This window comes from Halichoerus grypus, chromosome 14 (genome assembly GCF_964656455.1).
Source record: "Halichoerus grypus chromosome 14, mHalGry1.hap1.1, whole genome shotgun sequence".
NCBI lineage: Eukaryota > Metazoa > Chordata > Mammalia > Carnivora > Phocidae > Halichoerus > Halichoerus grypus.
In genome coordinates this window covers 26,435,067-26,579,245 of record NC_135725.1, presented here as the reverse complement: position 1 = coordinate 26,579,245, position 144,179 = coordinate 26,435,067, and the positions used below count along the sequence as shown (strand labels likewise).

At 40.9% G+C, this 144,179-nt stretch overlaps 2 protein-coding genes, 1 long non-coding RNA gene and 1 pseudogene across 12 annotated transcripts; 3 read left to right on the top strand and 1 right to left on the bottom strand.

Annotated features, from left to right (window-relative positions):
* The first annotated feature begins 2,641 nt into the window (after window positions 1-2,641).
* Window positions 2,642-3,188, top strand: LOC118551290 (ATP synthase subunit s, mitochondrial pseudogene; annotated as a pseudogene).
* Window positions 3,189-42,568: 39,380 nt separating this feature from the next.
* On the top strand, window positions 42,569-108,890 carry TUT7 (terminal uridylyl transferase 7). 10 transcript variants are annotated; one of them, XR_013443787.1, is made up of 30 exons: window positions 42,569-42,717; window positions 43,887-44,437; window positions 49,489-49,670; window positions 49,979-50,095; window positions 50,614-50,791; window positions 52,389-52,477; window positions 54,201-54,252; window positions 54,984-55,053; window positions 55,843-55,969; window positions 57,676-57,795; window positions 71,468-71,605; window positions 74,416-74,596; window positions 75,991-77,078; window positions 77,461-77,611; window positions 79,440-79,526; window positions 80,112-80,212; window positions 82,103-82,160; window positions 86,429-86,532; window positions 87,206-87,295; window positions 87,701-87,814; window positions 87,989-88,066; window positions 88,680-88,857; window positions 91,623-91,670; window positions 91,755-91,846; window positions 93,205-93,320; window positions 94,407-94,732; window positions 96,831-96,907; window positions 97,285-97,348; window positions 106,430-106,551; window positions 107,840-107,864. XR_013443787.1 is itself a non-coding variant. In XM_078061548.1 (29 exons), exons 2-29 carry the CDS (start codon window positions 43,918-43,920, stop codon window positions 107,905-107,907), a joined length of 4,614 nt encoding a protein of 1,537 aa, XP_077917674.1. In that variant the 5' UTR covers window positions 42,569-42,717; window positions 43,887-43,917; the 3' UTR covers window positions 107,908-108,890. The 10 variants fall into 10 exon arrangements, 8 of the variants coding, with proteins under 8 accessions (XP_077917674.1, XP_077917678.1, XP_035972867.2 ...); XR_013443788.1 differs by lacking the exon at window positions 96,831-96,907; XM_078061548.1 differs by lacking the exon at window positions 106,430-106,551 and having other exon boundaries at window positions 107,840-108,890.
* A 2,467-nt stretch (window positions 108,891-111,357) lies between these two features.
* On the bottom strand, window positions 111,358-112,917 carry LOC118551289 (uncharacterized). Its single transcript, XR_004924990.2, has 2 exons — window positions 112,611-112,917; window positions 111,358-112,441 (listed from the first exon to the last, which is right to left on the bottom strand). It is a non-coding gene; the product is annotated as an uncharacterized LOC118551289 (long non-coding RNA).
* Window positions 112,918-112,951: 34 nt separating this feature from the next.
* On the top strand, window positions 112,952-123,975 carry ISCA1 (iron-sulfur cluster assembly 1). Its single transcript, XM_036116978.2, has 4 exons — window positions 112,952-113,152; window positions 119,514-119,567; window positions 122,300-122,405; window positions 123,688-123,975. Exons 1-4 carry the CDS (start codon window positions 113,072-113,074, stop codon window positions 123,834-123,836), a joined length of 390 nt encoding a protein of 129 aa, XP_035972871.1. The 5' UTR covers window positions 112,952-113,071; the 3' UTR covers window positions 123,837-123,975.
* The last annotated feature ends 20,204 nt before the right edge of the window (window positions 123,976-144,179 follow it).

Sequence of the window (144,179 nt, the reverse complement as noted above, 5' to 3'; positions counted from 1 at the left end):
AGAGGGAGAATCTTATGCAGGTTCCACGCCCAGCGCAGAGCCTAACGTGGGGCTCGATCTCACGACCCTGAGATCATGACCTGAGCTGAAACCAAGAGTCCAGTGCTCAACCGACTGAGCCACCCAGGCGCCCCTTGTTTCTCACTTTCATTGAACATAATTTTAGAGCTGACACCCCACAGGATGAAATAATAAACGACAGTAAGGATTATTTAATTTTAAATATACAAAGTCTTAATAAGATGTTATTGCCAAAATGCACATGTGGCCAATTAATAATGGTTATAAAAATAATGATTTCAGACTCATTAGCTTGTTCCATGAGAAATATACTGAAAATCCACCACAGTTTCATGATTTAGGAAGTATAAATAGCAGCACAGCAATGTACTCACTTTCATCATTTGTTTTATTCTGCTAATGTAAAAAGCATAGATTCACTAACAGTTCTTCTGTGGGTATATGTGTCTCCGTTGAGTCATATATTTAAATGACATAAGGGTGCAAATACGTAAATCTTTATGAGGGATATTTCTTTTCACTAACTGCCAAAATATATGTACAATATCCCAAAAGAACAGATTACGACAAAATTTTTTTAGATATGGTCAAAATGTAGTTGGCACAAGCTAGCATAAGAAATGTAGTCAAGTGGCAGGTGATATTTAATTCAGATCCTGAAATATTTACATAAACTATTCAGTATTGATGATAAGACTGTACCTACCATTTCTGATAAAAATTTCTGCTGTAAATGACATGAAGTTTTAGCCAATATAAACACAATTCTAACAATTAGAACAAAAAACGTCCTGAGATGACATCTGGTCCCCCCAAAAAGTCAACTTGATACAAAAAGGTTTCCATATATTTAAACAGCTTACCTCGAATAGAAATAAAAGTTTCAAATTAACCTGATATTTTGGAGCCCATTTTGTGGTAGGGATCATGATACATCATGTCTGGACTAGTACATCTGAACTAATGGTCATTGCTAAAAGTTTATGGTTTCCTCATCAATAGAGAGGGTCAAATAACTGTGAGGTACACCCTTGAATCCTATGTCCCCAGAAAGTTCAGCATTTGATTGGAAGAAGCTCTCCTCGGGTTTAATTTTCTGATGATCATGGCCTTGAAATGACTCCCATCGCTTTGCTCGTTTCATCTAACCAAATTCACCCAGAATCTCCATGCATGTGTCATTAAACTTACCAACAGCTCTGAGGCGGAGGGAAATGCCAAACCTGACTTCACCTGGTGTTTGCTGTGCCTTCCTAAAGCCCTCGAGTTGCCACGGTCTGCAAGGAGTGTCTTGCGGCAGAGACAGGAAGTAGAACCCAGGGCCTGCCAGCGGGAAGAATGTGCCAGAAGATCCCTGCGTAAAGCCAAGGCCCCACAAGCCTGCCCTGAGAGGGTGTAACAGAACCAAAATGCCCCACAGGAAGAGGACCTCGTGTAAACCTGCCTATCCCAGCCTCCGCGGCTACAGGAAAAGAAAAGGAGACATCACCACCACCACCCCCAGGATTCATACCCACTAGGTGGCGCTCGCTGGGGTTTCGGGACCAATTCTAGTGCTTAGATAGTCCAAAGGCTCCTAAGCAGAGAAGTTAGTTTAAAGTAGTCCTGGAAGGAATCATTAGAATAAAGAAGAGACGATATTTAAAGAGATAATGAGTGGGTCGCCTGGGTGGTGCAGTGGGTTGAGCAGGGGACTCTTAGTTTCAGCTGGGTTGGTGATCTCGGGATCCTGGAATCAAGCCCCTTGCCGAGGGTTCCACGCTCTGCGTGGGGTTGGCTTAAGATTCTCTTCTCCCTCTGCGCCTCCCCCCTCTCTAAAATAAATAAATAAATAAATTTTTTTAAATAATAACAAAGAGATAACGAGAGGTTTTTCAGAATTGCTGAAAGATAGCCGTCCTCAGATCATGACACTTAATGAAACCCCAATACCTGGGAGGTACATCATAGTGAAACTAAAGAACGTCAGAGATGAAAGAATTTTTTTAAAACAGCCAGAGAGAGAAGATAGATTATCTACAGAGAAATGGCCGTAAGTCTGACAGCCGACGTCTTGATATCCATCCGCTGGAGGCCCCACGACGACGCACCGAATGACAGAAAATAACCAGCAAGCTGGAACTCTGGCTCCAGCAAATATTCTTTTCAAGCAATGGTAGAGTCCAGGTGGTGAGTATGTGGGTGTTGACTATAAAATTCTTTGAGCTTTGTGAGAAGTGTTCTTGACCTCTACTCAACACCGCCTTTCTTACTCTTCCCCTCCCAATCCCCCCCGCCCACACACACACACAAACACAGCGAATGAATGCTGCAGGGGCCCCGGGACCCCAGGCTGCAGCAGAGCTGCACGGGACCCCGATCTTCTCTCCCGCCAGGGACAGCGAAGTCCAGCCGGGGCACCAGCCCCTCGAGAGGCGCCCGCGAGAGAAGCAGCGGTGCAGGCGGGAGGTGCTGGCTCTGCAGCTCCCTTATCACAGCGACCAGGGCCTCCGAGTGCCAGCCGGCCTGCCACCGAGAAGCCCCCCGGGGAGCCCCCCAGGCCCGCCCGCAGGCACTGCCCAGATCAGGTGAGGCTGTCAGGAAAAATTTCTCGCAGTTCTGTGGCTTCAAGAAACTTCCAATGTCATGGGACCGCAGATCCTCCCGGGACTGGTTGAATGCGGTGTTTAATACAGTGCATGGGGAGCGCATGCTGATGTAGGCTGGGACAGGGCCGTGTGTGAGCCGCTGCTGCGCACTGGGGCCCTGGTTCACCACCCCGGCCCCGGGAGGTGGCAGAAGGACTACCACAACCTCCCCACAGGCCCTCTGGGCGAATACAAGATTCAGGCGATTGATGCCACCAACTCTTGTATCACCAGCGCTGCATTTGGTCACGGGAACGCTTACAGCATGTTGGAAAAATGAGGCTATGAGCGTGCCATTAAATCAAGGCCCGGTGCTTGGAGAGACTTGGTAAACTTGAAAATTTATAAAAAAGCATGTTGGAAATGGAAACAATTTCTTGTGGGAATATCACATACAAGGACATCATTGCTTTACATCGCTTAAGAAACCTCAAGTATTTGTTGTTAAGTGATCTTCCTGGAATAAAAGAAAAAGAAAACCTTATCCAAGCCTTTAAGACAACACTGCCTTCTCTGGAACCAAAATTGGACTTGAAATAAAATAATAATATTCAATAAGTGTCTTATTTCAATATAAAGAGTCACTTGAAAAAAATTCTTTCAGCTTTGCTATATGTTTGGAAATCTTCATAATAAATTACTGGAAGACCGCTTTTCTTTTCTTTTTCTTTTTTAAGATTTTATTTATTTATTTATTTGAGAGCTAGAGAGAGGGCACAAGCAGGGGAGAAGCAGACTCCCCACTGAGCAAGGAGCCGGATGAGGGACTCCATCCCCGGACCCTGAGATCATGACCTGAGCACAAGGCAGATGCTTAACCCACAGAGCTACCCAGGTGCCCCTGGAGGACTGCTTTTCAAGAAAGAAGTGCAATAAGGAGATTTTTAGATTAACTAAAACATTGCAAGGACTGTACTGCAGGCAAGAGGATTATCTAAAGAATTCAATGTAAAAAAAAAAAATGGTGAGCAAAGATACTGGAGTAGTAAATAGGTAAGTAAATCTAAACAAATTCACTGTGTAAAACAATAATAATCTAGTTCGTGGCAAAGAACATTCTGGAGATAAAATACAACTGCAATAGTGTTCAAGGGGAAGGGAGTGAACAGAGTTTAAGCACCCCAAGGTCCTTCTATTTTATGAGAGAACAATAAGAGACTTAAAAATAGAACACCACCTCCAAACAAAAATAGAATCAGAAAAAAAATTTAAAGATAAGCAAACCAAAACTAAATCCAAAGGATGTCAAGAAATAAGAATTTTTTTTAAGTTTATCTATTTTTTAGTAATCTCTACACCCAGCACAGGGCTTGAACTCACAACCCCCAGATCAAGAGTCACACTCTCTTCCAACTGAACCAGCCAGGCGCCCCAAGAAAGAGGAATTTTTTTAAAAGGAGAGGGAGGAGGACAAGAAAAAAATGAGACAAAAAGAAAGTCTATAATAAAGCTACAGGGACTAAGCAAAATCAATGAAAGCAAAACTCAACTAAAAAAAAAAAAAAAGCAGAAGCCAGGTTATGTAATTTGTAAGTGATGCATAAATAAAATCAAAATAAAACTTATAATTAAAAAATGGGAAAATATATACCATCAAAACAGAAGCTAGAGTAGCTATAGGAACATCAAACAAAATGGTCACTAAGGCAGTAAAATTTCTCTTGCTGAGAGTAAATGATGAATTGAACGTCTTTCCCCAAACTTTGAAACTCCCAGATCAACAGTAACAGCTCTTCACACATGGTAACCTCGTTTTCAACGCTCACTCTCCGTAACCCCTTAGATTTCTGTCTCCATTTCCGGTCCACAGAAGCCGCACCTGGAATCCTCTCAAATTCTGATCCTGCATTCTGAATTCTCTCAGTTTTTCCATCTCTAACCACAATAGACTTACCCTCTGGCTTCCTCCCTTTCTCCAAAAACACCAAACACAAACCTACTCTACTGCTCCAAACCCTCGAAACTCAACCTTTCTCATCCCATCTTGGTGACGGGGATGTTAGAGGCGCCCGTTCCCTTCTTGACCTCTGAACCAACTGCAAAATAAGAATAAAGCAGATGGAAGTCCTTTCCTAAGTTCTTACATTTAAGATCTTTTCTGAATACAGTGGTCAAAGACATATGACATGATTTTGTCTCTGTAACTCTCTTTTAAGAATGGCCAACAGTTTGTCTATCTCACAATGCAGTTCACATGATTAGTGATTACCTGAACATTGGACTGGACTTCTCACTCCAAACATCTGAAACAAACAAAGGGCAGATTCTGACCTGTTAGAACAAAGAAAAAAAGAAGAAGCCTAAAGGAGACAGTAGAAAAGAGCCAAAGAGAATAAGAACAAAACAGAACTCACTGACTTTTTAACCCACATTGACCCCGGAAATGTTAACATATTAGTGGAGTGGGACATTTACTAAAACCTGTCAGGGGAAAGGAGGAAATCCATCGAATCCCAAATAGCACAAGTCCCTTTCTGTTTTATTTCAAAGGTGGAGGGCAGAATTACTGATTTACACTGAATTTCTATTTTTTTTTCTCTAAGACACTTTAGCCGAATGAAGAAGGCCTAGACTCTTTCCTAGAAGACCAGGATCCTAGGTCAAAAGAGCTTTTTTTCAACCACAGGTATTAATTAGCATTCTAGCTAGAAAGAGAAGGCATAAACAAGAAAAATGCTAAATGAAAAGGAGAGATTTAAACACTGGCTCAAGAAATACAAGAGATATCACTAGACCGAGAGTGAATGTCAAAGGAATTGTATCCAAGAGAAAAGCTAAACAAGATGGGCTGATAATATTACTGAAGCATTCACTTCAATGCCAAGAGATAAGCAAAGGCAAAGAAACCAGCCCCCACTTAAGCCTATCTGGACTGTTAACCAGAAACACGAGGAGAATCTGATGAAGAAAGGATGAGCAAAATGTTATGCAAAACCAACAGTGGCAGAAGGCGTGGGGAGGTGGCCACAAGGAGGCTGCCCGTGACCTTGGTGCTAAGGAAGAATCACGGTGTGGGAGTGAGTCAGGTGAGGCGGGAGAGAACAGGAGGGGCCCTATCTCTGCTAGGTCAGCTGTGGTGATAGCACTGGATGACCACCGGAGACTCCTGGAATGCAAGCTGCCGAGTCAGGGAGGAAGAATGCATCCCGGCTCCCGATCGGCTGCCGCTCCCTCGGCCGCATCAAAGCCTCCAAGGATTAGCAGAACTGCCCAACCCATTGCGCAAGCCATCCTGGATACCCAGAATCTAATCCAGTTGATGAGTTTATTCAAGCCAGTTTTTTTGTGGAGTTGGTACCAAAAAATCTTAAATGACTTTTTTGCCAGGGAAGCAGAACAGAAGAACAGTCTTCATGCAGCACCCTCATCAACATTCACCAATGGTAATAAAGCAATTCTATAACTCTAATTCCTTAACATAAAGTTATGATTGCCAAAAACCCAAATTATAGTCCCAGACTCCCTTCTCTCTAGATAAAATGAAGTCTTGGTTATCTAAACTATTTGAGGAGTAGCCTGTTTGTGCACTTACTTTCCAGACCAGAAACGGAAAGCTAGGTGCATAGCTCCCTCTACTGGATTTGCCCCTGCAGTTAAAGATGAACTTCACTTCCCAAGTCAGGCTTTTAGCTAGATTCCTCTCTCCAAAGACCAAGAAATAGAAGGACGGTACAAGTTTCGTAGTCCTTAACCACAGGTTTACAGAACCTTTAGCAAACATCACATTAAAGAGTTAACAGAAACAGGTTTAAACCCTTAAAAATAATTTCTGTCCATTTATTTTTGCTGCTATTTGCTGAAACTATTGAAATTTTCTCATGATTTTCTGAACTCTGCCCTGGAGAGTTAAAGACTAGAAAGGGAATTTAAGAAAGGAAAAAAATAATAAAGCTTTTTAAATGTTTTGAAGTCACCCTCCCATGTATTTCCTATTCTCTCCTATCAATACATGCAGGGCCTTTGCCATCGCATTCTTCCATCCCTGAAATGTGCAAACACACTTAGTGTCCTTATATCTGTTTTCTCTGAACTTCCAGAAAAGAATATAGATGTATAAAATTTTTTTTAAGTGTAAGTGAAAACGCTGGGATATTCCCTGGTTCTTGAAAACTAATGGGAATAATCGCAGTGGTCTATACCAGCAATTGAATACCCCTTACAAGAGCCAATTGTTACTCAGATGGCTTAAAGGCTCTGTTTCCTCCTCATCGATTACCAAGCAAATGGTCCAAAGTTGACATTTTAGAGTGTATCTTCTCTCTTCCAAGGTCCCAATTGTACCCGTAACCTATTTATTCAACCAAATTCACTCATTAGGTCATCTGAAATATATTTACTGAGCACCTACAATCTGTCAAGCAATGTCCTAGGTGCCGTGGATATAGCGGTGAACAGATGGTCTCAGCCCATTTCACTGAAAAGACAGAAGACAGTTTAGTGAGTTCCCATTCATTCTCTTTGCATCTCAATGAGTTTGTTCGTGTCCACACATACTAGGTCAGATTCCAACTCCACAAAATCTTCTCTGATGAGCTTGGGTGATGGATCTCACACCAACTCTGATTTTCTGAAATATTCTGTCATTAAGCCACTACATATATCCCATCTAGACATGTGTTGTTCATTGCCTGTGATTGCCTCGAATTCATATTTAAAGATTTCACTACCATCTGACTGTTCACAGATGTCTGTATTTTCTCTTCAACTAAATTAAAAATTCTTTAAAGCAAAAAACAAGTGACCTGATATAGAATTATAGAAGTCTTAAAATGTATAAACGTAAGTCATATTTAACAACTCGCCTTTTTTGAAAAGAATATTACACTAAATACAGTCTATCAGCAAAGCTTTACACACTGCAGAAATTGAGTTAGTTACTAATCCGAACTAGATTGTTTTATATTAAGATGTTAATTGTAATCCCCAGGGCAACTTCTAAGGAAATAACAAAAAATAGAGTAAAAGAAACAAGAGAATGTAAATGGTATCTATTTAACACAAAAGAAGGCAGTGATGGAGAAATAGAGGAACAAAACGGACACAAGACATATAGGAAACAAATAATAAAATGACAGGCATAAATTCTACCTTATCAGTACTTGTATTAAATGTAAATGGATTAAAAGTTCCAAACAAAAGGCAGACATTGGGCAAAATAGATTTTTAAAATGATCCAACTCTATGATGTCTACATGACATACACTTTAAATTCAAAAAACACAAATAGGTTTAAAATTTTTTAGGTGTAAAATAATATACCATGTAAACAGTAACCAAAAGAGCTAGAGTCCTATGTTAATATCAGATAAAACTGACTTTAAGACAAAGAAGATTTTATGATGATAAAAGGGTCAATCCATCAGGAAGACATAACAATTATAAACAGATATGCTTCTAATAACAAAGTCCCAAAATATATGAAGCAGGGCGCCTGGGTGGCTCAGATGGTTAAGCGTCTGCCTTCGGCTCAGGTCATGATCCCAGGGTCCTGGGATCGAGTCCCGCATCGGGCTCCCTGCTAGGCGGGGAGCCTGCTTCTCCCTCTGCCTCTGCCTCTCTCTCTCTCTCTCTCTCTCTCTCTGACTCTCATGAATAAATAAATAAAACATTTAAAAATATATATATGAAGCAAAAATTTATAGAATTGAGGAAATAGATAATTCAACAATAATAATTGTAGATTTCAATAACCCACTTTCAATAATGGGTAGAACAATTAGGCAAAAGATCAAAAAGGAAATAAAAGGCTTGAAAAAACAATGTAAGCCAACTAGACCTAACAAACATTGATAGAACGCTCCATCCAAGAGCAGCACAGAAAGTTAGGAATAAAAGGGAAGGTCTGGAACACTACATCAAAAACTAAAGATGTAATGTATGGTGATTAACATAACATAATAAAATAAAATTTAAAAAAAAAAGAAAAGGAAGATCTTCATCAACCTGATGAAGGCTATCTACTAAAATCTCACGGCTAACATCATACTTAATGAAGAAAGACTGAATACTTTTCCCCTGTGATTAAAAACAAGACAAGAATGTCTGCTCTAGTCATATCTAGTCATTTTACTGGAGGTTCTAGCCAGAGAGATTAGTGAAGAAAAAAAAGAAAGGCATCCAGATTGGAAAAGGAAGTAAAACTATCTCTATTCACAGGTGACATGATCTTATATATAGAAAATCCTAAATCATCCTTTAACAAAAATATTGAACTAATAATTGAGTCAGCAAGTTTGCAGAATAAAAGATCAATTTGAAAAAAATCAATAGTATTTCTATACACTATCTATAAACAACACAAAAATGAAATTATAAAAAAATCAATTTATAATAGCATCAGGAATAATAAAATACTTGGGAATAAATTTAATAAAAGAAAAGTAAGGATTATACAATGAAAACTACAAAGCGTCATTTAAAAAACTTAAAGAAGACCTAGATTAATTGAAACACGTCCTATTTTTATGGATTGGAAGACTTAATATTGTCAAGATGGCATCCTCCCCAAACAGATCTACAGACTCAACATAATCTCTTTCATAATCCCAGCTACCTTGTTTTGCAGACATTGACAACTTGATGATACTAAAACTCATATGGAAATGCCAGAACAGCCAAAATAATCTTGAGAAGGAACAAAGATGAAGAACTCACATGTTCCAATTTTAAAACTTCCTACAAAGCCATAGCAATCAAAACAATGTGGTATTGGCATAAAGCTAAATATATAGATCAATGGAATAAATAAACCCATAGGTCTGGTTTATATATTAGAAATAAACCTATATATCTATGACCAATTGATTTTTGACAAGAGTGCCAAGACCAGCCACTGGGGAAAGAATAGTCTCTTTAGCCTCCTGGACACCTGGATATTCATGTGCAAAAGAATTAAATTGGACCCCCTACCACACAATATACAAAAATCAACTAAAAATGGATCAATGACCTGGAAAGCTAGAACCATAAAACTCTTAGAAGAAAATTTAAGGGTAACTCTTCATGACCTCAGATTTGGCAACAGATTCTTAGACGTGACACCAAGAACATGAACAACAAAAGAAAAGATGTATAAATTGGACGTCATCAAAATTAAAATATTTTGCGCATCAAGGACATTATCAAGAAAGTGAAAGACAACCTACAGAATGGGATAAAATATTTGTAAATTATATATCAAATAAAAGTCTAGAATGTGGAATAAAGTAACTCCTGCAACTCAACAATAAAAGGACAAGCAACCTAAGTTAAAAATGGGCAAAGGGCTTGAACAGACATTCCCCCAAAGGAGCTATATGAATGGCCAACATGCACAGGAAAAGATGCTGACATCATTAGGCAATGAGGAAATGCAAACTGAAACCACAGCAAGATACCACTTCACCCCCACTAGGATGGCTGTAATCAGAAAGATAGATAATAACAAGTGTTGGCAATGATGTGGAGAAATTGGGACCGTCATGCATTGTTAGTGGGTAAGTAACATGGTGCAGCCACTTTGAAAAACTGCCGAAGCAGTTCCTCAAAAAAGTAAACATGGAGTTGCCACGAGACCCAGCAATTCCCCTCCTAGGTATGTACTTAAGAAAAATCAAAATGTATGTCCACACAAAAACTATACACAAATGTTTATAGGAGCATTATTTATAATAGCCAAAAAATAGAAACAATCCAAAAGTCCATCAACAGATAAATGGATCAACAAAAGGTGGTATACCCACACAGTGGAATATGTTTGGGGCCATAAGAAGGAATGAGCTAGGGGCGCCTGGGTGGCTCAGTCGTTGGGCGTCTGCCTTCGGCTCAGGTCATGATCCCAGGGTCCTGGGATTGGGCCCCGCATCAGGCTCCCTGCTCAGCAGGAGGCCTTCTTCTCCCTCTCCCACTCCCCCTGCTTGTGTTCCTTCTCTCCCCGTGTCTCTCTCTGTCAAATAAATAAAGTCTTTAGAAGAAAAAAAAAGAAGAAGAAGGAATGAGCTATTGATATATGTTACAGTATGGAGGAACCTTGAAAACAGTATGCTAAGTGAAAGAAGCCAGACATGATAGGTCACATGTTAGATGATGACATTTCTATGAAATCTTTTCTTCTTGCAGAAACTGACAAAGTTCCAACTTTGTTCTTTTTCAAGATTATTTTGGCTGTTTTGGGGTCCTTTGCATTTCCATATGAGTTTTAGGATCATCAGCTTGTCCATTCTGCAAATTGAATAGGTTTTGTAGAAATGAACTCAATTTTGCTAACAGGCAAATCTGTAGAGACAGAAAGTAGATTAGTGGTTATCAGGGGCTCAGAGAATTGTCAGAGGGGAATAGAAAATGACTGCTAATGGGCACAGGATTTCCTGTTGGAGTGGTGAAAATATTCTCAAATTAAATAATGGTAATGGTTGCACAACTCTGTGAATGTGCTTAAAACCACTAAATTATAGACTTTAAATGGGTGAATTTTATGGTATACCAATTATATTTCAATAAAGCTGTCGCCTTTAACATCCCATTCCAGAAAATTGGGATGGTATAGTTGTATTCATTTTTCTTTTTAGCTCACACCATCTAGATCGTAATATGCCTTGAACATAGAGGTACCAAAAATATATATATTAGATGAATGCATATAACATTGCATTGTTCACGAATTGCTCCAAATATTAGTTGAAGTTTTTCAAGTGGGTCAAACTCCTTGAGGCAAAGCCCATGTCTTACACATCGTGAACTTTCAGTACAGCTAGACATTGCATCGTGATTACGCTGAGCCTACAGATAATCACATCCACGGGGGGTAGAAATGCTTCGTACCTTGATGACCTATGACATGACATGATTATCCAGGAGGCAGCGCTCGCTGTGTGGTGGTTAAAAGCAAGAACTCTGAAGTCAGACTGTCTAGGTGTAAATCCAACTTCTATGACTTCATAATATGATCCTGGAGGAATGACTTAACCTCTGTGAGCCTTGGTTTCCTCGTCTATAAGGACAAGATTAATTATCGCAACCACCTTTGAGGGCTGTGTGAGGCTTAGATGAGTCCTGATGTGTAACGCACCTCCATGGCCTGTAAAAAGTGCTTATTATTCATTCATTGAGCTGCTTGACATTCAATGCACACTGATTTTAATTCTCTGCCTGCAAAGGACAGAAGTAGAAGAAAGCCCTGTAAACAAAGCAATATAGTAAAGTGCTCTGGTCCTCTGAAAGACATCCAAAAAGCACAAGAGGGATTCCCAAGGGCTGAGAGACACTGCGTGTGGGGGGGATGGGGCAGGGGTACAGGGTATCAGGAAAAGTTTTGTGGAAGAAGTACCACTAGAATAGAGTGTTTATGTAACTTTTTTTAAAAAAGAAATTCATTTCCCTGGGTTGAGGGAAATAAGACATTCCAAACGGAGGGAGTGATCAGGAGAAAGCATCATTTGTTCAGGGAGCTGCAATCAACTCAGCACAATAGGAACACACCCGAGATGAGGCACAGAAAAGTCTAGAGAAGCAGGAACCAAATCACAGAGAGCCTTGTTTTCCCCTTTCGCCGGGGCAGACTGAATCACCTGGCACATGGGAACCTTCCTCCTCACTCGGACAAAGGTATTTTCTTTGGTTGGTTCTGTTTCCAAAGGCCATAGAGCAAAACAGAGGAAGGACTGAAACTTTAAGGCCTCTTGAGTATTTCCAAAGTATCCTAGTAATTTAATGCTGACAAAGTCAATAATTCATTGGTCAGCCATCACTGAGCACCCAGAGGCTACAAGACAGTTACTAGGAGTGACCAGCGTCCTTAATAAATGCAGCTGCATTTTGCATGAGCCCAGTTTCCCTGGCGTGCTCCCAGCATGCACTAGTCTCGCACTGGGCACCAGAAGGGCTAAAAGAAGATGGCAGCTCCCAGGGGAGTGCCCTCAATTACCCACAAGCATCTGGGCATAAGCTCTCATCATAGGTGATTATGGCCACAGGTTAATCTAGTGGTTCCTCCTAATTAATAGCCTGGAGTACTGAAGAAGCCAGAAGTGACCACAACACTCTGAGTTTTTGGAAAAGCCCAGCTGGCTGAGTGTCAGCCTTCCCTTAGACCAAACCTTGGTGTGTTGTTTAACCACATCACCCTTTCCTGGAATCCAGCCCTTTGGCTGACACTCTTCTGTGGAGACAGAGTGTCCCTCTTGCGGCTCAGAAATACCATTTAGGCTTTTCTTCTGTCTCAGCATTCCCATTTCTCATTCTTTCAGCTTCTTCCAATCCATTCTTCTCTTCTCTTGGGCATATGCTCAGTGTTTCCTCACTCATTTCTTCAGATTATTTTCTCCCAAGTTGTTTCATTTTTTTCTTCTTCAAAAGACCTGACGTCCATTTCTTTTCCCTGCTCCTTGATTTCTCAGTTTCTCTCTCTCCCCCTCTGCCCTCCTCCCTCTTCTCCCACTCACTGTCTTTCTTCTACTTTTTAATTGGCCGCAGATGAAAACAAAAAGATTAATCATATTGGGTGTTTCATGACTTGCTCAGCAGGTTCTTTTAGTTTGGTTCATGTTTTTTTCTAATTACTTGTTTTTATGTAATAAGCACCAATGAATCTACTAATCATTGAAACAAAAAGGGGATCACAACAATATCCTGTAGGAAACCATTTTGTAGCCCACTATCCCACCCCCTGGCCACCCCACCCGGGGTAGTTACCATGCAGAATCTCGGGCATCGTTCCTTCTTTTCTTTTTATACTGATTAATTGTATCTGTGTGTAGTGTTAAAAATTTTTTTTACTCTAGTTTTTCAAGTTTATGAAAAGATTAGTTTACTCCAGTTTTTTAAGTTAATGAAAAGATTAGTGCTTTTTCTTTGTTTTAGCTTTATTTTACAGGCTTTTTTTTTTAATTTAAAGATTTTATTTATTTATTTGCAAGAGAGAGAATGAGGGACAGAGAGCACGAGAGGGAGGAGGGTCAGAGGGAGAAGCAGACTCCCCGCTGAGGAGGGAGCCCGATGCGGGACTCGATCCCGGGACTCCAGGATCATGACCTGAGCCGAAGGCAGTCGCTTAACCGACTGAGCCACCCAGGTGCCCGATTTTACAGGCTTTTTTAATCTTGAAGTAAGTTCAAACTTACAAAAAAATGTTTCAGGAAAAATTTCATATAGACTTACTGATATATAGTTTATATATGTGTATATATATATATATATATACACACATTTATAATTCTCTCTCCCTATATGTATATATAGAGTTATAATTTTCCATATCATTTAAAAATAGTTTTCATACATCTTGCCTCTTTACCCCCTTATACATCACTGTATATTTCCTAAGAACAAGGAAATTCTTTTACATAACCACAAATAAGGAAAGTCAACATTAATACCACATTTATACACTTGTATCTTACCAATAGTCCATTTTTAAGTTTTGTCCATTGTCCCAATATTAACATTTATAGCAATTTTTTCAAGTACGGGGTCTGGTCCAGATCACACCTCATGCTCAGTTATTGTGTCTCTTTAGTCCTGAATCTGAAAATCTTTGCTCATCATGACATTAACATTCATCTGGGATTTTATTAGTGCCCCTCAATTTGGATTCTTCTAATGTTCCCTTTTGATTGCATTCAGGTTATTCGTTTTTGGCAGAGATGCCACTGAAGCAACGCTATGTGTCATGTCCTTCTTAGTAAATCAGGGGCCCTTCGTTGGTGATATTTGCTTTGATCCCTTGGTTACATTGCTGCCTGGCATCTCCAGACAGTATGTTTACATGTGTTTGGGGGAAATTATTCTTTCACTTAATACACACCCATCTACACACACACACACCACACAAAACACACACATTTTCTTCCTGTCTTTCATTTGCCAGCCACATTCTTACTCAGAATCAGTCTGAGTACTCCTAGCTGAAGTATGACCTTCTTTTATTCAGTTAATTATAGACAAAATCTCCAGAGATTGGCATAAAGGTGCCAAAAATATGTGTCGTTATGAAAATAGGTGGCTTAGCAAAGAAGCAGACACCAAAGAGATCAAAAAAGGATCCTTCAAAAAAAAGGGGGTGTGTGGAAATCCTTCACCTTTCATTCAGTCAACCAACCAACCTATTGACAATTATTAACTGAGTAACTACTGTGTCCCCAGCCCCACACCTGACTAGATGGGAGCATGTAAAGGGTAAAACCACAAGGGGCTTAGAAGCTCAAAGCGCCCCTCTATCGGCAGTGCACCTGGGGACACCTCTCTCATGCTTCAAATGTGACCTCCTTAAGCTACGCATTCCTCACCTACCCTAAGTACCCAATTGAGTACCTACTATTTTTCAAGCACAGTGTCAACACGCTGTCTTCACAGTAGCTCTGGAAGGTAGGTGTTACCATCCTCCTCATTTCTCCAGTGAGTGGACAGAAACTCCAAGTTTTCAATGACTTGGAAGCAGTCACACAGATGTTTCAGGCAGAGTCAGAGTATGTGCGCAAACCTGACTTCAAAGTTGATTCGTCTTCTCGCTGTTCCACAATGAATCCTAAGAGAGTCAGTGTTTCTTCCTTAAAACTCTGATAACATCTTGCTGACAGCTCAAACACCATGGTTATTACTCTGTGTCATAGTTACTTCCACGTTGCTCCCATGTATTGGATTTTGAGCTACTTAAGCATAAGAATAAAGTCATGCTTATGTTTGAGTCCCCAGAATTCAGCAGAGTACTGCAAATACAGTCTTCATTATTCACAGATTCCGTATTTGAGGATTTGCTGACATTCATTTGTCATCCCAAAATCAATATTAGGGGCACGTTTGTGCACATGCGCATGCGCAGGAGATGCAAACTTGGAGTGACCCCATGCACACATTCCGAGCTGAGGGCCAAAGGCACTGTCCCACCTTCTTGTTTCAGCTCTCGGATTGTAAACAAGTGTCTTTCCCATGGTCTATATAGTGCCACTTTTTTTTTTTTTTTTTGCAATTTTGTAGTTTTTGTTGGTAATTTCACTGTTTAAAATGGCCCACAGGCATAGAGCTCAAGTGCTGTTCAGTATTTCTAAGCACGAGAAGGCTGGGATGTGTGTTAGATAAGCTTCCTTCAGGCATGAGTTATAGTGGTGGTGGCTGTGAGTTCAAGATTAATAAGTCCACAGTGTGTATTAAATAAGGTGTCCTTACACAAAAACATCCATAAAACAAGTTATGTATTGGTTGGTTTACAAAAACATTGTGACCAGAGACCAGTAGGAACCTAACCCGCATTTTCCCCTAGAAGCAATGGTTTGGTATTACTAATTCACTGTTTGTGGTGACTTTGTAGAACATAATGACTGTGACTAATAAGAATCAACTGTAGTAGGTCATAAATAAGTGTATAAAAAAAAGAAAGAAAGAAGACATCTGTTGGAGAAATGACATGAACAGATGAAAAGTTGCTTCATGAACCCACCTGAAACCAAAATGATATATAGAGAGAATTTTATATTGATATAGTAAAGAAGTGTCAGATTGTGTAGTATAGGCAGAAAATTGATTATTATATAATTGGGAGAACACACAAAAGGCAAGGGATAATAAATGTACATTTCCTACTGAATGGGAAGAAAATGTTCTGTGACAATCTCTTTCCAAAAGAATGAATATTTATTATACAAATTCAAGCAATTCTGGCTGCCCTAAATTAACACTCCATAGTTAATAGCTTTTCCCTTTGTATCTCATTGAGCACATTAAAAATCTGTATGTTTTATGTCTGCAAAAATATAATGGCACAACATTTTTTTAAACACAAAAGTTTTCAAGAGCTCACTATAACTCTTCCAAATTTTTTTATTATTAAATGTTTTCTTACTAAATAGCACAGCATGATTGGGTCCACTTTTAAAGAAAAATGCCCTGGAATATTTATCTCCAAGCTCTTCATAAAGCAAGGAAGAGGAATTTGTTTGATCTTTATACTGACTTTATAGAACAGATTCTACACTGGCATGATGGGAAAGGGCCTGACCTGCCAGTTTCTTATCCATATGATTGTGGTAAAAGCAGACATAACATTATGGTTCAAACAGAACAAAGACGAGCTTACAAAGTACATGGTATAAATAATTCCAAAGCTTTGGGACACAGATCTCTTTTTTCAAGACACGAATCTCATGTAACCATAATCATGATTGGTGGTGGGGAATTTTAAAAACAGAGTCTTCCCTAAGGCCTCCAGACTTAGTTATACCACAGCTAAATCAGGTGATTCCAACACATGATTCACATCCCACAAAAAAATGAAATGTTTACAAAAATAAGACTCCCAAAGGACAAAGTAGCCTTTTCTCAAATCCATTCAATTTTTTAAGCCAATCTTCCTATGTTTTGTTTGACATAACTACCATGTTTCTTATTCTAAAATAAGAGGTTCATACACATACAGGGGTCTGACACAGTTTAAATGCAACTTGCCTTAATACATGTAGGTCAGGAACCAAGTCTATTGGTATAGTGATCTATACATTCGTGTATTTTTTATTATGGGAATCTTCAACCATCCACAAAAATGGTAGGAGGAATAGTATAACCAACTCCCATGCTCATGGGTTGCCCCATGTACCACACAACTCTATTCTTAAATACAAAGAAAAGATTATAGAGCATCCTACCTTCTTCCGTCTACACCTACAGTAAACAATAACAGCACCAACAACACTGAATGCTTTGCAGAATATGAGCTGTTTGACTTGCAAACACATTGAATTTCAACCTGAAATGCCCAGTGGAGTGGCTGCATAGAGTAGTTTTCCTAAATCCCTTGTATAATAAAAATTGATGAGTATAAAAATCTGATTTTCAAAACAGAATTTTTTTATTTTTATAAAACTATGCATTTTCATTTTGTAAAGTTGGCAAATACAATCACATAAATTAGCATGTGGATGGGTATTTTATGATATTATGAAATAATTATTCATTTCTTTGGTGATAATAGTATTATGATTAAGTAAGAATATTTATTTTTAGGAGACTCTGTCCGGAACATTTTCCTCAGATACACATAGGGTCTGTGCCTCACGTCCTCAGGTGTCTCCTCCAATGTCACCTCCTTTTGAGAGACCAGCCTACCCTGAACACCCTATCTAAAGTAACCATGCCCTGTCGCTTTTTATCCTAACTTCCTACTGCTCATCATTACTCAACCTAGAGAATATTTGCCTTTGTTGGTCTCTCCAGTTGGATGGAAGCTTCAGAAGGGCAGGGAATTTGTCTGCATTATTCACTGCTGTTACCACTTAGTAGCTATTCAGTAAATGATGGAATGAGTGAATACCAGACTGGGGCCCATGAATGAATACTTGAGACTTGGCCTTGATCTGCCAGAAAGATATAGATCTTATCTAAGACTTCTTCGATCCACATATTTGGTATATTTGCTATAGTTTTGATTATGGTAATTCCTCCTGCACACCTATTACGTGTGTGAGTTAAACTACACATTTCGTGATAACTTTTTTTATTTTCTGTTTTTTATTTTGAAAAATTTGGGGCACCTGGGTGGCTCAGTTGGTTAAGCTACTGCCTTTGGCTCAGGTCATGATCCTGGAGTCCCTGGATCGAGTCCCGCATCAGGCTCCCTGCTCGGCAGGGAGTGTGCTTCTCCCTCTGACCCTCCCGCCTCTCATGTGCTCTCTCTCTCTCTCATTCTCTCTCTCTCAAATAAATAAATAAAATCTTTATTTAAAAAAAGAAAAATTTTAAAGCTGTGGACAGGTTACAAAGAGTGATATAATGACCACCATATTCCTTCCACTGAGGTTCACCAATTGCCAACAGTTCAACATATTTGCTTTACTGCTCCCCCATATATTTATTATTTTTATTGTCATTCTGAGAATCTTGATGACATGACTCTTAAATTTCTTACTCAAACATTTGAAAACCACTACAGAGCTGTCTTCCCTAGGGTTTCCAATTTTCACATTAAATGTCCTCTGAGAGACGCCTGGGTGGCTCAGTCAGTTAAGCATCTGCTTTCAGCTCAGGTCATCCTGGGGTCCTGGGATTGAGTCCTGCATCGGGCTTCTTGCTCAGCGGGGAGCCTGCTTCTCCCTCTAGCTGCAGCTCCCTCTGCTTGTGCTCTCTCCCCCTCTCTCTCTCTCTGACAAATAAATAAATAAAATCTTTAAAAACCATTTTAAGGGACGCCTGGGTGGCTCAGTCGGTTAAGCGGCTGCCTTCGGCTCAGGTCATGATCCCAGGGTCCTGGGATTGAGTCCCACATTGGGCTCCTTGCTCGGCGGGGAGCCTGCTTCTCCCTCTGCCTGCCTCTCCCCCTGCTTGTGTTCTGTCTCTCTGACAAATAAATAAATAAAAATCTAAAAAAAAAAAAAAAAAAAAAAAAACATTTTAAAAAAATGTCCTCTAAGATCTAACTGATCTTGGGTGGCAGGAAAAAGATGCAAGAAGTACATATATACAAAAGCTATTTTTAAAGACAAGTTCTTCACCTTGCCAACCAAAAGTTACATCATGTATTAGGAGCTAGATTTAATCGGTCTCTAATGCTCTACTTACTCTGTGAAGACACGACATGGAGAGAGAAAGAGAGATTCTGCCCCAAATACAGACAGAGTGTCACATCACACCTGGATCATGTGGGGCTCTGACAGAGGATGCACTGACTCCATCCTCATCCCAGCGCTGTGGGGAAATTCACCAAAGCGGCTTTGGACTTTTTTTTCCTTTAACTCTACTGCCATCTAGTGTGCAAAAAAAAGAATTCTGGGCTTTGTGAAAAAGAGAAGGTGGATGTGTCCCATTTGTTTACTTATCTGGATTCAAAGCCTGTCTTACTGCAGAATAAACTGTTTTATTGCAAAATAAACTACCGTGCTCTTTTTGCTTTGCTTTGGATTAAGAGCAGCTTCTAAGAAAAAAATATATACTTTAAAAATTAGACCGTATTTCACACCATCCTGAAAACAAGCTACGCAATCAGGCTTGCTTTTCCCGGTGACAACCTCTAGCCCATTAGGCCTCACGAATGGTTCCTACATCTTCCTTTCTCACTCTAAGCACATACTCAGATATTCAGTACGGCATTTTCCTTCTTTCTAGTGGGATAGGCTAGAAAAAGGGAGGAGAAAGGAGGCGCACACACCCCCGTTCCCACACCCTTTCCCTGGACTCGCTGCCTCCTTCCCCAGGGACCACTGGCTTACTTGTTATGCTTGGTGTCCACCCCGCTGGGATGGAAGCTTCAGGAGGGCAGAGGTTTTTACTGCCCGCTACCCCCATTTTGTTCACTGGTGTATCCCAAGTGTCTAGAGCAATGCCTGGCTCGCACACGACACACATTTGATAAATGTTCATTGAATAAATGAAGGAATGGCTGGGGTCACTCAAGAAACGGACGGGAAGATGTACTTGCAACATCTGTGTTGCTTGATGACTGTGATACCCTTTCTCCTGGGAAGACCAGTTTCCATTCGCGGGCCACCACCTGGTTTTGAATATATATTTCTTGTTATAGACCAAATGTTTGTGTCCCCCCGACATTCATATACTGAAACCTAATGTCCAATGTGATGAATGGCATTGGGAGAACAGGGCCTTTGGGAGGGGCGTGGGTCGGGAGAGTGGAGCCCTCGTGAATGGGATTAGCAGCCCCGGAAAAGAGGCCTCTGACAGAGCTCCCTCATCCCTTCCGCCATGTGAGGACACAGTCAGAAATCTGTGACCTGGAACAGGGCCCTCACCCAAGCATGCTGTCCCCCTGACCTCACACTTCCAGCCTCAAGGACTGTGAGAAACAAATTTCTATCGTGTTTCAGCCACCCAGTCTGTGATATGTTGTTACAGTGGCCCAAAAGGACTAAAACACGTCCTCTTCTAAGGAGACAAACATTTCTTACAAGTCACTGACTCTATTTCCACTCAAGTCAACACGGCCTCTGAGAGTTAAATTCTGACATCAAAAACACGGTTATCAACAGGAACTGTGTAATGCTGGAATCAAATCACTTTTTTTAATACCACTAAGCACATGTTAACTGTACTGGAACTTAAATTTTAATTTAATTTAACAGAAAAGAAAAGAAAAGAAAAAAGCAAACTAGAGATGATAGAGATGCTTACTTCAGGCCAAATCTTAGAATGTCTTGGAGCAAGTAAAGCAAGTTATAAAAGCTGTTTTGCTTTCTTTCTATTTAATAATTTCCATTTAAAATCTCTCCTTTCCCTAGGTTTTCCCCCTTTTAAGTTATACTCCATGTCTTCATATCTTTCTAATCCCTGGCTCAGATAAGGTGATAACTGAATTTCTGAACCCTGACTATCGGTACTCTGAAGACCATCAGAACTCGGAAGAGCTCGTTTTAAAAGTTATTTGGGAGTTAGAAGATGCCATGAAAAGATATCAAAATCTTTAAGAAGGGATAGAAGAAGGAAATGCTTAAGGAACATGGTTTTCCACCCGAAATTTGGAAAATGTCCATGTGCTACTGGTACATTCAGTTACACAAACCGGAAGCGTTAGAGAAAGCTCAACTCATTCCTCAAAAGTCAACAAGAAAGAACTTTTTCTTCAATTTTTTTTTTATTTATTTATTTGAGAGAGTGAGTGAGAGACAGAGAGAGAAGGAGCAGGGGGAAGGGCAGAGGTGAGGGAGAAGCAGACTCCCCACCGAGCAGGGAGCCCGACGTGGGGCTCGATCTGGGGACTCCAGGATCCTGACCTGAGCTGAAGACAGATGCTTAACGGACTGAGCCACCCAGGCGCCCCAGAAAGAACTTTTTCAAGTATCTCCTGAACTGGTCATTTCGCTCTGGATGAGATACAAAGGCTGATTTGGAAACCTGGCCCTTAGACACGCTTGTAAAAGGATGGGGTTCTCCAGGTGTTCATGCAAATCGAGCATTGCTTTCAGATCGCACAACATAATCTTGCAAGCCCTCACACCTTTGTTATGGAAATGTGTCTTCCCAGGATGTCAGTGGTGTAGATGGGACCGGGTGTTATCTTTGACTACACTGTTTCGAGGCTTTTAAGCAGGCAAACTGAATTCCATCTTATTTTCCCCTCTCCGTCTCAGCCTCCCAAGGTCATGGACATGACTGCCACGCCAGCACAGGGCCAGGGGACTCTCCCACCTTCCACCAGACCATTCTGTGTCCTGGAGCAAATTTCATGCTTCGCAAATTGTAGCAGGTGAATGCAGCAGGAGCCCTAGATCTCAACTGGAGGCTTCTAGATGGTTTGGTGGAAACAGCTTGTGGCAATGAGCACAGCTGGGTCATCATCTGTGTGACCACAGGCAAGTTAAGTAAACTCTCTGGGCTTTAGATTCCTCACTGGTAAAGTAATCACCAGGTCTGTGTGGTCTTTAAGGTAGTGGATTCCAGATGAGTCCATGGATCAGTATGAAAAAAAAAAAAAAAACTTTTTAATTTTAAGGATTAACATGCGATTTAATTTTAAGCATTAACAAGGATTAAGGATTAACTCTTTATTATATGAAATAAATTCAAGATACCAACAACTACAACAACCACCTACTCATCCATCCCTCCTCTCATCCTGGCTCCAACCAGAATTGACATAAAGATTCACATGAAGACCCAAAAAACAACTTTATTAGGGGGTTGGTCAAGTGCCAAATGCCCCACAGAGTGATAGGGAATCTCATAAAACTGAATAAGGGAACGCCAGCTGGCATTTCTCGATGAGTTGGCTTTGACAACCACACCTGATGCCAGTCACACACAGAGCAGCCTATCAGGGTAGCACCCCTTCTAGCTGGATGAGGCTGGGTCTCTGCTCCCTGCCCCCAGCCCTGGTGCCTGCTTCGGGGGTTGTCAAGTGGGCAGCTCAGCTATTGCCCCAGAAAGCTCTGAAACTGGTCCAGACAGAATATTAATATACTTCAAGGCCATACACACTGTAGGCCAAAATTCGTTGCCTTTTCTATTTTCCATCTCAGATGATGTTCTACTCGATGCTCCATATCACTCACCAGAGATCTTACAATGAATGCCAGTCAAAAGTCTAAATACTCCAAATAATGCAAAGCCAGGAACACACACAAAAAAGCCCAAATTTTAACACAAACTCATATTAGTGATTACATTTCCAGTGAGAGGCTGAATTCCAAACATGAAATCCTTTGCCTTTGGAGGATTGAGGTCTGAAGACATTAAGTTTCAACATTTCTCTCACTCAGATTTGCAGGTAGTAGGAATTCTTTTCTCAAGTACATAATCCTATCAAAACTGTCTCCTTCACGAGTGTTACAGACAGAAGATCGTGGATCTCAGTGGAATAAGAAGTCCTTTCAGGAGCAAGCCAGAGGTAGCTCTAATCATGCACATGCATTCTCCAGTAGGATGGATCGTAAGAGAGGAGCCACTGAGATGGTTCTAGTAATTGACAGGCACTCCTGTGTCTCCCTCTTGATTGCTATAACTCTGCTTCTCAGCCAAGGTAAAGAATTTATCCTACATCTTCCACTCCGCAGCTGTGTGCTCTGGAAGATGCTAGGACTGTCCATGCAATTTTAGGCCATTCCCAGAACTATTGGTGCAATGAGTACCAGTTGCCACATTGAGGGTCTGGTTCAAGTTCCCATTGATGATGATTAGTTAAATACGTATAATCAATGTTAGTCATCCTTAAAAAGGAAGGAAATTCTGACACATGTTACAACATGGATCAGCCTTGAGACATTATGCTAAGTCAGAAGCTAGTCACATACACACACTAAATAAATACATACATACATACATACATACATAAATACTATATGATTCCATTTATATGTGGTACCTGGAAGACTGAAGTTCATAGAGACAGAAAGTAGAATGGTGGTTGTCAGAAGCCGAAAGAAAGATTAGGCGTTACTGTCTCATAGGTACAGAGTTTCAGTCTGAGAAGATGACAAAGTTGTAGGGGTGGATGGTGGGGAGCAGAGCCCAACAACGTAAATGTACTTAATACCACTGAACTGTACACTTAAAAATATGATGCACAATTTCGTGTTATGTTTATTTTACCACAACTTTTAAATTTTTTTCATAAAAAAACATCTCCCTTAGCCTGACTGTAGAACTAAGAACACCTGTCTACAATTCCCTCCAAGCCTTAGCTATCCAGCAATGGCAGATTACAATCAAACCATCAGGATATCTTGAGGTTTTTTTTAGTAAATTCCATAGCCTACCCAGCCCTCCTGCACTTCCACTTCGGTCCAGAGAAGAAAGCTCTTCCTCCAACATGTCCATCTCTAGGCCAACCTGGGAACAGAGCTTCCACTCCATGTTCTTGCAATCTAAAAAGAAGAGAAGCACCGAATCTGATTGGTGAGAGCTGACATTCGCAAGCATGGTCCATTGGCGGGCAAGTCCCAGGTAAGAGTTCACAGCACCTGTCCTCTTTGTGTGGTTAAGCCAGCTACACCTGGCCCACTCTAGCAATCCAGAGCAATCTATAATCTCTCTGTTCTACCTCCTCTGTCTGGGACCAGCTATGAGGCAATCAGCCTGGTGGAATGAGCCTGGATGAACTCAGTTGTAGGGAAGGAGGAGGAGGCTGCCCTGTGGACTGGACTTAGAGTGTCCTGTCCCTTTGCCTGGCCTGGGACTAAAGTGACACTTTCATCTCCATTTGGGTCTCAGTGTCTTGAACCTCTTTACCTCCACCTATCTTAGGTTTTCACCTAGGACCCCTTAACTAGAAAGAGGAAAGAAAGAAAGAAAGAAAGAAAGAAAAAGAAAGGAAGGAAGGAAGGAAGGAAGGAAGGAAGGGAGAAAGAAAGAGAGAAAGAAAGAAAGAAAGAAAGAAAGAAAGAAAGAAAGAAAGAAAGAAAGAAAGAAAGAAAGAAAGAAAGAAAGAAAGAAAGAAAAGAAAAGAAAAGAAAAGATTAACAAGAGAAAAACAAAGCATGCAACACACATCACTTGGGAGAAATCTAAATGAAGAGCATCTGAAAGCAGTGGCTTAGAACTCCAGCTTATGCAGCATCTTCAACCAAGAACAATACATTTCTAGAGAAATGACAAGACAAAGAAAAACAGTTTCAGACTCCCAAGGATGGCAAACTGTGGAAAGGTAAAAACACAGAAGGAAACTAATGAAGTAAGGTTTGTTTGCAGATGCCTTTGGTGTCTTTGGGCTAATAAGATTCTATCTCCAGTAGAAGGAGAATTTATACCCTAGCTTTAGGCAGAAAAAGGGGAGCCTTTTCTGGGTTTGCTCTCTCTTAATTGCTTTCAGCTCAAAATAATTTTTGTCACAGAGGCATATTTTGGAGTGACATATTCTGGTTTCCTTCACAGAAAAGGAGGCAACAAAGAAATGGTAGAGGATAAAAGATTTCATTCCCCCCAAATTATCATCAAATGTCTTTTTAGGAGGCACTCTTTTTTTTTTTTAAGATTTATTTATTGGGGCGCCTGGGTGGCTCAGTCCGTTAAGCGGCTGCCTTCAGCTCAGGTCATGATCCCAGGGTCCTGGGATCGAGTCCTGCATCGGGCTCCTTGCTCAGTGGGGTGCCTGCTTCTCCCTCTGCCTCTGCCTGTCGCTTCCCCTGCTTGTGCTCTCTCTCTGTCTCTCTGACAAATAAATAAATAAAATCTTTAAAAAAAAATTTATTTATTGGGCGCCTGGGTGGCTCAGTCAGTTAAGTGTCTGCCTTCGGCCCCGGTCAGGATCCCAGGGTCTTGGGATCGAGTCCCAATTGGGGCTTCTTGCTAGCAGGGAGTCTGCTTCTCTCTCTGGCCTTCCCCCTCTCATGCTTTCTCTCTCTCACTCTCTCTCTCAAATAAATAAATAAATAAAAGATTTATTTATCTACTTGAGAGAGAGCATGCACAAGTGAAGGGGTGGGGGCAGAGGGAGAGAGAATCCTCAAGCAAACACTCAGCTGAGCAGGAAGCCCAACCCAGGGCTCAATCCCAGGAGTCCAGAGATCATGACCTGAGAGCCAAAGTCAGATGCCACCCAGACGCCCCAAGACAGGCATTCTTTTTAAACATTTCTTTTCATGGGCACCTGGGTGGCTCAGATGGTTAAGCGTCAGCCTGCGGCTCAGGTCATGATCCCAGGGTTCTGGGATCGAGTCCCACATCAGGCTCCCTGCTCAGCTGGGAGCCTGCTTCTCCCTCTGCCTCTCTCTCTCTCTGTCTCTTATGAATAAATAAATAAAATCTTTTTTAAAAAAAACATTTCCTATCAAATTAAATATATTTCACTTTATACAAACTCAGTTTCTTATTTCTTTTTCATTTTGTCCAAACTGATGAAAATTTCCTAATTGTCGGGGCACCTGGGTGGCTCAATTGGTCGAGCCTCCTACTCTCGATTTCCTCCCAAGTCATGATCTCACAGTGACGAGATCGAGCCCTGGGGGAGCCCTGCTAGGAGCCTCTCCAGGGCTCTGCACTCCAGGAGCAGAATCTGCTTGAGAGTCTCTCTCTCCCTCTGCCCCTGCCCACTCGCACCTGCGCATGCGCACACACTTTCTCTCTAACATAAATAAAATCTTAAAAAAAAAGAAAGAGAATTTCCTAATTGTCACCTGTCCACAAACCTCTACTTGAGGAACATTTGAGGAGTATTCCTCTGAAGTACTTTTTTGCTCTGAAATTCTGTAATATTAATACTGCTGCTTCTGCTTACACCACCCCTCCCCAAATCCTAGGAACTGAAGGGGTAATGAGGCTGACATGGAAACCAGGATTTAGTGTCTAATAGAATGCTTTGTACAGAAAAATGCTTGACAAGTAAAAATAATAATAATAAGGTCCTTTCTCTTGTGCCAGCAAAACCCATGAACTTGTCTGACCTGAAGTTCCATCTCCTTATCTGAATCCAGAGTCTGCCTGGGCTGGGACGCTCATTGCAGATAGACAAAAATACCAGGAGTGACACAGCCCTAAGGCACACTGCACCAAAAATGATTTTGCAATAGGGACCCAGTTTATTTTTACTTCATGAAGCTGCACGCAAATTCAGGTTTCTCTGGTTTATCGCCTTGGTGTTAGTATTTATTTATTAAAGTGAAATGATCATGTCTTCCTCATTTATACACACCAGGACTAAAGTTAAAAGGTAAATTAAACTGTCTCCACTTCATGATGTTCTCCAGGTATCTGGGTTCATCAGAACTCATATATTTCCCTGAGAATTATTAGCTCATTCTCCCTACCATGTTACCAAGCAGAGAGGGAAAAAGAGCACTGTGTCCCCACCCCCCCCCCATAAAAAGCCATTCTCTCTTTGCAAGCAACTAGTGTACTTCTCAACTGACATGTCCTAGATTGTTCTAAAAAGAGCAGCAGCATCAGAAACTATAAGAACAGATGATTCAAAGACTCCCCATGAACTGCCTCAGCCAGCTCATAATTATAAATGCAGGGCTAGGTAGGCGGAACATCTGTATTCTGAGTCACTCTATTTTTCTAGAAGGGACAATGTCACAAGCCCTCCTGCTGCGTAAACCCTTGTCGTCTGTAAGCAGGCTCCAGAACTGGTTCACAGTGAGCTAGATCTTGAGACTGCAACTGACCCTTTCTCCACTCTCACACAAACTCAACATAATTTTTTGAAAGATTTATTTATTTACTTATTTATTTGAGAGAAAGAGAGAGAGAGAGAGCACAAGCGGGGGGGGGGAGGGGCAGAGGGAGAGGGAGAAGTAGGCTCCCTGCTGAGCAAGGAGCCTGATGCAGGGCTCGACCCCAGGACCCTGGAATCATGACCTGAGCTGAAGGTACACGCTTAACCCACTGAGCCACTCAGGTGCCCCTATATTTTTTAAGTAATCTCTACGCCCAATGTGGGACTGGAACTCATGACCCTGAGATCAAGAGTCACATGCTCTATCAACTAAGCCAGTCAAGTGCCCCTAAGTTTATTCATAAATATATATATTTTAAGTAGGCTCCAAACCCAGCACAGAGCCCAACATGGGACTTGAACTCATGACCCTGAGATCAAGACCTAAGCCGAGATCAAGTATTGGACACTTAACTGACTGAGCCACCCAGGCGCCCCCCTAAGTCTATATTTTGAATAATGACTATGCAAAATCAATGTGTGTTGTGTGTGCCTCTGTGTGTGTGTTGGGGGCAGAAGGCATTAAACAACCTTAAAATCCTGTAAAGTTTTGACACCGGTTCTCTAATGGCTGGAATGGTGCGAATTTAGGGATGCTATCTTTTGTGGGAAGAAGTCCTAGGAAAAAGCAAAACGGGAAGTGGCTTTTTTACCAGAAAACCAGTTATTCCAAAAGAGAGTTCACTGAGGCTTTTTGGTTCGTGGGTAACAAAAAAAGATGCTTGCAAAAAAAAAAAGCAAGATATTGATAAGAGAAAATGAGAACTAACAGCAGTTAAGGCAGAGCCAAGTTAATGTGTTTTTAGGAGTTGCTCCCTCTTCTTGTGTGACTCCTGTGGGGAAATTGCACTGCTTATACAGAGATATGTAAACATGTTTGTTGACTTAACAAAACACTGATTTTCATTCCTCACCGTCCCTCCCCTCCAGCCGTGTAAATAGCCTGACGTTCAGGCTCACTGGCTTTGGTATGAGTCAGAGGTTCAAATCCTGGCTCTGCTCTGCCTACCTGTGTGTATTAGGACAAGCTTCCTATCCTCCCAAGTTCTGGTTTGCACACCTATGTGATTGGGGATGATAGTCTGCTGATCTGTCTCAAAGGGCAGTTTTGAGGATACAATGAGATAGTGCAGGTTATCACCCCCAGACAGCTCCTGGCAAGCAAGCACGGGATGACTGCAGGGGTGGCAGTTTATTGTTGTAGATTTATCTAAACAAAGGTTCACACTTACAAACACCTCGTCTGGAATAAAACTAAAACTCTCCAGGGTCAGCATTAAAACCTCAACCTCTAAAGTGGCAGCAGCATCACATGAAATGCTTGTACAAGACAGCTTGGGGTGAAGGGATGCAATGAAATTTGATGGAAGAACCCAGGGTGGCAGAAATACCCACTTTGGAAACTTAGACACGGTCTACTGTTTGGCAAAGGAAGATGGCACATCGCGATCAGGGCTCCCTAACTGACAATTCCAGCAATTAAAAGGACCTCTCCTGAATCTGGTTTTGCCCAGGGCCTCAGAGGAACTCTTGATTATGTAATCTTTTCTACTGTTCTGTCTGAGGATAGAAATGGGAAGGAGGGGGTAGCTGGAATGTATGGAGGGCCTATGACAGGACTGTGGCAGGAAGGATGTGTCTCAGGAAGTGAGAGGAAATTGACTCATTATTCTCACTTCCTCTCAACCTGCCTTCCACCAATCTCTCCTCAGATGACAAGGGCTGGGGCCCTGGACATCCTTCAAACTTGACCAGAACTGATATCACTCTAACACAACGTCATGAAACGGTATTATCTTATTATTACTTACTTTCAGTAGTTGGTACTCATCTTGTATGAGATCTATGTTTGTTGGGGGAAAAGCCCAGGTCAGTCCACCTGGGGAAGAAGAATACCTGTAGGGTCATGGATGTTGACCAGCACCATGGCTTCTGCAAAACCACCCTGCTCAGGGTGGGAGGCCTGTGACACTCCTGAAGTGGAAGAGGAAGAAGAGTCCGGAGGGGTGGAAAGTTGGGAGAAAGAGAAGAGTCAGTGAAATGATGGGTAGGGATGGAGCACACAACTCCACAGATTCTCACCCAAACCACTAAACCCATGAAGGCTCAGGAGTGGGTTATGAGTTCATGTAGAGTTTGTGTCTGAGTTGAAAGGTCACAAAACAGAGAACAGCAGAAGTAGGAGCTAGGAAAAAAATGTGATTAAACATACATACATCAACTAAAAGCTCAAAGTGTCCTGAGCAGATATGCAAAGGTAAAAAAAAAGACCTAGAGAAGATGAGAAGGTATGGAAGTGGTCTGCCAAGCCAAGGGAGCTCCCTGTGCTTGTGCTTGCATGCAACTGCACACACACCATCACTCATCCATCAGTATTGGTGGAAGTCTGCCCATGTGCCGGGCACTGTGCTGGGCTGTGAGCAAAGCCAGAGTTCTTGCTCTCCCGGTGCTTGCACATTAGTGGGTGAAGCAGACATTGATCAAGTCATTGCAGAAACATTTATAAAATTGCAATTGTGAGGGGTGCTACGAAGAAGGACTACATGATACTATAGTGAATAATAGAGAGATTAACCCAGTCGGGGAGATCTGAGAAGCTTCCCTGAATAAGCAAAGCTTGACCTGAGCACTGAGTGTTGAGAAGATGTTAAATGGGAGAAAAGCAGCTCGGGAAGAAGAATGTGTGTAAAGGCCCTGGGGTGGCAGGTTTGAGGACTGAGAGGAGGCAAAGTGTAGGTAGGGCCAAGAGCCTGGGAAGAATGGGCAGGGGGATGTTGAAAGGCAGGCAAGAACCAGGCCCCTTGGGGAATGAGGACCAGGGGATGGAGTCAGTCTTTATCTCAAGAGCAGTGGAAAGTCATTGAAAGGAAATTGACAGAAAACCTCAAGAAAGTCTGAAAATGGCAAAAGAGACCCTTGTTCATACGTTATCCCCACTTTCCTTGGCATCTCCATTGACTATTAGTCTGGCTTCGCCTGAGCAAATGAACATGCCCAAAGTCAGAAAAGAAAACATTTAACATGTTAACTTAGTAATTTCTCTTAAATAATCAATATTTTTAAAATGCATTTTCCAGGGTGCCTGGGAGGCTCGGTTGGTTAAGCATCTGCCTTTGGCTCAGGTAATGATCCCAGGGTCCTGGGATCGAGCCCCGCATAGGGCTCCCTGCTCAGCGGGGTGCCTGCTTCTCCCTCTCCCTTGGCCTGCCGCCCCCCCCCGCTTGTGCTCTCTCTCTCAAGTAAATAAATAAATAAATTTTTTTTAAAAATTAATTTAAAAAATGTATTTTCCACCAACATACAAGAAAAACTCCCAATTCTGAACCACCATTGAAACACAAATGCCCAATACATAAATTCATAATTCAGTATCTAGTTATTCAAAGAACACTGGATTAGAAGTCAAACAGCCTGAGTTCTAATTCTGACTCAGCCACTTATTAGTCACATTGCCTTGGGTAAGTCCCCAGACTTCTCTCCACCTCAGTTCCTTCATCTGTCAAATGGGATAATTACGATTACCCAACATACTCCACAGGATCAAAGTGAGAGCCTTTTGTAAAAGAGCTATATACCAAAAAGAGAGATTATTATTAACCTTTCTCCAAACAGCATAGGAAAATATACAACTTATTCCACTCAGATAATTTTTTAACTTGACATATCAAACTGTTTTACAATATTATTACAAAATAATGCTTTATCTTGAACGTCATTATAAAACTACTTCTGGGGCGCCTGAGTGGTTCAGTTGGTTAAGCGTTCAACTCTTGATCTCGGCTCAGGTCATAATCTCAGGGTCATGAGTTCAAGCCCCAGGTTGGGCTCCAAAAAACTACTTCTTATGTATTTAAAAGGACCAAGAAGGAGATTCTTTGAGAAGAAACATTTTGTTTCATTTTATTGTAACACAGATGAAAGATTCAAGTCAAGTATTCAAAGTTTTATACCTACTTTAAAATAGAAAGGACATATAAAAGATGCTCAGCTCATAAAAAAGAAGTGGTGTTAAAACTATATGAGATGCTATTTCTTTTTTTTAAGATTTAATTTACTTATTTGTCAGAGAGAGCGAGCACAAGCAGGGGCAGCGGCAGGCAGAGGGAGAAGCAGGCTCCCCACTGAGCAAGGAGCCCAACATGGGACTCAATCCCAGGACCCTGGGATCATGACCCAAGCCAAAGGCAGACACTTAAACAACTGAGCCACCCAGGCATCGCTGAGATGCTATTTCTTACTCATCGTATTCACAAAAATATAAACTGTTGACAAAACAGTCTGTTGGACATGTTGTGGGGAAGTAGGCACTCTCATTTGGGTACAAAATGGTACAGTTCCCATGAAGGGGAATTGAGTAATATGTAGCAAAACTACATATGCATTTACCTTTTGGCAGATCTAGGAACTTCCCCTGAAAATACACCTCCAACTATATAAGAAAACACATGCACAAGGTCATTCACTACAACATTATTTGTAATTGCAAAATACTGGAAACACTGTAAAGGTCCATATAGTTTGATCGAATAAACTATGGTGTACTTAGTGGAGTACTATAGAGCTAGAAAAATTTTAAAAACAAAGATTTATATGCAATGGCATAAACTAATTTCCAGAATATATTATTGAGTGGAAAAAAAAAAAACCAAGGTGCTAAAGATTATCTGTAGGATGCTACATTTTGTATGATAAAGGTAAAATATATTTATTCATTTGTTTTTAGAAAAAAGAAACACAGGGATGCCTGGGTGGCTCAATCGGCTAAGCATCTGCCTTCGGCTCAGGAGTCCCAGGATCAAGCAACATGTTGGGCTCCCTGCTCAGCGGGGAACCTGCTTCTCTCTCTCCCTCTGCTGCTCCCCCTGCTTGTACTCTCTCTCTCTCAAATGAATAAATTAATTAAATCTCTAAAAAAAAGAAAGAAAGAAAAGAAACGCAGAAAAGATAAACAAGAAACACATGAATTTGATTACCTATGGTGTTGGGGGAAATGGGATGGAAGAGGAAAAGAGGATGAGGCTGAATATAACTTTTTATATAGTTTTGGATTTTGAACCAGAACATTTTACATATTCAAAAAATAAAAGTAAATAAACAAGAATGGTGGCGGGGGCAGGGGTTGGATAACAGAAACTGAAAGTGAAAGAAATTAATGCACTTGATTATAACCAAGTTGATAGCATAATTATGAAGAAAAACAATGGATCCAAAAAGCTTTTGAACATAATAAAAAGGTATTCTGACTGTACACTTTCAGTGGGATATATATTCTAAGGACAAAAGAAATCTTGAACTTTACTTGGTAGGCTTGTTTGCGTAGTGATATCGGTGAGGCGATTCAGAAATTGCTTTGTGTATATTGCAGGATTGAGCAAATGAGTAAATATATTGATGTTTTAAGAAAGCAGTTCAGGGCGCCTGGGTGGCTCACTCGGTTGGGCATCTGCCTTTGGCTTGGGTTGTGATCCCAGGATCCTGGGGTGGAGCCCCACATTGGACTCCCTGCTCAGCCAGGAGCCTGCTTCTCCCTCTCCCTCTGCCTCTGCCACGGCCCTGCTTATGCCCTCCTGAGAGCATGCTCTCTCCCTCTCTCTCTCAAATGAATAGATAAAATCTTTCAAAAGAAAAGAAAGGAGTTCACTATGGGAGAACAAAAATACAAATATGGAATTGAGGAGGGAAAGGAAGAATCCTGTACTGTTGGCTTGGGTATCAATTAGAAGTGTCATTATGAACTCATTATTTTTGAAAAGTGTTTCCTGGGGCCCCTGGGCGGCTCAGTCATTGAGCGTCTGCCTTTGGCTCAGGTCATGATCCCAGGGTCCTGGGATCGAGCCCCGCATAGGGCTCCCTGCTCCGTGGGGGGCCTGCTTCTCCCTCTCCCGCTCCCCCTGCTTGTGTTCCCTCTCTCACTGTGTCTCTCTCTGTCAAATAAATAAATAAAATCTTAAAAAAAAAAAAAAGGAAGAAAGAAAAGCATTTCCTAGTTCTGTCCATTGAGAAGACCTAAAAGCAATTTCACCCCAGAGTGACAAGCAACTACAGGTCTTGCTTTCTGAACACCATTCCCCAAACCCTTTGGGAAAATGCCTACTTTAAAGGGGAGCCCAGAATACCTTGTGTTAGAAATTAAGGAAGTGCTCAAAACTGAGGAAGATATGTTAAAGAGATACAAGAACCAGTGTCACTTGCCAGATTTAGGACAATTTGAACATTAAAACGGATATTGACAGGAATGGATTTTAACATGCTGAATAGGGGCTCTTGGGTGGCTCAGTAGGTTAAGCGTCTGCCTTCAGCTCAGGTCATGATCCCAGGGTCCTGAGATCGAATCCCGCATCTGGTTCCCTGCTCAGCCAGGAGCCTGCTTCTCCCTTTCCCTTTGCTGCTCCCTCTGCTTGTGCTCTCTCTCTCTCTCTCTATCAAATAAATAAATAAAATCTTTAAAAATAATAACAAATAATAAAAATTTTTAAAAAAATAAAGAACACTACCACTACAGAGGCATGAAAATAAATGCAACGTATAATTCTTGCTCAAATCAGGAATAGAAAAAGTAAAACAGCATTAAATGACAAATGTCCCATTATTGGGACTATTGCAGAAATTAAAATATGAACTTCATGTTAGAAAATAGTACCGTGTCAAAATTAATGCCCTGAGTGTGAGAATTGCATCCTGGTTAGAGGAAAATATCCTCATTTTTGAAAGACCCATGCTGAGGGTTTGGGAGCATAGGTGTCCAGATGTCTGCAGCTAACTCTCAAATCGTTCAGCTAAATACACACACGTGCACAAAGGGAGGGAAAGTGGGAGGGAGAGAAAGAATGTGATAAAATGTTAAAATTGGTGAGTTATATAGATAGCAAATGGATGTTTATTGTACATTTCTGGCAAATTTTCTGTAGGTTTGACATTTTTCAAAATACAACATGGTGGGGGGGCTTTTTATATGGTCACTGCAAAAAGACAGCATAATTGGAAAATCTGAGAACAGTGAACATTCGCCAGTTGAATGAATCTAAGAGTGCAAGCCCCAGCAGAAAGCCCCAGGGACACTGGGATATGGATGAATTTAGCAACAACAAAATTATTTAATCAATTAATTAAATACAGGATGACCGGTTAAATTTGAATTTCAGATAAATAACCAACAATTTTTTAGTATAAGTATGCCCCAAATACTGCCTGGGTCACACTATTTTATCTGGCAGCCCCACCCTGAGAGGCACTTTGACCTGTTCCATGCCCGGGGGATAAAGCATGCCAGGTTCAGGAACACCAAGACAGTTCAAGGTTAGGACCCTATTATATTTGTTATTTACTACTTTTCTTTAATCAGACTGAGTTCTTCTTTAATGAAGACTTTTCCTCAAGTCATATTTTCTCCTTACATGTTGGTACAACCCTCATTTAGACTCAATTTTCTCTCACTGCATTTCAGTTTTTTCCCGGTTCCCCCCAGCTTTGATTTCTAAATACTTCACTTTTCCCATCCCTTACACTACCGTTTTCCCTTCTCAACTTCCACCTCTTTGGCACAGGCGTGAATAGCTCCAAAGCAACAGCTGATGGTTAGCAGGAATTGCTTCCGGGAATTTGAGTCACCATGTAACCCCACCCAATGCCATTAGTTAAGGCCTTGACCTAAGCTCGTTAGAGATCCTCCCCTCCCAAGGGAATCCCTGGATGTCTTTCCCTGCATTTTTGGTACATTTGGCCTCCATGAGGCCAGAGTAGCTCAGAGAAAAGATTTATATATTACACTTTCTTAAATTCAGTGAAGCCCCTCCTTTTTTGGTCTTCTTTATCAGCTTCTCTTATTTTTCTGAGTGTCTAAAGGTTAGTCAGCCTCAGTTTTTTATCCTGGGTATTTTCTTTTCTCTCCCTTGGGTCTAGTGCTTACCAAAGTTCAACCGTGCGTATATCAACTTTATGATTTTGGACATCTCTGGATAATTATTAGTAATTTTCTTCAAATGGATTTGATCATTTTAATTTATATTTTTAAAAGAAAATTTTACTTCGCAACTCTAAATGGAAATTTAGCATGTCAAGTAGAAGATGAATCTAAAAATTAAAAAACATAAAATTTAATTTTTAACATGGATTTAAAATAATCAATAAAAGCAAGTCATTAAAAATTTATAAACTTATAAAAATGCACACCCCAAAATAAGTTACAGAGAAGAATTGAACTGTTTGTGGTCAGACAGGAATAGTGGTTATTTGGCTTCATGTTCCTTGTCTCTGGCTTACAGTTAGGGAAACTGAGGTTCAGGAAGGAAGATAAGTTGCCCAAGATCAAAGCAAAGTAGAGGTGGAGCTGATCGATAGCCAGAGGCCGGTGAGTCCCAGTTTCAGAGTGTGATCTCAGAATGGGAGCATTCAGAAAGGAACAATGGTTCTTTGGGGTGTGAAGGCTTCATCAGAGGACAGGAGCTTGGTGCATGGTAGGGTAAAAACAAAAATTTTAGAATCAAAGACTCTGGTCAGGTCTTGACTAAATTGGGCCACTAAAGCCATGTTGCCATCCACCCCCACCCCCCAATTATTTCACTCTTTGAGCCTCTGGGGTTTTTTTGGTTTTTGTTTCTTTGAGAGAGAATGAGAGAGCATGTACATGTGTGAGCAGGAAGGGGCAGAGGAACAGAGAGAATCTTAAGCAGGCTCCACACCCAGCGCATAGCCCAACTCTGGGCTTGATCTCATGACCCTGAAATCATGACCTGAGGCAAAATTAAGAGTTGGACACTTAACCAACTGAGCCACCCAGGCGCCCCTGAGCCTCTGTTTTATAACATAACATGAATTGTAGAATTCTGAGAGGACAATCGGACCCATGTACCGAATGCTCATTCCATCAATAGAAGTTTCCTTCCTTAATCCAGCCCTGATTTCTCTCTATCACTGCCCTGTGTCCAGTGCCAGAAGGGATGCCATCTGTGCGGAGCAGACTAGCGAGGACAGAGGCCGTAACTTCCAGCGTCTTCCAAGGGGGCTGGGTCTTGAAAGCCAAAGATGGCCTGGTGATGAGTTCTGATGGGCTCAGATAGTCCCAGCTTTGGGTAGCCAGGAGAGGGCTGCAGGCTCTGAGGTATAGCCTGTGAGCCCAGAGATATTCTCAGGCTCCAAATCCAGGGAATGCTCAGAGGCCTTTTGGGAAGTGTGACCCTGGGAAAGCTCTGGGTGGGTAGAAGCCTTGCAGGGAGCCTAGAGAAGTCTAGAGTGAAGCATTTGATGTGTTTGGAGATGAGAGGTTCTTTCTCCACTGTGACAGTGGGATCTAAGAAACAGCCCTGAGTTGGGTATTCGGTTTCCATGGGGAAAAGAGACGGCTGTGACTTGGAAGTGGGGGGAGGAGGGAAAGACAGGGTGGCTGGTCTCCATGGCAACAGGAAAGGGAAGCAGAACTTTCCATCACTCAGAGGGTGAGATTACTTGAGGGAAAAGTTTAAAGCACGTGACCCATCCCCAGCTTGGAACCAGAGGGAAGTAGACCACCCAAGAGAAACATGGGATGATTTCAGGAGTATGAAATAACAGCAGGGCACAGCCAAGCAGAAGAAGCTGAAATTGGCACTTCAGGCATGCTTGAGATTCTATGTGTCCTTGAAAAATATCCAGGTGTTTCTGGATTCTTCTTGGTGCCAAGGAAGACAGATGGCGAAGTAGCCTAGAGATTGCCAGCACTGGAAGTGGGGGGAGGGAGAGAAAGGGGGTGTAGTGGAGTGTCCATGCTGAAAATCACCAGGGAGTTGCAGCTGGAAGTCAAGAGAGACACAGGACGCCATCAAGTATGGAGCAAGTCCAAGTCAACAACAGCAAACTACTGGAATGGACTGGGCTGAGAGAACCAACCATGAGTCCCTGAGTCTGAGACTCACATTAGACGTCCAGCAACAAGGCAAAGAAGAGAGACTTTAAAGACACCAGAGAAGCAACAAGTCCACTCACAGAGCCTGTGGATGTGTATCCAGGGGCACTTCTTTCCAGTCCTATGATTACAGAGCATCACTTCCCCAGATAGCATTCAAGGAAGGTGGAGAAGGAAATCTGAACAATGGGGCACATATCCAAGAGACCAAACCATCAAAGATATGATCTAAATCCGAAGACTGAGATATGTTTACTGGCAAGTTACACTTTTTCCCTCCATAGTTCCCAGGAGAGTAGAGCCCCAGAGTAAGATTAGATCAATTTGGGAAGTGGGGTGGGGAGTAGTACATTCAAAGTCGAATTTTCAATTTCAGGACATTTGTCACCATCACCATATTTTTTAATACTTCAAGATCTGGGACTATGTCTGTTTTCTCTCACTCATCAGGCCCATATCAGGCACTCAACATTTCTTGAAAAAATGAAATGAATGAATGACCACAAATATATGGCTAATTCTGGAAAAACAAGGTCTAGGTTTTAATTATTTGAGGTCACTGGCTTCCTGACTTCCCTGAGATTTGAAAACATGCACTGGAAATAAACTTCTTTTACTTTACGCAACACATCTTAGGTTGTAAATCTAAGGTCCCGGAGTAATTTCAACTAAGACTCTTCAGCAGGCAGAAGCAGGAGATTCTATTAGCCCTTGGCAATTCCTCAAGCCACAGAAATTAGAAGAGTCCAGTCTAAGCCGGACTCGGAGGAAGGTCTTCGAAAAAACTGCACAAAGAAAGCCCCCCAAAGGCCCCCTGAATGTTGTCCCCCCTAATTCTCCTCTGTCCTCTGCCTTCCGTGGAGCAGAGGAAGGAGTATCTGTCTCCTCTGATATTCTAAAAAGATTGATATCTGACTGGAAGTTCTTCTCTGATCAAACATCAAAATTCTAAATGCATTTTTTAATTTTCCCATTCATACGGTAATTTCCAGGAAAGCCAAAGTCTGTTGCAAAGTCTGGAGGTGAATTTGTTTAATAGAGGTGACACAAACATTGCTGGCTGCCATCCATTCTCACCCTTCTCTTTCCTAACAGGACCCAGATTTTATCCATTATCCCATCCTCCCTCAAGCAATGCGAGTGTCCCAAAGCAAGTTGACACCACCCCCTCACTCCAAGGGTGAGCCTGAGGCTCTACAACGTGGCTCCCAACTGGAGGTGATATTGCACCCCAGGGATGTCTGGCAACGCCTGGGGATATTTTGGATTGTCACAACAAGGGCGAAGTCATCTACTAGGTAGAGGCCAAGGACCTTGCAAAACATCCTGCCGCGCACAGGACAGCCTTCCACAACAGAGAACTATCCAACCCAAAATGCCAATAGTCCTCTGGTAGAGAAACACTGGTCTAAGGGTTATAGCATCCCCCTTACCAGGGATTGGTTTAAGCTTGCACGTTTCTTGGAAGGTTGGTCCTGGCTTCCAGAGGCCACCTTCTCTCTTTCTGGATGTAGTGGTGGACAGATGTGAAGTCAGGAGCTGCCAATGCCATTGTGACACTCTGGGTTATGCCCCCCCCCGTACGTGAAGATAAGGCCATATTACACAGAAGGGTATAACCACTCGATAAAGCTGACATTGGGGCCCCTGGGTGGCTCAGTTGGTTAAGCGACTGCCTTCGGCTCAGGTCATGATCCTGGAGTCCCGGGATCGAGTCCCACATCGGGCTCCCTGCTCAGCAGGGGGTCTGCTTCTCCCTCTGCCCTCTTCCCTCTCGTGCTCTCTGTCTCTCATTCTCTCTCTCTCAAATAAATAAATAAAATCTTAAAAAAAAAAAAAGCTGACATTGAAGCTTACAACACCCCTCTGAACTCCCAGTTTTGTGAGCCAATAAATATCCTCATTGTGTAAGCCAGTTTTGAGAAATGACATCAACTACCTCCATTTTGACCTCAGTCTGTACTTCCTCATTAAATTCTTTCCAGTTTATCTCTTAACTCAGGCAAAAGACCCTGCAGGGCGAAGCATCCCATGATGGGAACCAAAACTACCCTCTCAAGCAATAACTAGTGCCCTGAGCCAGCAAGACCTGTGTGATTGACCCCAAGACAAGGATCTACCCACCTTTACTGCCTACCTGCACGTACCCACCCACCTTTGTCCCTCATTCTCCTTATATAAACCTAGAAGTATTTTCAGCACTTTGGAAACAGTCTTTGAGACACTAGTCTGCTTTCTTCCCAGCACTGGCCTCAATGAAATAAATTCCTTTCCTGTTTCACCACCCCTCATCTCTCTGCCTTCGGATTTGGTCAGCAGCCAGTGGCTGAACCTGGTCTGCTTGGGACCCCAGGGCCAGGTGCTCTCACTTCCCTGTGCCCCAGTTACAGTTTAAATTAGGTTTTGCATCAAACTCAAAGCTGCATGCATCCTCACTGATTCAAGAAGTATTCTTTTTTTTTAATGTTTTATTTATTTATTCATGAAAGTCAGAGACAGAGAGAGAGAGGCAGAGGCAGAGGGAGAAGCAGGCTCCCTGCCTAGCAGGGAGCCCGATGTGGGACTCGATCCCAGGACCCTAGGATCATGACCTGAGCCGAAGGCAGACGCTTAACCATCTGAGCCACCCAGGCACCCTCAAGAAGTATTCTAACATAATTTTCTGAGAAATTTGAAAAAAAAGAAAAGAAAAGAAAGAAAAGAAAAAGAAAGCCATTATGAAGATATTAAAGACTTTAGGCAGACGGTGAGGGAGGGGTAGAATATTTTAAAGTTTCTGAGTTCATTGTCAATCCCACTGTAATATCAGACCTTTGTAAAAGAACTGATAAACCTCAAGAAGAGAGGGGAATCAAATGTTCATGAAGAAGCTTTGCTGTAGAGCCAGGCTGGTCCTGTATCTTTCATTCATTCCATAAATAGTTCTAGAGAGTCTGCTATGAGTCAGGCAATGGTCTAGCCTCTAGAGGACATACTGCTAAACAGAACAGTCATCTTTGCCTTTGTCGAACTTACATTCTAGCAGAGGGAGACAGACAAGAAACAAATAACCATGATAAATAATTAAATGACAAGGCAGGTGACAACGTGTATGTAAGTGCTACAAGAAAAAGCAATAGAGAAGCGCCTGGGTGGCTCACTTGGTTAAACATCCAGCTCTTTTTTTTTTTTAAGATTTTATTTATTTGGAGAGAGAAGAGAGCACAAGCAAGATGAGCTGCAGGCAGAGGGAGAGGCAGGCTCCCTGCTGAGCAAGGAGCCCGATGCGGGACTCCATCCCAAGGCCCTGTGATCCTGACCTGAGCCAAAGGCAGATGCTTAACCCAACTGAGTCACCCAGGTGTCCCTCTTTTTTTTTTTTAAAGGCATCCGACTCTTGATCTCAGCTCAGGTCTTAATCTCAGGGTGGTGAGTTCAAGCCCCATGCTGGGTGTGGAGCATACCTAAAAAAAAAAAACTTAAAAAAGCAATAGGTGAGGTGAAGGGAGTTGGGAAGGCAGTGGAGAGGGTGGTGAATAGCAACTTAAATAGGCAGTCACAGTAGGCCTTATTGAGAAATGACTTTTGAGAGACGATACTAAGGAAATGAGGTTGTGAGCAATACAGACACCAAAGAGAGGAAAAGCATTCTAGACTAAGGGAACAGCCAGTGCTAAGTCCTGAGGCAAGAGCTTTCCTGGTGTGATGAAGGAACTGCAAGAAGGTAGTGTGGCTAGGGCAGAGTGAATGAAGGGGTCAGAGGAATTAGGGGTGAGATCAGAAGTAAAGGGAGGGGCTTTGTAGTCATTGTATGGACTTAGGCTTTTACTTCCACAGGAATGGGGAGCCACTGAGGGATCTTGAGGGGGAAATCATAATCTGGCTCAGATTTTAACATTACTTTCCTGGCTGTCGTGTATAGATAAAGGAAGACACAAGTGAAAGCTGATGATCGCAGCAATACAGTGAAGCAATGGTGGTAACTGGCAGGTGGAAGTAGCAGAGATGGTGAGACAACCTTGGATTCCAGACGTATTTGAAGGAGCCAACACAATTCCCTTAACAAAGTACATAAAACACACTAGGAAAAAAATGGGTTGACAAAGCTGTGAATACAACTCCTCAGCTTCTGACTCCATGGCCCTACAAAGAACAAGAACAGTGGCACTGGGTATGTTAAAGGTTGACTTGTCAAGATGTATCACAATGTCAAAGTGTGGTTGAAGATAGAAGATACAATGTAACACATGGAGCAGGGTTAATGTCCCTGGAAGCAGAGGGAGTCCAAATTTCTGCTTCATGCTGTTAGAAATATGTCTAGACCGTGAAACAATGATCACAAAAGTTCTGAGAAACTCAGTATTCCCTCCGGTGACATCCAAAGAAAAATCAAACCAAACTTTTAAAACTGGATTTTAAGGATCAATTTAAATTCCCACTGTAGTATTATATGGACAAAAAGAGCTGTATTATCTGTCAATATCTTTTGATTAGTATCGCATCTCATTTGAGAGAGCCTCATTTACCCTCAACATGAATCTTAAAGGCAAATTTAGAATGGGAGTTAGGCATTGGGGAACAAACACATTGAAGAAAATGCAAACAAAAAATATTTTAAACTCAAAAAGATGTATCCTCCACTGATCCTGTAGAACTCTGGATTGAGTTGAGGCAGACTTTTCCTCAACCAGTTCTTTTGTATAAGAATTACTCAGCTGGGTGTGGTAACGCTACTGTCCCATAATAAATGTATTCATGTATCACCACACTCCCTTTGGAGCCTATTAAAGGCCATTGTCTGCCTGTCGGACAGATTATTGGTTTGATTCTCCTGTCTGTTCAGAACCAAAGCATCTAGATAAGGTATTATAAAAAAGTTGTACCAATGTGTTTTAAATCACTTTAGTATATATAGTTGTTAATAATGGACTCTGCCTCATTAAAGTTTGGTTTCCAGCAGTGCCATTTACTTTACCATAAATGCTACTTCCCCATCTTTAAAACAGGTATAATGATTCTTTCCTAGAGGATTTGTTATGAGGATTAGAGTTAGTATTTGTAAAGCACTCTGAACAGTACCTGGCGATACCCCGTGCGTATGTGTCCATTATTAAGGACCAATGCTCCACGGCATCTCATGGATTTAAATTTAATGCTCTTAAAAAGCAGAGAAAGCAGAACCGTCACACTTTCTCAACGCTCCCTGATTTTATTAGTTGTTGGACGCTTTCCAAGCATTCAGAACATGACAGCTAGGAAGGTCAAAAGAAGAAAAGAAAAGGAACCCCAAGGTGTTTGTTCGCGAGTTCCAGGTGTGCCTCCGCGGTGCTTTAAGGCCTAGGAGAGACCGGCGGCCTCCGTGAGGCCCGCCCGGGCGAGGAGAGTAGGGACGGAGCGGTAGCACCCCTGCCCGACCTGGGTCCCGAGCCCCGGAGGGCGCGCACCACAGCGGCGGCGGAAGCAGGCGGGGCGGGGCGGGGCGGGGCGGCGGGCGGGGCGCGTTTCCGGCGTGCGCGGCGGAGCGCTCGGGTGGGGGCACCGCCGGCTCCAAATCGCGCACAATGAGACAGCGCTGAGCGCCGGAAGTGGGGCCGAAGGAAAACACGGAGAGGGAGCCCGGCCGGGACAGGAAGAGGCGGGGGACCGCGGCGGAGGTGGTGAGTGCTGTGGGGCGCCTTCTCCCCGCGTCCCTCCCAGACTAGCCTCCGGGGTGGGTCTCCGGTGGGTTTCCTGGTCTCCGGAGTAGAGGGCGGGCCCGGCCCGAGAGAAACGTTGGCTGCATCCCCTGCCGGCCTCCTCGCCCCAGTTGCGAGGACCTGGGAGCCCCCAGGCCGGCGGGGACTGAGCTCTCGGGTTCGAGTCCGCATCTTCACTTTGTGTCAGACCCTGCCGGCGCCGGAGAAGAAGGGACTTGGGTGGAGGCACTCGGCCCCGGCCCCCTGGCTGGCCGGGGGGACCCCGGAACCCCATCGAGGAGGCAGGTCACTTCCTGCTTCCTGGTCCCCGAGGTGGCTTCGTGGCCAGGAGTGCGGAGACGCCTCTTCTTTCTCTGTCTCCTGCCCCGAAGGGTGGAAACTGAGGCAGATCGAGGGTGGGGCGATCAAACGGGGGTCGAAGAGGGAGAAATGCTTTCCGTGACAAAACCAAACTTGTTTGGGGTTAGAGAATGAGGACTGGGGAGGTTAGCTGGAGTTGTCTCTTCGTCAAAAACCTAGCCCCTTTGACGAGGGGAGCCTTGCTGGGGAGCGAGCCCGTCCCCTGCCCAAGCGACCGAAGCCCGAGGTTCTGAATAGTGGTGGTGAGGGGGAGCCGAAGCCCTTCCCTGAAGGACGGAGAAGGGACAGAAAAGTGGATTTGAGCTACTTTCACAGAAAGTTTCGGTTACTTTGTATAACACTTAAAAGTAATTGCCAACTTTTTTTTTTTTTAAAGACTCTTTCCGGAGTTTTCTAACAACATAGGCTTGGGAATTAGGGTTTGGTTTGGTTTTTTGGAGAAGCGCTTTTGTTTTATAGGTAAAGCCAACCAACTTGATAATGAGTAACATTTTTTAATACTGCAGTTCTCGAGACTGTAGGGAGCTTCCCTTAGTCACAGATGTAATCTTCATGTTAAATAGTAAGTACTAATTTTCGTGAAGAATATTACAGGATTCAAGCCTCCCAACTTCTAGTGTAATGCGGTGATTATTTGAATGTGATGGAAATTAGGAAAAGAAGAGTTTGTATAGGCTTTTGAGCATCTGTACAATAAACGTGTGGTATTTCATATGCTTGGTATGATATCTTGTTATAGTTTGATGATTTCCCAAAATGCCTTCTTTCAGGTGCAGAGTAAGAAAATTGAAGTCAAAGACCATGGGAGATGCAGCAAAACCTTATTTTGTGAAACGTGCTAAAGACCGAGGGACTGTAGATGACGAGGATTTCAGAAGGGGTCACCCCCAACAAGATTATTTAATAATGGATGATTATGCTAAAGGCCATAGCAGTAAAATGGAAAAAGGCCTTCCAAAAAAAAAAATAACACCAGGGAACTATGGGAATACCCCCAGAAAAGGACCATATGCTGTTTCCAACAATCCCTATGCATTTAAAAACCCAATTTACAGTCAACCCGCTTGGATAAATGACAACCACAAAGATCAGAGTAAGAGATGGCTCTCTGATGAACTTGCTGGTAATTCAGACAGTTGGAGGGAATTTAAACCTGGACCTAGAATTCCTGTTATAAACCGACCAAGAAAAGACTCCTTTCAGGAAAGTGAGGATGGATATAGGTGGCAAGATGGAAGAGGCTGCAGAACTGTAAGACGACTACTTCATAAAGACTTGACAAGCCTAGAAACCATGTCAGAAATGGAAGCGGGAAGCCCTGGTAATGTGTTCCAACTTGTCAAGTTACAGCCCCAAAGTCGCAATGTCTTTTTCATCCAAATGAGGTTTATTATTTTCAGCAGTGCAGTTCCGATTTTTCATAGTTCCTGCTTATTTAATGTGAATACTTTAAAAATTGTAATCATGGTATTTGGGCAACTTCAACACATTGCATGTACTGGTCACTTTAAAAGTTCACTTTGCTATGAGGCTCATTTTACTTCAGTAAACGTATTTCCTGTTGATGCCTTTTACAGAAGAGGGCGACTATCACCCTGGGGACTATATCATATTTTCTGAGTGGTGTGTATGTATTTTCTAAATTTTGTATTGTAATTTTGTATTTGAATAGCGAATGTGTCCATAATATAAATGACAGAATATAAAGCTAAAAAAAAAAATCATATTCAATGTCAGTATGCAATATAGACTGTATATATTTCCTGTCACAGAGGATTATATGTCTTTTGGATAGAGAATCAATCTCCGGAAGAGGATAGTCCAAGATTTTTATTTTTTTTTCTTAGAAGTGACCATGGCAAACAGGCTGGGACACATTACAGATAAAAGTTTTGCGTTTTAGTTTCTGTAGCACCAAAACCCTTTTCTGAGTGCCCTCTGTACTTGATTAATAATTGCCTCAAAGTGATTATACGTTTTTCTAAAAGGTGAATAGATTTTGTCCATGTAGCAATGATTTCTATAAACAGGAAAATTATCTAATGGACAGTAATAACTGAAATGAAATAAACTCATAAATATGAAGGAAAAAGTAAAACTCTTTAGTCTGAAAATGTAAATTATGCTTGGAAAAATGGGCTTTTAAATATCTTGGCTGTAACCTTTTTTTTTTTTTTTTTAAGATTTTATGTATTTATTTGAGAGAGTGAGATCGAGAAAGAGAGTGTGCATGAGCACACAGGGAGTGGGAGAGACAGAAACAGACTCCCCGCTGAGCTAGAAGCTCTATGCAGGACTCAATCCCAGGACCCTGGGATCATGACCTGAGCCAAACGCAGCCGCTTCCTAACTGACTGAGCCACCCAGGTGCCCGGCTATAAGCCTTTTTTTAGTGACCATATGGAATGGGTGGCAAATTGGTCAGCACTTTAAAGTTTTTTTAAATTTAAATGCATCTAGGCAAAGTTGGCACTCTCCTAGGTATCCAGAAGCCCTTATGTGTTATCTCACAGTGGCCAGTTTACATCTATGCATGTTACTGGTAAGGCATTAGAACTTGTGATCTGGACATCTAGAATATTTAACAGAGAAAACGTCATTTGTTATCTCTAGGGGGTCTTATGATAGTATTAAATGAGAGGAAAGGTACTGTTTTATATTTGTGAAGGTAGGAAAAGCAAGAGAATATGCCTTATATCAAATAGCAGAAATAGAATGAGGTGTTAATAAAGGAATCCCAGGAGAGAGAAAATCTTGGCTGCGTAAATCTTTAAGCTAGAAAGAAATTGAAGGAATTGTCTGATCTAGTGCTCTGTCATGATACATCAGGGTACAATCACAGTTTTTCACAGCAGGCAGCTGTGGCCTGGTGAGGTTAAATTTATTTTAGCAGGGTGGTGGATGAGGAAGTGGAACTGAAATTGAGTGCTGTGCTGCTTTGGCCATTTACTCAGCCTCACTGGACCTTCAATCTGACAGAGGGAAACTGAATACATATTGATAATTTCTTGGCTTTTGGTTGGTGTTTTTCTTTTTAAAAGTGTATATATTTAAGTATTTCTGTATTACTGTATCCAGGTAGGACATGGACATCTTAATGCCATTACCAATAGTTTTTTAAAAGAAAAAGTTGGTCTCAAATAGCATTATAAAAACAGATTTATAGAATAAAAGTTTGCAACCAGACAGACATTAGTAGGGACTGTTAACAGACTAAAAATTTTTTGTATATGTATTCTTGTTTAGTCTGAAAAGCAACTAAAAAAGTTACTTTTAAGTGGTTTTGAACAGGAAGTACATACATTTTTTTGCTGTCCTTTTAATTGAAGACAATCCCCAAACCCCCATGTTCTCTCTATATGGAGAATAGGTGTGCGCTTTCACAATTGCTAGATGAAGGACTGTTGAGCTTCTAAACCTTGAACATCTTCATAAGAAAAATATTAAGGTTTGGTATGAAATTACTTGCTGTAGAGAGAAATTCAGTTTGAAGTATAAACTTTGCACTGCACTCAGGATTCTAAAAAGGATCTCATTAAAGGGACTGAAATTTTCCTTGAATCAGAATTCTGTCTTATTAAGGAAGGGTCTCATTAAATGATGTGAGAAGACAGTAAAAATTATCTTAAGAGTTGCTTTGTTTTTTAATACTTATTTTCTATTTTTCAGTTCTACGTTACCGCCCTGTACTTCATCCCTCAGATATCCTAGATTGCCAATTTAATGTATTTGGGACAATGCCATTAGTGATCTTAGCTGGAAAATATCCACTCATATACACATGTACTTTGTGAATGGAATAATGGGCCATATGCAAATAAAATATGGGAGACTTGGAATACTGTATATAGAGAATTCATGTTACAAGACACCTGCGATGAGCCAGGTAGTCTTCCTCTACATAATTGTGGGAATTTTTTAGCAATACCCAGCTTTGTCTTTCAGAATTCCCTTCAGTGAGATTTTATTTGACTGTTTTTACCATGCAGTCCTGTGAAACTCAGTTCAGAAGGTGATAATTGTCTTGTCGGTTACGGTCTAGTCTAGATGTGAATGGATATGCTACAAGGGGGGATTTCAGTAAGTTCTTTGCAGTTCTTATATTGTTAGATAAAAGGCTGAATTTCAGAATTCCATCCATGCTTTAATGTTTATTTTAAATCCCATTACTTTCACTTAGTCATTTGTCCCCAAACAAGTTATTTTCTTGGGCCAGCATTTTCCCCATCTGTACAATGGGGATAATATCAACATCTATGACAGGATCACTACAGGGATTAAATGAGGCAGTGCACATAAAGTGCTTGCATTGCATCTGTTACATAAAAAATACTCAGTAATGACAGCTGCTGTCATCGTCGTCGTCATCGTCATCAGACAGAATTTCTGCAGCCATCCACTTCTCTGTATAAAAACAGTAAGGAGTGGGGCACCTGGCTGGCTCGGTTGGATCCTGCAACCCTTGATACCGGGGTTGTGACTTTGAGCCCCACATTGGGTGTAGAGATTACCTAAAAATAAAATCTTTAAAAAGAAAAAACAAGGAGTTAATCGGGCTCTTTGGAGGGAAATTGTCATTCCAGAAGATGACAGCAAATACAGTTAAGTGAAAAGCCTTTGTGATTTGAGAGAGGAGAAGTTAAAAAAGGGATTTGGTTCCATACCAATTACTGGTTTGTGAACTAATACGGACTTTTCTAATGGGTATTGCACATATTGGTGTAAATCTCTAATGAGTGTTTGCCAAAGTAAGAAACTTGTTATGAACACTGAAATTAGATGTAATTATTTAGAGTAGAGCTCGTAAAGATACACAAATGAGAACAGACACACCTCTAAGTTAAAAGGAGTGCTTATCTCAGAAGTGGATGCAGACGAGAGCACAGTCCTTAAAAGATGGTGATAATTGGGAGTAGGGGAGTGTTAAAAGCAAGTGTTAAAAGTAGACTAGTTTTTCTCTGCAAATGACTACTTCCCTTTTAGTATTTTATTTGTTTGGTCCATTTTGATGGATTTAAAAAGCAAAACAAAACTATTTGTCCTAATTAATTTCTTTCAATTGCCACTTATTATATTATAGAAGCTATTTATAGAATTTCATTATATATTCATCTTATGGTACTTTGAGCACAGTGCTTGCTACTTTTCCTTTAGAACTGTTGACAGCAGCTTTTTGCAAATTAGAGATCCTATACCTCCCTTTTCTGACTCAAGTTTTCTCAGCCAACTGATTCATTGTAACTGCTGTACAAGAAATGAGTTCCACTGAAAACCTGACATAGGAATTGCCTCACGCAGAGCTTTTCAGTAGGTTTATATTTTGAAAGACTAATTTTTGATCAGCCATTTAAACATTATTCAAACCATTTATCACAATTTTAATTGGGGAAATTAGCTTTTATTTTAATCATGTATTAATGATAGATTTATTTTCAGAGCTTGATAGACATTATCAAAGCTATTTAAAACGATTTTTTTATAGATCAATCCCACAGTCATCTTCAGTTTCACAGGTAGAAAAGTTGTAAATTTAAAAAAGGGAACAGATTCATTTATTAGTTATAAAGATTATAGAACTAACAGCAGAGTTTAAATGAATTAGTCTATACTTGTAGAAAACTTTTATTTCAAGTAATGGCCTTTTTTCTTTGAAATGTGCTTAGTGTGCAGACTGTCCAAAGAAGCTAAAATGAAAATAAAGATAAGATAGGAACTAGTTGTCCTCAGTAAATAAAATTTTGGCTTGGACTTCTTGTATCCGTGTGGGGAGAAGGCCCAATTACATGAAAGCTAAATTTACAGCTAAATGATGGATTTTCATTCCACAAAAGAATGTAGTTGATTTCTGAGTTCTTTGGAGATCATATTGTCCATCTTTCCTCTGTTGAGATTATCCACATTTCCTTTCATTTTTGTAAGTGAACAGTTTTCATTAGAATAACAGGTATACTAGAATATATTCAATATATTTATATTGTATATTACAATAAATTAGGTGTATTAGAATTACAGTAGGAGAATTACAGAATTACAGAAGGCAAGTATACTTGCCTTCAGAGGATAATTTTTACTATTGCTGAGTATGTTCAGGAGTATACTTGGAAGAAATGATAAAATCACATTGTATGGTTGAAGCAAATTCTTTTCCAGTGTTCCTAAAAGAGGATTTCTATGGGCTGGTGTATCCAGATGAGGTGGTCAATGAGTATTCATGCGTTTTATCCATGGAAGAGCTTTCCTTTTGCTGTGCTAAGATGTCATTCAGATAATCACATTATTTAGTTAATATGTATGAATAAATATGTACGGTCTGCTTTTTTATCAGAGCGGTATTACTCAATATTGCCAATAATATTTTCCCCCTAACTTAAGAAAACAAGAAGCAGAGGTCCAGACCTCGGAAGCCACGTAGGACTAGAAATGAGGAAAATGAGCAGGATGGAGACTTGGAAGGCCCCGTGATTGACGAGTCTGTGCTTTCAACGAAGGAGCTCCTGGGCTTACAGCAGGCAGAGGAGCGATTAAAAAGAGACTTCATTGACAGGCTAAAAAGGGTAACGTCTTTTATTTGTTACTTAAAATCCTTGTCTTGGTTTAAACTATGCTAGTAATTGGAACATGTGCTTTGATGAGTTAGGTATCCTACTACAGTTATTAGCATTTAAGCACTGTGAGTTAAAAGTGATACTCAATTTGATTTAATAGAATCACTTCCAAAAAATGACTATTAGAATAGTGGTAAAGAGTGATAATAATATATTAGCAGTTTTTAAAGTGATGGGGAAATCATTTCTGGCTAACTTTTGTTTGCCTGTGTTTTGGAAGATAAGTATATATGTCTCTAAATCTCTTCAAATTATAGCGACCAAGAAACTACCCTACAGCTAAGTACACCTGCAAACTTTGTGATGTTTTAATTGAATCCATTGCATTTGCCCATAAGCATATCAAAGAGAAGAGGCACAAGAAAAACATTAAGGTAAGTTTAATGTAACCCAAACAAATATGTTTAATTGTCAGTTCTTTTTACTTGTCATCTTTGCAACTTGCCTCTCTTTAAGGCTATGATATTAATAACTTCACTACTTATATTACTGAATTTATTTTAGCCAAAATACTTTACATTGGTCAGATATGTTTTGCTGGGCAGTCTTGTGAATTTCATTAAGAACAGTATCAGGATGAGTGAAGTCATTGATAGGATCTCAGTATATGCCCTTATGCCAGTAACAATAAAGCAAATAATTTGTCATTGCTGCTTTTAATGTTCTTTCCCTGCACTTTTTCCTTATTTTTGCCTTCCTTCTTTTATCACTTTATGTGCATAAAGAAGTGTATGCATTTGATGAACTGAAGACTAACACAGCTAAGGTGAGAGGGAGAGCTAAGAAAAATATTCCAGAATATTCTACAGAACATTCTACAGTGTTGTCTCAGGGAATGGTAGAAGGTAAAAACTGTGTGAGTCATTTTTAATCTCAATATTGATCTTAAAAGGAGAAGCAAGAGGAAGAATTGCTCACTACGTTACCCCCGCCTACACCCTCCCAGATAAATGCAATTGGTATTGCCATTGACAGAGTGGTACAGGAGTTTGGCTTACACAATGAGAACTTGGAACAGAGACTAGAAATTAAACGTATCATGGAAAATGTGTTCCAACACAAGTTACCAGGTATTTTCTAGATTTGTTTTTCTATTTAGCTACCTAAAAGTGCCTCATGCATTTTTCCAACCCGTAGTAATTTTCATCTAATAGAAATTGAGTTACCATGTCCTGAAGCTCTTAATTTTTTGTGTGTTTTTGTTTCTTCTGGCTTTCCCCCAAGGTAACAAAGACTTTTACGTGCACTGTCATTAAGCCTGTCTTCATTATGAATTTCCTTTTACACATGTACTTTAAATTAAATGTTCCAGATTATGGGGGCACTGTGGGACTCTTGTGTATCTACCTGTTTACCTTCCTACCTATTCAAATTGATGCAACATTTTGAATTAAAATAAAAAGTATACTCAAGTCATTCTCAGGTTGTCTGTGTCCGAAAAAGGTTCTGTTTAACCACTTTTAAAAAGAATTGCAACATCTAAAATGAGCTCTGAACCTATTTTGTAATAGATTTTGTGTACTGTTGATTAATTTTCCAGGTTATGTCTGTGGAGCCACAGAAAACTTTTTTTTTAGAAAGCTCCGCAAGTGATTCTAACCCACAGTTAGGATTGGAATCACTATTCAAAGGTTATCACCATATCACCCATAGAACTATTTGTTGTACTGAAAAAGCATTCATATAGCATATCATTCATACTTGTGTATACTTTCATAAAAATAAAGAGCAAGAATCTGTTCATTTCATTATATCTATAGCTCATCCTTTGTGTTATAGACAAGTTCCCAGAAAGGCATTTGTAATGTCAATGATTTTTGCTATAGACTTCCATTATAAAATTTAATATACTTTGTCACGAAAAACTGTTAAAACTCAAAGAAATCACTTGACTTAACAAACCTAAAAAAAACCCCACAAAATCCCCTGATAGGAAGGAGATAACTTTTTGGCACAGTAATAGTAAAACATTGGGGGAAAAATGCCATAAATAAATATAGGCAGTACACACACACACACACACACACACACACACACACACACACACCTTCCTCTGAAGAGTGAATTGCTTATTGCCTAGTATTTTAAGTTATATCAGTGATATTAAAATTATTTTTCAAAAGTTTTCCTAAAGAGAGCATATTATGTTAAGGTTTTTTTGGTTCATAATCATACTGAAAAGTAACTTTATGCTGATGGTCATTTTTATGATTATTTTACTGAAACATGATCTTTATAGTAAATTACACGTGTGTGTTTTCTAAAAGGTGAAATGTTTGCATTAACTCTTTAGTATACTATCAGGTTTATAAATATAAGACAAAGGCATCTGTTTTTGACTTTCACATTGTGAAAATCCTTGCAAATAGTATTTTCTGCACAAAATATAAAATAATTTAGAATTTCTTTTAAACATGTTTTACATTTGGCATGAAAGAGTAGCTGTTAACATAAACTGCAGACAACACAGCCTTCCCTGTTACATAAAATAAAATGAAGACAAAAGCCAAAGAGTCAACCGTTCCTTTTTGTTTATTTATACCAGACTTGAATACTATCTTACTTTCATGCGTAGTTTTAATTGATAGTTCCATTTCCTAAATAGCAGTGTTTTGTTATGACGTTCGAGAAATTTCACCTTATTTATGACTTAATTTTTTTTTTCAGATTGTTCTCTGAGATTATATGGGTCATCCTGTAGCAGATTGGGTTTCAAAAATTCAGATGTAAATATCGACATTCAATTTCCAGCCATTGTAAGTACAAAATAAAATGTTAGAATTTTCAGAGTGGTATGGAAATTCTTTTTTTCAAATGTGAGCTATATAAGAATATATTTAGATACTTGAAGATAATATAAGTGGCAGCTTTTTCCCCTAAAATTTCCAGTTCCATGCTCTTCTGCCAACCTTCGATTTTAGAGCATTTCTTTTAATACTGTACAGATTTTGTACTTCTTTTACTCTAGAGATCTTTTATATTTACTTCAAATGCTGGTTTTCTAACTATGTGACTCTGATGGGGCTTTTTAGGTTCTGTTAACTTGAGAAGATTAAATTATCTTGGTAAAGTCAACTTTCCAATGTCATAGAAGGATTTCAGATTTTAAACAGTGTGGACGTGGAAACATTTGTGACCTGAAAGCTCCATTTGCTCCTAAGTTTCCACTTTTATACACCTACTTTATTAAAATATTTATGCTTTTGAAGAACCACACCTAGCCTTGATTTCTGGTTTAAATGTGATTGAAAAAGATGTCATTGAGTCAGAATTTTGACTCTGGAAGGCACTCTAGTAGATCATCTGTTCATCCGATGGTGGTTCCCCAGGCCAGTTTGCAGATGGTTATGCCCCTTTGCCTGGGTTGCTAGTTAAAAATAATAAAGAAGATTCTTGGGCACCACCCCCAGATGTTCTGTCGTACAGCCTCTCATTCCTTGCCATCCATGACTGCTACAGCTACGTGGTCAGCTGACCAACAGATTTTACTCGTCTTTTAACCTTCGAATTTTTATTAGTAATTTACCAGTATAGCAGTTATTTTGGTGTCGTCATTCATTTAGCAAATACTCACTGAGTCCATGTTGTGTGCCAGGCACCATCCTAGATCCCAGAGAACAAAACAGGTAGGATTCCTCCCTTGTGGAACTCATACCTAGTGGAGGAGATAAGTAATTACATATATATGGTTAATTATAATGAGGGCTGTGCAGGGAAACAGGGTTCTGTGACAGAAAAGAACAGGGGATGTGTAGATCCAGTGGTCGTGAAGTCCCCTTTGAAGCGATGACATCGACTCTAGGCTCTAAACAATGAAAAGGAATCAGGAAGTCAAAGGGTGAGTGTTTCAGGCAGGGGGAGCGGTGTTTGCAATCACCCTAAATCCCTACAGAGCTTGGCCTAGTTGAGGAGCTGAATGGATGATTGTATAGCCATGGTGGAGGGACCAAGAGAAAGAAGCAGCTTTAAGATTGGGACAGAGGACCCAACATGCAGGATCTGTGGGCCTTGGTAAAGAGTTTCACTGTGACCTAAGGGCAGTAGGAAGCTATTGAGAGTTTTAAGGAGGGGCACGCCTAGGTCTGATTTATGACGTTAAATGGCTGTGGTTCCTACGTGGAGCAAGGATTGGAGAGAGGCAAGGCTGAAGTGGAGACCAGCAAGCAATCTGTTGAAGTAGTCTTATAGTGAGAGGTGACATGAACAGTTTTGTGTCTTGGAGATTTGCGGAGAGGCTGATTACCTCAGGAATTCATTAATCAGGAGTTAACTTTGTAACAGGTCGCTTTCCGTCATTTGGCGTTCATCTCTGTCTCTGACTAATGTGTGCACATGGCATAATGATTAATTTATTTACTCGGGTAGCAGTGTGCTTTCTAATTTGGAAAGGAGTTTGGATAACTTCAGATGACCGTGTATTATCTCAGTGAAACAACAGTACTTATGGATTAGTGATGTATTCATTGATTTGTTTCCTAGATGTCTCAGCCAGATGTTCTCTTACTTGTTCAAGAATGCTTAAAGAACAGCGGTAAGGCCAAATTCTTTCCACGTTTTGCTCTTAATTTTTTTTCTTTTGTCTATAATTTGGATATATCTTATTTGTCAAATGTTGAAAATAGGAAGTCATGTGTCTTTTAATTATTTCTGTGGGTAATATTCGAACAAAACCATTCTCTGGTTTAAATTAATACGATAAATAGGTGTGACCCAACCCTGATTAATAAATCCCCAAATATTTGCTCCTGGTTAAGGTTATCAGTTGTCCAAAGTATTATCTGGCTTAGGACTTGATGACTTTTTATGCTCTCCATAGGCCTCATTAAACTGTCTCATCCCATGAATTAGTCTTTCCCATCATTCTTGTTTGGGTTGAATGAAACATTCAGACATTTCTTCTTACTTCAGCCAATAATGTATTATGAACCCAGATATTTTAGTAGCTTTTGCAGCAGTTTTGTTCTTGAATATATCCCATCCACATTTCTAATTTCCTTATCCACATAACACTTAAATATTCTGATTCAATAATGTAGTCATTTCTAATCAAACGTGAGTTTTGCAAAATAAGGGTTTTAAATTAATGTGATTACTTGATTGTTGTACATAATACTGTTTCCCTTTTCAAGTCATCTCAGAGCTTTATTTCGTAATCCTCTTTCAAAAGCCCGAACCGATTAAGTCACAACTTGTACTTCATCTAGTTCTGCTTTTAAACAGAGGTTTAATTAACCTACTTAATATTTTTTCTTCTTTCCTCAGACTCGTTTATTGATGTGGATGCAGACTTCCACGCCCGGGTGCCGGTGGTGGTGTGCAGAGAAAGGCAGAGGTCTCTGTTTCTTTAAGCTGTTTGTATATTGAATAGAAACCTGCCAGGAGCACATGTACTTTATTACATCTTAATGTCCAGTCTCTAGAACAGCAAGCTCCCCATGTGGTTAATTTCACAGGCTCACTGTTAGCATTCTCTCTATACTTTTGGCATTTGATGCAGGAGCAGAAGGTGTTTTATTTTAAAAAGAATAAAATTATTTGAAACAGTGGAGGAAGGAAGCATTTTGACCCATTTCATTTCAGTAAAAAACAACTTTATCGAAGGGTTACTTGCTGTAGCCACCTTACTTTGCCATCCTTTTTAGCAGCATTTTTAGCAATGCTGAGTAACAATTAGCGTGACTTCCCCCATGTGTGTCTCCCTCCATCTGGAAGCATTACCATCACCATAGTACATGGGTGGTTTGTAGGCTGTAATGATTCTTCATTAGGCAGATTCCTCCAACTCTAGGGAAAACACTCCTTTACTTTTTACAAAGATGAATTCCTACTCCCATTTGAACCATTTTACAGTATTTTCCTAATTTTCATTTCCCCCCAGAAATAGTTTTAATGTATGAAAATACAGAGTTTTAGTTCTGAAAAATAAAGTTCGCTCAGAGAATAGCTGCCCTATCTTTTTCTTAATGCAATGACCTAAATGACCCATAAAGATTTTGTGAGTTTTTTATTTTCATTTTGAAGATATTTATTATCAGTGCAAATTAGTTATTGATACCTGTGTAATGCTTTTTATCTTTCTCTTTTTCTTTCCCATCTCCACCCCTTACCCACACCCCCCCAGTGGTCTTCTTTGTAAAGTGAGTGCAGGAAATGAAAATGCTTGTTTGACGACAAACCATTTAACTGCCCTTGGAAAACTTGAATCAAAGCTGGTTCCTTTGGTAATTGCCTTTAGGTACTGGGCAAAGGTAGGTTTGAGTTCTTTAAATGTGTGAGCACATTCTACATATGCATAAACAGTATGCTTTGATTTTTTGCTTGGTTAATCTTAAACGTTTGGATGCATTATTTATAGACATGAAGAGAGTAGGCATCTGAGTATCGGAACAGAAATTTTAATATCTGCAGAAAGGAAAATTTAGTGTTTCTGTTTCATTGTAACAGTATTGCTGAAAAGATCAAAATGACTTATAGTGCTTATTAAAAATCAGATTTGTGGGTCAAATGTAGGATATGGCCCAAAGAATTTACATTCTAACTGGTTTCCCAGCGTACTTCTTAGGCACAGGGAAGTTTGAGAGATACCATTTCTTTTTTTTGTTTTTTTAAAGATTTTATTTATTTATTTGACAGAGAGATAGAGAGCACAAGTAGGCAGAGGGAGAGGGAGAAGCAGGCTCTCCACTGAGCAGGGAGCCAGATGTGGGGCTCGATTCCAGGACCCCAGGATCATGACCTGAGCCGAAGGCAGCCGCTTAACCGACTGAGCCACTCAGGTGCCCCGAGAGATACCATTTCTAATTATGTACCCAGAGAATCCAAAAAATGGAAGCCACTCTCTGCTCATACTTATATTTCTCGATATTTATTAGAGCATTTAGTATTTCCTTAAAACTTAACGTCCCATGATGATTATAAAATTGAGATTCTGTGTAGGTACTTTAGAGAGAAAAGCTAGAGCTTTACTGATTATGTCAGTAACGGGCACCTGGGTGGCTCAGTCGGTTAAGCGTCTGCCTTCAGCTCAGGTCATGATCCCAGAGTTCTGGGATCGAGCCCTGCATTGGGATCCCCTGCCTCTCTCTCTGCCTGCCGCTCTCCTTGCCTCCGTGCATGCACTCTCTCCCTCTCTCTCTCTCTGACAAATAAATAAATAAAATCTTAAAAAAAAAAAAAGGTACAGCAGTAACAATATATAGTTCCTATTGCTCCAGTCCAGGATAAGCAGAGGATTGCATCAGTCTTAACCAGGTGAATTGATAATTACAATATACTGTCCTCTGAAAGCTGCTTCCCACTTCATCACTAAGTAGGCTATGCTTTTTAAATTGTTACTCCTGTTGGGTGCCTGGGTGGCTCAGTCGTTAAGTGTCTGCCTTCGGCTCAGGTCATGATCCCAGGATCCTGGGATCAAGCCCCGCATCAGGCTCCCTCCTCCGCGGGAAGCCTGCTTCTCCTTTTCCCACTCCCCCTGCTTGTGTTCCTGCTTTCGCTATCTCTCTCTCTCTTTCAAATAAATAAATAAAATCTTTAAAAAAAAAAATTGTTATTCCTGTTGGTGCTAATGAGTTTGCCTACATTCTTTCCCCAATCACCTTTCTGGGCAAAGCATGAATTTTCAAGGCAGTAGGTTCAGATGTAGGTTCAGACCATTGAACTGAGCAGAGCCAGTTGGCTTGCACTTGGGATTGAACCATCATTTTGATTTCACTAACAAGCATTTTAACCAAGTTGAGTGGATTTGCTGTGGATGTCAAAAAAAGAAATAACAAATATTAGATTAAAAATTTGAAATTGAAGTTGCCACACACCATCACAATATGTCGTTGCTCCAAAAGTTTATGGAAGTTTTATTTTTTGTCACTGTGGTATTTTATAAAAGGTTTTAGAACAAAATATGTAAATGATAGGTTGGTACAAAAGAATGCTTATCCTTTTTTTCTCTCATTTGTAGCTTTGCAGTATAGATCGCCCTGAAGAAGGAGGTTTGCCGCCTTATGTGTTTGCCCTGATGGCCATTTTCTTTCTTCAACAAAGGAAAGAGCCTCTTCTGCCTGTTTATCTAGGATCATGGGTATAAAACTTTTTTTGCTTATATATCTGATACTAATTTTATTCCAGGGCCACAATTGCTTATACATAATTTCAAAATCTAAAAACTTAGCCAGAATGGACATGAATTTATTTATCCTACTAGTATGAATATTCATGCCTCTCACTGCTGAAATATTAGTGTATTTGCCTACAAGATGCTGGTGTGTACTCTGCTGGGGATAGGATTACTTTTCTAAACTGAAAAAGCTCTTAATTTGCGAAACACATAGGATCCTGAGGGTTTTAAACAAGACAATGTGAACCTGAATTAAATTTATCCTTTTGTACATACTTCCTCTGGGTATAATTAGATACTTAAATTTACAAGTCACCTCCAGACAGACTGTATGAAGCATTTGGTTGCTGTAACTTACTTTCTGTTTCTAGTCTTTGAGCTCTCTGCATTCCCCATTCCCTGTGAAACAAAAGAAAAAAGAAGTATTGAGATTGCTAGTTGTACTGCAAGATGCAGAATGTTGTCGTCACCTCTCGAATAATATTTCGGTGTTTAAGATGAGTTAGAATTCAGTAATATGACCACTCTTTTTCTGCATAAGTTAAAGTTGATTTATTCAAAGAGTAGGATTAAAGAAGTCTCTATCTCAAAGTCAAAATAATACTCTTCTCATCCTTTTGGAAACCTCACTTTTAAATCCTAGGTGTTTTTCTTGATAAAAATCTTATATGTATACTTAATGTATAAAAAGTCTCACTTGGTAAAAAGCTTATTTTGTCACATATGGTATTGTAACCACCTTTCTTCTTACTGTACACAGGATTCTCATCATTTAAGGAGGATTTGTTCTACAGCAGTAGCTTAACTATGAGTATATATCAAAAATACATGATTATAGGGAACATTTTTTTCTTTATACTTAATATATTGAGTATTGAGCAAGGACCTTTATCTGTGGGGTCCTAGGAACAAAGACCAAAGCAGAATGAGCCCCTTGTAAACTCTCCTGGCGGACGGATCACAGTCCGCTGTGCGTCCCAGTGGCCTGAAGGGCACTCTCTTTGTGCTTGTGGTACTGAAATGAAAGAATACAGGGCCCCAGCGGGTGTCTGCTAGATAGCTGTCCTGGTGGACAGAAGAGAGAATAGTCAACCCTTAGCTGATAAATAACCCTTCCCATCAGACCCAGAAGGGCCTGTGAAGGTCTTTAAGGTTTTCCTTTCACTTTAATCCAGTAGAGACAGGAGTTTAGGATGGGACCAAACCATTTAGATTCCTGTGCCCAAGAGGGCCTTTGTATGTGTTCCCATACTCACTATTGTCTTAGTGAGATCTACCTTTTCTGGTGTCCTGGTCACCTCTGAGTAGTCAGCTGTCACTGATGTGAGGATGCAGGAAAAAGGATGTTTCTATTCTGGTGATGTGGTTCTCCTCAGGATTTGCTTATGAATACCCTAATCTATGGCCAGTGTATTCTAGGCAGTGGTACTGGCCATTCTCTAAAGTGACATTGAATTTGCTTTTGATTACACCATTTGTTCATTTAAGATTTAATGACAGAAACAGGTATGTGGTGGACAAAAATGGATTGAATTCTGTGATCAAATAAGGCACCCTCTACTGCCTGAACCAAAATGATCTACAGTTTTCAGTATTTTAAACTCATCAGGCATCAATGCTAAAGTCTTACCAGTAAATGCTAGAAACTTCTGCTAGAGTCATAGAAATATAAAGCAAGTGCAGGAAAAGAAATTAAATTCACTATTTAATTAAATTCACTTATTGGTGCCAGAAATTTTACATCATTATTTCTGTACAAAATGCATTGAAGATTTCAAAATGGTGTTTATAAAAGTATCTAAACTGTTAATTCCTTCAAAATCTTTAAAGCACTGTGTATGTTTGTCATTTTACCTGGCCCTGAAGGGAATACACAGATGAATAAGATGAAATTCCTGGTCAAGAAGTTTAGGATATCATGCCTCTGTGCCCTCATCTCTCTTCAGAGATTCCTAAGCCAATCTACGCCAACCTCTTCCATGTTGGAGGCTGTCCTCGCTGACCTTTTACTCCCATGTATTGTTATTAGACTTTGATATGACTAAAAGTTAATCATAACGAGTTGTGACTGATGAATTGGTTTAACCCTGTCCTATCAGCATCTTTCATCCCTACAACAATATTTTACTAGTCTCCTAGTAGTTATTCTTTGGAATCTGCCTTATTTTGGATTATATAGATTTAGCTTTTAGCAGTTATTTACCCATGAAGGATGCCAGGTAATATAGTCGAAAGAAGAGTAGTCTAAAGTTTGCTAGCTCTACAGTTCCTCCAGATTTTGTCACTTACACATATCCTTATGACCTTCAGCAAGTTATTTATTTTCTCTGAGCCTCAGAGTCCTCCTCTGAAAAATTCTGAAATGAGATCATGAATGTAAAGCTCCTGAACCAAGGCAGGAGAACACTGTAGTTCTTTTCCCCCTCAATGGGAAGTCAAGTTCTACTTATGATGTGGAGGCACAACCTCCTAACCAAGTGATCCTTGTATAAATAACAGCTATAAATTCTCAACAAAACACAAGAAAACAACAACGTGAAGGCTCTGGAGACTGAACAAGCACAAGCAGACTTTGGAGAGAAGTCAAACTTTGGAGCAAGTGTCCGACACATAGCGAGTTTCTGTTCTTCTGTGGCTTTACCCTAAAGGCACGTACCTCTGATAGCAAAACCAGTCCTCTCTGGCCAGAGGAACTAGGGCCACCAGATAAAGGGGGAAAACCCGGGGGAAAGATACTGAGAAGTGGAACCCTTAATTCTGTGTGTAAACTCAGCATGCCTCTGACTCACTCCCGAACCAGTCCAGTCTGTCCTATAAGGAGCTTGGAAGTCATCACTCTGTCTTCACAAAAAGAGAAAAAAAAAAAAAAAAAATGAACAAACTGAAAATCAACAACTCTTCTTAGAGCCATCAGAGAGTTGAGGTCACAGGGAAAGCCACTGCCCCCAGAATTGGAGAGACAGGCAAATACAGCAAATTATAACTTGTTAGAGCAGAAGCCCAGGAACAGAGCCAATACCAGGGTAGGAGGGCTTAGACTGTGGTTCTGGAGGCTCAGTCTGGGCAAGCCTGAGAGTGAAAAATAGCAGGGGCCCCAGCCTTAGGGAACCTCCCAATGATTTCACAGGTTCTACCCCAGGAACCCCCACCAGGTTCTCAGGGTGAAGATCCAAGAAAAAATCTTGTGCTTTTGGCAGGGTGAGGAAAAAAGTCACCATTTTGAAGTATGCCCAGAGCATGCTGTTCTCCTAAACAAAAACCTGCCTTCAAGGGAAACTTTTTTTTACCTGGGCCTAACCGACCTGGGGAAAAGAAAAATACCCAACTCCATCCCCTTTCCTGAGCCTTCCTGTCTTCCTTAGGTGGGGAGGATTGAAAAGCACTTTGTCAAGGTCACAGTCCACGACCACAGGCTCACTAAAAGACTGACACCTGATCATAGAGGACTATAGAATGCTTCCCCTCCCCCAGACCTTACCACATTGTTAGGGCTCCTGCATAAAATGGGGTTACAATGGAAAGACCTCAGTTCACAAGAAATCTTTTGGGAAACCCAAAAACAACAGGGAAGATAAAAACAAGGACACCAGAGAAAGTTTTAGCCTCTTGACATCTACAGCTACAACAATCAGTAAACATAGCCTAACTCCTAATAAATAAAACTTCACACTAAAGGCCTTTCTACCTCAGTTCCTTTTACTGAGTACATATATCCAGCTTGCTTTTTTTTTTTTTTTAAGATTTTATTTATTTAACAGAGAGAGCATGTGCATGCACAAGCAGGCAGAATGGCAGGCAGAGGGAGAAGTAGACTCCCTGCTGATCAGGGAGCCCCATGTGGGGCTCGATCCCAAGACCCTGGGATTATGACCTAAGCCGAAGGCAGACCCTTAACCAACTGGGCCCCCTAGGCGCCCCTATATCCAGCTTTCAACAAGAAAATTACAAGTCATACCAAAAGGCAAAGAGACATAGTTTAAAGAGACAGAGCAAGTATTGGAATTATCAGACCAGGAAATTAAAACAACTAGGATTAATATGCTAAGGGCTCGAATGGAAAAAATGGACAACGTGCAAGAACAGATGGGTAACACAACTTGAGAGATGGAAGCTCTAAGAAAATCAAAAGGAAATACTAGAAATAAAGTCTGTAACAGAAATGAAGAATGCCTTTGATGGATTCATCAGTAGGTTGAACACAGGTGGGGGAAAGAATCATGCTTTCTTCACCAGAAACTTCCCAAACTGAAAAACAAGGAGATAAAAAAAAGAATGAAAAAAAAAAAAAGATGGAACAGAATATCTAAGAAGTGCAAGACAATTACTAAGAGTTGTATGTATTATGGGAGTATTAGAGGAAGAAAAAGAAAGGAACAGAAGAAATAATTTGGAATAATGACAGAATTTTCCAAAATTAATGACACACTTCCAAAACACACATGTAAAGCAGACTAAAAACAGGCTTAAGGCTAAGGCTTAGAAAAATGAACTGAGATCAGAATTGCCATCCACCAGAGAAGAGACAGTCTGCAGTTTATGTAGTCCAGTTAATTACCTACACAAGTATCAACATGTTTTGGAGTAACTTAAAGAATCCAAAATTTTCATAATACAATATAGGATCACAGTATCCAGAATGCAATCTAAAATTATTCAATATACAAAGAACAAGGAAAATGGGGCCCACTCTCAAGGGAAAAGGGAAAAGAAAAGGAAAAGAGAAAAGAAATCCAGTTGCCAAACCAAGATGCCCCAGATGTGGGAACTCTGAAAGACTTTAAAAGAGTTATTGGGCGCCAATAACACAAAAGAGTTATTGGTGGCTCAGTCGTTAAGCGTCTGCCTTCAGCTCAGGTCATCGTCCCAGGGTCCTGGGATCGAGCCCCACATCGGGCTCCCTGCTCTGCGGGAGGCCTGTTTCTCCCTCTCCCACTCCCCCTGCTTGTGTTCCCTCTCTCACTGTCTCTCTCTGTCAAATAAATAAATAAAATCTTTAAAAAAAAATAAAAGTTATTAATAAGTATGCTCCATGAGATAAAGGAAACATACTTGCAATAAATGAAGAGATAGGAAGTATCAGCTAGAGAAATAGAAAATGTAGAGAAGCAAGTGGAAATTTTAGAAGTGAAAAATACATTATTTTTAAATAAAAAGTTTACTGGATGGACATAGAATGGAGGTGACATAATAGTCAGTGAAAGTGAAAATAGATGAATAGAAATTAATCTGGAGAAGAAAAAGAAAAATATTTGGAAAAAATAACCTCAGGGACTTAGGGACAATTAAAAAAAAATGTAACCTATGGGTAATTTGAGTCCCAGAAGGAGAGGAATAAGAGGATGGGACAGGAAAAGAGCCAGAAACTTCCCAAATTTGATAAAAGACAGATTTATAGACTCGGTAAGGTGAAGAAACCTCAAATAAGATAAATTCAAAGAGAAGCATGGAGAGCACATGATAGTCAAAACCAAAAATAAAGAGCAAAACTTAAAAGCAGGCAGAGAAACACCTTACCTAAATGAACAATGATTTGGCCAACTACTCATCAGAAACTAGTGATTAATTAATCATTTCATAATGTGTATGCATATCAAATCATCAGATTATATACCTTAAATATATACAATATACCAGTTTTTGTGAATTATACTAATAAAGCTGGGGGGGGGGGATTAAAGTCAAACTAAAGCTCTACAATATCAGATGAGATCAATTTTAAGAGAAGAAATGTTATCCAAAGACAAAAAGAGACATTTCATTATGATAGGGTCAATTCATCAGAAAGACAAAACAATCTTAAATGTTTGTGTCTATTAAGCACCAAAAACATGAGCCAAAAATTGACAAAATCTATCCCATCAGAGTAAGAGATTATAACACCCCCTCAGCAGGTGACTAATGTATTAGCTAAACAAGTAAAGATTTAGGGGATTTGATAGACACTATTGACAACAACCTGGATCTAGTTGATATTTGTGGAACATTACACCCAACAACTGCAGAGCGCACATTTTTTTTTTCAAGTGCATATTGTACTTTCATCAAGGTAGACCATATGCTGTTTTAAAAAGAAGTTTCAATGCATTTTAAGATTGAAATCATATATTCTTTGACCACAATGGAATTAAATTAGAAATAATAATGGCAATATATGTAGGAAAATCCTATCTATTTGGAAACTAAACAGTGTACTTACAAATAATCCATGGGTCAGAGAAGAAATCACACAGGAAATTAGAAATATTTTGAACTAAATTTTAATAAAAACACAGTACATCCAAATTTGTGAGATGCAGCTAAATTAGTGTTCACAGGGAAATTTATAGGTTTGAATGCTTAAATTTAAAAGAAAGGTCTAAAGTCAGTAACCTAAATTTTCACCGCAAGAAGCCAGAAATGAAAGAGCCACATAAACCCAAAGTAAGTTCTTATTTTTTTAAAGATTTTATATATTCATTTTAGAGAGAGAGCATGAGCATGAGCAGAGGGGCAGAGGGGGAGGGACAAGGACAAGCAACTCAGGCTGAGCAGGAGCCTGGGGCAGGGCTCAATCTCACAACCCTGAGATCATGACCTGAGCTGAAATCAAGAGTCAGATGCTCGACTGACTGAGCCACCCAGGTGTCCCAACCCAAAGTAAGTTTTTGAAGAAAGGAAATATTAAAGCTAAGGGCAAAATCAATAAGGAGAAAATAGACTAACAATAGAGAAAACAAGGCCAACTGTTTGATCAGTAATATAAGCCCCTGATAGACTCATGAGAAAAGAAGAAAGAACACAGTATCATATGATCTCACTGATATGAGGAGTTCTTAATCTCAGGAACAAACTGAGGGTTGCTGGAGTGGTGGGGGGTGGGAGGGCTGGGGTGGCCGGGTGATAGACATTGTTGAGGGTATGTGCTATGGTGAGCGCTGTGAATTGTGTAAGACTGTTGAATCACAGACCTGTACCTCTGAAACAAATAGTACATTATATGTTAAAAAAAAAAGAAGAAGAAGATAGGAGGAAGGGAAGAATGAAGAGGGGGAAATCGGAGGGGTAGATGAACCATGAGAGACTATGGACTCTGAGAAACAAACTGAGGGTTCTGGGGGGGCGGGGATGGGTTAGCCTGGTGATGGGTATTGAAGAGGGCACGTACTGCATGGAGCACTGGGTGTTATACACAAACAATGAATCATGGAACACTACATCAAAAACTAATGATGTAATGTATAGTGATTAACATAATAAATAAATAAATAAAAAGGAAAAAAATAAGAAGTTAACTCACTAGATAGGAAGTTTTGAATGTACAACAACAACAAAAAAGAATTCCTCATATCAGTGAGATCATATGATACATGTCTTTCTCTGATTGACTTATTTCGCTCAGCATAATACCCTCCAGTTCCATCCGCGTCGTTGCAAATGGCAAGATTTCATTCCTTTTGATGGCTGCATAATATTCCATTGTATATATATATACCACATCTTCTTTATCCATTCACCTGTCGATGGACATCTTGGCTCTTTCCATAGTTTGGCTATTGTGGACATTGCTGCTATAAACGTCGGGGTGCACATACCCCTTCGGATCCCTACATTTGTATCTTTGGGGTAAATACCCAGTAGTGCAATTGCTGGATCCTATGGTAGCTCTATTTTCAACTTTTTGAGGAACCTCCATACCGTTTTCCAGAGTGGCTGCACCAGCTTGCATTCCCACCAACAGTGTAGGAGGGTTCCCCTTTCTCCGCATCCCCGCCAATATCTGTCCTTTCCTGACTTGTTAATTTTAGCCATTCTGACTGGTGTGAGGTGGTATCTCATCGAGGTTTTGATTTGGATTTCCCTGATGCCGAGTGATGTTGAGCACTTTTTCATGTGTCTGTTGGCCATTTGGATGTCTTCTTTGGAAAAATGTCTGTTCATGTCTTCTGCCCATTTCTTGATTGGATTCTTTGTTCTTTGGGTGTTGCGTTTGATAAGTTCTTTATAGATTTTGGATACTAGCCCTTTATCTGATATGTTATTTGCAAATATCTTCTCCCATTCTGTCGGTTGCCTTTTGGTTTTGTTGACTGTTTCTTTTGCTGTGCAAAAGCTTTTTATCTTGATGAAGTCCCAATAGTTCATTTTTGCCCTTGCTTCCCTTGCCTTTGGCGATGTTCTAGGAAGAAGTTGCTGCGGCTGAGGTCGAAGAGGTTGCTGCCTGTGTTCTCCTTTAGGATTTTGATGAACTCCTCTCTCACATTTAGGTCTTTCAACCATTTTGAGTTTATTGTTGTGTGTGGTGTTAGGAAATGGTCCAGTTTCATTCTTCTGCATGTGGCTGTCCAATTTTCCCAACACCATTTGTTGAAGAGACTGTCTTTTTTCCATCGGACATTCTTTCCTGCTTTGTTGAAGGTTAGTTGACCATATTTCTGGGCTCTCTATTCTGTTCCATTGATCTAAGTGTCTGTTTTTGTGCCAGTACCATACTGTCTTGCTGATGACAGCTTTGTAATAGAGCTGGAAGTCCGGAATTGTGATGCCACCAGCTTTGCTTTTCTTTTTCAACATTCCTCTGGCTATTTCAGGGTCTTTTCTGGTTCCATACAAATTTTAGGATTATTTGTTCCATTTCTTTGAAAAAAGTGGATGGTATTTTGATGGGGATTGCACTGAATGTGTAGATTGCTCTAGGTAGCATTGACATCTTCCCAATATTTGTTCTTCCAATCCATGAGCATGGAACGTTTTTCCATTTCTTTGTCTTCCTCAATTTCTTTCATGAGTATTTTATAGTTTTCTGAGTACAGATCCTTTGCCTCTTTGGTTAGATTTATTCCTAGGTATCTTATGGTTTTGGGTGCAATTGTAAATGGGATCAACTCCTTAATTTCTCTTCCTTCTGTCTTGTTGTTGGTGGATAGGAATGCCACTAATTTCTGTGCATTGATTTTATATTCTGCCACTTGACTGAATTCCTGTATGAGTTCTAGTAGTTTTGGGGTGGAATCTTTTGGGTTTTCCACATAAAGTATCATATCATCTGCAAAGAGTGAGAGTTTGACTTCTTCTTTGCCGATTTGGATGCCTTTGATTTCTTTTTGTTGTCTGATTGCTGTGGCTAGGACTTCTAATACTATGTTGAATAGCAGTGGTGATAGTGGACATCCCTGCTGTGTTCCTGACCTTAGGGGGAAGCTCTCAGTTTTTCCCCATTGAGAATGATACTCACTGTGGGTTTTTCATAGATGGCTTTTATGATATTGAGGTATGTACCCTCTATGCCTGTACTCTGAAGAGTTTTGATCAAGAAAGGATGCTGTACTTTGTCAAATGCTTTTTCTGCATCTATTGAGAGGATCATATGGTTCTTGTTCTTTCTTTTATTAATGTATTGTATCACATTGATTGATTTGCAGATGTTGAACCAACCTTGCAGCCTAGGGATAAATCCCACTTGGTCGTGGTGAATAATCCTTTTAATGTACTGTTGGATCCTATTGACTAGTATTTTGGTGAGAATTTTTGCATCCATGTTCATCAAGGATATTGGTCTGTAATTCTCTTTTTTGATGGGGTCTTTGTCTGATTTGGGATCAAGGTAATGGTGCCCTCATAAAACGAGTTTGGAAGTTTTCCTTCCATTTCTATTTTTTGGAACAGTTTCAGAAGAATAGGTATTAATTCTTCTTTAAATGTTTGATAGAATTCCCCTGGGAAGCCATCTGGCCCTGGGCTTTTGTTTGTTGGGAGATTTTTGATGACTGCTTCAATTTCCTTAGTGGTTATAGGTCTGTTCAGGTTTTCTATTTCTTCCTGGTTCAGTTTTGGTAGTTGATACATCTCTAGGAATGCATCCATTTCTTTTGGTTTCTACTTCATTGATTTCTGCTCTGATCTTTATTATTTCTCTTCTCCTGCTGGGTTTAGGCTTTATTTGCTGTTCTTTCTCCAGCTCCTTTAGGTGTAGGGTTAGGTTGTGTATTTGAGACCTTTCTTGTTTCTTAAGAAAGGCTTGTATTGCTATATACTTTCCTCTTAGGAAAGCCTTTGTTGCATCCCAAAGATTTTGAACAGTTGTGTTTTCATTTTCATTGGTTTCCATGAATTTTTTTAATTCTTCTTTAATTTCCTGGTTGACCCATTCATTCTTTAGTAGGATGCTCTTTAGCCTCCATGTGTTTGAGTTCTTTCCAACTTTCCTCTTGTGATTGAGTTCTAATTTCAAAGCATTGTGGTCTGAAAATAGGCAGGGAATGATCCCAGTCTTTTGGTACCAGTTGAGACCTGATTTGTGACCTAGGATGTGATCTATTCTGGAGAATGTTCCATGGGCACTAGAGAAGAATGTGTATTCTGTTGCTTTGGGATGGAATGTTCTGAATATATCTGTGAAGTCCATTTGGTCCAGTGTGTCATTTAAAGTCTTTATTTCCTTGTTGATCTTTCCTTAGATGATCTGTCCATTTCAGTGAGGGGGGTGTTAAAGTCCCCCACTATTATTGTATTGCTGTCGATGTGTTTCCTTGTTTTTGTTATTAATTGCCTGATATAATTGGCTGCTCCTATGTTAGGGGCATAGATGTTTACAATTGTTAGATCTTCTTGTTGGATAGACCCTTTAAGTATGATACATTGTCCTTCCTCATCTCTTATTATAGTCTTTGGTTTAAAATCTAAGTTGTCTGATATAAGGATTACCACCCCAGCTTTCTTTTGGTGTCCATTAGCATGGTAAATGGTTTTCCACCCCCTCACTTTCAATCTGGGGGTGTCTTTGGGTCTAAAATGAGTCTCTTGAAGACAGCATATCGATGGGTCTTGTTTTTTTATCCAATCTGATAGCCTGTGTCTTTTGATTGGGGCATTTAGCCCATTTACATTCAGGGTAGCTATTGAAAGATAGGAATTTAGTGCCATTGTATTGCCTGTAAGGTGACTGTTACTGTATATTGTCTGTGTTCCTTTCTGGTCTATGTTGCTTTTAGGCTCTCTCTTTGCTTAGAGGACCCCTTTCAATATTTCTTGTAGGGCTGGTTTCGTGTTTGCAAATTCCTTTAGTTTTTGTTTGTCCTGGAAGCTTTTTATCTCTCCTTCTATTTTCAATGACAGCCTAGCTGGATATAGTATTCTTGACTGCATATTTTTCTCATTTAGTGCTCTGAATATATCATGCCAGTCCTTTCTGGCCTGCCAGGTGTCTGTGGATAGGTCTGTTGCCAATCTCATGTTTCTACCATTGTAGGTTACAGATCTCTTGTCCCGAGCTGCTTTCAGGATTTTCTCTTTGTCTCTGAGACTCGTAAGTTTTACTATTAGATGTCGGGGTGTTGACCTATTTGTATTGATTTTGAGAGGGGTTCTCTGTGCCTCCTGGATTTTGATGCCTGTTTCCTTCCCCAAATTAGGGAAGTTCTCTGCTATAATTTGCTCCAGTATACCTTCTGCCCCTCTCTCTCTTCTTCTTCTGGGATCCCAGTTATTCTATTGTTTCGTCTTATGGTATTGCTTATCTCTTGAATTCTGCCCTCGTGATCCAGTCGTTGTTTATCTCTTTTTCTCAGCTTCTTTATTTTCCATCATTTGGTCTTCTATATCACTAATTCTCTCTTCTGCCTCATTTATCCTAGCAGTTAGAGCCTCCATTTTTGATTGCACCTCATTAATAGCCTTTTTGATTTCGACTTGGTTAGATTTTAGTTCTTTTATTTCTCCAGAAAGGGTTTCTCTAATATCTTCCATGCTTTTTTCAAGCCCAGCTAGTATCTTTAAAATCGTCATTCTGAACTCTAGTTCCGACATCTTACTAATGTCCCTATTGATTAGGTCCCTGGCAGTAGGTACTGCCTATCCAAATAGTTAAAGGAAGTCCTGGTCATTACAATAAGGAAAGAAAATAAAAAGTCATAAAGACCTGAAAGGAAGAAGTGGAAGTTTCTCTATGTTGGATTACATGATGGTTTACATAGAAAATCCTCAGAAAACTACAAAACCACTTCTAGAGCTTAGTTAATTAAATTTAGTATGAGCATAGAATACAAAGATGATATACTAAAAAATTTGTACTTTTATATATTAGCAACATTTAAAAGTGGTTTTGAAAAATGCCATTAATAATGCTGCTTGAAAACATACACTAATTAAGAATAAATTTAACAAAAGATGTGTAAGACTTCCAATGTGAACAATAGAACATTACTGTGAAAATTAAATAAGAACATACAGAAATGTAGAGACATACCAGGTCTGTGGATTGGAAGCATTGATACTGTTTTTAACAAAAGTGCATAAGCATTTCATTGGGGGAAAGTCTTTTCAACAGTTGATCCTGGAGAATCTAGATATTCATAAGGAAAAAAAATATGAACATCAACCCTTAACCTCCCAACATCCACCAAAATTAACTCAAAATAGATCAAAGATTTAAATGTAGAAGTTAAAATTATCAAATTCCCCGGGCACCTGGGTGGCTCAGTCGGTTAAGTGTCTGCCTTTAGCTCAGGTCATGATCGCAGGCTCCTGGGATCAAGCCCCTTGTCAGGATCCCTGCTCAGTTGAGAGTCTGTCACTCCTTCTCCCTCTGCCTCTCCCTCAACTCATGCTCTCGCTCGCTCTCTCTCAAAATAAAATAAAATAAAATAATCAAATTCCCAGAAGAAAAAGGAAAAAAAATCTTCGCAGCCTGAGGGTGGGCAAGGATTTCTTAGGTAGAGCCCTAAAAGTACAAGCCAGCCAGGGAGTGTGGCTCCGTGGTTGTTAGGGGAGGAGCTTTTAAAGCAGAGGGAGTAGCACTCTGAGCCAGGAGGATGTATCGAGAAGATGGGACAGAGAAGTGGCAAAGGGCCAGATTACCTAGGCCCTGGAAGGGACTGAATTTTATCCTGAGTAAGAAGGAAACCATTGTGAGCAGGTGAAATGAAATGTTGGCTTATGTTTTAGAAGGATCATTCTGTGTACTAAACCAAAAAAGTAGTCCCATCTGACGTGGAAATACATTTGAGTAACAGGATACCGCATCCACACCCCACACCATGACTCATTAGCTACATTAACCAGTTTAAAGGCTATGATCAAGCCCCCTGCACAATAAAGAAATCTGTTCAACTTTGTTCCACACTTCTTAGACCTTTTGAGCCCAGACTGTGTTCTTTAGCAATTGGCATCTCAGCAACATCAATAGAAATGGTTTCTCATATTGAGCATTCCCTGTGTGCCATATGCTGTGTCAGTGGTTTGTGTCCATTATTTCATGTCACAACTACCTCATGGGGGAAGTTCTAGTGTAACCCGTTTTTACAGAAACCTGAGACCAGGAGGAAGGTACTGACTGAAAGTCTCACAGCTCCACAAGGGAGGTGAGGTTGGGGCCTGTGCAGTTTTACTCCAGAACCCGTGGCTTTGGGCCTAGGCCATGTTACCTTCTCTTAGACTGTTTACTAAAGAATTATCTCACAAAATCACCATTTCTTTTGCAAGTGAAAACCTTGTTTTTTACTTTTAAAAAATATTTTTAAATTAACAGATGTCTCAGTCCATAAACTGATACCTTTTCTATTTTCAATGGGCTGTGTTTTCATTTCTTCCAGGGTTAATACACTCTGGTTGCTATAAAATCCTTTATATCTCATAATAATAGTATATGTCTAATTTTTCCTAGATCGAAGGATTCTCATTAAACAAACTAGGGAACTTCAACCTTAAAGATGTTCAGAAAGACACCGTGGTCTGGGAATACACTGACAATGCCGCCGAGGATGCAGACACACCAAAAGAAGTACCTGTTAAAAGGGGACAGGTCTGTTCTCTCTCATTGTTCATTTTGCCATTTATATTTGATTTCATTATTAATTGTGGAGTCTGTGAGTTAATCAGTCCTCCTTTCATCTGTCAACTATCTTAACTCTTTCGTGGATATTTCATTCCCTAGTTTGTTCAGTCCTTGAAATAGACAAGTAATGAGAGAAGATAAAATTCAGATCACTGAATCCACAGTGAAGAAGTATTCGATATAATGTATTTCAGTGTCTTCATCAGTACCATTAGGGGGAGGCAGGGAAATTTATGCACAAGGGAAGAATTGCCATTGAAATTTCAAACAAAACTGAGCAATGTAATTATACTAGAAATAAGAATAGGAATCTGCCCCAAATTGGTGTATGGGCCCTGACTCCACGACCTTCCCCGTAACTCTCTGGGATGAAACGGTAGCAATACCCACAAAGGACTTCTGAGACCAGGATTCTAGTCCTCACTCTACTCAAACAAGTCCTGTCACTCCTCAGGTCCATGCTTAAAATGGGGAAATGGTGGTGAATCATAGATTCTCCAGTTGTGTTTTCTCGAATCCTTGAGCGCTGGAGAGAGAAGGGAAGTGGTGCCATTCAACCCCTGTTGCCACCAGAACACCACCACTTTTTTCTCTTTTCTACTTGGGGTTCAGTAGTGGAGAAGAGTTCAGGCTGTGGAGCCAGAATCTGTGAATTCATATCCCAGCTCTCCCACGTCCTGGCTGTGTGTCCATGGGAAAATGACTTAATCTTCTTGGGCCCCAGTTTCCTCACCTAAAAATGGAGATGATATTGGTACCCTCTCATAGGGTCATTGGCTTCTAGAATGCTTAACTCAGTGCCAAGCGAGTGGTAAGCTCTCAGTAAATGTTAGTTGCCATTTTTTTGTTTTTGAAAAAGAAAGCGTTCCCTACTTTAAAAGAATAAAAACAATAATGAAAAACAGCTTAAGTACCACTAGTGTAGATATGTCCAAGGTTTTGTAAGTTCCATATTGTGGTATTATCAAGTCATCTCAGTGAGATGCTGAAGAGCCATTAGTGATGCTGAATAAGGCTTATGGATACAGAGGTGAAATTTAATGAGGCTTTCAATTTCTGGGGGTTTTCTTTGTGTCCTCAACTACAGTGTTCGGGACCTAGATAATTTCCGTTTTCAGGCAGTTCTGCTTTGTAAATCTACCTGATGACTTTATCGTACTTGACAGAATACTTGTGGTCAGGATTTAGTGATTAATAAAATACTATACCACTTGTTTTGAAGCTCAGTATAATAAAGTATGTTGTGCAACAGATTTGTATACCTAGAGAAGGAAAAGCTGTTGCTGTAAGCCCAAGCAAATACTTGATGTTTACATTTTCGTGCTATTTGGAGAGATCAGTCATGCTACCACTTCAGACATGAAGACCTAGATAGGGTCAAGATTGATTGCATGGCGAGGTACCGGGATCGAGACACATTGTGCTCGTTCTGCCGCTGACAAGCAGTGGGACCTTTGACAAGTCACATCAACTCTTTGGGCTTCAGTTTTCTCTTGTAACTTAAGGGAGTTGAGCTGGATTACCTCTCAAGAGCATCTTACAGTTGTGACATTATGTTTCAATGATAAATGGATTTCTTGTACTTGAAAGACTGTATCTAAGTGAAAGAATACAGAGAGCAACCAAATCTGCCGGATGCTTTCCCTTGTTTCTCATTTAATCCTCATAACTATCCTGTGTTATAGGTGGTACCATCCCTACTCTGCAGATAATGATAGCGACCATTTTTTGAACATGTGTGCCAGGCACTGTGCTAAGCTCTTTACAGACATTCTCTCACTCAGTCCTCCCAACAACCCTCTGAGGTGGGTACTGTAATCCCCATTGTTCAGATGAGGAAACTGAGCCTTAGACAGCATAGAGCTTGGCCAGGATCATACGCGGCTAGTACATGGCAGAGTTGGATTTCAAGCCTAAAGTGTCCCATTGCAAAACCAGTTCTGTTAGCCACTATGCTGTCACTCCGACTGAGAGTGAAGAGGCTAAGTCCAAGAGCAGCTAAGAGCCATGAAGTGGCAGAGTCAGTATTTGGACTCTTTTGTTTCTATTCTAGGTCCTGTGCACCTTCCAGTATAGTCCATCACAGTATATTCCAGTTTGTCGAGAGTCAGTGAATGTAAAACCTGCATCAATTTCTGATGTCAAGAGTTACTTGACGTTGGGGAGCCTGGCTCTATCAGGCGTAACAGCATGAGACTCTTGATCTCAGGGTCATGAGTTCAAGCCCCACGTTGGGCAGAGAGATTACTTAAATAAATAAACCTTAAAAAAAAAAAAAAAAAAAAGAGTTGACTTTAAAATCATTTGTCCCTGGCAGATTCAGTGAGCTTATGTAGCTTCTCAGAGCAAATGAAAGGAGTGTTTTGCCTTTTGCTCTCCGCCTATAGCTGCCGCCCATTTTTGTGTGTAAGTGTAAACGCGCCCTCCAGCGGCAGCGCCAGGGAGAGCTCCGTGCTGAGAGTAGCAATCCGGGCACGTTTCTCTCCACCTGTCATTCAGGCTTCAAAATAAGGAGTGCCACCTGGTTGCCTAAAATTGCCTGTCTGCTCCTATGATGATGGTTAGATTTTAACATGCTCTCATCCCAGGAGTGCAGGGTAGGAATCCCATTTTCTCACCAACGAAATATAACCTAGATTGATTTACCTAGATGGATTGTCAAATTCCTGTCTTTGCTAAGGTTTTTAGGTTTTTTATAATTTGCTTGAATGATCTCTAATTTTTCAGATTGTGCTGACATCTCGACTAACCTGTGTGTTTCTCTTTACTGTTAATAGGTATCATTAATGTTTGATTTCAAGCACGTCCCGTCAGTTCCAGTTGGGCAGCTCTGGGTGGAAATGCTTCGATTCTATGCTTTAGAATTTAATTTGGCTGATTTAGTGATCAGTATTCGTGTCAAAGAATCTGTATCTCGGGAATCAAAGGATTGGCCCAAAAAGCGCATTGCCATTGAAGGTATCTCAAAATGTTTATCTGTAATTCCCTTTTTTTTAAGGTACCAGTCTAACCGCATGCTTTTTACTTCATTCTCCTTTCAGCCTCCACACGTAATGTAGGCCTGACCCCGAAAGTGAAATAGTTAGAATCTTGCATGTGTTACTGTGGTCATTCCAAGGGACCAAACTGTTTGTTCATCCTGGGTTTTTTTAAGCACTGCAGTAAAACGTCTTAGTTAAAAAAAAAAAAAAAAAACAGCTAAAACAGTGGCTGGCTGAGTCCTTGCTTTCTTTGTAAATTGCTTAACAACTTAAATGCTTATACAGAGTTTTCCCCCACCCCATGATGTGTGAATCCCCCTTTCCTCCTTACTGTTCTCCTTGCTGGATTTTTAGATTCAGTCCTTTCCTGGATTGTTGTTGTCATTTAGTTTTACGAAGGCGAGAAAATACTTTTTCTCATGAAAAATAATTCTTTGTTTGATTCCTCTTCATAGAAAGAGGGGCTGGTTATTATTGGAATATCTACAGTAGCATTTGGAACTAATTCATGAGAACACTTTTTCTAGCGAAGGCTCATTTAACTAAAACCATTGTATGAAAGACTCTCTGATGTGCCCTGTAGACTACATTAAATGGACTAGCTCTTCCCATCTTTGCAAAGTCAGGAGGTTGAAACCCCTCTAGAAATCTTAATTCTCCTCCTTCAAATAACTTAAAGAACCTCCTAAATGGAATTCTCGTATTTTTGCTTGATTTTTTTCAAGCTTTATATTGCATAAGAAGGTTTTTTTTTTTTTTTTTGCATTTTGCATAAATTCTGTGTGCAGTCATGGGGATCTCACATTTTTAAACCCTCCCCTGCAGTTTCTCTGGCACAGCTCTTCTGGCCAATTGCCTAACCTGCTGGAGTTCTAGGGGAGGAGAAAAGATTGAGAGAAGTGGTGTCTCCTCCTGGTGCCTCCCTCTCGCCCCTGAATTCAGTCCAGCCAGTTCAGTGATGGGGCTTCCCAGGGCAGAAGAGTGGAGGTAAGCTCTACACACCACAGGGCCTGGCTGAGTGGGGAGGCAGAGCACTCAGCAGAGCCTGGAGGGAAGTCCTCACTTCCCCAGGGCACAAAAGCACACTAATGACACCTTTTTTACCTCCACAGTCACAGAACAAAATAGGGAAGGGGAATTGGTTCAGAACAGAATGGGTTCTCTTCATAGAGCAGACGTTTAAGAAAACATTTCTCTTTGTTCTTAAACTACACCTTTCTTATTCCCCATCCCCAATTTTTTAAAAAGCATACAAGATTCATGCTAAACTTTAGTATCGTTTGGTTGTTTTTATCTACAGCAGGCTAATTTTTAAAACGTGAAATAGAAATGTATGAAGTGGTGGATTTTTCTTTCTTTTTTTTGTTACAGATCCCTACTCTGTTAAAAGAAATGTGGCAAGGACTCTAAATAATCAACCCGTGTTTGAATATATACTTCATTGTTTAAGGACAACGTATAAGTATTTTGCTCTTCCACACAAAATTACAAAATCCAGCCTTCCAAAGCCTCTGAGTACTGTCACATGTCTTTCCGAACGTTCTAAAGAGGTCGCCAAGCATGACCCGGCTGCACAAGCAAAAGATGATAAACTCAAAAGCTCAGTTTTGGCTCAGGGGCCAGGTGCTGCCAGTTTGACTGCAGATACCTGCGTGGTACAGCCACTGACTCTTAAAGAGACCGCTGAAAGCTTTGGAAGCCCCCCAGCGGAGGAAATGGGAAATGCGCACGTCAGTGTCCACCTGGAAAACCCAGACTGTGTCAAGGCAGGGGCCAGTTGTGATGAGTATGAGGATATTAAAGGACACCATCGAGAAACAGGAAGTGAAATTGGGAGAGAGGGCAAGCATCCTTTGACTGCCGATGACCAGGGTTTAAGGCGCAGCAGACATCGAGAGCTTGTCATCTGCGGCAGCACACAAAATAATGAAACAGAGAGCACTTTGGATTTAGAAAGCTTCCAAAATCCTGCAGCCAGAGAGTGTGATGGATTCACTACTTCAGAGGACAAAGCTGATGTTGACGAAGAAGGCGTAGAAGGTACTGATGATCTCGAAGATGCTCTAAGCCACTTCACCCCTTCAAGACAGGGCCATACATCAGGAATCATTCATTCCGATGAAGAGGAGGAGGAGGAAGAGGAAGAGGATGACGATGAAGAACCCAGGCTGTCCATTACCCGAAGGGAAGATGAGGACGACTTGGCTAATGAAGATGAGTTAGAAAATACATACACGGGATCAGGGGACGAGGATGCCCTGTCTGAGGAGGAGGATGAATTAGGAGAGTCTGCTAAGTATAAAGACTTGAAAGAAAGTGGAAAACCTGCGGATGGGGCTCTACTAATGGAATTTAATAAGATCTGTCTTAAAGAAGAAAGTGCATGCGAGGAAAGCTCAACTGTGGATCAGTCTGATTTCTTCTATGAATTTAGTAAACTCACATTCACCAAAGGCAAGGTAATCAGTGCCACTCCCAGAACCAAGAGACATTAAACAGTTTTAATGCATGTAATTTTAATTTTTGTGTACTAGAACAGAGCTCTCCCCTGTCTGGGTGGTAGTGAGGAGTTGGTCTTACACTCCAGTACAGCTGCTCCATCTCTTTCCCTCAGACCCATGCAAATTTGCATTGGAGAAAGGGAATGCTCTTGGTAGTGGAAATTATTACCTTTGTCTCATGAGTATCCCAAAAGATGTCCCCCTCTGGAGTGACTGCATATTATTTTTATTCCTTTGGAAAGTGAGAGTAGACTGTGGACTTTTAAAAAAATGATTCAGGACCCCTTTATTTGGCAGAGTTGTATATTATGTCTTGTTTTACTTTGCCACCTTCCTGCAGTCTCCTACGGTTGTGTGCAGCTTATGCAAACGAGAAGGTCATCTCAAGAAGGACTGTCCCGAAGACTTCAAAAGAATTCAGCTGGAACCTTTGCCACCACTGACACCCAAATTTTCAAATATCTTAGATCAAGTTTGCATCCAGTGTTATAGTAAGTTATTAACATTTCTTTTCATTTGTCCAAATATTGCATTGACATTTGCTCAAGAGTCCTCTGAATCACTGACCTGTTAGCTCCATCACTGGGACCGAGTCTGTTCCATTCTCCATGGTGTCAACAGAGCTCTATGTACTGCCTGTTCCAGTTGAGACCCACAGTAAACAATTGTTGAAGGAAAGACAGGGAAGGAGGGAGGATCTTTTAAGTCTAACTGTTGGAGTACTAGCATTCCCAACTAGTGTTCCTTGAACTGTTTTCCTAAGTGCAGTTAATAGTATTTCATGGCAAGAAGTACTCCAAGTAGGGAATGAGTGTACCCGCGTTTCCCTGCTGGAGAGATTTGCAGGGCACGTTAGCATAATAAAGGCCTCTGAGAAGTGTTATGGAAAAGAACCTATTTAACTCTTTATCCCAGCATTTCTAAAACTTGAGCATAAAATACTTTAACACTAATTAATAGCCCCCTAACAGCCCTTTGAGGAATACCAGTTCGGGGAAGCAGTGGTAGACAGAGGGTTAAAGTTGAAAAACATTGAGGAGAGGCAGGCAGCTGTTGAGATGAACTTGGTGCCTCACAGTGCCAGAAGGCCCTTACTTGTTAACCAGTCACTGAGTCGCTTTTAAACCTTTTTGGAGGTTATAAGCTATGAAAGGAAACTAGATTCCCCTTAGAAAATAATATATATGCGCATGCTTACAAACTTCTGTGTTCACACTCTGGGGCAGTTCCCTGAGGACCACCTTTATAGAACCCGGGGTTTCTGAAACCTCGGAGCAGAACCATTGTTCAGATTTGTTTCTATTTCAGTAGCAGCTTCTGGGAACAGACTCTTCTTTCTTTCTTTCTTTCTTTCTTTCTTTCTTTCTTTCTTTCTTTCTTTCTTTTTTTTTTTTCCATTGTGGGGGCGGGGTATAATACAGTATTAATTTTTTCTTTTTTTCTTTTTTAATTTAAATTCAATTAATTAACATAGAATGTATTATTAGTTTCAGAGGTAGAGGTCAGTGATTCATTAGTTGCATATAATACTCAGTGCTCGTTATATCACGTGCACTCCTTAATGCCCATCACCCAGTTACCCCATCCCTCTACCCCCCTCCCCTCCAGCAACCCTCAGTTTGTTTCCTATGATTGAGTCTCTTATGGTTTGGCTCCCTCTCTGATTTTGTCTTGTTTGATTTTTCCCTCCCCTTCTCTTATGATCCTGTTTTGTTTCTTAAGTTCCACATGAGTGAGATCATGTGATAATTGTCTTTATCTGATTGACTTATTTCACTTAGCTTAATAGCCTCTAGTTCCATCCACGTCATTGCAAATGGCAAGATTTCATTTTTTTGATGACTGAGTAGTATTCTGGTGTGTGTGTGTGTGTGTGTATATATATATATATATGACATCTTCTTTATCCATTCATCTGTTGATGGACATCTGGGCTCTTTCCAAAGTTTGGCTATCATGGACATTGCTGCTATAAACATTGGGGTGCAGGTGCCCCTTCAGATCACTACATTTGTGTCTTTGTGCAGTTGCTGAGTTGTAGGGTAACTCTATTTTCAACATTTTGAGGACCTTCCATGCTGTTTTCCAGAGTGGCTGCACCAGCTTACATTCCCACCAGCAGCGTAAGAGGGTGGGAACAGACTCTTTTCAAAGAAAGACATCCTCTATTTTATAGTACTAATGCTGTCTACCAAGAAGACACATAAAATTTAGTTTTCTTTTTAACTTGTTAGATTTTGTTTTATAAAAAATGATTTTTTCCCCAGAGAATGTGAACAATCTTTGTTTCTTAATGTTTTCTTTTTTTATTTTAAACAGAGGATTTTTCTCCAACTATTTTAGAAGATCAAGCTCGTGAACATATTCGTCAAAACCTAGAAAGTTTCATAAGACAGGAGTTTCCAGGTAAATAACTTTTTACCTTTAAGAAAAGAAAGGTAGGGTGACCTTCCTTCAGAATGAGTACATGTGTTATAAGCACATTAACTTTGAGAATGAGAAAGAATGGTGATGGTGGGGATGGGGCTTCAGTTACTTTGTGATATACCAAGGATGGTCTTTGGTCTGCCCGATCCTACTTTACCAACAGAGAAGACAGTAGCAGTGTGGGATTTCTGTTAACAGACACCACAAGTGAAATTTCATTTGGGGTTATTTTTAAATCTCTAAAAAGTGAATATTTAAAAAGCAGTAAAATTACATTATTAAATATATTGATGTGATCCACATTTTCCTTGAAATATCCTTGCATTTAAGAATAAAGTTTGGCACTTGGTAATCTTTCACACCATATACAGATTGTATTTATTTAAAGTAAATTTTGAGAGAAAAGTTTGTAATAAATGACTGGTTAATAAAAGAACATAATTATGATGAGATTCATATAGGATAGTTAACAACTGGGTATTTTTTATTCATGAGAGGGCCGTTTTAATCAGAAAATTAAATGTACTCAGGTAATTAGTTATTCCTTTTATATATCCCTAACAGGAACTAAATTGAGCTTGTTTGGCTCCTCCAAAAATGGATTTGGGTTCAAACAGAGTGACCTTGACGTCTGTATGACAATTAATGGACTTGAAACTGCAGAGGTACAGTGACCACATAAAACTTGAATTTGCTGTGGCGGTGTGATTTGACAGTCTTGACTGACAGTACAGCTTGGTAGTTTCCAAACTCATAAGCGCATATGATACGAAGTACGTCATTTGGCACAGTCTCTCTGGTCAAATACTTAAGAATCTTAGAGGTAAACATGAGGAGGTACCAGGGCTTGTATTTTCAACCTATAGTACAAAGCGGATTTGAAAGCAGCCTGTGGGAACATACAAAGCCAAACCAGCCCCTCCGGTGTCCATTGGCCAGTAGGTGGACTTTGATGCACACACCCACGTAAGGCTTTTTGAAAAGTATTTTAGGAGGCAGGCAGTGTGGTTTTCTGAGACTTGTTTAGCAGGCAGGCAAATGTGGTACCATGATAAGAGCGCTAAACGCACAGTTCAGAGACCCAGATTCAAGACAAGCTTGGTTTCATATGTCTGTAAACATGTGGTCTTTGGTTGATAATCTATAAAAGGAAAGAGTACCTTCTGTTCCTCTTGCCTCAGGAGATTGTTGTGCACATCAGCTTGGATCATGTATGTCAGGAGTCAGCAGCCTATGGCCCACGGGCTAAATCCAGCCTACTGCCTGTTGTGTCAGTATGGAGCACAGTCCCATCCCTCCATTCATGAAGTGTTGACGGCCTCTGCCTCACTCTATAACGACAGAGTCGAGTAGTCACAGCAGGGTCATACAGTTTGCAGAGCAGAAAAGATTTGCTAGCCCCTGACAAATATGAAGCCTTTATAAAATATAAAATACTGCATAAAGGTATAAAGTCTGAGAAGTGCAAAGTTCCTTTTATTTTTTTATTTTTTATTTTTTTAAGATTTTATTTATTTGACAGAGAGAGACACAGTGAGAGAGGGAACACAAGCAGAGGGGAGTGGGAGAAGGAGAAGCAGGCTTCCCGCTGAGCAGGGAGCCTGATGTGGGGCTCGATCCCAGGACCCTGGGACCATGACCTGAGCTGAAGGCAGACGCCTGATGACTGAGCCACCCAGGCGCCCCCCTTTTTTTTATTTTTAACAACAGCCCAAACGCTGTATAGCCAAATGAGTGATGCTGCTGTCACTCAAGATCTTTTTATGTCTTTCCTTACTTTCAAGTCTTTGTCTTTTGAGGATGTATCTGATTTGGGAAAAGAGCCAAAAGTTATCTACCCTGAGTTTGGTGAGTAAAGAGGATAAGCAAGATTGGGTCCAGTATATGGAATTACCTGATTGTGCATCATCAATATTGAATTTTTACATGGCTTAGAAACGAGCTTTATGGGCATTTCTGAAGGAAAATTTCAAATACATTCTGGGATGTGTATAGCCATCAAAAGGGTTTATGTTGTGAAAGGTAAGCCCAGTGTTTTTAAGTATAATTTATTTGAAACATTTGTATTTGCAGTATGACTTTCATTTGTGCATTATGCACAGTCCTATGGAGAGATCATCTGAGCTTAATCACTTTCCACAGCAGTTCCTCAGCTCTTAACTGAAATATAATGAAAGTCCACCCATAATTAATAAAATGGGGCACAGAAGCTCCTTCTTCTTTATTCTGGCACAGAGGGCCCTTCTGAATAACGGAGTTACATAGAGGGGAAAAATGGAGGTCCTCACTTGGACAATGGTTCAGACTTTCCTGGGGCATCTGATTTCAGCCTCTGTTGTACCTCCAAAAACAATTAGTAAATAGGGTCTATGGGAATTTTTGTATCCTTAGGCTATTTCCTATGAATACTGACCGAGGCTTGCCTAAAAGGGAAAAATGTATATAGAATGAGTTGAAGTTAATATCATTATTTCGGAAGGTAATGAAAACTATCTGTAGCCAGGTTTGGAACCCGTCTTCCCTTTTTGAGTCAGTATGTGCAATTTTTGTTGCAGGGGTTGGACTGTGTACGAACTATTGAAGAATTGGCAAGAGTCCTCAAAAAACATTCAGGTACCTCTGCAAACTTTGTCTAAAAATATTTTTGTCTTTTTTATTAGTGTTTTGCATACTTAAAATTTATCAATGCCGATGAAACAGTCTAGTGGCGCATCTATAGCACATTTGCAGTATCGGTGTCTTTAAAAAGTTTTGTGTGATAAAGCATGATAAAACATGAAAGACTGAGGTAATCATTGTGTGCATATTATTGCCTAGCTTAGTTTTATTTCAAAACAAAGCATATACCATACAGGTAAGAAATTTTGGAAACCCGTTTTGCTGTATTGACTCGTACCAGTCAAAATGTTGCTGGCATCAGTGTGAAGCACCGTGGAAAGCCCTGGGGTTATGGACTGTATTTGTAGCTATGCTGCTCGACGGTTGTACGCAACCCTGAACAAGTCATTTAACTTTACTTGATCTCTTTTTCTCTCGCCAATAAATTGAGAACACTGAACTGGGTCACTTCTAAATATTTATAGCTGTACAGTGTACAGATGCTGTCCATTTGTGCACAGTGCTGACATGCCATTGACATATTCTTTTGCTGTCAGGGACAGCTGTGGATGCTATTAACAGTGGGACTCTTCTTTTAAAATGTGGCTCAGCAAATTTCTGTGCTAGGAGCTAGGAATGAAGGTGGACACAGTATGGTCTGTGACCCCACAAAACTTCCACGGTCTGTCCATAAGATGCTTTCTTTTATCTCAGTCAAGAGTAGACTTAACATTAATGTCATGAGTACACACATATAGCTACACACAAACATACACCTTGAGTGCTACCCCCTCCTTTTTTTGTACTTTTTTATTTCCAGGAGTTTAAATAAAAAGGATACCATGTTACTTAAATAACAAGAAAAACAATGTTAATTTCAGTTTATTCCCTCTGAAAGTTAACCTAGAACATTAGCATTTTTTTTTGAAGTGCATCGATAATATTTTTTGGTCACTGAAATATACATTCCCCTCACTTGGGAATTTTACCTCTAAAGATCATGAGCTTTTTAAATCTTTTTGAAGATTATGCAGAGAAACTAAATTGCTAAGTTGCCACAATTATTAATTATTTAGTACTGAGCTAGATTTTGACTTTTTGTTTTGAAATCATTTAAAACTTAGAGGAAAGCAGCAAACATTGTATAACAAACTCTGTGTATCCTTCATTCAAATCCACCAGCTATTAACATTTTACTACATTCGATTTATTCTCTTTCTTGCTTGCTCACAATTTTTTCTGTACCATTTGAGATTAAACTGCAGACATGTTCCTTTCCCCTAAATATAGCAGTGTATCTATCTTAAGAATGAACCATGTTAAAAACAGGTCATTTTTAGACTGAAAGGACTTATACACACAGATAATAGTAATGGAACACAGATTGCATGGAACAAGAATTTAATAATAGCTAAAGGGCTATGATTGAAACCTAATATCTTTAAAACAGTCCCCACCTGTCTTATTGGGTGCCTACTATGTGCTCAGCACTGTATTGGGCACTTAGGAATGGTGGAAAAATAAAATAAGTCTATACAAGTCTTTTCCTTGGGCAGCTTTCAGATTTAAAGAAAGGGGAGGTAATCTGACAGACCATGTAACAATGTAGGGTAGTATTCATTTTTCAGAATGAGTCAGAAGCTATTATAAGTATTCAGTAAGTTCTGAAGAGAGAGAGATTCTGGGAAAGAGTTGCATAGGGGAGATTCATGCAAGAGATGGGTTTATTCTGATCCCAGGTGATGATGAATCGGATTCGAGAAGGATCTTCTCCCAGAAGAGAAGTCATTCCTAAGAGTACATACATGTGAACATGAGGGTTACTGTAGTATATCTGGGAGGACAGTGGGAGGATCAGTACATTTAGAGAGGAGTTTCACATGGTTCCTATTACTAGATAAGGTAAAGTCTGCAGATATTTGGAAACCAGTGAAGTTTCTTCCAAAAGAGGAGCAACCCAATAAAAACACAAAACGTAAGCTTTTTCGGCAGCTGGTAGAGCCTCTCAGAGAGGGTATAATATAAGTGAATCTAAGGACGGAAGGACCTTAACCAGGTGCTAAAGATCCTAAAAGGAAAAGAATAGGAGAGATTCCCAAGGGGAACTTTCCTACATTTGGTACCTACAAGTAGGAAATAAGGGTTCAGACTGACATTTGGGTACTTGAGAAATGGGAATGTTTGTAGAGGACACCACGTGGAGGTGTGTAGTTTCCCATGAAGGTATAATCGAGAGTTAAAAGTCCAGCAAGCAATTAGAAATATGGAGTTGTCAGTCAGGATTGAAGAACAAAAGAAAACAACTTTGCATTGAAATCCTTGAAGAGAGAGAGACCAAGAATAAAAGAGAATTCTAAGGGATCATTTGAGAGAAGTTAAGGACTAAATTTCTGTGGGTAGAAATTAAGAAAGGACACTGAAAAAAGAGCCATTGGAATGACAAGAACCAGGACAATGTGCTGTGAATAAACCGTAGAGGACAGGCTGGTAATGGGCAACAGTGTCAAATTCTAGAATGGGAAGGAAATGGAGTGTAAGGCGATCTAATTTAGACACAGTATAGCAGAATAGTTGGTGGGGGTTCTGGAATCAGATTCTCTTGTTTTAAATCTTGCCTCCCCACTTGTTGGCTGTTACGTTCCCAGAAAGACACTCAACCTCATTATAAGTGCTTGGTTCCTCATCTACAAAGTAGAATAACAATAATAGCATTTAAGGTTAAGAAAGATGTACATTAAAGTACAGGATCTAGCATATGCCAGGTATTCAGCAACTATGAACTTCCTTGCCCCCTCCCCATCAGTAAAAGTTAGACCTCCTCTGTCTCCCACACAGATTTTTTTCCTGAAATTTCTTCTATCATCTACATACTTTTCTCGTGAGCTCTGGATCACACCACTTAGCTCTTTGAGAAGAAACTCCAACTCCATCCCAGAATGAACTCCTCTTTCTCTTTACTGCCTTCCTTCTGCTGCAACCTCCACTACCTGCCCTTCCTTCTGAATCCACTTTCTCTGTTACTGACACTGACATCCTTGGAATCACCCAAATGGGTGAAGCGATAACTAATTCATCCTAGAATAGGTTCAGTAGAAGTTTGGAGTTGGTCACACCTACGTGCAAATTTTAGCTCTGCAACTTACTAGCTCCATATTCCTAAGCAAATTAATATGTCTGGGGCTTTGTCCTCTCATCTGTTGGGTGAGGGTGAACATTCTTAGGAGGTAATGTTTGTGAAGGATTCTGGGTATGCAGGAACTGGTAGTTCTTACTCTTATAGCCCTCCTTCTTCTCCCTTATCCACCCCCGCCCCGTCTCCACTTCCTCTACTGCTTACCTCCGCTTCCCTAGCCCATCCAGGTATACACACTCCGAAGCATGTCTTGCTGCTTCTCTGCATCCCCATGCCACCAAGATAGTTGAGGCCCAGATAGATCATTTTTCATAATGGTCACCCTGTCCCTCTGGCGGTTGTGTCCAATCTGTCCGTAGCCAGGGGCGTTGTCCAGATAGATGTGGTCAGTGATTCTCCCCAACTTATATAGTTCATTGGTGTCTCTTTGCCTCTAAGGATAATTCTTAGCAGGATGATATATATGTTCTCTATTTAGGTTCTTCCTGGTTTCTGCCCCACCTCCTATCACTCATTATTCCTTTCCCTCATGTCTACTCTATAGCCTTCATAATTCCATGGAAGTTCTCGAGCATGCCCTTCTGCTTTAGGCATCTGCCCTGTCCCTGTGTACTTTTCCTTGCCTGCTAAATCCCCTCAGCCGCCTCTATCTTTACCTGTCACTCTCCTTTTTCAAAGCCTAGTTCAGGCAATTTCCCCCTCTCCTATCAACATTGATTCCTCTCTTTTACTGTCTTAACTTCTAGCTCTGTGATAAGTAATTTTTGTTTCGAGGATTCAGATGATTGCCCCAAAGGCTTTTCTCTATATTAGACATAGTCAGGTGGAGAGAATAGGAAGGGTCCACATAGCCTGGACTCTGTAGTAATTTCTTCTGTTCTGGGGTTTATCAGACTGATAGCCCTACACACGGACACAATCCAGTGAGCTCCTGGAGGGCACTGGCTGCCTTGTTCATCCTTGTTCTTCAGATATCGATGTGTTTAACTAATATAAACTTTGCCAGAAAAGTCTTCTCAGATGTTGAATAACAGAACTGAGTAGTTCTAGTGATTGCAGTGAAACAGGCCAAAGTTATGTTGGAACATTAACAAGAGTAGCTTATGGCCCAGCTGCTATATATAACAATACTATCTTATTCCCAACCTAGGTCTGAGAAACATCTTGCCTATTACAACAGCAAAGGTGCCAATTGTAAAGTTCTTCCATTTGAGAAGTGGTTTGGAAGTGGACATCAGTTTGTATAACACACTGGTAAGATTTTCTCTAGGCTTTTTCTTTAGGGAGATCGAGGGGAATGAATGTCTCTTAATTTACAAAATCTCAAGTAGAATTAAGCCATTTATTTTTATCTTATTCATTCTTTTAATCATTATTTAGGAGAGCTTGCTGTGTGCCTGGCAGTGTTCTGAGACGGGATATAACAGAGTTGTTAGTATTTATTTAAAATGAGGTCAGAGTGGCAGGTGCTTTTAGTTTGGCTTGAATTTTTTTTTTTTTTAATATTTTATTTATTTGAGAGAGAGAGTTCATTTTGGAGTGTCTGTCTGTCTTTGGTCTCATACTTGGTTTGCTTCGGGGCTTTATGGACCTTCTCTGGACCCTGGGGGCATTCAGTTTAAATAATGCCGGGGTGAGGTGGGGGACTCTTAGCATTTGCTTAGACAGAATTATCTTAATAGCCCTTATTTCTAGGAATGTTCAGACTAAGGACATATTAACATAATGGAAGTTGTGAGCTCAGATGTCATTTATAATTCTTATTATCTGGTAAGTTAATGAAGCTCAGTTTTGGAGAAAAAAATATTACTTTCAGTCTAAATGTGTTCAACCTAAAGTGAATTACAGTGTAAACCTTTTCAGAATATTCCAGCCTAAAACTTTTTCTTCTAATTGATCCCCTATAGTGTAATTTTCCTTTTAACAGGCCCTTCATAACACAAGGCTCTTATCTGCTTATTCAGCCATTGATCCCAGAGTGAAATATTTATGCTATACCATGAAAGTATTTACAAAGGTGAGTATGCTTCCTGTTGGGATTCATCAGGAAATTTCACTGCATCTTCAAACCTAGTTGAAAACATAAGTCTGTATTTTTTAAAGAACCATGGCCATGTTAAATGCTTCCTTTAACTACTTTGGGAAGCCTGCCATGGCAAGCTAAAATTTTGTCATCTTAAATTTTACATATGATAATCTGATCTTGCTTGTGACTGATGGTTGGGGTTTTTCTTTTGTTTGTTTTTGACATCCTTTTTGTTGGTCTTATTTGGTTTTATTGGCATATTTTAGCATTTGAAGGTGTTATTTTTATATTAATGCCCTATAGAAGCACCTTACTTTTAGTGATAGTAGGGTAGCTGCAAATTTAGCAGAAAACATTGGTGATCTTTCCTTTGTTCCTCGTTTTCCTTCCCTCTAGATGTGTGATATTGGTGACGCATCTAGAGGCAGCTTATCATCATATGCATACACACTTATGGTGCTATATTTTCTCCAGCAGAGGAATCCACCAGTCATTCCTGTCCTTCAAGAGGTATTAGTAAAAGAAATTGTGTTTCTCATCTGTAAAGCTGGGTTGCCTTTGAGCCCTCTTCCTTCTCTAATATTCTTTGGTTCTGTAGTTAAATATTTAACTATTTTCCTACAAGTTTTTGTATCAATGCATTAAATTTGTAATCCATACTAATAGTTTAAAAATTAATTTCAGATATACAAAGGTGAAAAGAAACCTGAAATATTTGTTGATGGCTGGAATATTTATTTTTTTGATCAAATAGATGAACTGGTACGTATTTTAAGAGTAAAGATTTTTTTACATCCTTGACTAAAAGTTAGCTGTACTATGCTGTGATGTAGTGGTCAACAACTATATTATCACTTGTTATATTTATTTATATTATGAGAGTAAAAAACTAGCATATATAGATGTTTCCTCTGAAGTTGAAAACACTTTTATTAAGCCAGGTGAGTTTCCAGGGACTGTATCTAGGATTTCTTTAATGCCTGTCAATTCCAAATGATTATGTAACTTTATTCCAAGTGAACAAATATTTGCCAAGTGGTTTTCAGAGTTTGGAAAGACTTTCATTGAGTTCAAAGATCTAATAACCCAGGCATCATCAAGGCTCTTAAAATTTATTTCCAGATTCTTCCACAAACATGCATTCTGGGGTTTGACATTTAAAACCCTGAGCTCTCCCTATCTTGAAGTCACAGGGTAGAGATTAATAAACTCATATAAATGGTATTTTAAAATGTGAAAGAAAAGTTATGTTATGTTTTTATTTAAATTCCAGTTAATTAAAATAAGTCCAAACTTACTCCCTAAGATACAAATGAAGATAGATATTAACACTTTACTATAGAGCATGATATCTCTTGTTCCCTTCTATTTCTAGCCCATCTATTGGCCAGAATATGGGAAAAATACAGAATCTGTTGGGCAGCTGTGGTTGGGACTTCTTCGATTCTACACAGAGGAATTTGATTTTAAAGAACATGTTATTAGCATCAGGAGAAAAAGTCTGCTTACAACTTTTAAGAAACAGTGGACCTCAAAATACATTGTTATTGAAGGTACAAATAAAATGAAACTTAAAATGGAATAGAATATAGAGTTTGAACTGTGAGGGCATTGTTTTTCATCCCTGCAGAGCTCTTGCAGAACAGCAGGGAGCCACTGGTTGGGATGGGCGGCACAGCCTTCCTGTGACTGTCCACAGTAGCACATGTGTCTCTTTCTAGCATAAAGATGTATTTTTAAGTGACCCACATCCTCCTGTGGGGCCTCTCACCAATTCAGAAGTCTTTTGACCAGGACACATCTTTGACTTTTGTTGAACCCGTACTGGAGAATAAGTTTGCAATAGAGATAAGGCAGCTTCAAAAGAGCAGGACTTTTAACACCTTCTGAATTGAGGGTTTGAAGAAAGGGCACTAAGAATAAATTTTCAAGATCCTTACTTGCTATTTATTCATGAAGGAGTTTACCTATAAGTAATTATATATAAATTTTGACATTTCTTTTGCCCACGCTGCAGCCTTTTCTTCCATTGAATGCAAGGATCCTTGGGCCATATATGTTTGTAGTTGATTATTTATTTGCAATTTGTGGGATTTTAATTTTAGGGACAAAATGGTGTTTATTTATTTATTTATTTTTTTTTTTTTTAAAGATTTTATTTATTTATTTGACAGTGAGAGAGATAGCGAGAGCAGGAACACAAGCAGGGGGAGTGGGAGAGGGAGAAGCAGGCTTCCCGCCGAGCGGGGAGCCCGATGCGGGACTCGATGCGGGACCTGAGCCGAAGGCAGACGCTTAACGACTGAGCCACCCAGGCGCCCCCAAAATGGTGTTTAAATGCTTAAAACTGAACTGAGAATTGGCTTAAGAAATATTTTATTGATTTTAATCTTTTTAATTTTTTTAATATTCTAATTAGTTAAATAATGTGTGTTACTCTAGGTTATGTTTCCATCATTACTTCTGCCTATTGGCAGTATTAATACTGTGAACATTTATAAAAATAAATTCAGATCACTGTGGCTTTAGATAGGGTTTTAACTTTTTAGGATCTCATATGTCAAAAACATAGAACTTTGTCTTAAACCTTTCCATTATCACAGTGGATTCGTATGGTCTCCAGTTGTTCATATTTTGTTTTTAATTTTTGAAGTCTCTTTATCTTTTTACGTCTCATTTTTACATTACTTTCAGATGAACCATTAGTAATAGGATAAATCAGAACACTTTTAACCAGCTATTCTAGAATGGAGGAATTTTAGGGGTGGTGGCGGCAGCAGTGTTTATAACTGTCCAAAAGCTTAATATCATAGTGTCTCTGCTGCATTAAGCAAACAACCAAAAATACTTCCACGTACACACACGTGAAAGTCACCAGAAGAAAGCATGATCAAACCTACTAGGAAGGTAACCTTCTGATAGCAGTTATTAGTGTAGGGTTATACTGAGCGAAGGCTCCTATACTCCGGTAACCTGTTAGTGAGTCTGAATCCCGAATGGTGTGCCCCAGTTATTGTACATTAAAAAGCGTAACAGACAACCAGAAGGATGCCTCTTTTTACTAATGTACTCCTTTTGTGTATACTGTACACAAGCAGTCTTCTACTTTCTTGATCCCCAAAAAGGGTTTTGGGGGTTTTTTACTTTACTCTTCTTCAATGTTTTTAGGCATTTATTGGAAATAAATATCTACACATAATATTCAAAGTATGAATTATTATGTATGTATATTAAATCATATATAAAATAGTATTTTAATTTAGAAATAGTACCTTACCTCCATTTATTTCATGAACAAGTTTTATTCAGCTCTCGAATAAATCTTTGACATCAGCATTTTTTTTTTTCCTCATTCCTACCACTTTCTGGGTCATCTAATAAATAATATTGCAGAACACAACATATATATATAGCTAACTAAGACTTTGAGATGCAGACCTTTAACATCATGTGGGAGTCCTTTATGAAGCTTTCACTAAAAACTGAGGTCAAGTAGCCTTTGGGACAGGTGTGTGTGTGTGTCTTAATTTGTCTTAATAAGTGTGTTTTATGATCTCCAGGATGACTAAAGTGACCCTTAAAACACTTGGTAGTTAGAGGGAACATCCAGTACTAAAATGTTCTAAATATATTTAGACCTTTATGCTTCCCAAACTAGCACCATTAGATAATACTCGCCTAATATGTCCTCTCCAAACAATATTTTGTTGTTCAAAATGAAGCAATTCCTCATAATAGGAAGGAGTCTATACAGATTCAAATATAAAGTAACACCCTCTCTTCTGATGGACACTTTGGATAAAACACTTGACTTATATTTAGGAATCTTTATTATGTAGCTGTATTACACATTTGAAACTCATTAAAAAGGCAGTCATTTAATATAGTTAACCCTTGAACAACAAGAGGTTGAACTGCACAGGTCCACTTACATGTGAATTTTTTTCAATAAATACAGTACAGTAAATGTATTTTCTCTTATAATTTTCTTAACGTTTTCTTTAGCTTACTTTATTATAAAAATGCAGTATACAATACATATACAAAATATGTATTAATCACCTATGTTATAGGTAAGGCTTCTGGTCAATGGTAGGCTGTTAGTAGTTAAGTTTTGGGGAACTCAAAAGATATGTGTGGATTTTTGACTGTGGGGGGGTTGGTGCTTCTATCCCCTACGTTGTTCAAGGGGCAACTGTACTTTCATTAATGATAAAGTATGTAACACTTCCTTCTTCTTATATACTCACTTAATGTATGAATAGTGGCATTTCCAATTTCATTATCTTTTTTGTTCTCATTAATTTTCTTTACTTAGATCCCTTTGATTTGAATCATAATCTTGGAGCCGGATTATCAAGGAAAAGTAAGTTGCTTTGTTTTATAAATGTTAATGCAATCCCTTTTCCTTTTAGTCCATCTAATTGAGCACTTACTCTTTTCTTCTTAGTGACAAATTTTATAATGAAAGCATTTATTAATGGTAGAAGAGTATTTGGTATTCCAGTCAAAGGATTTCCAAAGGACTGCCCCTCAAAAATGGTAAGTGTCTATTAGAAATACCAAAAAAACAAAAAAACGTGCTTTATTAATTTGTACATAACACACCGGTAATACATACCCTGAAAGTCTGGTGAGTCTAGGCAAGATAAACAATTGCAAGACAAAGTAATTCCTAACAACCTTTTTTTCAGCATCCCAGTTCTGAGGCCATTTTTATCAGGAAAAAAGGGAGAAACAGCCAGAAGTGGAATTTGGGTGGGAAGATTAGTCATTGTGGTGCTGCTTCTTTGCCTTGGTAACGCATGTAGATGGCATTGCTGTTCCACCAGCATTCAGCTCCGGGCCAGCCTCTGCCAAGTCCAGCTTGCATGTAGCTAAGGGTCCTCCACCCTCCTCATATGAAGTCTAGATTTTTCAGTTGACTTGCAGAGTAATACATTTCTTAATGGGACTAGGAGAGAGACCACGCCCACTGTGCTAGCAAGTTCACTGGTGTCATATAACCCGATACTCAAAATTTGTATGGAACTGGACTCATTAAAAACAAAACAAAACTGCACTATAAAAATTCCCTTCAGTGAGAGAAGAGGGAGTTAGGAACTAGAGGGTTTTCTGTTAAAGTTATTTTTTCCTACATTAATTTTCTTAATCAAGACTTTTTAAATGAACCTTAAGTGTATGGGTATACATTCAGCATTGGTTCACATCTGTGCATCTAGTTTTTGCTGGATATGCTATGGCTGTCTTCTACACCAAGGGTTCTGAAATTTGTTCCTACAGATCACCTTGGGGATTTTGTTAAAATGCAGATCTGATTGAGGAGCTCAGGATGGGGACCAAGACTTGCATTTCTTACAGGCTCCCACGTGGTGCTGATACTTCTGGTCCTCACCTTGATTTCACTGGCAAGGAGGCTTCAGTCCAGACATTGTCTTTCCTTTCTTCTGATATTTTTCTCCAGAAGCCACAACAAACAGAATAACACATAGCTTCTTTCTTTTTCTCTGTATATGTAATGCAAATCATATTCCTCAGTTTATTGGGTTTTAGCCTTTTCATTTTATGAGAAAGCGAAGCCTTTGAACCTGACCTCAGCCTCCCCCAAGTCCTGGGGAAGCTGACTCATGGGTATGTGTGATGCTCTTGGGTAGAAGTGTCCTGGAAAAACAGGCTCCCTTTGTGGTTAGGGTTAAACCATGGTCTGCATGATGAAAAGGAATAAACCAACATGAATTTCGGTAAAACTATCCTGAAGTAAACCTCTTAATGGTCATAGATTTTGGAATTAAATAGTATAATAATCATTATAAAGAAGGTCTCTGATTGATATCTGGTTAGTTTTTGTGTTTTGATCTCACATTAATAATTCATACTTTTCTATATTTATGTTCTGCTAGGAGTACTTTTTTGATCCAGAAGTGCTAACTGAAGGAGAGCTGGCCCCAAATGATAGATGTTGCCGAATTTGTGGGAAAATTGGACACTTCATGAAGGACTGTCCTATGAGGAGAAAGTAAGTCAGTGTTCAAAAGGGGTGGTTTCATTTTTACTCTCTTATTGTACCAGTTTTTAAATGAGGTTCTATTGTAACAGAAAATAAACTTGTATTAAATCCAGCAGTTCTCAGATAACTGATTTTTCACAATGAAAATGAAGTGATTTAAAACATGCATTTAAGCGCAGATGACCAGATGTCCCTCGGGTGTACAGATAACAGTCTTCCAGCCCTGCTCCCCTTTCCTCATTTTGGTCACTGCCCCAGTTGCTACTCAGCCATTTGGTCACCAGCCTCTCCAACAGGGACGGAAGAAGAAACGAGCAAAGTAAAATGGGCTCTTCAGGACATCAGTTATACTTCCAGTGTATAGTAACGGGGCTGTACCAGACTCACGTACAGTTTATTGCTAGATAGAACCCTTCACTTGTACGCAGTTCAACCCTTAATGATTGCTGTGGTGACCCACTCACTTTGGTCAGCATGCTTGCTTCTCGTGATGTTTGCGGGAGGTGGGACTGGGGGGGCGGGCAGTGCTGGTTGCTTGATGGTGTGGTGGTCTTAATTGAACAATAATACTCTCATTTAAAAACTTGCTCTTAAAATAAGGCACATCTGGAATTTGAAGCTCTTATTTAGTACTTTGGTTTTGTATTCAAATAATAGTCACTGATCATGTAGAGCAAGAAAGAAACATTTTCAACATTTTAAGAATATAAATCTCCTTACAATCCTTGTTCCCTTGTGAACTGAAGGTTCCACGTCTCAAATTTCTAGTGCCTAGTAAAGAATGGGCCACAAGAGTTGCAAGAAATCACCCCAAGGATCATTGGAGTTTCATTACATCCATATCACAGTAGGTACTGGACCAAGGAGTTCCACTAACTGTAAACACTGCTTTTATGGCACTAGAGTAGTTGTGAAAATCAAAAAGAAAAACTATACCATCACCCTGAGGTTGCTTCTTGAAAGAGGAGACGGACTTAAATTTGTTAAATTCTTTGATACCTTCTATCTCTGGTTATCTCCCAAACCTGGAGCGCCCTTAATATCTTGTCAGGTTTCTGTTTAGATTTTTCCTACCGGTGTTATATCATCTTCTAGAGTGAGGCGACGGCGTGATCAGGAAGATACCCTGAACCAAAGATACCCTGAGAACAAAGAGAAGAGAAGCAAAGAGGACAAAGAAATTCAGAACAAGTACACAGAGAGGGAGGTGTCGACAAAAGAAGATAAGCCCATGCAGTGCACACCTCAGAAAGCCAAGCCAGTGAGGGCAGCTGTCGACCTGGGCAGAGAGAAAATTCTCAGGCCACCGGTGGAAAAATGGAAGAGACAGGATGACAAAGACTTAAGAGAAAAACGTTGTTTTATTTGTGGAAGAGAAGGGCACATTAAAAAGGAATGCCCCCAATTTAAAGGCTCTCCAGGTATGGATACCGGTCATACCTCGATGTTTGCACTCACATCTCAAGGGAAATCTCTTTTTTAGAGTTTAGAGTTCTTTACTCTTTTAGTTATATTTATTTCTTTAACAGATCGACTTACTGAAAAAGATTTTAAGAAAGTGAACCCATCCCCTTTAATTCAGACCCTCTTATATGTCTTAAACGTATTCCCAATTTCATTGAGAGGCTTATAGAAGTCACTTGGTTGACTTTTCTAAGATTATCAATGAATGGAAAACCCAATCATCCACAGTGCCTATAAAATGTAGCCTATGTGACCAGAAAATAAGCTGCCACTTGAGCTTCACTTCTCAGTATGTGCACTTTTGAAACTGAAGCACTGACTGGCCAAGGGGGGGTGGGGGGGTGGGGCGGAGTAGTAGCTAAATTATCTCAGGACACCAAGCTGTGCATAGTGAGCCACTTGTACTTTTGTTTGAATATGTACATGCACATGCCTAGAAAAGGGACCAGAAGGAACTCTGTGACACAGTTATGGTGGTTCTAGCTGCAGAAGAGGATTATGGAGTACATAATAGTACAGTAATAGTTTCCTGCAGCAAGTGTGATTATTCTTACAATGAGGAAAAATACATTATCAGTCCATAGTTGAATATCATCCATATGTCCCATCCCTTTGAGTTGTTGGATCTGCATTGACCCTTTCTATTAAATGGGTAAAGTGTCCACTGTGAGCACCTTTTTAACAGACGGTTAAGCGTGAAGGTACCTTCTCTGTGTATGAGAAGTTAGGATTTACAAAGCAGTTTATACACTCTCACTTTGTTTCTCAGAACAAACCTGTGAGAGTGGATGGAATTTGATTGGCATAGGAAAGAAACCCGGCGAAGTCATTTTTTAGATTAAAGTAGTAACCTCTCCTGTTCCTGTCCTCAATTGTATATGTGTATGAATGGTGTAACAGAGTCAGCACTGACGACAATTCCCTTAAAACTCTCCACTGTTCATTGTTCCTGGAACACTAGTACCTCTCTTCCATTTTATTATATCATAGCAGCAATATAGTGTCTCTTTTTTTAAAGACAAAATTTTTAGAGCACTTATTATTTTTTTTTAAAAAGGAGCTTTATATGGAATGAAGTATATTTTTAAATTATTTAATTATTGGTTTTAAAATAGGACTTCAGTGTTTATGGAAGATACAGCTTGCCCTACTTCTAAGGAACTCCGACAAATGTAAATCAAGCTTTTTTTACCCTGACATGGGACATAGACCAGATCTTTTATGACTATAAGAGGAATATATATTTAAGAGAAATTAAAATAATAGCTAGAGCTAACATTCATGGAGTGCTTACTATGAGTCAGGCACTATTTTAAGTACTTTCTGTGGGCAGTCTCATCTAATTTTCTCCCCAGCCCCATGAGATGGTGGTATTGGTAATCCCAGTTGACAGATGAGGAAACTGGTAGTAGTATAGATCAGATATAATGAAGTTCTACCAAAGTTATTTTTGTAGACCCTTATGAAGAACTGGCGGTCTGTGTTTACTAGTAGCACGAAGCACATTATCGCGTTCCTCTTGGGTACAGCACAGCGGTGAAGGGAGGCCCCAGCATTCCCCCAGCTTTGATGGATTTCTTCCTCCTAGCTGGTAGCGAGGTTTAAGTTGTCTACTAGTGAAGCTGTCAAAACAGAGCAGTGCTTCTGGAAGGCTGCAGGGGCAGCAGCAAATCAAGGAGAGCCGGGGTATCCTGGGGGGGGAGGCTGGGTATTATCAAACCTAAAGAAAAGCAATAGAATCTTGGATTCCTCAGAATGCAGTATTTACACATTAAATCAAGTAGTCACTGTATCCTAAAAGTAAAATAGGAAAGGAGGAGTGGGGCTAGAATATGGAGCATTTCCTCCAGTAGCAACTCAAAATACTCTGTTGCTTCTTCCTGTGGAAAAATTATACTGCCCCCTCTCATTTCTTCAAATATGTTATTATTTTGTCCACACAATATACTGAGTGGAGCTTCTGTCCTATCCACAGAAAATTGTTCTGTGGAAGTTTGAAAACAGGGCTACTGCTTTCATTTTAAAGTGAGAACAAAATGCTAATTTTTTTCTCAGGTATGTCTAAATCAGATTGTGTATTTGGATCCCCTTCTTCACCTAGCCCCTTGAGACCAACTGGCACATTTGCTCAGGTAAACCTAGCTCACACCTGAGCAGGAAGCCCTGGGGTCATCTGTCTGTTCAGCGAACACTTACTGAGTGCTAGCAGCTCTGCGCCAGGCCCTCCGCGAGGTGCTGGGCAGCCCCCGGCCCTGCCCTCCTTCCTCTGGCTAACCCGCCTGGCTCCTCTCTCTGCCCTCAGTGCAGCGTGTGGTGAGGCTTGCTATGTTCCGGATGGCAGGGCGTGCTTTAAGGATTCCTGAGTCTCTGTCTTGCTTTTCAATTAACTTGCAAAGTTCTGCCTTCCACGTGCCTAATTTTGGCCCTCCTTGGATATGGTTACCATTTTAAGGCTGTTTTCAAATGCTCTTCCTTTCGATTTTGTAAACCAGTCTATTTCGTTTTTTAGGCAGTGCTTTTACATGAAGACAAAAAGAAACAAAAAACAACTATATTTTTGAGTCCCCAGTCAGGTATGTGGGTTTTAAAAAAAAAAATGTGTGTTATTTTATTTACTGCATAGTTTACCACATGCCTTTTGAGATCCTTCCTTTGAGTAAGTGGTTTTAACAGGGACTGGACATCACAATCACTCAGGGAACTTTTAAAAATACAGTTGCCCTGCCCCCACCTTTACTTCCTAAATCCAGTTCTTCAGTGGTTAGGCTTGGGCCTGCGTATCTTTTAAGTGTTCTAAGGTGATTCCTATTCCATCCCTGAGTAGGAACCACAGTCTTTAATTATTTGTTCCTCTTTCACACTTTTTCTTTCTGCTTTGAAATTGCCACTGTCTTGTCAGCAGTGTGTTCTCCTCCTGAGACTATTTGCCATGCACCAAAGTAAGGAAAGAAAGAAATTGTTGGCCTGAACTCCACTCTCTCTCTGTCTCTCAGCTACGCCATTTATTCATTCCTTCAACAAGTACTTATTAAGCCACCACCACCCCCGGCCAGCCCCAAGTGCAGGGTATGAGCCTAAACACTGGCGATACCGCCGTGAACCAGCAAAGCCCCTGCTCTCGTTCACTCTACATTCTTGTCAGAAGAGGTGCGGACTTCTGATGGCAACAAGTGCTGAGGAATACAAAACAGGAAAAGGGAATGCTGGGTAGGGAGGTGGCCGTTCTGTTAAGCAACATTTATGCAAAGAATCAAATCAAGGAAGGGGCAAGTCAGGGGAAGTTGGAGTTAGACCGTTACCACAGAACTAAAAACCACTGTTGTCCCCTGGCGTCACTGCGGGGCGGGAGCAGGGAGGGGGGTGGTAGGAGGCCAGGTCAGGGTAGGTGGCTGTGGATCATGAGGCACCTTGCGCACTGGCCGGATTGGATTTCTTTCTGCCTGTGAGATGGACGGCTGTTGGAGGGTTTGGAGCAAAGGAAGTATAACCTGAATTCTGTTGCAGAAGGTTCCTTATGGCTGCTGTGAGGCAGTGAGGGTGGCGACAGACCCATGAGGAGGCTCCTGCGAGAGCTCAGGGGAGAAATGGTGCCGGCTTACACTTGGGTGGGAGCAGAGGGGCTCGTGAGGACTGGTCGTGTTCTGGATATTTGGAAGGTGGCACCAATGTGGGTTGTCGCTGGGTTAGATGATGACATAGGACAAAAAATGAACCCAAGATGAGCAACTGGAAGAATGGAAGTGGGATTTCTTGTATTGAGACTCAGGAAGAGCAGATTTCGGGAAGAAAGAGAGTCCAGTTGTAGCCATGTCCGTTTAGGAGACTGCTAGATGTCCGGGTAGAGATGCCGGGTAGCCAGCGGGATGTACGAGCTAGGTGTTTAGAGCAGAGGTCCAGGCTGAAGACCAAGACTTGAGTATTTTTAGTGTAAAGATAGTGTTTGAAGGCCTGGGTAGGAATGGGGTCACCTAGAAAGTAATGCAGAAAGAAAAAAGAAGAACATTTAAAGACTCAAAATAAATAAGACAGAAGATGGTCAGTGAGGGAACAGGGTGGTAAGAGAGCTGGCTCCTGGAGTCAAGAGCTGGCTGTAAGGACAAGGGTCCTCAGAAAGGGCTTGACCATTCATGGGCATCGCCGCTGCGAAGTCTGGTGCGGTGTAGACTGCACTGTAAGCATTGCATTTGGCAGTGCTCAAGTCACGAGGGACTCTGAAAAGAGCCATCCCTCTGGAGTGGAGGGACAGAAAGCTGACTGCAGGGGTTTCTGGCAAGAAGTGCTGGAAGGGGAACTGTGGGCAACCGAACCTCACACCATCCCCACCTGGCCCACAGGCCTGTGCACAGATGCTCAGAGGGAGGCCAAACCGGGAGGCTCTGCCTTTCTCCGGTGTTTTGAGAATGCTTTTGAGTCGGGAAAGGGGAGGGAAAAGGAAAAACAAAGTAACTGAGGAACTTTTTCAGCTTTTTTTAGTAAGAAGGGATGAAACTCTAAACTCGATAACAAATATTCTGAGTTCTGGCCTGCAGACACCCTTAGTAACTTTGCTTAGTCTCTCTCTCTCTCTCTCTCTCTCTCTGTCTCCCTTATTCAATAAGGTAGGCTTAAGAAGGGAAGGAATTTCCCTTAAGAAGGGAAATTATATAAGCAAATAGATCATGTGTAGTCTTTTTAACTTGATTGTACAGTTTATGAGAAAGGTTTCTGAAATTTTTTTTAAAACTTCATTGATAAAACTTGACATTTTTATATGTAGTGTAAAACAACCCACATATTTTATGATCAGCTTTTACATATTGTATGTTATTGCTGATGTGCAAACACTGTTTGTTTTTAGCTTGGAGAGATGCTGTGTTGGTTAGAATGTGAAGAGACGAAGCTGTCTCTGCTATCAGTTATTGAGAAATAGCACTCCCAACCCCTGGAGCCTTGTAGGTCCCGAAGTAGAGAGAGCGCTTCCCTGCTTTTACCAGCTTGGTCTGAGATAAGCCAGGGTGCAGTGATCTCACCCTGGGAAAGCTCCGAAAGCTCCCAGCAAGGAATGTTTGATTGTCTCTACTCTGAATGTTGTTAACAAGAGAAAAATAAATGGAATTGTTAACTTATTTAGCTACTTCCGTTTCAGTCAGTATGGAGATGAAGTATCTCAAGTATATACAGTAATCTAGGAATAGGCATTTATTTTTATGCTATGTGAATTTCAGGGATTTTTTTTTTTTTAATGATTGGAGAAAACATTTAAAGTGGCATCAGATCTCTTAACAATTACAATTTAAGAGGCATGGGCATTAGGTTGGTATAGAGTGAGGTCAGATGATTCAAAGAGAAAGAACCAGAAATCTTCAGAGAAGTACCACACTTACCTAAAAAGGGAACGGTGGACATAAAGGTAAAGACGCAGGAGGCTCTATGAGAAAATGCGGGAGCAGCTGTTTGCTGGGAAGATGTTGTCATTGTTCTCAGTAGAATGCATGGACGGATGTAAAAACAAGAAAAGTTCTAGTGGGAAAACCCCCAAATCCAATAGAAGTGAAATGAGACTGGGGCCCTGTTGTGAGACGATTTGATTGACAGTGAGAGCTACCATGAAAGACAGAGGAAGAGGCTGACAGGCTGCCTCTGAAAGCCAAGTACAGGGAACAGACTCCTCCGCAGTGTGTGCGGTTGCTTCCCGTAGATCCTCTGAGAGTTTGAGGGTCACAGAATTGTACCATATGTAAACAAGCCAAAAGAGTGTTGTTTTTACAAGCTTCAGCCTTGAAGAGATATTTCCAGAACATTACACAGAGGAAAAATACCGATCCTTGCTTAGTCGAGATGTTCCTTTTGCCAAGGGTAGGGTGTGGAAGAACATGGCCTCTGCCGTCAGATTGCAGGATATGATTTTTAGCTTTGTGAGCTTGAAAAACCTGCTTACGCTCCACTTGACTCAGTTTCCTCATCTGTTACAAGGGGATAATAATACCTGGCTTGTAGGGATGTTGAGAAATCCGTGTAAAAGCACTTAGAACAGCACCTGCACGTAGCAGCAGAGCAGAGGTTTGTAGGGTGGTGCTACATGGATGCTCCTGCACGGCGTCCGTCGCGTGGCTCCTGCTAAAGGCCTTACACTTCTTGAAAGTAGAAATCTATTATAATTTTCTAATTTTTTTTTAAGTGGGGGAAGAATACAGATGTTGGACATCTGGACATATACCTGGAAATGGCATTATCAACTGACAATAAGGATTTCTGTAATTGCCTTCTGTGTCAAAGACTTACATATTTATAAATATTGTCAGCAACTGTAAAACTTAAAGCTTGAATTTACTACAGAAGAAAAATTTTTACAACAAACATACCTACTTTATGCCAGGAAAAAAAGAAAACATTTATGGGTGGTTAAAATCTATCTTAATTAAACTCCTCAATCAACAACTGTTAAGACTTGTCAGATGTATCCACAATAAATTTACCCAAATTGTCTATATTATATATCTGAAATACGTTTCAACTGTAGATAGTATTAAATTTCCCGAGAGCCCTTCTTTTCCACAGGACTAAATATGTGACACACGGGTGGTTTCCTGTCGGTAGGACAGCCCCTGTGCTCTCCCATTAGCCATAGTGACCTCAGGCAAGAGACCTGCTTTCTCTGAGCTCCAGATATCTCATGTAGAGAAGGGCTGTAGCCCCATTTATCTCATCAGATCCTGAGATTAAAGCACCCAGCCCATAATAAGCCAAGTTCTCTTTCCTGATCCCTCCTGCTCCATTCCTTTCTACTGGGCTACATATAGTCCCTAACTCCCAAATGAGAGAGTAGTGAATAGAAGATTCCATGAATTTCCTTGTTCTTCATTGTGACTCCCCTCCCCCTCATACACAGCTGACACAGTGCCTTCGATGTTCAGTGAGTTTTACTGATTAGAGGTATATTCATTTTGAAAGAATAAAGACTGAGTGGGAGGAGGGTCAAGAATAAGAGCTTTCAAATCAGACGTACTTGAGTTTTGAAATACAGCCCAACCATCTGCTGGCTTTTCAGCCTCTGTCAAGTTACCAAACCTCTCTGTGCCTCAGTTTCCTTATCAATAAATTGGGGCTGACACCTCAGGACAGTTGTAAGGATTAATTTCCTATACATAAAGCCCTTTTCACAGCATCTGGCACATAGTATTCCTCAGCAAGTTATCACTGCCTTGTTACTGGTGTAAACAGTCTCCTGCCTCACTGTTACCTCCCTCTTGTTCTAATAGGATAAATATATCATGGAAATTTGTAACAAAATAGTATGTGGAGGTTGTAGAACCATAGTCCACTGGTTTTCATGCATCAATGAATTACTCTGGTTTACATAATAATTTATTCAGAATGAGAATCTCAAAAAAACTAACATTTCTCTATTCCTTATGCCTCCCCCTTTTTGCAAAGAAAGTTATATTTCAAAAAAAAACTACGTCTGTCTCTTCATTTATTCCATTTTAATCTCATAGTTTGATATCCTAAAAACTGGAGATATTGTAAGAGATCGATGCTATCTTTACTCCCTCATGATGATATACATATACTATTACAATTTTTTTCCTTGACCAGAATTTAAAAGCCTAATTAAAAAAAAAAAAAAAAGTGATCTTTCTGATAGTAAATTTAAAATAACGGAAATGGGGCGCCTGGTTGGCTCAGTTGGTAGAACGTGCTTGATCTCAGGGTTGTGAGTTCAAGCACTGTGTTGGGTGTAGGGATTACTTAAAATCTTTAGTAAAATAAAATAACAGAAATACCTTTGTAAACAATATAGGAAGACCTTGTTATCATTGAGTACAGATCATTCTTTTTGATACCCTTCTTGATATTCCAGTATATGAACATACCATTATTTATTTAATCATTACTTATTAATGGACTAGCTACTTTCAAATATTTGGTATATCAGTATCCTCCAAAACTTTTTTGCTCTCATATTCTTCCCTCAAAATGTAGAAAGCCCATATATCTCGTATATTTTTAAGTTGATATCTAAATTTTTCATCGAAATTGCAAAGCATATAATCCCTGAGTTTTTTTTTAAATAAATGTTGACATTTCAAAATAAAACTTACCAACGCTTTAAACGTATCAAATGAAATTAATACGTCACTACCTTTTCATACACACTACCATTCATTTACAGCTCCGTAATAGGCAGAAATTTTACATCATTTTACTTTCCTCCTTGAATTCCTTTGTTTTACTTCCATCTTAAGTTGGTATGTTTTTATCATTATATATTTCAAGCATTTTAGGGGCGCCTGGCTGGCTTAGTGGGTAGAGCATGTGACTCTTGATCTCGGGGTTGTAAGTTCGAGCCCCACTTTGGGTACAGAGATTACTTAAAAATAAAATCTACTTTTAAAAAAAAGATTCAAATTCAAGCATTTTATTGATCAGCCTATCCTCCTTATCATAAACAAAAATATTTATATAAATTGGATTTTTTAAGCTTTTTATCAAAATGTAAAAATTTCTTCTAAATTGGGTTTTTGCATTAGAATATATAAATCAAAACAAATGTAACAATTTTTCATTAAAAATTAGTGAAAGAGATTTTTCTTTTTATACTTACATACTGAAAATGACTGCCATTTAATGAAATAGATGGGATTTTCCCCATGCAGTCATGTATTTTTGGATCAATACTACAGGAATGAAACAGTGTTCCTTATCATTTCTATTCCAGATCTTTTTTGTTTTTATAGTTGGTAAACATCAAGAAACCCCAGTAGTCTTTATGATAGCATATTAAAAATAATAGATATGCTTTCTTTGGAAATGGAAGATGTATTACAACAGTGTCACTCAGTTATTGCCATTCCTTTTTAAACTAAATGACCAAAAATCACATAGTAATGAATCATCAGGAATTATCTGTGATGAATATCAGCTATCAGTGTAATTTTACGAAAGCTAAAAATTTGGAATTTTTATTAGATACCAGCATTTCGTTTGCCTTCCTGCCTCCTCAGGTTTTTTCCCAGAGCCATGTACCACATTAAGATTTGGATGAGTAGGAAACATGCCTCTCTTTTATAAAATAGGAGGAGGACGGTGAAAGGAAGACCGGTGTGCCTCCTGAGAACCAGCCCAAAACCTTGGCCACAGAGGCCTTCTCTGAGAGAATCCAGGTAGACATGAGGCACTGCGGTCAAGTCCCCTAAAGCTCCCTGTCCGCTCCTCCTGTTCAGTTGGCTCAGGAATACACGTACCCAAGTTTGAAGACCACTGTTTATGTCAAACACCACCAGGCATATTTGCCTAGTTATTTCCTCAGGATAAATTCCTAGTCAGTAGAATGATAGGTTAAAAAGTACGCACCTTCTGACAACGATGCCGGCAATGCCAACGGGATTGTTGACCACCCCAGAGAGTCCTGACTGCCTGCTTCCCAGACCCTCACTTCATGGGAATAGTCTTTTGCCCATTGGCTTGTATTCTCTGTTGAAGTCTCCTGTTTTTCACATGTTTTCATCTGTATTTCTTCATGTTTCTATGTATTTTTTAATGAGGGTATTCATCTTTGTTTTTATCTCTTTCCACATAGAAATCCATTCGTGCTTTGTCAAATTGTGTTCTGTCCTTCACCACCACCACTCCAGTTTATTACTCTTTCAGCCTCATTTATGATTGGTTTTGCCACATAGACAGTTTGTTGCTTGTTTGTTTTAGTAGTTTCATCTAGCCAACTCTTAGGTGATTTCAAGTCATGCTTATAGAGTTTTATAAATTTCATGTTCTTCCCCCAGATTACATAAAAATTCATCCATGTTTTATTTCTAGTGGGTTTACTTTTTTACATGCACATTTTTATATGAAATTTCTTCAGGTATGATGAGATTTATTTTTTTATATAGGGGATGTAGTAATAAGACTATTAGTACTGTTCTTAGAAAAGAGTGGTTTCCTAACATGTTGGGAAAAATATATAGATACAAATAGAACTCATCTACTAGAGAACTGACCTTATTTTTTTTCTCATTTTCTTCTCAATCTTTTTTCAATAAAAGATCATTAAGATGGTTGAAGTCTCCTTTGACTACCATCCCAGACCCATTCCTTCGTGTCCCCTCCACCCCAGAGGCATCTGTTATTATGAGTTCAGATGTTCTTCCAGTTCTTTTTTTAAACTTACATATGTACCCTTTAACATATGTATCCTTGGTGAATTTTTTAATTTGAATGATGTATTATACTGTATAATAAGAATGTTTTACACCCTTTCTCATATCTATTTAATGAAGTGATTTTGAAATTTATATATATTGCTATATATAGATTTAGTTTTATTTTCTTGTATTCCATCTATGAATACAGAATATATTACCCATTACTAGCACATGAGCATTTAGATTGCATTTGGTTTTTTACTATTATAAACAGTGCTGTAGTGAACATTCTTGTCTGAATCTCCTTGAGCATGTACGAGAGATTCTATAGTTTGTGTATCTAGAAGTCAACCTGTTAAGTCATAGCATATGTGCATTTTCAACTTAGATTATCATCAAGTTATTGGGTGAAATAATTGCCACTTCCACCAGCAGTGTTTATTTTTGCAAATTTGATGGGTGAAAAATACCTTGGTGTTGTTCTAATGTATATTTTCTTGAGTCTGGTGATGCTGTTATATGTTTATTAGCCAGTTGGAGTTATTCTTCTGTGAATTCCCTGTTCATATCATTTGCCCATTTTACATGTTTGTTGACCAGTTGGAGTTCTGTAAAATCCCTATTCCTCGTTTGCCTATTCTCCTGTTGCATTATCATTTCCTTAATTTATAAGTGTTCATTTTTTCTGAATACTCCTTTATTATATACATTCCAGATATCTTCCTCCAGTATATCTTGTCTTTCAACTTGTGTCTGTTGCCACTCCAAAGTTTTAAATTTTGAGATAATCAATGATGGATTTTCCATGGTTAGTTTTCATGGTCATGTAGCTCAATGACTTTAGGGTCATCTTTAAGAAATTCTTCCCTGAGTTCATAAAGATATCTATCTATAGTTTCTTCCAATAGCTTTAAAACTTTATTTTTTTTCTGTTTAGATCTTTAACGCATCTGGATTGTGTGTAAAGTACGAGGTGTAGTGATCTAAACTTTTTGTCCCTGGAATGATAAGTCTATCCTCAATGCTTTGGGCAGCCCAGAATATCAAAGATTTGTTGCCTGTAGACCACTCAAGGCTCTAGGGTATAAATACCAAAGGAGAGTGCTTTGCTTCTTCCTGATATCACTCATTTTTCACTGTGAATTGACTAGATGCTCTGCTTCAAAAAGTTTGCTTCTGGGGGGCATAAGTTTCTATTTGCATACTTAGTATGATTGCTTTAGTAAATGTAGACAGGTAAGCAAAATGAATAAAATAAAAGCCATTTATACTTCATTCTGGAGCATAACTACTATTTAGGTTTGAGAAATAAAGTCTTCCCATGTTTTCACATCAATGTACTAACAACGGCTAACATTTCCTGAGTACTTTGCTATGTGCCAGCTACTGTTCAGTTGCTTTACCTGTGTCAGTGTATTTAATCTTCAGAATAACTCCAAGGGGGTAGGTGTAATAGCTCACATTTTACAGATGAGGAAAATGAGGCACCAAACATTTGACTGATGGGATTTTTCATTTGTTTTTAATTTTTAGTAGTTTTTTAAGTAGGCTCCATGCCCAGTGTGGAGCCCAGGGCAGGGCTTGAACTCACCACCCTGAGATCAAGACCTAAGCCGAAATCAAGAGTCAGACGCTTAACCAACTGAGCCACCCAGGTGCCCCTTTCATTAGTTTTTATGAAAATACTATTTGTGTGGTTTTATAACCTACTTTTTATATTATTAATTATCCTTTTATGCAAATCTAGTATTCTGTTGTGTCCATTATATACTTAGTCATTCATATCACAAGTTTTGAATGTTTAAGTTATTTGCATACTTCAATTATTGTAAGATTTCTATGAATATTCATTTAGCAAAATTCCAACCCACTTCTCTCCTTCTGATCTTCCTTCAACTTGGTGATCAAAAATTGTTTTAATTTGCATTTCTTTGATTACTCATTGATACTAAATGTTTTTTATATATACTCATGCTTTCTTTATCCTCTTCCATATATCGCTTATTTTCCCAGCTGTATATTGGTGTTCATCTTTTCTCTGTTGACTTGCTTTAGTACTAAGCATAGCAAGCCTTTCTCATAGGTGGAGGTGGTGTGCTTAGCTAACTTCCCCACCCCAAAATTTTATAAATATTCACTACTTCTTATACTTTGATGCTCTTATATTTAATTCTGTAATTCATTTAGAATTGGGTGGAGAGGAAGGGTATGTTGTGGGAAAGAAAACTAACTCTCCCCTCCCTCCCAAAATCACTTATTTGACACAGTACCAGTTATTGAACAATCTATACGTTACATCATCGGTTAGAAATGCAACCTTTATTATATACTACTTTCTGAAACATAATCACTTAAGAATTTCTCAGTTTTCTTGTTTCATTGATCTATTTGTTTACACTCCAGAACAAAACTTAGTAACTCTTCCGTAGTATGGTTTTAATTAGTAATCCACATTTCTGTCCTTTACCTGTAAATATAATAAATTTCCTATTTTTCATTTCTGTCAATAAGTTATTGCTAGAATGTCACCATTCACGGGTTCATATCTGCAAAGTAATGATACAAGATATTTATTTCTAACCAAAGAATTTGTTGCAATCTATTCTATGTGGTTGTAAGTGAAGACACTGATGTATGCAAAGCAGAGGTTTTGAAAAGTCCACCTGGCCCTCTGCACCAACATGGAAATAGTGATTAGAATGATGTCACTCTAGCAACCTGCCTGCATTTAGAAAGAATTTTGACTAGGTTTGTGTTTAATAGATCATGTTCCTTACATACCTTCTTTATATCTAGCCTTGCTTACTCAATTCAAAATAAGTGACCAATACCAGTGTGAAAAGTTTCTGTAAATAATTAATAATAAGAAATAATTTTATGGCTTTTGTGATAAAGTGAGGCTTGTTTTATTTATGTTGGGTTTTGTTTTTTCCCCCCCTCTAGGTAGCCTTTCCAGTAAATATATGACTCAGGGAAAAGCCTCAGCGAAGAGGACCCAGCAGGAATCATGAGGGAAGGAAAAAATGCAGCACTCTAAATGGCCACTCAGGCGTTCCTATTCACTTTGAAATTAGGTTCATTTCACAGGACACAGCAGCATAGATCAGGCTTCAACTTAACATTTAAGGGAAATGTCAGATTTTTTTTAACTTAATGAAATTGTTAATGAGGAAAAATAAATTTAATACAATCTCACGTACCACAAATCCCCATAGATGTAAGGATTTTAAGAGAAAGCCATGATGTATGTATTTAAGCCAGGTTTTATTTTTTTTTTAAGCCAGGTTTAAAAAAAAAAAAAGTATAACTGTGGGCCAGTATTCAGTGAATACAATTTCATGGTTTTTAATGCTTTCAAAGCACACTGAAAGGGGTGTGCTGATAAACCCTGAGTAAATTAACCCTTTTTTTCACCTACAAATCCCTTTTTTGTTTTGAAGAGGGGAAATTATATTTATTGTTTACTGAATCCTTGTGTGAAAGCATATCAAATATGTGTGAACTGCTACTACTGTATTTACAATTTACAAACCTTATTTTATTGATATTTGTAGAAGTGACAACGCGAACATGAGTACCTATTTATGCGAGCCTTCCGTGGGTAAGCAGCGCCACCGAGGGGCTCTGGGGTTTTTTCCCTTTCTAATTTTAAGTAAGTTGACATAGAATTCCTATACTCATAAAAATGAAGTAAGGAAAACAAGTAGTCCTGTTTGCTGCTAAAAACATTTTCAAAGGAAAAATGACAAAGTAGAAGTGCTTTTTACTTTTTATGATACTCAGAAATTAGGGTGGAGAACTTTTTAAAAATCCCTGAGGATTAAAGAGGCCATCTCTGCCAATCACAAATTTGGTTGGTGTCATTTTGGGTCTGACTGGAGCCCTCCTGGAACTGTTTCTCTAACTCCACAAGCCATCCAGAAGTAGTATGTGGTCAGAACTATGCCTCGGTTTATTTATCATTTTGAAATAAAATCAGAATTTCAACCTGTAATTTTATCCACATTACTTTCTAGCCAGAGTCCTAAATTTCATGAGGAAACCAGATGAAGGAGTGAGGGCAGTACAGATCTGCTCTTTATCCCATGCTCCCTCTACTTGTGCTCATGGGATCTGCTGTTCATTGACCCCACTGTGTGCCAAGCACTGGAAAGGAATGCCCACAGGAGAGGTACAGGCGTGGTGGGATGAAGACAGAGAAGGATGGGGAGGGTGTTTGCTGGGCAAGCGTTCCCAGGTAGGAGAGGGCTCAGAAAATAACACCTGTGAGCCCTTCTTTTCACCTACTTGAAGACATACTCCAGTTAAAGAAGAATCCTATCAAAATTACGTACAGAATTTGGGAAGTTGTGGTAGAAAGGATTAGTGATCGTTCCTTACTCAGTTTGGATGAACCCAAACTCCTCAATTAACCGCATGAATTATGTACCCTGGGCAGAAGCTGCTCTTCTGATTTCTCTTGCCTTCAGCATGAAAATGAACTTGACTGGGCACGTAATTCTTGTCACACTTTCTTTGGAAAGCCTATTAATGCTGTCTTCTGGCATGATAGCAGAAATCAGAGGCCTCCCTTGTAGATTTTATTTTTCTACTTGGATACTTCCGTGTTTACTTATCCCTGTAAGTTTTGTGTCCGTGACTTTTGTCTAAAACAAAAGCGAATCCCATGTATCTCCCTAGCCCAGTTTGGTTTTTTGGTTGTTGGTTTTTTTCAACTTGGGAAAGTATGTTCTTAAATTTTTTTTTTCTCAAAAATACTTTTGTCTTTTTTCAGCATTTCTCTATCATCTTTTTCCTTCATCCTAGGAAAACTCAAATTTAATCTCTACATGACTAGCCGGATTTTTGATGTCATTTTGCTGTTTTCTGTCTCACATGAATTTTTTCATTTCACTTCTAATCGTCCTCAATGTACCTCAGCCACCTTCCCTTTTCCTCTCATTCAAGTTTATTGTTACTATTTTCCTTTTCATGGAAACCATGTTTCCTTATATCCTTTTAAGAATGTTAAAAAGCTTCCTACATTTTATTCTAATTCCTGTGGTAGATTTCAGTCCCTCACACTGATCAATGGGACAGTGACCAGTGTTTGCCAGACCTGGGGAATGGGTGACCCTTGACTTGGGCACTGGTCACAGCCCCTTTTCAGCACCCCAGCCAGGGGACAGGTGCATTTGCTCCATGCTGAGGCCAGCTTCCAGGGTGTAGTTATCGTTCAAATGCAGCTGGCCTGTCCCTCCGCAAGCTCCACAGATGCTCCACTAGCACGATTTCCTTTCCTCTTTCTCCCAGGAACAAACAAGAAAATGAAATCTATTCTTACAGCCCCAGTCTACACTTTCTAATCCCTTGCTCAGTGTGTACAGTATCAACAATGTGCACACTTGGAGATGTTACTAAAATGTTCTGACATAACTTCAGTTTACTTTTCATTTTCAAATGTGTTTCACAAATGGTTCTATTTTAAAAAAAAAAATCTTTCCTGAGTGGAAAAAAATCCTGACTTAGATAGGTCAATAGGGTTCACAGTGTTACAGGCAAAAAAAAAAAAAAAAAAAAATTGTTCAGAACAGAATTCAGCAAACTCCCATAAAACTAAAGATGTGCTCAGTGTTTTTTTTTCTTTGAAAGTAGGCATGTTTGGACAACAGCAGTCAAGAATTCAGCACACTTCCCTGGGTGGAATTCTAGACTTGATTCGGGTCTCTGGTTCTCCCAGTTTTCCTGCTGAGAGTGTGGCAATCCCCCTAACCTCATGGCAGTTCAGTTTCTGTGCCTATAAAATGGAAGTGACCCCTGCCCTTTCACAGAGTAGTGAGGAGCAAGTGAGGTCTTAACTAGGAAAAACACTTTTCTAAATGTCTAAGCCCTGAAACTAAGGCCCGAAGTGCAACACTGAACATTTCCCTATTTTAAGCTTTTAACCTATTGGTGGAAATCTAAATGTGGTTACAACTTGCCAACTCCCTCAACAGTTACCACACCCACCTCATGACACCCTAGGACAGCTGCTGTCCTGAGATAAGAGAGCCCACATGTTTCTTACACAGTCATGAAAACCTAAGGCCAATTTATCTCGGGGACCTGCACCAGTTTCAGATAGCATTAGGTATGCCTGACCCACTAACAAGTAGATTATGTGACTTATCACTCACATGCAAAACAGCCAACCAAGTTAAAAACTGAGTAGTGTGTATTAAATAGATGAAAGAATTAAACATACACATGGGGGATCCTGAATCACGAAATTTAGGACTAGATTTTTGAAACGCACTTTTTTTCTAAAGCACTATACTAAAAGGCCAGAGTTTATGCATCATTTTTAAATTAGCCATCCCAATACTCAGCCTAAAATTGTGAGGCTACCATGAGACAGTGTGCCCAAGGGTGCTTTTGAAATCTATACAGTGCTACACAACTACATAACAATATTTCAACAATTAAGAATGATACATGGCATCTTTTTTTTTTTACATTTTATTAACACACTTTATTTCTTAGAGCAGTTTCAGGTTCACAACAAAATTGAATGGAAAGTGCAGAGTTTCGACATGCCCCTGTCCCCACACAAGTCCAAATACTCCACTATCCACATCCTGCTCCAGGGTGGGGTATTTGTTACAACTGATGAACCTATGTGGACACAACATTATCCCCAAAATCCATTGTTTACATTAGGATTCATTCTTGGTGTGATATGTTCTATGGGTTTGGACAAATGTATAACAGCATGTATATCCACCATTGTAATACCAGTTTCACAATATATGACCTCTTTAAATATCCATGAACAACTAGCAACGTTTATTGAGTTGTAGTACTTAGCTAGGTGCCATACACTCGTCTAAGGGCCTTTCATTTAATCTTCACAGTGTCTGTGGGAGGAAGGGCATGAGAAGTAAAACACCTTGTGCCAAATCACCCAGCTAGTCAGATGAAGCCAAGACAAACCCACCATACTACCATCTCCTAATCTCACCCTTTCTTTTGGGTTAAGCCAGGTTTAGAGGCAAAAATAACCATTCTCTTAGTGTCATGCAGTTGTATTTCAGTAGTAGGGAGACCCAACTACTTAAGGGGATTTTGAACTCTCCAATCCTGTAGGTTTTAGGGGATGAAAGATAAAATGGGCTCTAAAACACACTTCACTGATAGTTCTTTCCACATTGAAACACTGAGCAAGAGTCTATCCTCTCCAGCACCACCCCACCGAACCTCCTTTTCCCTTTACCTCTAGCACCGCCACGAGAAAAGCCTGTCCTTCGGTTCTCCTCCTCCCGACTGCTAACTTCTGTCCTCCCAGGATCTCTCATTCTTTCCTGGGCTCTCCATTTACCAGGCTACCTATGCATGCCTGGTATAATGCCTGGTGCTTAGGTGTATTTGCTGAATTAACAGGCAGAATTAAAAGGCAGAAGCCCCTGAGCAGCCACGACAAGGTCTGACAAACAACAGGTGTTCAACCTTATTCGACGGTTCACGCTATGAGTGTTGACAGAGCTGCCCAATCACATCCTCGGACTATGTGGGTTCCAAAGTCGGCACCTAAAAGCGAAAGTTACATTAGCACCATCCTCCAGTATCCCTTGCAGTAGAGCATGTGGTGAGGCGGGGGGCCGGGGGTGTCTGAGCTGTTTATTTCACGAATCTGCGGTAAGTCTATGCTCTTTAAGAACTGCCTAGCTCGACCAAAAAGGAAGACAAATGTATGTACCTGGGCCTCGGAACCTTTCTGCTTTGGAGAGCACCAGCTCTCGTGCTCAGCGTTCTTATGCAGTGACGCCGCACCTTTCCCAGGGACAGGTCGTGGAGCGACACGCCTCCAGAGTCCACAAGTCAGCAGTCACTCCACGTGCCCAAACCCCACTCCCCACGACGCGCGGAGGTAGTCCTCGCGCAGACGACCTTGCGCCTCCCTCCCCACGCACCTCCAACGCCCCGGGCCATTGCGCCCCCGCGTCACGTGCCTAAGGCCCGCCGCCGCGCCGCGCCCCGCCCTCCGCCCGTCACTCACGCGGCCCGCCCAATGGCAATGGCGGGGGCGGGCCCGCGCGGGGCGGGGCCTGGGGCGCCGTGCGCCGGAGCCTGTGGCGTCAATTCGGCCGCCGTGTCCATGGAGAGTGGCTGAGGTGGCCGAGCTCCCGCCCGAGGCACTGGGGCTCCGGGACGGCGAGGATGTCGGCTTCTTTAGTCCGAGCCACTGTCCGGGCTGTGAGCAAGAGGAAGCTGCAGCCCACCCGGGCCGCCCTCACCCTGGTGAGTGGCCGGGGCGGGCGGTCGGACGGGTGACATTGGTTCACCTCCGCCCCCTCGAGGAGGTCACGGCGGCAGGGCGCTGGGCCCGCTCCGCGGCCGCTGCGTCGCCGCCCTGTCCTCCTCGCCCCGGCTGGGGAGATAAACAAGCGCGGGCGGGGCTGTTCCGCCGGAGCCGGACGTCCCGGGAACTACGTTTCCCAGCAGGCCGTGCGCCGCTGCGTGCGGGGGTGGGGGTCGCCGCGTGTGCGCGAATCCCCGGGCGGCCGAGGCGGCCCGCTGCGAGCCTGGGGGTGCGACTGTGCTCGGGTCGCGGGCCTTTCAGAGCTCGGCGTGGGGGAAGCTGGGGGAGGGAACCGGGACCCCTGCCCTCGAGGTGCGCGGGGAGGGCGGAAGCTCGCCGGGGTACGACGGGGCGAACGTGGCCAGCGACGTGAGAGCGCAGCCTCAACAAAGCCCACCCCTCGCTGAGATCAAGGCTGTAGTGCACAAAGGGTTCCTTCCTGGGGTCTGGGAGGGAAGGCCTTTTGAAACACCCTCTGTCCCTCCAGCGGGCCTCGGCCGTGGTCGGCTCTCACAAAGGACAAGGAAGGATAAAAATCTCTACCCTGAGTGAGCGTTGGGCGTTTGGGTGAAAGGTCGAACACACTGGGAGGGCACCAGAGTCCGAGCCGCAGACGCTCACCGCGGGATTTACCACGCAGACGGGATCCCTGGTGTACTGTGCAGTCGCTTTGTTTTTTTTTTTTTAACTGAGGGAAAACTCACATAACATAAAATTAACCACTTTAAAATGTACCATTCAGTGGCATTTAGTACATTCACAATGTTGTGCAACCATCACCTCTACCTAGTTCCAAAACATTTCACTCCAGGAAAACTCAGTATCCGTGAGACAGTCACTTGTGTTTTGAAAGAGTTGGATTTCATAGGAAAGCTTATGAATCAGTTCAGCATTCTTCTCACTCCACTCTTGTGCAAGCATTCAGCACCTAGAGAGTGGGAATTAGAATGAATCACGGATTCCATTCAAGCTAATGCTATAAGAAGACCTGTTGTCAGAAAATCAGTTGTACCAAAATAGAAGAAAGTTGTGATCAGGTGGGAGAATTCATTTTTATAATGGATCAATGTTTCCAGCCTGTACAGCGGTTATCCCGATTATTCTATATTACTGTTTTCTGTACCACAAAGCCGGTTTCATGTCTGGAAATACCATCATCAGATCTTAGAATTCTCCAAGGTCTTGAAATCACAAGAACTAAAGGGCATGAGTCATACTTTGTGTCTTTCCGTCTCAATTAAAAAATATTCAGAACTGAAAAGAATTCTACCACTGGTAATGGTAGAGCGAGAAAGAAGAGGTACAGAGACGCTTTTTGGCCTTTTCTTTGTCCATCATCTAGCATATTACCTGCTTGTTCAAAGTCTCTGAGTCATTCCTTTCCTCTCCATTCCTTGTCATTCAGTTGACATTTAAGACCTCCTGTGTTTCAGGACAAGAAATAAATTGAGTTACACAGTTCCCACCCTCCAGGGACACCGTTGTGGGCCAGACCTTTGCCACCCCTAGAATTACAGCTCGCATTCTCAGACTTGAGCTCTCTACACTTGCTCCTGCCTCATGACCTGTTACTGGGCTAATTCTGCTAACAGAATTTGGTCAGTTCTTTATCTTGTCAATTCTTAGTTCACAGGGGCTCCATGTTGCCTTTGATCAAGTGTTCTGATTAACTTGCCAAAGTCCATTGTGTGAACTTAGCCTGTTTAATTGTCTAGCTAACTTTAGAAGTTCCTTTCCCTGTAGTCTTAGCTGGTGCCAAAGATAAAGCAGGTCCTCGCTGCTTTCCACCCACGGCCTGCATAGCAGGCTTGCAGTCATTTTAATCCTAGCATATGTTCCCTAGTCTCAAGACACTGGCATGCATGAATTGCTGTCTGTTCTTAGTTTTCGGGTGTTTTTGCAAACATTGTAAATCCCAGCATGTTCTGTCGAGTGCAAAAGGAGGTGATCAAAGGGCTAATGAGTGAATACAGATGAAAGCAGATGAAACTAGAGATGATTGAACAAAATGGGTGGGAAGAGATCAGTGTTACCTAGATATATGAACTTGACATCAGGAGTTTGACATGGTGCAAACTTGTCTAAGTGCTGTACCTGTGTAGCCTACCAGAGGTCATCAAAAGGCTAGGAAAAGGAAAAGGAATTGATGAAATGAAAACATGGTTCCATGCTGTCAGCGCCCAGTTATCCACGTTAACTGTCGTTAATCCAGGAGAGGACTGGTGGTTTGCTGGAACAGAAGGTTTAGTCTGGTGACGGGCTGCCCTTAACACTTTTATGCAACCAGAGATGGTTCTTTGATTGAATGTTTTAAGAGTCCACCCCACCACCTCAAAGTGAGTAACTTTGGACACCTGTGGAGAACTTCCAAAGAGGATGCTGTCCCTACTCTGCATACCCAGGAGTTGGCAAAAGAAACTGAATTTGTAGGAGCCGGAGTAAAATATGATGAAAGCCTGAAGATTTAACACTGCCCTGCTGGCAGAGGCTTTTATTTCCATCGTCCTACAAATCAGAATTAGTGCAACTATAATTTAGGATTAGGGACGTACCTATAGCTGTTCATAAAGTGCAACCAAAGTTGTAAGAGAATGATGGTACATAGCCAGCATCATTCTTCATGCACAGAGGGAAGTTAATTCATTATGTGCAGTGGGTGCTTTAAAACTCTAGTGGCACCTGATTGAGAAGGACAAGGAAACAATATGTTACTTGAGCCCCAGTAAGGAGCTGTTAATTCATTGAAGGACAAGTACCAGAAGTCCTTTGGAACAATGACCAAGCAGTAATTTGTGTATTTAGGCAATTTAAGGGATATTCTCCAGGAAACAATTGGAAGTAGCCTAAATGTATAACAATGAGAGGTTAAATAAGAGTAGATCCAGTTAGTGAGTAGATCCAGTTGGTGAACTATTATGTAGTCACTGTAAATAATGTGTTTTTTTTAAGTTTGGGAGTCATAACTCCATTCTTTAACTTACTATCCCTGTGTCAATTATTTAATCTTTAATACTTAAATCACAGGATTATAAGAATAAGATGATGCATATAAACCACTAAGCACCTGGAAGGTACTCAGTAAATGGTTAATATGTTTATTACTATGTATTGCATGGGAAACATGTTAAACTGTTTAAAATGTAGGCCACAAAATATACATCACACACAGATGAATAGGAAAAGACAAAAGGGGAAACACCATAATGCCATAATGAGTTAAAATATACTGCAACTTGTTCATTGGCTGCTATTTATCTACCATCTTTTAAACATTAAAACGCCACATTTATAATGAAAATGAAAATAGGTTGTAGTTATTGGCACATGTTTAGTATACATAATCATGGAGTTAGCTTTGGTTTTAATTTGTTTTCTTGGACAGCAAAATATTAAAATTGCCTGGGGAATTACCTAAGGAAATGCAGTGTTGAGGATGAAAAGCTTCTGATACAAAAATGGACTAAAAATCTTTTTTAAGGGCCTTTTGTCTTGTTCTGTGATCTACCTCTGAGTAGATTAAAAACCATCGTTATATTTCATTGAGTTTCAGGAATCTTAAACTTTAATTCATTGGCCAAATCTCAGGTGAATAAGTCATTAATTCTACATACATTTCTTAGAAAAGTATAGGTGTCTTAATTGTTTGGGGGGAGTGCGTGGAAATTGGAAGGCTACCAGGCCTGCAGCCTGTTGTGTAGTTGCGAAGTTTTCAGACTATTTGCCAGATCGAGTGTACTTATGCAGGGCTGCCAGAGCCTGCAAATAGATGTGGATCCCACAGGATCCTCAGCTTCTGCCTGGTCCTGAGGTACAGAAAGTATTTTTTATAGCTAGCATTTTTTTTCACGCGCCACATGTTCCCTTTTAGCCATTCTGACTTGTTCTGAAAATCAGTCCTTCACTTAGAAAGTTAAAAGATCCCTATCTTTCCCCTTAAGTAAGTATGCCGCTGGGTTTCCATCATTAATAACACTCCTCCCAATGCAGTATATTTGGTTTTGGCCTGACACAGGAAAATTAAGAAAGATTCATTTTGGTTCCTATAATGACAGTTCCCAGGCACACAGGTTACTTTTCCCTTAACAGTGTAGGAGTGTGAAGTCGACCGCTTCGGGATAGGTGGACCACTCCATGAAGTGTTTTTGTGTACTCTGTGTAAGTGTTTTCTACTAAGAGTTGGGAAAAGAAAAAACATTATTTTGTAAAATCAAATTCGGTAATTTAATAATCACGTGGAGATAAAAACACGTGAGGCTGTTGACAGAGTAGTGTGTACACCCTGTCTTCTTTGTTTTGGTCATGCAGCCGTGAACCCTTTGACTCTCCAGCATTACAGGGCAAGTTGTACTTGCAATAAATATTTTCCCATGGTTGTGCCTTTTTTTTTTTTTTTAACTTACCAGAAATCCTTTGCTCTTTGACAGTAATTAGATTAATTTCTTCAGGACTTAATGTGGGAAATAAGACCATGAGAATAACAGAAGCTAGTTTTTACTGGCAATTGTTTAGAAGGGTAAATGAGCATTTTTAAACATTTTTTTCAGAAATATTCCTGTAACTATTTGAGGTTGACATGCTGTGATCTCAAAAGAAGAAAAAAAAAAAAAAACGATAATTCTGCTCTTCTCCCATTTCCTTTTTCTTCCCCCGGCATACTGTTCCCTGTTGTCCACTATTGTCACACTGGTTGGCTTCTGTTCTGGTAGAGTCGTGGGAAAAGGCCTTTATAAACCACGTACTGGTGGTGATTTTTTTTTTTACTTTTTTTTTTTTTTTTACAGTTATGCACAGTAAGTATATATGTGCACACCCACCGTACATTAATAATTGAAGTCAGAGTTTCTTTGAACATTCATCTTTATTTATCAAGTGTAATACATCGTTTTCTTTTCTCTTCTAGTTTGTGTTTTTAAAAAATACTAGTGTCAGCCTTCTAAATTGGTTTCATGGCCTTTCCGAATTGGGTCCAGACTCTGCTTCAACATCCTCATCTGGCCAAGCCCCACCGGCCAGGCCAGAAGAGCACACTTTGAGGCCATCCTCTCAGTCTGCTCCCTTCGCACAGGCTGGGGTTTTGGCTACAGTTACTTCCAAGTCATAGGTCATAATGTCCACTCTGGGATTCCACAAGCCAATAAAATGCCAGTAAAAAACTGGAGGACCAGCACAGCATTGCCAGCTAAGGAGCTAATAAAACAAAGTAGGAGGGACATGATCTCTTCGTTAATACACTCTCATCATTGTAAAGTAGCAGTTTATATTGAGCTCTTTGTGCCTGGCACCGTTCTAAATGTACTTCATGAACTTACTTATTTAATCCTCACAAGAATCCTGAGGAGGAGGGTCTGTTCTCCCCATTTAAGCCAAGTAACAGGCTTGGACACAGCTAGGAAGTAGGGCAGGAATGCCCTGGAATAGACTTTGTCACTGACAGCACCGTGAAAAAGCAGATAGGATCCAAGAATAGAAATTTAGTAGATGTTGGAAAATTGCACTTCCCCAGAAAATGGGATTGATGATGCTGACCTATACACATATAATACATTGTGGCGTTTTCGTCATTTTGAGGACAAATGGGCTAGGTAATTAGACAGCATTGCTCCTGAAAAATGCCTCCCTGTGCTTGTTTCTATAGTTGACTAGCTTAGCTCTGTTCATCCAGATATCCTGAGATGATGATGTTTTTAAACCACATTTAGTAGCTGTGTGAACATGTGGTGGGACTGGTATGAGAGGCACCCTCTGGGTTGATGATGCTACGTGATTCCCTCTGTGCGTATTGATGGACTTGAGATAGATTTGGGGTAAGCAAAAAATATAAAATAAAATAAAAACAATAGCTTAATAATGATCAAAAGAAAAAATGTCTGAAGGTTGGCTTCCCCAGCGATGACTTAATTGGTTCATTTGCTATTGAGCGCCATCTGTGTGTCAGGGATTGTGCTTGTGGCTGAGCATGCAGTAGAAGCACAAAATAGATGCTGCCTAGAAAACTTAGATTTGTGATGTAAGGAGAGAGAACCAGAGAACTTAGGACAGGGCGCTGATCTTGACTTGGGGGGGATCAAGATTCAAAGGATGTTGCTAGAAGGTATTTTAAAAATAAGAATAGAATGCTTTGAGTTGAGGAGAGTTGATGTGTTTGTGTATAAAAGCCACAAGGTACTCAGACAAGAATATAAATTTGTCAGACGAATTTGCTGAAGATATACTTGAATAGTCTTAAAGACTACGGAACTATAAGGCTTTAAAGAAAGCAAGTTTTGTAGCTAAAAACGTAATAACTTGTTCTTTTTTCAGACACCTTCAGCAGTAAACAAGATAAAACAGCTTCTTAAAGATAAGCCCGAACACGTAAGTAAAACCAATCAAATGAATATTCAGTAAAAAATTGAGGTTGTCTTTTCACACTGAATTTATCTTGTGATAAACAGCATGTTTTCACTGGCTAGGGATTTTTATTTAAAAAGTAAAATATGCTCATGGTTTTTAGAAATTCAAATAAAATATAACAGGGTATTCAGTGAAAAAGACATCATTTGTGACCCCAAACTCCTGGCTGTCTTTCATCCTTCTAAGGGGCCACCTCTTAAGTGTCTTTCCTGAGACAATCTGTACATTTTTATCTGCCTACACTGGGGTTTCTCAGGCTCTGCACTATTGATGTTTTGGGCCGGATAATTCTTTGTTGGAGGTGGATTGCAGGATGTTTAGTATTTCTCTGGCCTCTGTGCACTAGATTCTGGTGGCACCGCCCCACTCCTCAGTTGTGACAACCAATAATAATTCCCCGAGGGGCACTATTGGCCTAGATCATGCTTGGAATGTTTGTGTGTGTATCTCTTTTCCTACTTAGAGGAAAGCATTCCATACATGCTGTGGTTATGCTTTGCTTTTTGCCCCTAATAATATAGCTTCAGGTTCTTTCCAGAGCATTACAGAAAGACCCACCTCATTCTTTTTTTATGACTGCATATATTAGTGTATTTTATTTTATTTATTTAGCCAGTCCCCCATATTAAAGGTCTTCGGGGTTGTTTACATCTAATGCTGCCACAAACATCATTCAGCAAATATTTAGTGTCTGTAGTGTGCCAGGCCCATTGTTCTGGAAGACTAAGCCTGTAAGCCTGGTTTAGTGCACCTGTGTAGGCTGTCCTCCTAGACGCAAAATTGTTGAGTAAGGGGAGTGTGCATCACCTTCACCTTCGTGAATTGTTAGTTGCCTGTGGAATATTGTAAATTACATCCAAGTACTAAACTATTAAAATTTAGTAATTAGACTATGGAATGGTTTCTAGGTTCTGTTGTACAACCTACATTACAATGTAATGAAGTTCTGGCACATTCCTCCTAAGAATTATTAAATGCTAAAAATATCAGTATGCCAACTCCGTTAGGATAGACTAATGAAAAGAGTATATACGCATCGACCAAATGAAACACTGAGTGTAGGTTTGAGGGATGACAATGACATGAAAAGGATGGAGCAAACACTTCATTGGGTTTCATTGCTGGTACAAGCCGTCCCTTTTCCGAACTCCAGGTACCTAAAGCTGTATTTTCCTGTATTCTGTAAGTATCTGTATTCATTCCTAGTAGTTGGACTTTCTGCTTGCTTGAGTCTTTCCTGTTTATGAAGATAAAAGCTAAGTCAAGTCAATACTTAGGACATGTGCTCCAGAATTTCAGCTAGACCGTTTACTATTGATAATGCTGAATATGTGAAACGCCCCACACGTTCTCTCAGCTCTTACTCTGAGAGTGAATAAAACCACAGTTCTGTCGTCCTTGTTTAAGGACAGAAGAGACTACTGTCAGAATGCTTCAGCTCATCAGAACTCCCAGGCAGCTTAGCATTCTAACTCCCGGTCTCACCAAGTGTCTTCCCACTCGTGATTGCTTTCCTGAAGCAAGTACACATTGCTACTTTTAAGAGAATCAAGATCTGCTTGGTGAAATCATACTTTTTATGATCATACTTTTACTGTATACTTCAAAAAAGCAGATAGGATCCAAGAGTAGAATTTCGGTAGATATTGTTAGAAAATCACATTAAGATAGACATTGGTATTTTAAAAGTGCAGTTTGGTCACTTTTTAAACTTCTTAACATCTGTGTTGGCTGCAGTCTTTTGATTTCTGGTACTTGAGAATGTTTTCATAGTTCTGCCTTAGAATTAAGGCCCTGTGTGGAGGCAGGTATGATTGCCAGGGGACAGCCTGGGGACCTCAGTGAACCTAACCATAGGGAGGGAAATTTCCTGAGAATATCTCATGCGATGAGGTGGAGCACAAACGTTTTGAGGAAGTGAGAATTTGTTAAGTAGTCGTCTCTCCCATCAGATATGTTTCTTTTTCCTTTAAAAAAAAAAAAGTATTCATGTTTAGAATTAAAACTCTTCTTTAAGGGGCACCTGGATGGCTCAGTTGGTAGAGCATGTAACTCTTGATCTCGGGGTTGTGAATTCAAGCCCCACATGGGCAGAACTTACTTTAAAAAAACAAACAAACAAACAAAAACCTCTTCCTTTAAAAATGTTATTCCCAACCTAAACGGCTAATAGTAAGGGTTAAGTAGTTAACATGCCTTGGTATAGTGGACTGCTAAGGCATTATATGCAAATGATAATTGTGAAAGTTAATCACATGGAAGGATGATGTCTTAAGTGGCAAAAACAAATCAGAGAATTAAGACTTATTACTGTTATAATAAAGCCTGTGTTTAGATTATATGTATATATGACAAGGACTGGAAGAAAAAAGGAAAAAAAAATATGTTTAGAGTGATAGTGACTGGTTTTGGGGGGTTTTCCCCCTATGTATTATTTTGGGTTTTTTGCATATAATTGTTTTTATTTTAGGATTCCCCACTAGTATTGCAGTGCTGTTTGTTAAATAGCTAAATTTTTTAAATGCTTGTTCCCCTTTCCACTTATACTTCCTAAAGGGACATGTTATAGCCAGAAATCTAATATTCCTCTTTAAGCTTATGGAGAAACAAATAATGTCAAATAGCCAGGGTTTTTATAAGTGCTTAATACGTACTACTTTAAAACTAAGTTTATATTTACACTGCTTTTTCAGGTAGGTCTGAAAGTTGGTGTCCGAACCAGGGGTTGTAATGGCCTTTCTTATACTCTAGAATATACAAAGACAAAAGGAGATTCTGATGAAGAAGTTGTTCAAGATGGTGAGTTTTAAGCTTATATAGTGCTCGCTGTGAGGTAGGGTGGTTTGACAGACTTTCATATATCAAGTGATTTATACACAGCAGCTGAGTGAGAATGGTACCATATTGTCCCCAGTTTTGCAGATGAAGAGACTGAGGCATGGAGAGGTGAAATAGCTTGCCTAAGGTCACTCAGCTAGTTTAGTGGCCTGGTGAAAAGTTGAACCTACTCAAGTTGATTCCAGAGGCTGTGTTCTTATCATTTGTTTATTTCAATTACAAAAGATAATCATTGTGTGCGGAAAGGTTTTAAAATGCTAAAACTTCAGATTGAACCATCCATTTTTGTGGGAAGCAGCAGTTTGACGTCTATACCAAATAAGTAATGTCATCTTATGCTTTTGAGGAATCTGTACTTTTAATTTTTATTTAAAATGTCAGTGCTTTAATTCTCTCTTGCCCCCATGCCCCTACCCAGTAATCTGATAAAACCTATTTAAAAGAAAATAATGCCACAGCCTTGGGGGAACTTCAGCGTGCACGGGCATTTCAGCGGTGGCTCTGCGTCAGAGCTGTGCTGTCAGCTAGCTTGCAGGTTCCCACCGTTCATCTCATTAAACTGAAGTTACCAATAATGACATTTTTGTTAATACGTTGTTTTTTAAATCACTACATAAAATACCTTAAATATTAAATTTTTCAGAAGATGAGCTCTAATAATTATATATAGTTTACATTTGAGTAATTAGTTTCTTATAAGGAAGAAATCTTTCTTAAACCAATTATATTTACGAAGATACCAACCTCTACCTGCGTAGTTCTAGGGAGTTACGTTACTGCCAGTTTTCCGGCCCCTGAGCAGAAGAACAGAACAGCCCTGTTGCACTGATGGGCCTTATGACCCCAGGCCGGTGTATCACAGTTCTGTGCGTCTCTCGGCTTGCCAGTGTGTCCTGTGTACGGATGTCAGTTAAGGCTTTTCACATATTTCATGTTGCATATTGGAAAAATGGGTGAAGTATTATGAAAAGCAAATTCTAGTTTTGCATGGAATTGTCATTGGAATATGCTTCTCTACAACTGCCAAGCCTAATACTGTGTTTGACATAGATTATTGGGTGGAAAAGAAGGGACAGACAGGAAACTGAGCCCTAATCTCTTAAAGGAAATAATGAAGCAGATTCAGAAGTTTCCTGTTTGACTTCTGTCAGTGGTTACTATTTAAAAAGTTCACTTGTGCTCTGAATCAGCAGGTTCCATAGACCTGCAGGCTTTATGTGACACGTGTTTTCTTCTCCCCAAGGAGTCAGAGTGTTCATCGAAAAGAAAGCACAGCTAACACTTTTAGGAACAGAAATGGACTATGTTGAAGATAAATTATCCAGTGAGTTTGTTTTCAATAACCCAAACATCAAAGGAACGTGTGGCTGTGGAGAAAGCTTTAATATTTGACTACTCTGGCTGTAAGCTCCAGGAAAACTCATGGAAGTCCTAGGGCTTACTGAAGAAATCATGTGACTGTCATGTGCTTAAAGTTTATAATGTATGACTGCCTTATGAGGAAAATAAAATGATGCATTTTGAAAGTGAAGCCAGTGTGTTAGATTCCAGAAGAAGCGATATTTGTATTCTTTTTAGAGGGCACAAAATGAGAAACCATTGCTCTCTTTGGGTCATTTTCCTGATTTGTAAAGAAAAAAAAAAATCCTACCCTGCACTTAATTGTCTTGCATCCTTTCTATTAGAACCAGTTTCATGAAAGCTGCCTACCTGGGAGGATTTCAGGAAACGTATTTTTAATACGCGTGCATGCCATAGCTCACTGTTGAGAGTGGCATGAACGTTCATTTCCCGACCAGATTGATGGCAGAAGATCCTGACTGCCGGCGTGACGTGGAGGTGCACTGGTTTTCTACCCAAACTTGGCACAGCATTTCTATGTTTGTGTCCAAAATTTCTTTGTCAGATGCCTCATTTGCTTTACCCTTTAGCAGCACCAGCCAGTAGATGAAAGTATCGAACAAAGATTTCCTTGAACTGCAGTGCAGAACAGTTCTGAGCGATGGCATCAAAAGGTAAGAAATACTTCACTCACTGTTTTTAATCCATTTCTTCTGCTACCCAGAACATCCCCTCAAAGGTGGAATCTCAAGCTGACTTAGATCCTTTTGGTTGCAAGGTGTCTTAAAAGCCATCCAGCCCACCCCCTCAATGCTATACCTGGGGAAGCAGCCCCCAGGGAACCTGCAGGACGTCCATCCACCTTCACACTATGGGCTATGTAGTGGCAGAAGTTGGAACTACTCTCTCTCCCCTTCCGTGGAGGGGCCACTAGTTCTGCAGTCTGAGGCAGTCAGTGAAGATCAGTGTGTGGTCTGGCTTCTTTATCTGGTTGGCATTTTGATAAGATTTCTTTATAATTTGATGAAGATCATATTTAGTTTATTTTATTTTGAGAAGAATCTTATTTTAAAACCCACTTATGTGAGTTACCATCTTGTTTCTTTAGAACTTTGAAACAGTGGTTTATATTAGGAGAGAAGACATTTGTAGCAACCCAGAAATATCCTTTTCGAATATAGTAGTCATTTTGAAGCAGAACATGAGGGTCTTTTCTTCAAATTCCCAATACGTGTACACTTTCTGGATCTCAAGTTCAATGACTGTAATTCTTAACATTTTCATCACCTACTTTTTTTTGACAGCTTTCTTTTTGTCATTTAGTTATTGATTTTCCTGGGTTTGACAAACTAAGTGTTCTATGCGAAGACATGTACGCTTTTTTTGAAAGCTGATTTCATGAATTGAAGTAGCTGTCCTATTTATGTCCGTTGTATTTACTGAAGTACCTGGCACAAAATGCACCAACACCTAGAGTAGTAGCTGTATGTAAATGCTCATGAGTCCATATTGTTAATATAATTGTCAATTCACTTATAATCTGTGCAATACTGTATGTATGTAGAGATTGAGTTGTCAATAAAAAAAACATGGCCTCTTTGTGATCATAAAATTGCCTTTTCTTTCTAAGGAAGAAGGGTTTGGGAATAGTAGCTATTCCAGCGACTAATGAATAATGGCTATTTTTCTCTAACCAGTCTCGTCGCTTCCAGGAATTTTCTCCACCAGATTCTGTTGCATCGTCTTCTTGCTGCTTTGTTCTCCATGCAGCCCTTTGACAGAGCCATTTTGCATCCCTCTTGGCCCCAGACATTGGCATTCCCTTTCTTCTTCAGCCTTCTCTTCTCCCTGTTTCGCTTCCTCCATCCTCTTGCACAGATTCCTTCTTATGTTCTCCTGTCATAATCCCTACCTGGAATTCCAGATCTGTCATCCAGGCTTTATGTTCACCTTCAGAAAGATTCTTAACAGTTCACCTCAGGCATATTTGTAAGCACCTGCTCTCCACCTTCTTGAGGTTTCACAGATGACCGGAGACAGTCCCCAACCTCAGAGATCTTAAGAGTTGGCAAAGGAGACACCAATAAAGAGAATACCGTAAGTGTTGTAATAGGTGAAATTTATTGCCTACTTGCTACGTGCCAGGAGCTGTTTGAATAGTCTTCACAGCAATCCAGTGAAGTACGTCTGACTCCTGTCATTTCATAGGTGAGAAATTAAAGCACAACATGAACAAAATAGTTGACCTAAGTAACACGGTCAATGGCCAGGTCAGAATGGCAGCCCGCCCACACCGTCTGGCACCAGCCTGTGCTCCTAGCAGTTGGGCCATGCTACATGTTCTAGAACCAAGATGGGTGCACTTTCTAAGAAGTTATCTTAGAGGTTGTTACACTTAGGCCAAGTTTTAAAAGCCCTAAGAGATAAGGGGAAGAGGGAAGAGAATGGACAAAACTAAAAAGGATTGAAAACATGCAGGAAGCTAAGCGCTCCAAAGAACATGAGGCAGCAGGGGCAATCAGACCAAGAACATTGGGGCTTTCACTGGCTTCTGTAGTGTCACAAGGGCAGGGAGCCACTCAGAGTCGTTACAAGGGGGCCATCAAAACATCTACATTCAGAAGTGTCTGGCTGGGGGCTCCTGGGTGGCTCAGTCATTAAGCGTCTGCCTTCAGCTCAGGTCATGATCCCAGGGTCCTGGGATCGAGCCCCACATCGGGCTCCCTGCTCTGCGGGAAGCCTGCTTCTCCCTTTCCCACTCCTCCTGCTTGTGTTCCCTCTCTCACTGTGTCTCTCTCTGTCAAATAAATAAAATCCTTAAAAAAAAAAAAAGTGGCTGGCTGCCCTGTGGAGTGTGGAGAAAGCTGGCTGGGGAGGAGGATGGAAGGAAGTACCGCAGAAGCCCAAGTGGGGCCTGAGGGGGAGGCCAGTGTGAGGATTTGGAGGTGCCATTGGCAAGACTCCATTGTGAACAGACCAAGCTCAGCAGGCCTGTGGTGTTGTGGCCCTTAGCTAATCACACTAGCAACACTTTACTGGGTTTTCCTGTTTTTTGTTTTTTTAGTCTCTTGCACAATATTGAAAGGTTTTTGAAGAGAGGAGCTTTATCATTTCTTTGGTGTTCATTTAACACCAAGCATGTTGTAATTATTTTTGACAAAAAGACTTCCCAACAGCCATGTCCTGTTCTTTCTCATTTCAGCCAAGCTCCACTTCAAACCCTGGGCGTCCTCTGAGAGGTCACTTCATAGTGCCCCCATGTGACATGGAGGACATCAGCTGCTGTGGTGGGAGCTTCACGCAGAGACAGAGCCGATGATTTTTTAGTTAGAAGAGCACGCTTAGAAGCCCACTCCAGTGGCTAAACTATCCCAGGAAAGATTTCAGGAGACGGAGGCTACAGTGCTCTTCTGCTACCTAGTGTCTCCCTGCCTTCTGCCTCTGCCCCACAAGAACGATTTTCTCTTTGGCAAAGAGGAAAATAGGGAGGGGGTTGGAAAAAATCTCTACAAGATCAGACATCCCTAAGATTTCTGGTACTTCCTAGGTTTCATTCATCAGGAAATACCTTTAAAAAACAGCCTTTCTTGTCTTGTTTTGATGCCTGAGAGACCAGGAAATGGGAAAATCTGTGATACTAAGCTGCCTGGTCATTCTCATGCCATCAAACAGCTGTGAGACCCTTGGAGCCTGCAGAGCTCTTTACAGGTATCCAGTTTGTGCCTCGGCGCAGACGTGACATGGGCCATGAGATCACATCAACTCAAGGGTGAATACGCATGTAACCAGCCTGATGCTGGGGTTCAGTTGGGCAGTTCATGAGATGCCAGCATGCAAAGCTGTAGGTCTGGGGGGAGATACACCTGGATTTAAGTCATGGGCTCTGTCGTGTTGCAGCCTTTTGACCTGACACAGGTCAGGTAATTTCTCTGAGCCTGCGGACCCTTCTGTAGAACAGTCTCAGGATTTGGGGAAGTTGATGAGCTAACTGCACATGAACAGCATCCACCTTAGAGTTGACACTCAGTACGTTGTAGTTTTAGTCCCTTATACCTGTGGTTATCAGTCAAAGCAAGAGTTTAGGGAAAGGAGCGTTTCCATACAATTAGGGAGTTACTGCCCCATATTAAAATCTGTTGAAGGAGATTTCCTTATTTCTTTACATGACCACAACAACTTGTTTGAAAAGAACTACAAATATAATTATACAGAAAAATAGCTGATTAGCTATTAAGAGAATTCCCATGTTGGGGGGGCCTGAGTAGCACAGTCAGTTAAGTGTCTGCCTTCAGCTCAAGTCATGATCCCAGGGTCCTGGGATCAAGCCCCAAGTCCGGCTCCCTGCTCAGTGGGGAGCCTGCTTCTCCCTTTGCCACTGCTGCTCCCCCTGCTTGTGCATGCTCTCCTGCCCCCTTAAATAAAATCTTAAAGAATTCCCACATAGATGTGTCTTAACTAAGGAGTAGTAGCTGAACCCCCTCCTTGGACTGGAGGGCGAGGGGTCCACACCAGACTTAGCCAGGCTGGGGGTCCACCTACCCTGTCCCTCTGCAATGCAGAGCCCATGTTGGGGTTAGAGTCACAGTGGGATATGTGATGTCGACTGCCTCCCTTGCTGTCCACCAAAATTTTCAGTAAAGGCTAGGGTTCTCATGAATGGCATAGAACGTAACCTTCCCCAAGGCAAGGGCTCTGTACCAGTGATAGCCTCCCAGTGTAAAACTCGCCTATGTCTTTGATAGCCCTAGTGGATTGCATCATGGATTTACTTCTGTGAACAAGTAATTCCCAACTGTTCACTATTAAGTACACGTTTAGGGGTGCCTGGCTCGCTCAGTCAGAAGAGCATGCGACGCTCGATCTCTGGGTCGTGAGTTCAAGCCCCACATCAGGTGTAGAGTTTACTAAAAGAATAAACCTTGCATGTTTATTGTTCTCCATGGAGTCCAGGTCTTCAAGCAGTCCTCAAGCTTCAAAGTGCAAATAAATCTGAGGATCTTGTTAATAGTGCAGACCTGATCCCAAAGGTCTAGGGTGGCCTGGGATTCTGCACGTTGAGCCAAATTCCACGTAAAGCCCATGCTGGTGCTTTGCAGACCACCTTTGAGTAGCAAGGTTTTAAACTATCTCCAGAAGTACCTGGTTGTATTAAGTGATAATTCGCACCTGTGTTTGTTTTTACCAACTACCCACTGCGGTGTTCAGGGCTCCTGATGGGCATGAGTTGTGGCCGTGTTGCCACTCTTGAGATCACAGGGCCTCCCAGACTGCTTAGCTGCCAGTTTTAACTCTTAAGTGCTGTCTGATTCCTTTCAGTATTGTGAAATACTAAATGTCTCAAGGATGCCATTTCCACTTAGTAGCTTCCTTCGTGGCTGGGTCCCCAGCTCAGTCCCCACTGCATTACCCAGCACAACCAGGTGATCTGGACGGCCCCTAAGTTGCTTTGACCCTAATACTCTGGAACCAGAGTCTCCTCGGATAGACCAAGTTTGACATCTCAGGGAGGGGAAATTTTGCACGGCCCTTCTCTGAGTGGCCACATAAGGTGGCACAGGGCCTTGCCTTTCCTCAGGAAATGTGTTTTGTGGTAAACTGCACATAACAGAATTTACCATTTAAACCACTTTTAAGGGTGCAGTTCAGTGGCCGTAAGTACCTTCACATTGCTGCACAACCGTCACCATCCATCTCTAGAACTTTCTCATCTTTCCAAACCAAAACTCTGTACCCATTAAACACTGTTCGTTCCTCCCCACCTTCAGTCCCTGGTAACCACCATTCTACTTCCTGTCTCTGGACTTGTCCACTCCAGGCACCTCAGCCCTGCAGCCATACAGCATTTGTCCTCTTGTGTCTGATCAGGGGATATATTTTTAATCTTCATCAGCAGGAGAGTTGGCCTAAACAGTTACTACTGTTGCTCTTTAACCCATTCTGATGGAGTCCTCTATTCAGCCGTGAGACTGTCCATTGATGATGTGTCTGCTGATGGTTATTTATGAACAATTGAGGGCAGTTTAAGAAAAGCATCAAACAGGAAAAAAAGCATCAAAAGACTGTGCACTCGACTGACCCAGACGAAATTCTTTATGAGGACTCGGGAGAAACAGGTAAAACGAAGTTAAATCTATAGCACGACCCTCACTCTTGTCAGGGAACAAAGTCTAGAGACACCATTTGGTGCTACAACAGATCTTCTCTTCCTCATTTTCTTTCCAGTGCAGCCCCAATCCACTTCCAGCCCCACCATGTGGGCAGACGTAGGAAGCAGTCTGTCTCCTAGTAACTGCCATTTCTCTTCTGCATCTTGTCCATATCTATAGAAGGAAAAAACTTGACAATTCAGCTACTTTATATTTGCTTTTTAAAATGTCTGTCCATGGGGCGCCTGGGTGGCTCAGTCATTAAACATCTGCCTTCAGCCCAGGTCGTGGACAGTCCTGTCCTCTGAGCTCTGTGGACAGTCCCCAGGGAACGATCCCAGGGTCCTGGGATCGGGCCCCGCATCGGGCTCCCTGCTCAGCAGGAAGTCTGCTTCTCCCTCTCCCACTCCCCCTGCTTGTGTTCTGCTCTTGCTGTGTCTCTCTGTCAAATAAATAAATAAAATCTTTAAAAATAAAATAAAATGTCTGTCCATCCTCCACATTCCACCCATTACCCTCATGCAGGAAGATAATCCCCTGACCTTTCATGTCATGCAGCTGTTTATGTGACCTTGAGGAGGTCCATATGTCACAATGCAGTTACTCACCAACACTAAGCATTAGCATTGCCAGATGCCAGGCTAGCCCAGGGGGTACCAGATGAATGAGGCCCAGCCCTGCTCCCAGACAAACAGGTTTGTGAGCAAGATGGCCACATAATTACAAAGCAAGTGGTAAGTGCTGCGACCAACCCACTCCTAGGGCATAATGAGAGAAGAGAAAAGGGAAAATTCAGCCAGTTTGGGCGTGGCTAGGAGAGGAGGGGTGAAGTGGGAGGTGGAGAGAGACAGGAGAGACTGGCGCCGAGAGATGAGGTGGTAGCTGGGTTCATGTCTACAAATCAGGGTTGGGAAACTGACCTCCTTCCGGCAGGTCACAGGAAGCTCGACCCAGCTGGTCATGACTGAGCCTCACCAGTCACCCTCTTCCCTTGGGGCCTTCACTTAGCAGCCTTGCCCTCTTCCTGGGTTTCTGTGCCTTCCTTCCCCACCATGTTCCCATGGACTCCTAGCCCTGACTTGGCTCTACTCTCACTACGCCTGTCCCCACATCCAGCCCTGAGAGTGTATGGCCTCGGTAGAGAGGACAGTCTGAAAGGAGAACAAAAAATGGTAGAGAGCTTCCTCTCCCGGTTTCCAGAACCAGCATATGCAGACAAGCTGTTTCCCTTGGGCCCAAACTGGGTAGAAATAAATGAACTCCTGGGCGCCTGGGTGGCTCAGTTGGTTAAGCGACTGCCTTCGGCTCAGGTCATGATCCTGGAGTCCCGGGATCGAGTCCCACATCGGGCTCCCTGCTCGGCAGGGAGTCTGCTTCTCCCTCTGACCCTCTCATGCTCTCTCTATCTCTTTCTGTCTCTCAAATAAATAAATAAAATCTTTAAAAAAAAAAAAAATGAACTCCTCAAGCTGGCTTCCATCCAAAGCTGCCAGGTGTTACCTCCTGCCCCTGCCCAAGCAGGCCTGTCAGTCCAGCCAATGCCACTGAGCAAATATCGTTCCCTGGGGACCATCCACAGAGCTCAGAGGACAGTCAGCATCGGTCGATGGCAATTCCTTTGGATGGAATCGCACTGTTCCAATCCATCTCACCACTTCCTACCCCAGCTGCTACCCACCTAGGTAGGGTCTTATCTTTCTTCTTCCCTTCCATACATACTACCTTACGTTTCAGGTGCTAGGGGCACCCATAAGCACACCGTGGTGGTGTGGACGGCAAACGAAGCTAAGGCTGGTCACCCAGCCAGTGCTTCCAAACTGGCCTAGGATCCTGCTCAACATTAGCCAGTTCCCTGGAGAAGAGGTGGGAAAGTAAGCCCCCCTGCGGCTGCACAGCTTGTCCTTGGTATCAAAGGAAGTGGAGTATAAGTGGTCGTAGGTGCGGAGATGGGTGGGCACGGTTGGCGTTGACCACGGGAAACCCCAAGGACATCTGTTCCTCCTCTAGGTTGGTGAGTGGAACAGTGCCCCTCTTCTCTGGTTTCTGTTTTTGGGAGTCTGGCTCCTTCCTTTTGGGATTCTATCCTATAGGTCACATGCTGCTGCCTCCACCAAGCAAACCAGAATCAAGCAGAGATCTTCCCTGGAGCCTACACCGGGTACTGATTCCCATTTTTAAAGACCCTGGCATCCTCTGTTGTTCTCTCCTGAGGTCCCTGAGCTGCTCCCACGTCCCCTGCCCTGAGTGCCTGTGGCACAGCAGACTGTGAACTGCCCACATTACCTTAAGATGTTCATTACCACTTGCTTTCTCCCCGGCTCAGGGAGGATGGGGGCTGGCTCATTTGGAGAGGCCTCCAAGGAATGCCACTGTTCCCACGCAAATCCGTCGTGTTGGTTTGTTTTGGGCTTGCTCTCTGTGTGGGACCACACGGCTCCAGCTGCTTCATCAAGTGTTCATGGAGCCCTTGCTATCATCATGCCTCGTGTTGTGGAGGACACAAAGATGTCCCCCCGCCCGGAGGTGACCCTGCAGGAGGAGGGGTGGTGGTAGGAGGAGGAAGAGCATAGTAGTAGCAGGTGGTGGCCGTGATGAAGCTGCTAACACTTAGCGAGCAAGTCCTGGGAGCGAGGCCGCCTTGCAGGCAGTCTGCAGGACTCAGCACACTGAATCCTCATGCAGCTTTGGGGAGTGGACACCATACTTACTAGGCCCGTTTTACATATGTGTATCCTGAGTACTGAGCTCAAGGTTAGCAAGAAAGACCTTGATTCTCTTCTCCACTGTGCTCAGCTGGGGAAGGTAGGACCAGTACAACTGAACAAGATGGAAAACAATAGATGCCATTGAGGAGACGCAGGGACACTGTCGAGGAGGCTCAGAGAAGCGGGAGGCTCAGAGAAGGCTCAGAGAAGCGGGAGGACTCAGAGAAGGAGTCGAGGAGGCTCAGAGAAGCGGGAGGACTACACGAGGGAGCAGAGGTGGGCTGCCGCTGTGAGGAGAAGGGCACCGGGGCCTCTGTCCGGAGAGAATGGATAAACAGGCACGGAGGCGGGAGAGTGAGGGCCGTGAGTGCCATGTGTGTGGGCGCTGTCAGACGATCCACCCTCGGGAGGAGAGCCGCCCGGCAGGGAAGTGGTGGGGACACGGGTGCTTATGGCTGCTGGCTGGGCTGAAAAGCCCTCAGCACTAGGTGAATGCGCTTGCATGCTGTGGGCCACTGAGGGTTTTGAGCGAGAGCAAGTCTGGATCAGAATTCTCTTTTAGGAAGGGTTGACCCAGAGTGGCTTATAGAAAATAAGACGTTGGAGCACAGGATTTCTAGGGCACTAAAACTGTTCTGTGTTATGTGTAATGGTGGATACATTTGTCATCACCCACAAGATGTACAACACAAAGTCAACCCCAATGTAAACTAAGGACTTGGGTTAATAATAATATTGGTCCAGTGCACCTGGGTGGCTTGGTCAGTTAAGCATCCGGCTTGATTTCGGCTCAGGTCATGATCTCGGGATTGTGAGATGGAGCCCCGCATTGGGCTCCACGCTCAGCAGGGAGTCTGCTTGAGATTCTGTCTCCCTCTCCCTTCCCCCTGTTCACACTCACTCACTGTCTCAAATAAATAAATAAATCTTTAAAAAATAATAATAATATTGGTCCATCAGTTACAATAAATGCATCACACTAATGTGGGGTGTTAATAGGGGATGGTGGAGAAATGTGAACACTTTTCAAACAATTTTCTGTAAACCTGAAACTGCTCTTTAAAAAAACAAAGTATTAATTATTCAGAAGTCTTTTTTTTTAAGATTTTATTTATTTATGAAGGGGGGTGGCGGGGGAGCACAGAGGGACAAGCAGACTCCGTGCTGGATGTTGAGCCTGAGTGGGGCTCAGTCTCATGACCCTGAGATCATGACCTGAACTGAAACCAAGAGTTAGATGCTTAACCCACTGAGCCGCCCAGGTGCCCCTCAGAAGTCTTTTTTTTAAAGAGCTTTTTAAGAAATTTTTAATTCCAGTGTAGTTAACATACAGCATTATATTAGTTTCAGGTGTACGATAAAGTGATTCAATAGAAAAGATGTCTTTTATTAGCAAAATAATCAGATAGTTGCATTCCTAAGAAACTCAGGTTTTCAAAAATTGCATTTTGAAAGCAATTATTTCAAAGGAAGGATTGACAGTTTCGTTCATTTTTTTCCTACCAAAATTTAAATAATAAAGGTCATTTTTTTTTTAAGTTTATTTAAGTAATCTCTACACCCAACCTGGGGCTTGAACTCACAACCCTGAGATCAAGAGTCACATGCTCTTCCGACTTAGCCAGCCAAGGGCCGCAGTAAAGGTCATTTTGAATAGTTGGCTGTGTACAGCCATAAAATCCACATATCAGAAAACACTCTGGCCTTTGTGTCTGGTATCTGCTCAAAACCAATAAGCTCTCTTGGCATATCAGCCGCGGCAGGTAGTGCATGCCACCTTCCACAATGCACTCCCCAAGCCATTGTTCTCACCTTACTCCCATGCCACGTGCTGGTAAACAAGACCACTCCACGGATCTGTTCTTGGCCAGTGCCACAGGCTTTTTCTTTCTCCGAGGTGCTGAATCTGATGGATCCATAGTTCCAATTCTGATTGCATTACAATCAATAATAGCACACTGTATTCCCTAGTCAGTTGTGTTATATGCAATTCATCTGACAAGCCCAACAGAAGGCCTGTAATAACAGTACCCACTCTGGCCGGCCACTATGCCACACACGTGGAGGGCATGGGCAGACAGATTCCAAGGCTGGGGAATCTGGGGAAATCCACCAGGAAAGCCCAGTAGGCATTTTGGTGACAAAATCATACAAGAGCTAACAAAGTCCGGATGAATCCTTGGGTCCCTGTGGGCTCGCACCTTGTTCCCAAGGGGTCCTCTTCTCAGACCAACATTCCCAAAATGTGGAACCCTGTAATCTCTCCAGTGGGCCACAGGCATCTGGAGGTTTCAGAGGAAAATGCAATGACACACTAGTAGTCACACGTCTTGAATTGGAGATGTAAGATTGTAGCGACTTTACAAAAACCCTATTTTGTTCACAACCATTCCATATTTAAATGTTGAGCATTTTCCATAAGGACAACATTAATCAGATTGTCTTAAGTAACATTCATTTGACAAGGTTCATCCTGGTTAACGTATTTTTCACACCATCGGCTGGCTTACCAGTCAATTTGGGTATCAAATTTGCCATTATTTTTTTAAGATTTTATTTATTTATTTGAGAGAGAGAGAGCATAAGCAGGGGGAGCAGCAGAGAGTGGGGGAGAAGCAGGCTCTCTGCAGAGCAGGGAGCCAGATGCGGGGCTCGATCCCAGGACTAGAGATCATGACCTGAGCCGAAGGCAGACAATTAACCGACTGAGCCACCCAGGCGCCCCTCAAATTCACAATCTTTATTATTGCTGTTGTGTTATATTTTACTCCATTTCACTTTTTAAAAAGGGATTAGTGGCCCAAAAGTGTTCACAGAAATGTAAAATAATGATGGAAACAGTATTTTATATCCTACAGATCAGAAAAATCTTTCAAATACCCAAGGTAACTATGAGTCCAGAATGATTTAGAATGTCAGGATTTGTTGGGTCAAGGAAATCTGCAGGTGTGATTTTACACAAAGCAGTTGAACATTAAAACTTAATAGGAGATGTGTCTGGATCTCAGCATCATGAGCTCAAGCCCCACAGTGGGTGTAGAGCTTACTTAGGAACTTAATGGGAGGTGCCACAATGAATATCTGAAAACTGAATTTAATTAGATTGGAGCTTCTGCTTGCCCGGGTCTTCCCCAACAAAGTTACAAAACCTGGTCAGAGGGTACCATCAAAGCTTTTGAGTTCTTCAACAGTAAAAGGTGGTGATGATGAGGCACTTTTCCAGAAGAAGTACAAAAAAAAGGACAAAATGATTCATTGCTGAACAGAGAGTAAATACAAAAATGGCCAACCTGTTATTCAAAAGCTTTACTTATTGAAGCAGATAGGTACATGTTACCATTCTGTTAGAAACCTGTCTACAGAGTTACTCACATACGTTATGTTCCATGAGAAACAAAATGAGCTAGTGGCCAAATAGTTTAATCAAAGATCTTATTTTTTTGAGATTTTTAAAAATTAATTTATTTGAGAGAGAGAGAGAGAGAATGTGTGTGTGAGAGTGTAGGGAGGGGCAAAGGGAGAGGGAGAATCTCAAGCAGACTCAGCTGAGAGTGGAGCCCAATGCAGGGCTCGATCTCACGACCCTGAGATCATGACCTGGGACAAAACCAAAAGTCAGATGCTTAACCAACTGAGCCAAGAGGCACCCCTTTAGAGATTTTTCTAATTTCATTTTGTCAGTTTATTTATTTAGTTAATCTTTATACCCAACATGGGGCTCGAACCCTGAGAGCCAAGAGTCACATGCTCTTCCAACTGAGCCAGCCAGGTGCCCCATCAAAGATCTTATTGTACAACGATTAATAATCTACAATATGACAGAAGCATTTCCAGTTGCAGACCTGTGCTGTATGTAAACACGAGGAAGGAAGCCACAGTGATGCTTTGTTCTGTGTCACTGAACCTGCAGTGAAAAGCCATTGGAGGGGTGGGTTGTAGACAGAAATAGATGACCAGGCGTCCTACCGCAGGTGCAGTGGAGGAGGGCTATTGTTCCAGAAATGAAGGACCTGTCTCCACCTGTCCACACACCTTCTCACTCCCAGGGAGCTACTTCTTGGTTATGATGCTGTTTGGACAGATACCGTGAACGCGACACAAAATCAAGTTGTGGTCACTGCATGTCCACTCTGCCCTGTAAAGAAGTGGGGACAAAGGGAGACCACTGATGTACGTTAAGATGATGGACTGAAACCTCCAGGGGTGCCTGGGTGGCTGAGTTGGTTAAGTGTCTGCCTTCAGCTCATGCTCCCAGGGTCCCGGATCGAGCTCCACGTCAGGCTTCCTGATCAGTGTGGAGCCTGCTTCTCCCTCTCCCTCTGCCCCTGCTCATGTGTGCGCTCTCTTGCACCCTCACTCTGTCTCTCAAATAAATAAATAAAATCTAAAAACAAAAACAAAAAAAGGAAAAGGAAAGAAGCTTCCAAGTAATTTCATGCCTTGATTTTAGAATAAAACTGCAACACAAGGATGTCTGTTAAGACATTACACAAAGGTAAGATCCTGAGAGATGCTAACATCAGTAATATTTTGGAAGTTGGAAGGTAGATGGATGAGGGGCTGCTAATGGTTTGGCAAACTGGAGGAAACTGAGAACCAGATGGCCCTATTATGCCCCCCAATTCTCAAAAGGCTTCACTGCAGGCGACACCAGCTCTTCGATGGGAAAGGTGGGCCAAGAGGATGGTTATTGAGCACTGTATGAGAAGGTGGACCCCCAGATGCCCTCCCCACTTCATGCCTCTGCCTGTAACCCAAAGAATTTCTCTGTGGAGAGGCTAACACAGAGTCTGCAGACTGGGAGAGCCAGGCCCAGTAGAGGGTGTTAGTATCATACCGGAAAATAACCAGCAGTCACCCAAACAAAACAAGGGATTCTGCGAATGTGTGTATAGTAAGTGCCTGATGCAAGGACCCCTGGCCCTACCCATGCTCTGCATTTGTCCTGTCCCCGTGAGATACTTAGCACCCTCCAGACCAGGGAATGGGGTATCTTACCAGCCCAGGAAAGGCCTAAAGGTGCTCACAGTATGGGATCCTCCCCCAAATGGTCCACTCAAAGCCTAAATCCCCATCAGTGTGTGTAGAGTTTCCTGCCAGCTTTTTAGCACCCCATTTGTACTCGTGAAAAGACAATCACAGCTTACCAGACATCTGAGGACTGCCCCCATCATGGAAGTTAGGGGCCAAAACAGGAGTCAGAGAGACAGAAAGACTGTGTTCGGAGGAGACAGCTCGTGCTCTCTCAAATAAATGAATCTTAAAAAACAAAAAAACAAAAAACTGTAGTGTCTTCAGAGGGATGAAACGCTGCATCATGGAGCAAGAAAGGACATGGAAAGGAACATTCAGAACAAGAGCAGCTCTTATAAACCCAAGGGCCCGGTCACAAAACAGAAGGGTTGGAAGATAAAGTGCTCTTCATCTCAGAAAAGAGATAAAAGACAGCCAGATAAAAAGCCAGAGAGAAAAGATGAACAGTGGGTATTTACTGCACCCCAAAGGGAAGTTCTGTGTTGACCCACTCCTGAGATTTGGAGGTTGGCCATTGTGAACAGAAACTGCAGAAAATACAAAATGAAGTGGCGCGCTACCCTTTCTGGCCTCCTGCTCTGGCCCACCCCGTATCCCACCTGATGCCCCAGCAGGGGTGGACCCCGTGCTAGCCAGGACGCAGTCACCGCATCGCTTCTGACTGCCCCAAAAGAGACCCTTGAAACTCACAGGGGAACGGAGGTCAGACGAGGCCCCGGGCCTCTCTTTTGCACTGGAGCCTGCATCTGACTGGAGCAACAGCGGTTTCTCGCTCACGGTTGTGCTTCCATTTTAAAAAGGAGATCGTTTTCCATCATGCAAGATGAAAAAGTTCTGGACAACGGTGGAAATATACTTAACACTACCTAACTCTACACTTGGAAATGATTGTGATGGTAAATTTTATGTTATGTGTATTTTGCTGCAATTAAAATTTTAAAAAGAGGGAAGCAAGTTGCAAGAGAAACCTGTAGGGAGACCTACATATGTGAGAAAAATGGAGAAGAAAGAAAAGAAAAAAAGAAGAGAATGCTAAACACAAAATTCAGGAGGGTGGTTATCTCTGTGTAGGGAGGGAAGGAGATGGCGATGGGGTGGTCCAGAGGGCTTCAGGCTGTTCCTGGCTGGGTTTTAGGCACACGGAATTCCATGATCACTCATTCCTATTTAAATGTGGACATGATTCAGGGGCACCTGGGTGGTGCAGTCAGTTAAGCTTTTGACTCTTGATTTCGGCTCAGGTCGTGATCTCAGGGTCCTGGGATCGAGCCCCCCTGAGTGGGGCTCTGCGCTCAATGGGGAGTCTGCTGGAGATTCTCTCTCTTCCTCTCCCTCTGCCGACCCTCGTCTCTCTCTAAAATAAATAAATCTTTTAAATAAATAAAGAAATGCTGACATGCTTCGCTACTACATTTTCTATTGTATATCTACTCTCCATTAAAGAAAAAGAGCTCTTTTAGACTATTTAGGCACTGACTTTTATTATATATATCCTGCTCTATTCAGTGCCCGCCTGTGATAAATGCTAAATCGGTGTTATTTTATAGATGAGCATTGTCAAAAAGAGTAGAATGCAAGTCACTTAATGTGATTTTAAGTTTTCTAGTAGCCACATTAAAAAAAGTAAAAGAAATAGGAAAAATAATTTTAACCTATTTCATTTAACCCAGTGTATCTGAAATAGCATACTTTTAGCATATAACCAGCATACAAATCCTTAATGAGATATTTTGATTCCTTTTTTCATACCACAGCACATCTCAATTTGGACTAGTCACATTATCAAGGGCTCCATGGCCTCACATAGATAGTGGCTACCATACTGGACAGAGCAGACTGACAAAAACACTTCAAACACGCTTTTTAAAAATTTTTATTTATTTATTTGAGAGAGAGAGAGAGCACGTGCACGAGCGGGGGGAGGGGCAGAGGGAGAAGCAGACTCCCCGCTGAGCAGGGAGCCTGATGCGGAGCTCGATCCCAGGACCCTGAGATCGTGATCTGAGCCGAAGGCAGACGCTTAACCTACTGAGCCACCCAGGCGCCCTCAAATAGTAATTAAATGTAGCCTGTGCTACCATAATGCATATGATTTAGCTGAATGAACAACAGCTGTTCAACAATATCATCAGGCTGAACATCAACAGCCATGTCCAGTTTCACGCAAGCACAGGCCATGAGAATAGTCTTGACAGCCACTGGGCTACCATCAATGGTGAGGCCCCCCACTGACTGTAACCTACATCCTGCTTTTCAGAGATGTTGAAGTGTGAAGCTGATACAATACAGTAGTTGTCATGCAAGGCGTGTGGTGTAAGGACTGGTTATTAGTACGAAGACCTGAGGATGATGTAGGGAGTTGGGGGCTGGGTGCATTCGAGAAAGTGAACCTGGAGCTCGAATGTGAGATTCAGGGGAAGAGCCTTGCTGAAGGTGGTCTCTGTGACCTTGTCAGGCTGCTGGAGTATGGTGAAGAGTCAAAGAGGCTTGGGGAGCCCCGACAGCCCATCCCCACGAGGAGGCCTGCACCGGCACTCTCCGAACACCTAACTACTGCCGCTACCCTGATCTCCCCTGTGCACATTTCCCCTGTGAGGTACCTGTGAGGAGAGCTGGTGTTTGCAAAACCTAAGACCACTTCGTGGCTCCCCTCATAAGTGTTTTCTTTGCTGTTTTGTTGTAGTGGTAAGTTTATACTTTAACATCTAACCCCTTTATTGTCATCTTACTGGGTTCAAGAGGAACAGAGAAAACTCTCCGGGCCCAGTTTCTTATATTGAAAAATATTTTTGTGGTGCCTGGGTGGCTCAGTGGGTTGGGTGTCCAACTCTTGGTTTTGGCTCAGGGCATGATCTCAGGGTTGTGAGATCGAGCCCCACGTCAGGCTCCGTGCTGGGTGTGGAACCTGCTTCAGATTCTCCCTCTCCCTGTGCCCCTCCCCCTGTTCATGCACCCACTCTCCCTCTCTCCCTAAAAAAAATGTTCTTGAGAGTTAAGAACTGTTGCAAATATTGTTTCAAGTATCCTCAAAGGCCTCAAAAGGGCCTATCCTGTGCCTGAGCACATAAGTAACTGTAGATACAAGAAGACATAAGGTTGTCTTTCTTTCCCATAGGTGCCACTTTCTCCTCAAAACAGGAAGTCAGCTGTGTCCTAACGGAATTGTTGTTGATGTAGTTTTGGAATATAGGTTAGGTTCAGCGGGATGGAGTCCAGAGCCAAGGGCCAAGAAAGAATTCTTGAGACATCTTTGGTGCAAAATGGTGGTTTATGAAAGCGTGGGGACAGGCCCCGTGGCCAGGAAGAGCTGCTGTCCCAGGGTTGTGAGGGCTGGCTGATCCTATATTATGGGATTGGGGGAGGTAAGGAAAAAGGGAGGTTTTGAAAGAACTTTCATGTATTAAAGAAGACACACAGGATACCAGAGGCTTTGCTATTTGTCAAGCTAAGGTTATTTTCCTTCTAGTAAGGCATTAACAGTAAGATAGTTGGGAGCTTCCTGGAGGAATGTTACATTCCTCCTATCACACGTCCTTATCAATGGGCTGTAGGTTTAAAAGAAATTCAATTTTATTTACATTTCCTTCTGCCTCAGCCTCCCTCAATTTTATGGAGGGGAGGGTGATGTTAGGGCTTCAGGACACTGAGTCCTCTGGAAGTTAGGCTATTGATAAGAAAGCTTCTTCCTTGTAAATCACTAGGACATTTGTAAACTGAGGGAGACTCAGGTCTTGCAGGATTGTGATGTCTATAAGTTAACTATTTGTTTTTCCTTTCCTTAGTTTTGGGGCAGCCAGGAGTGCCTGAGGAATGTCACATATATCCCATGGTGGGGGGGGGAGGGGAGGGGGTTGTGGGGTGTCAGCTTCTGCTTTGTCCTCAGCTTGCCTTCTGTTTCCTCATCATTTTGACATTACAAAAGGAATATATGCTTACCATATAAAAACTTCAAGCAAAATGCACACTATTGATAAAGAGCAGAGAGCAAATCCCCCCTCCATTCCCTTCCTATTACCTCTCTTTCTGTTGAAATTGGTACATGTCCTTCCAGATGATTTGCTACGAATTGACAACTGTGTTCATATATCCACTTTATATACAAAAATATTTGTCGGCTACATGAAATACATATATGGCTTTATTGTTATACATGTGGAATCGTTGTACAATTACCATTAACATTTATGGAACATATTTTAGCAATATGTTTCTCCACACGGCAGCCAGAGCATTCCTTTACAAATGTAAGTCGGAGCCTGTCACAGAGCCTGCAGTGACTCCCCAGTGCCCTCTGAGGAAAGCCAAAGTCCGTGTCTGCCTCAAAGAGGGTGTCAGGGCCCTCCTCCCTCCTGCCTGCCCTCTTCCCCTCACCCCCTGTGTTTCATTCCTCTTGAAACCTGCTCTTCCTCCAGTCAGTCAGTCACATGGCCCTTACCCTGGCTGCTCTCCGCCTCGAAGGTTCTCCCCCCAGTTATTCTCAGGGCTCTCACCTCCTACAAGTCTTTCTCAGATGTCACCTTCCCAATGAGGTCTACCCTGACCACCCTATTTAAAGTTACATCCAGCCCCCCAGCACTCCCACTACCCCTTTGGCCCTTTTATATTTTACTTCCTTTAGAGCACTCTGACTTTCAAACTTATTAATTCATTTATGAACTATATGATTTTCTGTGTGCCTCCCCTTGCTGGCATATAAACTCCACAAGAGCAGAAATGTTTGTTTTGCTTGTCAGTGGATCTATCCCCAGGGCTGAAGCTGTGCCTGCTTAAGAACAGGGGTTCAATGAATTATTTGTAAATGTCTTAAAATGTTTTCCTTATTATTTGCCCTTCATTTGCCTTCTATTCCTAAGGCCTAGTCCAGTACCCAACACATTATGAACACTGAGTGTTGTTGGATTAATGCTGTCTCACAGCCAAAAATTCAGTCAAGAAGGAAGAAAGGAGATTGAGAAAGAAAAAATAGGAAATGGTGGATGAAAACTTCCAGTGAGCTCCACCTGGTGGCAGGACAGCGCCATCAGGCTCCCTGGGCAAAAAAGAACAGATTTGTGTGAATAAGATAAAGTAATACCTTTATTTTTTTTAAAGATTTTGTTTGTTTATTTTTTAATTAGAGAAAGAGAGTGCGCGTGTGCGCACGAGTCGGGGGTGGGGGTGCAAAGATCATGACCTGAGCTGAAATCAAGGGTCAGTCACTCAATCGACTGAGCCACCCAGGTGCCCCAGATTTTATTTTTAAGTAATCTCTACACCCAGCCTGGGGCTCGAACTCACAACGCCGAGATCAAGAGTCGCATGCTCCACCAACTGAGCCAGCCAGGCGCCCCTAAAGTAACACCCGTAAAGCCACACTTTTGCATGGCCCTTATAAAGGGATTGCATATGAATTATTTCTGGGTAGTACGTCCTTGAGGACAGGGATGGAAAGTATATCCTTGGAGACTTCTTGCTCCAAGTATTCAATAGTGATAAGTATTTAAATGCCTATTCAGACAATTTAAAAAAAAACCGTTTTCCAAGGAAATCCAAGTTCCTCAACCCTTATTACTGAAGCAGATAATAAAAACAAATAATAGAATAATCCTTACAATACAAGTTATTAGGTGGGTATTATTGTTCCTAATTTTGTCCCTCTATTCTTTACATGTGGATTTTTAAAAATTTTCTTTATATTCAATTTAGTTTCACACGTAGTGTACTATTAGTTTCAGGGGTAGAATTTAGTGATTCATCAGTTGCATATAACACCCAGTGCTCATTACATCAAGTGACCTCTTTAATGCCCATCACCCAGTTACCACCTCCCCTCCCACAACCAACCCTCAGTTTGTTTCCTACAGTTCAGCGTCTCTTATGGTTTGTCTCCCTCTCAATTTATCATCTTATTTTATTTTTCCTTCCCTTCCCCTGTGTTCATCTGTTTTGCTTCTTAAATTCCACCTATGAGTGAAATCATCTGGTATTTGTCTTTCTCTGACTTATTTCGCTTAGCATAATACCCTCAAGTTCCATCCATGTCGTTGCAAATGTGGATTTTGTGTGTGTGTAATATAAATGTATTTTTCTCCTATGATTTTCTTTTCTCTAGCTTATTTTGTTGTAAGAATACAGTCTATAATACATACAACATAAAAAATCTGTGTTAATCGACTGTTAAGGCTTTTGGTCAACAGTAGGCTCTTAGTAGTTAAGTTTTTCAGGAGTTACACACAGATTTTCCACCGTGTGGTGGCTTGGCACCCCTAATCCTTGCATTGTTCAAGGGTCAACTGTATTTTAAAATAAGCCCTGAAATAAATGGGGCTCCCCCACCTGGAGAAGAAGGGATAGATGCCCCCCAGGCAGCTCCAAACAAAACCTGGAGCAAGGAGTCTCAGTTTTCTCATGGCATCTTTCCCATCCCCAAGCAGGAGGGCCTGGGGTGTGGCTGCCGGAGCTGGGGGGGCGCACATTGAATTATAGGGTTGAAGCAGAAACTAGAACATGTTCTTGTAGAAATAATATAA

Bases quoted from the DNA above. Each gene is read 5' to 3' on its own strand.
- TUT7 (XM_078061548.1), top strand. From the start codon at position 43,918: ATGGGAGATGCAGCAAAACCTTATTTTGTGAAACGTGCTAAAGACCGA. The intron at 88,067-88,679 runs GTACGTATTTTA...TTCTATTTCTAG, and splicing joins TTGATCAAATAGATGAACTG to CCCATCTATTGGCCAGAATA. The intron at 91,671-91,754 runs GTAAGTTGCTTT...TTTTCTTCTTAG, and splicing joins AGCCGGATTATCAAGGAAAA to TGACAAATTTTATAATGAAA.
- ISCA1 (XM_036116978.2), top strand. From the start codon at position 113,072: ATGTCGGCTTCTTTAGTCCGAGCCACTGTCCGGGCTGTGAGCAAGAGG. The intron at 113,153-119,513 runs GTGAGTGGCCGG...TTCTTTTTTCAG, and splicing joins CCCGGGCCGCCCTCACCCTG to ACACCTTCAGCAGTAAACAA. The intron at 119,568-122,299 runs GTAAGTAAAACC...CTGCTTTTTCAG, and splicing joins TTAAAGATAAGCCCGAACAC to GTAGGTCTGAAAGTTGGTGT.